The sequence below is a fragment of the Mustela putorius genome, unplaced genomic scaffold (genome assembly GCF_011764305.1).
Source record: "Mustela putorius furo isolate JIRA1106 unplaced genomic scaffold, ASM1176430v1.1 tig00000589_pilon_pilon_pilon, whole genome shotgun sequence".
NCBI classification, from domain to species: domain Eukaryota; kingdom Metazoa; phylum Chordata; class Mammalia; order Carnivora; family Mustelidae; genus Mustela; species Mustela putorius.
In genome coordinates, this window is record NW_025421425.1 from 2711149 (window position 1) to 2854709 (window position 143561).

The 143561-nt window shown below is 49.0% G+C and overlaps 1 protein-coding gene across 2 annotated transcripts; it reads right to left on the bottom strand.

The window, feature by feature from the left end:
* Positions 1-8715: 8715 nt before the first annotated feature.
* Positions 8716-75103, bottom strand: LOC101683586 (death associated protein). Of its 2 annotated transcripts, XM_045082019.1 has the most exons (4): positions 74894-75085; positions 64407-64503; positions 12210-12252; positions 8716-10685 (listed from the first exon to the last, which is right to left on the bottom strand). In XM_045082019.1, the coding sequence occupies exons 1-4, from the start codon at positions 74946-74948 to the stop codon at positions 10572-10574; spliced, it is 309 nt and encodes a 102-aa protein (XP_044937954.1). In that variant the 5' UTR covers positions 74949-75085; the 3' UTR covers positions 8716-10571. The 2 variants fall into 2 exon arrangements, with proteins under 2 accessions (XP_044937954.1, XP_044937955.1); XM_045082020.1 differs by lacking the exons at positions 8716-10685; positions 12210-12252 and adding an exon at positions 64076-64267 and having other exon boundaries at positions 74894-75103.
* Between the last annotated feature and the right edge of the window lie 68458 nt (positions 75104-143561).

Here is a 143561-nt window from a genome sequence, read left to right on the forward strand (position 1 = left end):
GTCACCTACTTGTCCTCGAAGACAACGCTCGTTTATCACGCTGATGCACATTCTCTTCCTTAGCGCAGTGCTTTGTGCCCGCAATACCCCTTCGGTTTTGTTGTTGTTTCCTAGGATAACGTTTTTGGGGGCTCCTTTTAATATTCTAAGAGCCTCGATGAGGAGAGTAGAATCACCTGTGAAGCTGAAAACAACATTCCTTATTTTAAGGCAGGAAAAAAGCTTTAGCTCCGAAGGCAAACAACAGATCTGCGGAGGATTCCATCCGTTGTCTTACCTGGCGGGACGGGCTCAGCGTCGTGCTGGGGCTGGGAAACGTACGCGATGGGACAGCAGCCGTCTCTGAGGGGGTTTCCTGATTTTGCTTGAAGGAATTCTGACTTATTGTGACTCCAAACCCTGTTGCTTAGGTTGGTTTGTTTGTTTTGGATGTAACTTGTTCAGAGGTCCTTTCGACTAAAAATCTCCCTTCTCAGGCCCACGAAGAGGTGATGCGTGCCAGGATGTGGTTTTCTCGCCTTGATCCCGCAGGCGAGGACGGTGACTCACCCACGGTGCTCTGATGTGGCGGGCACAGGAGGTCTGGGGACCACTTTCCGGGCTCAGGCCTGACACCGCCTCTGATGTTTGGCAATTCCAGGGGCCAGAATTAGCTCAAGTGCTATTCCTTTGTACCGCATGACTCCCGTAGCCACACGGGGCTTCCCCGGTGAGTGATGACTCCCTGACACACGCTGTTTCTAGAAGTGACCGAACCCGAGAGTTTCTAGCCAACTGACGTACAGAGGTCGAGGCCTCATTGGCCTTGACGGGGGAGAGTTCTGTGATGAAGCACGGGACTTCGGCAAACTGCTGTTCCATTTTGTGCCCTGAAATGTGGTTCCTGTGTACCTTGGAGCGTGGTCTAGTTGCACGCGTTGCTGCTCCACGTCGAGCTCATTGGACGTCCTCGTCGCGGAGGGGTGGAGAGGATGTCACCTCTCCCAGTGCGTCACCCAGGTAGAAAGTGTTGCATGTCAGAAGCGGCCACCTCCTCCAAAAGGTCACAGATGACCTTAGTCCTTCTGTGGCCGAAAGCAGCGTTTGTGGAGGGGCTGTTGCTGGGGAGCTGGGGAGCTGGGGACTCTGCCAGGACGCAGGGGTACAAGGTGCCGCCAAAGTCCCTGCCTGAAGGAGATCTCCACCCATACAGCTTTCTCCTCCCCCTCATCACGCCTGGCTGCGGGCTGTGGCTCAGAGATGCCCCTTTGCCCATTTCACTCCTCACTCCTCTCCCACACGCACTAGGTCCAGGGTTAATCAGCTTGAGATGTACACGGTCCCTTTTGGAAAACAGGATGCAGTCATTGGGAAAGAGGTTTCTAGATCTTCCTAGGAGAATAGGAAATAGCTGAGTCAAAAGCCTGGGTGTCTGTCCTGTCTGTCCCGGCGAGTGTGCTGGGGAAGCCACGGAGGGCACACTTGTCTCCTCTGCTCCTTGCCTCGGGGACCGGGGATGTCACTCTCACGCAACGTCACTCTCACGTTGCATGCTCTCCCTGAAGGAAAGCCGTGCTTTCTCGAAAAATTTCCATCCCAGCCGGGAGCCGAGCTGCATCCGGGCAATCTGCTGTTCGCTGCTGTGGGGACTGAAGGGCGTACCCAAGTTCGAGCTACTCTAGCTGCTCGTACCTAATGTGCCCTCGTCACTGAAACACAGGTACCCTTTTTTTCAAGATTCTAGGATGCAGGAAATTCATCCCTAATGATGTAGTTGTTTTGCCAGATGGCATGGAGTTCTAGAACAGGACCATGACGGCTTCTCAGCTTTGCTGTTGTTGACACTTGGTCTGGATAATTCCTCATTGTCAGGGCTGTGCTGGGCATTGTGGGATTATGGGTTGCACCCCGGCCTCCGCTCACCGGATGCTGCCGCCAGCTCCTCTCTCTTCCTCCCCAAAGCCCAGCTGGGACAATGAAAAATGCCTCCAGATATTGCCAAACGTTCTCTGGGGATAAAACCGCCCCCAGGTGAACACCACGGTCCCAGAGAAAACGACGATTGCATCGACTCTCCGAATACATCCCATGCTCTCGGCACATCTCCATTTGAAGAACGGCGCCAACAGGTTTCTGGTCAATCGCATGGAAACCGAGCCCTTGTGCGGCTTGTTGGACTCTCTCTTTCAGGGGACCCTCGGCAGCACGGGCTGCCGGTGCTGAAAGGTGCTGAAAGGCTCATTCCGGGCTTCTGGGGGCAAGTCCCGAATCTTCCTCACAAACCAGTTCATTAGATCCCATCATGTTGGGTCTTTTTCAGTTGACAAATCTGATTTTTTTTTTTTTTTGAAGTGTAGCACTTGGATTTGTAAGAATATTTAGAATTAAAGGGGAGGGAGAGGGAGAAATCGTTTTCTCTTGTCCTGGAGACCTTACACGCATTTCAGACAGTCTGTTCAGAAAGGCCGCTCAGCTGCTCGACACCACGTTGGGAAGAGCTGCAAATGCTTCCCCGTGGCCAAGGCGGAAACAGGTTCGAGATGCTGTGAGGAGCCCCGGGACCGTGAGCGGCAATGAACGGTCAGGATGGTTTTTATGTTTTTTTTTTTTTTTTAAAGATTTTATTTATTTATTTGGCAGACAGAGATCACAAGCAAGCAGAGAGGCAGAGAGGTGAATGGTCAGGACAGTTCATTTTACGTGTCCCCTTGGCTGGTCCACGGGGCCGTGGTATTTGGCCGAACATGATTCTGGATGTTTCTGTGACGCTCTGGCTGAGATTTACCTCGAAGCTGGTGGACTTCGAGGGAAGCAGGAGCTCTCCGTGCTGCAGTGCTCCTCACCCGGGCACGCGAAGGCCTGAAGAGAACGAAAGACGGACCTCCCCCAGCAAGAGGGAGTCCGGCCAGCGGACAGCCGCGGGGCTTGAACTTGGGCTTGAACTCTTCTCTGGGTGTCGCCCCTGCCGGCTCACCCTGCAGATTTCGTCAGCCTCCGTAAACGGAGGAGCCGATTCTTTAAAATGAATCTTTATTTCTCCAGCTAGCGATCAGTGAACTCTGGCTAATGCAGCAATTGAGGACATTTCAAATACTCGAGTTTCACGGTGACCCAGCACCACCCACTCAGCCCCGGTCCACTCCAGAAGCATACGGCCGTCGATGCTTCCTGGGATGGTTATGAAACGCAAAAAAAAAAAAAAAAAAAAAAAAAAAAAAAAAAGTTCTGTTTTGTTTTTGTTTTTCTGCTGCAGAGCCAGCAGGATACCAAGTCTCAGGGGGAAAAAAAAATTTACTTTGGGGTTTGTAAAAAGAAGCATTTAACCAGCACAGCAGCTGTGAAGTTAGAAAAAACTGCAGAGTGGCAGAACAGCACCGGCCACCGAGGCAGGAGACAGATGTCTTAAAAATAATTCATTAATTAAAAACCTGCTGGGTCTGGCAGTATCTTTCCTTTCCTTCTAGGTCCTCCCTCCAGCCCTGTGCCTTCTCGGGGGGCCCCCTCCCAGGAGGGGCCGTGCCGTCCACTTCACTAGTGGTCATTCCACGGTCTCCGGGGGTTCCCACCGTTTCCGGCTGGTTTTGGTGAAGCTGTGGGTACACATTGGCTCTCTGCCTCCCTCCCTAGTCTCTGGAAGCACCAGGACCGAGGATGGGGACCCATATTGTCTGGGTTGGGCATTGCTTGGGTGCCCTGGAGTCAGGCTATGAGATCCCAGTGCCTGAGGGTGGTCGAAAGGCCCGTTGCTGGCGCCCCACTGCCTTTGCCCTGTGTTTGCTTGAATCGGGCAGAATCTCATGGTGTCTCTGGTCTTGCATCATAAATGAATAACCATCACGATGATGAAGATAAATTAAGATCGACCGAATGCTCACCACCTCTGGAAAGTTCAGGAAGGTTCCTTTCGGCAGCGAGAAAGCAGAGGCCCAGAGGAGAAAAGCTAGGTGTCCGGCTCTGCAGGTTCTGAGTGAGAGTGGACCGTGACCTTGGAGGGCCTTCCCTGGCTCTGAGCTCTAACACAGCTCCATCAGGGGCTGGCCCTGGCTTGAAGAGGGGAGCTGAGCCATCCTCTGTGGTGGGTGGGCATGGGTGCCACAGGTATGGACCTGAAGGCCAGGAGAGCTTGGTTGTACGGCCCCTGTCTTTCTCCCAGACCCAGGGAAGGAATGGCCCAGGTGGAGACTTGTTGAGCGTAGGGACCCAGTGTCCCCAGACCAGGCCAGGGTGGCAGCAGTCCTCACAGTTGATCCAGCGTGGAGAGGGGGTCTGCTTCTCAGTCTACCCCAGGGCAGAGCACAGGGCTCTGGCTCCATGGGCAGCAGCAGCTGGATGAGGCGGCAGGAAGACCACGTGTGCCTCCCCATAACTGCCCAAGTCTCCCAACAACCAAGAACCCTTGTAAACGTTACCAGGGGGTTTCTTGGTGAAATCAGTCGAGGGGGTGAGCTTTGTACTGGGGCGACAGGACCCCCAGTTCACAGCATGTGGAAGCCAGGGGCGAAGGCAAGCCGTGTTGTCCTCCGGGTGACTTCTGTCCTAGGGGGCCCCTTGGGTCCCCAGGGTCCTAAGGATCTGCCTATCCCTGCTCTGCTGATCTTTACCTGGGCCCCTCTGGCCTCCTGTCCGGTCCCATGCTGTTGTTCCAGGACACAGCCTGGACCGGCATCGAGGCGGCCCTCCCTGTCCGCACGCTTCAGTGCCCGCTATCCCACATCTCTGCGCCCCACCCCTGCCACCGCCCAGGCTGGGGGCTCTGTTCCTGTGAAACTGGTATCAACCAGGGAGTTAATATGCACAATTGTTTCCATCCTTGCAAACCCCCTTTCTCTGCGTGCATGTGGCCCAGTCAGGCAGGTGGCGAACAGAGGACCAGAGATGCTAATTGAAGAGCCAGCCTCAGCAGGGGCGAGGTTGGCACCAGCTGGGTAAGCCGGTCTCCCCTCCCCAGTGCATGGCCCCCCGTCACGGGGCATGTCTGGGCGTGTCTGCCCAAGACCCGGCTTCTGCTTAAGGCTCAGCTCCGCCCAGGGCAGCCCAGCCCACGCCTGCCCTGCCCTCCCCTTTCAAAGGTAGCCGCTAAGCGGAGCTTTTAGTCCCTGTGAGGTTTTCAGATCAGCAGTGGTCCTCATCGCAGAGCTTCTTTCTCTGCGCTTTGTGCCTTCTGCTTACCCTCACCCTGTGCCTGTCCAGACTGCTGGCACCCGGCCACCCTGGGACTCCCTGTCTCCCCCAGGGCTTCAGCGTCCAAGTCCTAATCCTCGGGGGCTCAGCACCTGGACTGCCCCTTCCAGGCCATCTCGTCTCCTCGCCTCCTCTCACTTGATCTTTGCCATCTCGCTGCCTGGCTTCCCCGCATTCCTCGGCCTGCCCAACCCTTGGCCATCTCCCGAGCCCCATGGGGCCCCCCACGGCATCGCCCTTCCCGGCTAGCAGGCCGTGGGGCGTCTCACTGAGCTCGCACTCTGTAGCCAGACAGCCTGCCTGCAAGTCCAAGTGCCCGAGCCTCCCTGGCCTTGCGAGCGGGTGCGATGATGCGGCGAGCCATCTCCGCCCTCCGGGACGGTCGAGAGGCTTGTGGTGGACAGTGCAGGGACAGCGCTCAGCGCAGGGACGGGTGGACGCCTGGCCCAGCACGAACACGCAGCAGGGGTGGCGGCCACCTTCCCGGGGCGGCCCCCGTCTCCGCCAGCTCATGCTGCACCTGCGCCCCGTCCCGAGTCGCCGCGCCCGGTTCCACCGCCCATCCCTGTGCTCGAGTGCAGGGTAAGCTCTTCCTTCCCCAACTCCTCCCATCAGGGCTGGCGGAAGCCCCAGGATGTGATGGAATAATCCCACTAGAGACCCCGGCCTCTCTGGGTGTCCCAGCCATCCTTTCTGAGGCTCGGCAGCAGGTTCGACCCCCTTTCTTGGGCCAGGCCTGACGACCACCACCCCGGCTCTTCACCGCCCGGATCTGCAGCCAACAGGCTCGTGGGAGGCCGAGCACCTGCGTGGGCCGAGCGCGCCCGCTGTCCTCCTGACCTCGGTGTGATCGTCCTGGGCCCACATCGACTCTGTTCCATCCTCCCCGAGCGGGAGTCCCCGCTCTGGCTCACGGTCCCCCGTACCTGGGCTCCAGCACCTTTGCCACCAGCGCTCAGGACTCCTCCTGTCCTCAGTGCTCTGCGGCGCCCCCGCCAGCTAGGTCAAGGGAGTCTCTCGTTGGCTGATTCGTTGCTGATTCTCCTTCAAACCCCCTCTCCCCGAGGGCTGGGGTCTTAGCAGGCTGCTCCACTCTGACTCCTGGGAATTCTGGCTCTCCACTTCCCAGAAACCCCTGCTCTCAGGTTCCCGAGGGTGACAGAATCTGTCCCCTCCTCCTGTAGCTCCTGGTCCTCCCCAGTCTCTGGGTTCTGTCAGCAGAACTCTCAGGAACCCATGCCCGTGCAGCCCCTGGCTTGCTTGCTGCCTTTCTCCCCTTGGCCTGGCACCCTGGGTTCCCATCTTCAGTGTGTCCCCAAGGGCCCCACAGTCTCTGCCTCCCCGAGCCCCCACCCCCCCGCGGATGGGTGCAGGCCGCCCCCTCCGGCCCCAACACCAGTCCACGCCTTGGCCTCGGAAGAAATCCAGTTCCTATTCTCCCTTCCCCCCTGACCAGCCTGAGCAGCTGCTGTCTTTAGATAGTCTGGGTTCTGGACATTTCCCAGGAACAGAAACTTATACTACGTGGACTTTTGTGCCTGGCGTCTTTCACTGAGCATTAATGTGTTCAAGGTTCGTCTGTCTTGTGCTTGATGTTAGAGCTTCACTCCTTTTTAGGGCCACATAACAGACCCTTGGATAGATACACTATACTTAGTCAATCCATCCTTCAGCTGATGGACATTTAGATTTTCTGGGCCTTCGGGCCATTGTGCATACTGCTGCTACAAAGGACTGCGTGTGAGTTTTTGTGTCGACACGTGTTTTCATTGCTCTCCGTGGCTGCCCTGCATTTTACGCTCCGAATACCATGGCGTGGGGGTTCTGATTTCTCCATTATCTCTGTCAACACTTGTTATTATCTGACTTTCTGATTTTAGCCATCGTAGTGGGTGGGAAGTGATTGTGATCGACATTTCTCTGGTGACTGAGAATACTGAGCATCTTTTCACGTGCTTAAGGGGTACCTGTAGATCCCCTTGGACAAACGTTTGCTGACAGCAACTTCTGCCACCGGGCACTTGGTTTTAGTCTTTCCATCTGTAAAATGGGATCATCGTCACCGAAAGAACTCTTACAGAAAGGTGGGGTCTAGAAATGTGTGACTCTGGATGAAAACAGATACAGCTGAGAGCTGCAGCCCCACAAGCTGCAGGGACAGGGGACAGACACCTGGCTGGAGGCCCCAAGCATGCTCAAATCTCTCCCACATGTCTCCCCGTCTCCTGCAAGGCTGTGGCCGTTCCCGCTAATCTGCAGCCAGGAAAGCATTCTTACAGCCAGGTTTATTCAGAACAAACAGTGCGTGAAACAGAGTGAGCAGGGAAGGAGGTTCTTGGCTTTTCAGCACGTGATTGATGCTCTGGGTTGAATTACGTTTCCCCAAATGACATGTCAGGTCCTAATCCCCGCTCTCTGTGAACATGGCCTTATTTGGAAATAGGGTCTTTGTAGATCTAATTCCTTAACGTGAGGTCATAGGGGATTAGGGTGAGCACTAGTCCAATGAGGGTGTCCTTAGATGAAGAAGAGGAGGTGGACACAGATGCAGGCAAAGACAGCTGTTGGATTTATCTTGCAGCCATCAGTAAACACTGAGGAATGCCAGCAGCCATCAGAAGAAGGGTATGAGCCTCATCCAGAGCCTTCCCAGAGAGCAGGGCCCCGCTGATACTTTGATTGCAAGCCTCTAGACTCCAGAACCATGAAAGGATACATTTCCACTGGTGTAAGCTGGCCGCTTAGGGGTCTTTTATTACGGCAACAGTGGGGGAACAATGCAGGTGACCATCACATAAATAATAAAGCTCTTGGGGCAATTCTTTTCCACGTTGGTTGCATGTTTGGCATTTCTGGACTCCAGCATTTATTTATGGAAACTGCCTCTCCACCCAGTGGTACTAAAAATGACAGTCCCTCGTTTAGGATTCAGCGGAGTACCGCCAAGGTGCTTGCACAAACAGCGGCCCCATTGAGGACACCAGGGACGAGGAACGGCCAGGTTTGTTGGGAGATGCTGACTCTGGCTTGTCGCCCCCCCTTGTCGCTTCCCCCCCTCCCCCGGTGACACCCAGGTCCTCAGTCGACGAGGGAGTCCCTGTGGGGGAAACCTCAAGGGACCCTCCCAGTCCGAGCCTACAATCTGGCTGGATCTGGAGGTCTGACAGTTGTACTCACCTCCTCCCAGCCCTGGGGCTCCTGGACAGCTTTGGATAAAAGCAAATGTGTTTTCCATCAAAAGCTGCTTGCGGCACTCCTGGGCTTACTACTAATTCCTTCTTAAGTCTGTCCCAAAGCACCTATCTAGCGTAGGGCCAGCTGCTGGGCACAAGTAATATGTTTTAATCAGCCACATTAAGCTCTTCCATTTTAAGACATTTTAAAGTAGATGATGAGACTCAAAGTGTCAGGTGTCCAGCAGCTCGACTTTGTGGCTGGGCAACAATTTGTGAAAATATCCATCACACAGGCATGTTTGTGACTCTACTGAAACCATCTGGGAACCCCTGTAAAATGTAAAAGAAAAATCTCTGAAATATAAGAAAACACATGCCATGAGAAGAAATGCAAGTTTTATTACAATCATTATTATTCTCGAGGTTCACAACAGATGAACTCGTTCAGGAAAATATTTTGCACGTAAGGATTGAGAGCCCAGGGACACGTCTGAAGCAGCGAAAGGATGTGAACCATGTACCTTGGAAAACAGCGCAGGGCTTCGGGTTGCAAAACCAGAAAGTAACAAGGACCCATTTGAATTTCTGAATTTCCTAGGGGAGGGTATGGTGGTCCGCACAGGCCTGACCTAGCTCCAGGAGGTAGCTGGCTGGGGGCGGCTGCTGGCTTGCTGTGCTCCCAGGGCACGCTGTTCCCCCACGCCCAGTTCGCATCTCTGCAAGCCAGGTAGCCGGGTCATACCAACATCTCCCCATTTAAGGAATCCCAGGTGTGACCACAGGGTGCCTTGATGGTTCGACCCTGCTCCCGGAGAATCAATGAGAAGGGAAAGCAAACACTGCCTTTAGCATGTGAAACAGCGCTGTGTTGCTCCCTCGGGGAAGGGCGAGAGGTGGCTCTGATGAGGTCTGCATCGTTTTTACCAGTGGGCAGACGCGGCTTTGATCAGGACGTGAGGCGGCCCGGCGGGACTCACGCTGCTGACCCGCAGCAGGTCGGGCTGTTGGCCAGTGGGACGTGGGAGCCCTACCTGCTCCAGAAGCACCTGCTCTGGAAGACGGCTACGTCTGAGGAGGGCAGCCCTTCGGCTTTTCAGAAAAGTAAAAGCACTCTCCAGCCGTGAGCCGGGGCGCAGTCTAGGGCAGCTCCGGGTAGGAAAGATGGGCTGAAAGCGTAGGACCATCGGACTCGCCCAGGTGGTCGCGGACCCGGGCAGACCTGCGCTTGCGCAGAAGGATTTCGGGGCATCTGGATGGACGGGGTTTTCCTAGCTGAAACGGAACACGGGGTTTCCACCTTTCTCGGTGGAGACAACGGACAGGTTCTCGTCTGGTCTTTCGCTGAGCAAATGCCCTAGCTTTAGTGTTCCAGAACTAGCCTTGTGTCTGTTCGGGGGTCACTTCTAGAACTCAGGAGCAGCTCTAGACGGGATTCGGAACCCCGCGGCTCTGCCTGACGGCCCCGCTGGAGGCTGTCTGCGTCAGGAGGCAGCGCCAGACTCCGGACGCGCACTGCGATCTCCTCCCGGAGATGCTTCTTCCGAGCAGACTGCCTGGATTCCAATTTTCCAGGAGGGGGCTCCTGAGGCTCAAGAGCCTTTCAACGATGGGCGCCTCTCTTTCGCTTCCCGGGACCACCTGGTACACCCCCACCCCCGCCCTGTGCAGTGACCCCTGTCACGGGGAGGGGAATCTGGGGATGCTGGTGTCACCGCCACCAAAAACCTTCCCTGCCCTGCCTTCCTGCAACCCGCCCCTAATTACTGTCCCGTTCTCCCCTAGCTGTGAAGGCACAGTGTCCTGTCACTGAACAGCATGGTACGGGCGACAGCATGCTGCGGGCGACGTTTCCTCTGGCCTTTATCTATCCTGTCCTCCCAAAATGTGGCCCTCTTGTTTCTGGGACCACACGCAGGGCCTTCGATGACTGCTGACAGAGATGTAAAACTGAGCTCTGGAAACTTCCCTGGCTTAGGTCTGGGCAAAGTTCAGCTTCTGGCCCTTACAGGGAAACCAAAGGCCACCAATCAGGGCCTCTGTGGACACAAGGCTAGGGGGTCAGATCCTTTGTAGTTTCAGATACAGAAATTTAAGGCAAAGGCAGGGGCACTTGGCTTGGTCTTAGATTTCCCAGAGGAGCAGTATTGTTGAAGAAAATGCTGGTTTTCTCTGCTGAGGAAACACGAAAGATTGGGAAACTGAGGCACTGCTGCTGGACGCGCTGGGTCCCGCTGCTCACTTGCGAGGCTGCTGGATGTGCTGGGTTCTCGGGGACGGGTGCTTGTCTATGGAGGCGTGGGGCTTCTGGTGAGCCACCTGCGCGGCCGCCGGAGGGAAGTCCTTGTCGCCCTGTCGGGAGACAGAAGGCATGCACTCACCCAGGGCAGACAGGGCGGGGTGACAGGGAGGCCCCCAACACCACGTCTACCAGCTTCCCTGCAGGGTGGCTGATGACGGGGGGGGGGGACCTGCCGGTGGGCAGCAGGAGGTCTCCTAGCACCTCAGGGGTCCAGAAGCTCTCTGGGGAGCAGAAGAGGGCACGAGGCTCGGGCACCACCCTGAGGGGGAGAAGGCTCACGCTCTCTGCCCCCTCGTCTTGAGCTCAGGTCACCATGGGGCTCCCTCAGAAGTAAGCTGGGCTTGGGTGGCCTTCCTCTGCTGGCGCTGACCTCGTGACCCTTCCAACTGGGGCAAGACAGAGCCAACTCCAGTCTTAGATTCTAATTTGCTGTCATAGCCGAGTCAGGGCACTGGGGAAGGAGACACCCACGGTGGGGTGGAAAGTTGGGAAGTGACGCCAGAGCCAACCCCCTCCAGTTGCAAAGGCGGCGCCGGGATCTGTCAGGAGAAGTGCCTTCCAGTGCCACCATGCAAGTGTGGTGGTGGCCGGGCCGGGCCGCCGCGAGCTGGCTGGAGCCGCGGCGTGCTGCGGCCGAGTCAAGCGACCCTGGGCTGACTTTGGACTTGGACTGCCATGCAGTTCTCTCTCATGTAACAGGTGTGCCACCCGTCTGTCCCCGGGGCCCTGGGGCGAGCTGTTCTGAGCAACCGCAGGGTCTAACTCATCACACGCTGAGGGCGCGATTGCACCGAGAGCCCCAGGGCTGTGGGCGGACGCACCCGGGGCCTCCCTCAAACGCACGTTTGCTGACGGGCGTTAAAAAAAATATGTTGTGGGGGGTGCCTGGGTGATGCAGTCGGCCAAGCATCTGAATCTTGGTTTTGGCAGGTCCTGATCTCAGGGTCGTGAGATCGAGCCCCACCTCGGGCTCCGCACTCAGCAGAGCTGGCTTGAGAGTCTCTCTCTGCCTGCCCTTCTCGTGCTCGCGCGTGCTCTAAATACATAAATAAATCAATCTTGGGAAAAAAAAAAAAAGAAGTTGGGTCTCACCAGAAAAAGGGGCTCCTAAAAGGTAAAGGGCGTGGCAAATACCCGTGAGTTTAGTCCAGGGGTTGGCGAGCATTTTCTGTGACGGGCCGGGTCACAAACATGGCTCTGCGGGTCACTCCCTGCCACTGCGGCAGGAAGCAGCCACAGACGCACCGGCCCGAGCAGCCGAGGCTGGGTGTGCTAAGACCTCACCTGTGGACACCGGGATGTGAATGGCATGTAATTTTCACGTGTCACAACCTATACTTCTCATTTTGAGTTTTCAACCATTTAAAGATGCAGAAACATGCTGAGCTCACAGGTCACCCAGAAACTGCGGGCTTGGGGGTGCCCAGCAGCTCCGGCTCCTGGGAGCACGCCATGCGGTCACCGTTCCACACGGGCGCTCGCGACAGACGCGACATAGCACGGGGGCCCCTGGGTCCCCGACAGGACGGGAGGAATCCAATCCCGCGCCAAGGGTTTGCCAGAACGGCTCTTACCCGGGCAATGACACCAGAGATGAACACGGTCGGCTTGGGCGGGCTGCAAAGACAAGAAGAGAAAAGGCGACGTCAGGGAACAGAAGAGCAAGGAGACAGGCAGAGGGAGCGCGGGGCAGGCAGGTCCACGGGGACGGAGGAGGACGGAGGAAGGGGAGCAAACCTCCTCTCCTGAATGATTTCTTCTCCCCTGGACCAGTGGGGTCCATCTCTTGAGGTGAGTTCAGGCAGGAGCCAGGACTAGCAGGCAGCAGGTGGGTCTGTGTTTTCTTTGTGTTTTTGGCGGGGGGAGGGGTGTCATCCTCAAACAGTGGCTGTTAGAGCAGTTTTTGTTTCACGAGATTATGGACAAGGGTGCCTCCCGAAGCAGGGAAGAGTGAGGTCGCGGAACCGGGAGGCGCCCACCCCAGACGGATTCTCGTCCCCACCCTCGCCGCGGCTTCTAGCAGCTTCTAACAGGGGGAAAGCCCTGGGTCGGTTCAAAGCACCTGGCCCTTAGGAGACCCAGGTATTAAAAATGTAGGGTCCTCGTGAGGCTACTGCCATTTCTTACCACCTGAAATCCTATGGAGCTACCCGCGTGTCAACCTCCCCGGGAGGTGGGAGAAAGGGCCCAAGTCACACGCGTCCCTTGCCGGAAAGCACAGAAGTGCAAACATGGTCAAGTCAGCTGCCACCGCACCACATGGAAATAATCAGTTAATACACGGTTCTCTGTCCAGCCTATTTCTGGACAGACGGACGCACTTGTTTTCACATCAAACTTTTTTCTTACAGTAGACTCATACTGTTTAGTGCATTTAGGAGATGCTGACCACACTTTCACGTTCGTGTACACTCGCCTCTGCGTGTTTTCAAATGGCTGCGTGTGCACCGTTTTAAGAACATCAGAACACCGATCTGGGGGGTACGCAGACGCACACCCCTGTGAAACGCCCCCATCAGAGCAAAGGGGACCTGGGAGCGACAGGTGAATAATACAAGGCCAGCCTGGCAGGGAGAGGGCCACGGGGTGGGGGGGCAGCTCCAGGAGGCATTAGGTTGTGGTCAAGGCCAGTGCTGCTGGGCAGATGGGGGGCGGGGAATCCGTCCTGCTGCTGCCCAGCCCCTCCCACCTGCTCTGCTGCTCTGCTCTGCTGCTGGGCATCAGGGAGGGAAACCACTTGTCTTTGTTTTGCTCCGGGCAAACGCCCCAGGATTCACTAAGTTCACTGTTCATCTCCCCAACAGTTTCGCTAAAATACCTGAAATTCTCCCAAGTGATTTCTGTTACTCTGGGAGATTAAGAAACTTCAAGTCTTACTAAGCAGTAGAGAGATGTCCCTACATGACTGGTTTTATTTTTGCTTTTGTCGCGCAGTGAACTGAGTTGGATTTTTTTCTTCAATTACAAATATGATTTGGCTACAAGGTCAATAGCGCAACGGCCGGCCAGAGACGAGTAGGTTCAGCTCGAGGGGAAGTCCCCCACGTGGTAGATTTGGAAGCGTTTGCCATCCAGACACTTCCTGCTGCGAGGGCTCCCGACCACCCACAGGGTGGGCCCCCAGGGTGTTCACGTCCAAGGGTTTTGCATCCCAAGCTGCGGAACCGTGTTCCGGATTCTAACATTTCACGAATGTTTTAGAGAGGACTATGGTACCCCAAGACTTTCTTACATTTTGCATGTTCCTTTAAAAATCTAGGGAAAGCCTGAAGTAGGGAAGGCTCTGTTTTGTGGACTGATTCTGTAGCATCTCCTTCCAGGCATCGTTTGGTGCCCAGACGGCAGGATTGCTTGCATTGTGTCCACTGCTTTTAGTTTTGTAACCTGAGTCAAGGCATTCAAAGGCAGTAAAGACAGCCCCCCACACCTCCACCACCCCCAGCAAGTACTTGATAAGAAAGTCACCCACAGAGAGTGAATCTAGTCAAGATAACCGTCGAGTGACTCCCTGCCCAAAGGGAACCCTAAAAGGTGTCCCAGGAAGCCCGAGCCATTATATATGTAAAACACGCATGCTTGCTTCCCCTCCTGGTGTGTCTGTATACATGTATGTACACCTTCATTGCTGAAAAGCAGACAAGCAAAAACAATGTCAAAATCGCTATATGGCTGTGTGTAGGAAACACACAAACGCACATTTTTCACAGAGAACTGGACTGTGGGAATACGGCGGCCCAACCGGCAGAGAGCGAGCGCACCTGGGCGAGGCGGCGTCCGACTCCGGACGAGGCGGCCGACAGCAGGCAGGGAGGAGCAGAGGCCAGCCTGCCGCAGGTCCCTGCGTCCTGAACCCCTCGGGCCCCCAGCGCCCTTCCTGCCGTTCCCCGGTGCACCTAACCCCGCCGGTCGGCAGCCCCTGCCCCTGACTTCCAGGAATCTGGTTCTCGGGGGGCTGGGGCAGCACCCGCTCCCCTCCGCGTGCAGGGAGGGAGGGTTCCCAGCCCCCAGGAGCCCCATCGGGTCCCACGCTTCCAGCCCGTGGCCGCCGCCGCCTCCTCACAGGTGACCCTTCAAAGCCTGGCTATTTCCGTCCAGGTCAGGCCCTGGGCCCCTCCCACATTAAACATGAATGTGGGTTCCAGGCCTCGCTTTCAGAAGGTCTTGGGAAGTGTGTGCAAATGGTCACGATCAGAGGCCATTACTGACCCGGGTCCAGCCCCAGCGCCACAGAATGCACGTGCAGGGGGACGGCCGCTAGAATCCAACTCCCAGAGCCTCCCCCGACATGAGCCTCTCAAGGACACCTCACCACACGACCGCGGGGGCGGCCGTGGAGACTCTGGGGACTGAAGGAGATGCCAAGATGAGAACGTTCCAGCCCGGCTCATTCCCTGAGGGGTGTCCGGGGACTCTGGGTGCAGAACTTAAGGCTCCCCGCAGGGACAGGGCTGCAAGATGGTCCTCCCCTCGCTGACCCCGCCCTCCCGAGCAACCTACGCTTTGACGTACAGGCCTTACGCTTTCGGATTTTCACGGCTTACTGGATCCTGCTCACAGTGGATAAGCGTGTCGGTGAAAAGCAAGTTGGGTTCAGAGTACAGACATATGCTCTGACACCCGCTGGGGCGGCGGGGGGCGGAAAGCTGGGTGCTGGGGCTCTGAACCAGATGTTCCATGGCCCGTGTATTCTGTCCAAAGGGGCTCCTTAGGTTTGAGATGGTGGTGGGGGAGGTTTCTGACACCTTCTCCTGCAATTCATGAACCACTGCTTGGTTAGCGGTGAGAAGGGGGACACACGGCAAAGCTCCTGGGGCAAACCCTGCAGATATACGCACAGGGCACGTGTGTCCCACGGTCCCTCGGGAAAGGAATACAGATGTGGGAAATAATACAAATGACAGAAGTAGGTACTAAAATATCGTATTAGTATAAATATTAAAAAATAAGTAAATACTAAACAGGGATTAAAAGTCCAAATAACCTCTTATCCAATCTTTGTTCTTGTTGTTGTATGAAAAAGTACATAGTGCTTGATCGGTGCCCGCCCATACCACGTGTTCACGGATGGGCGCACAGCTGGGCCCTCACTAAGATGCTGGCCCACTGGGGCATCGAGGGACCCGTGCAGGGATGGGGTGCGGCCTAGGGAGCCACCGAGGCCACACCCACCCCATCTCTTGGCCATGGCAGGCCCCATCCCCGCTACCAGGTATGGTGTTTGTGACTCATCCTTGGTCAAAGAGACACAAAGTAGCCCTTTGCGTACTGCAGAGGGCTGATTCTGGACCCAGGAGCAGGCGCAGTCAGTGGCCTTCAGGTCACAGCAGACTTCAGGACCCAACCAGAACAATGCGTATGCTGTCCAGTTACGCTGGGGGATGGGAGCGACAGTAAAGGTCCCAAGGACTTGACCCGCATCCTCGTTCTCCAGGGCCTCCATCTCTAGGTGCAGGCAAAACACAACAAAACAAAATGAACACAAACAAACAAAAAAAAACCAAAAAAACCAAACCCCACAAATAACAAAAATGGCACTGAAAGGAGTAAGGCTAAGGCCCTGTAGATCCAACACATTTTGGGGGAGGTTCTTGCTTTAAGATTGCACTTTCTAATTAAAAAAAAAAAATTCAGATCAAGTAGGATTTATTCCTGGGCTCCCGGGGTGGTTTAATATTCACAAATCAATCAACGTGATACACCACATTAATAAAGGCAAGGATAAGAACCACATGATCCAAGAGATGCAGAAAAAGCATCTGACAAATTAGAGCACCCATTTTGATAAAAACCCTCAACAACACAGGGATAGAGGGAACATATCTAAACATCCTAAGGGTCATACACGAAAGACCCACAGTTGACAACATCCTCAATGGGGAAAAACTGAGAGCCTGTCCCCCAAGATCAGGAACAAGACAGGGATGTCCATGCTCACCAGTACTATTTAACGTAGTACTGGAAGTCCTAGTGTCATCGATGAGATAACAGAAAGAAATAAAAGGAATCCAGATCAGCAAGGAAGAAATCAAACTTCCATTATTTCCAGATGACATGACACTCTACATAGAAAATCTGAAAGACTAAAATTGCTGTAACTAATATAGGAATTTAGCAAAGTTGCAAGATTTAAAATCAATGTACAGAAACCTGTTGCATTTCTATACAGCAATAATGGAGCAGCAGAAAAAGAAATCAAGAATCAATCTCACTTACAACTGTACCGAAACCAGTAAGATACCTAGGGGTAAACCTAACCAAAGGAGTAAAAGATCTGTACCCTGAAAACTATACAACATTTATGAAAGAAATTGGAGAGGACACGAAGAAATGGACTGGAAGAATAAACAGTGTTAAAAAGTCTATACTACCGGGGCGCCTGGGTGGCTCAGTGGGTTAAGCCGCTGCCTTCGGCTCAGGTCATGATCTCAGGGTCCTGGGATCGAGTCCCGCATCGGGCTCTCTGCTCAGCAGGGAGCCTGCTTCTCCCTCTCTCTCTGCCTGCCTCTCCATCTACTTGTGATTTCTCTCTGTCAAATAAATAAATAAAAAATAAAAAAAAAAATCTTTAAAAAAAAAAAAAAAAAAAAAAGTCTATACTACCCAAAGCAATCTACACATTTAAAGCAATTGCTATCAAAATACCATCAGCATTTTTCACAGAGCTAGAACAAACAATCCTAATATTTGTACAGAACCACAAAAGATCCCAATCGCCAAAGCATCCTGAAAAAGAAAAGCAGAGCTGGAGACATCACGATTCTGAATTTTAAGCTCTATGACAAAGCTTTAGTCACCAAAACAGTATGGTACTGTCTCAAAAACAGACAAACAGACCAGTGGAACAGAGTAGAAAACCCAGAAATGGACTCACAAATAGAGGGTTCTCTAATCTTTGACAAAGCAGGAAAGAATACCCAATGGAAAAAAGACAGTCACTTCAACAAATGGAGTTGGGAAAATGGATGGCCACATGAAGAATGAAACTAGACCGCTTCCTCAGAGCATACACAAAAATAAATTCAAAATGGAGGAAGGGCCTAAATGTGAGGCAAGAAACCATCAAAATCCTAGAGGAGAACACAGGCAGCAAACTCTCTGACCTTAGCCCCAGCAGCTTCTTCCTAGACATGTCAACGGGGCAAGGGACACAAAAGCAAAAATGAACTATGGGGACTTCATCAGGATAAAAAGCTTCTGCGCAGCAAAGGAAACAGTCGGCAAAACTAAAAGGCAGTTTGTGGAATGGGAGAAGATATTTGCAAATGACATATCCAATAAAGGATTAGTATCCAAAATCCATGAAGAACTTACCAAAGTCAACACCCAAAACTCAAATAATCGAGTTAAGAAATGGGCAGAAGACATGAATAGTCAATTTCCCAAAGAAGACCTCCAGATGACTAGCAGACACATGAAAAGATACCGAACATGACTCATCATCAGGGAAATGCAAATCAAAACCACAATGAGATAGCATCTCACACCTCTCAGAACGGCTAATATTAACCACACAGGAAACAGAAGATGTTGGCGGGGATGCGGAGAAAGGGGAACCTGTTTCCACAGCTGGTGGGAATGCAAGCTGGTGCAGCCACTCTGGAGAACAGCATGCGGGTCCCTCAGAAAGTTAAAAATAGAGCTACCCTAGGATTCAGCAATTGCATGAGTAGGTATTTACCCAAAGGACACAAAAATACCAATTTGAAGGGGGTACACACATCCTGATGCGCTGTTTGTAGCAATATTACCAGCGACAGCCAAACTATGAAAAGAGCCCAAGTGTCCATTGAATGATGAACGGATAAAGAAGATGTGGTGTCTTTCTCTCTCTCTCTCTCTCTCTAGATATATATAATGGAATATTACTCAGCCATAAAAAAGAATGAAATCTTGCCATACGCAGTGACGTGGCTAGAGCCAGAGGGTATTATGTTAAGTGAAAGAAGTCAGAGAAAGACAAATACCACGTGATCTCACTCATAGGTGGAATTTAGGAAACAAAACAGATGAACATAGAGCAAAAGGAAAGAAAGAAGAAAGTAAACCATAAAAAGACTCTTAATGGCAGGGAACCAACTGAGGGTTGCGGGGGGGGGGGGAGCCGGCTGGGGGACAGGCTACAGGGGCGATCAGGAAGGTGCTTGCGATGAGCGCGGAAGTGCTGAACCACTGACTTCTGCCTCTGACACCAGTATAACTCTATATGTTAACTAGAATCTAAATAAAAATTTGGAGAAAAAGTATTAAAAAAACAGAAATCATTCAAGGACTGTGCGGCACGTGCGAGCTCTTAGCTGGCCGGGAGAGACCCGGCGTCGGCTAGCTCCACCGGCCCGCCCCACGTCAGCAGGCTCCCGAGACTGGAGGGCCTTCTCCCCTCCTTGCCGGCTCTGCTCTAAACCCTAGCTAGCTCAGCAACGAATTCAAAAAATCCTTGACCATTTTAACCGTTTTTATTTATTTATTTTTTAAAAGATTTTTATCTATTTGAGAGAGGGAGAGCAAGCGAGCATGAGCGGGGAGGGGGAGAGGGAGTCTCAGGCAGACTCTGCACTGAGCACGGAGCCCAATGTGGGGCTCGATCTCATGACCCTGAGATGGGGCCTTGAGCTGAAACTGAGAGTCGGCAGCCTGACGGCACCATCACCACTTCAGCGATTTTTAACTGCTCGGTGGTAGACCTGGTGGCAGCAAGCACACGCACGATGTTATCCAGCCATCGCCGTTGTCCGTCTGCAGAGCTTTTCAGCAACCTTAGGAGAAACAATTACACAGCAACGCCAGTGCCTCCAGGACCCCCTCCTCCAGCCTCTCCCACAGCCCCCAGTCCTCTCCTCAGCCGCTGGCAACTGCCGTTCTTCCTTCTGTCCTAATAACTGGACGACTTGGGCACCTCAGACCTCAGATGAATGGAATCTTGCTTATTTCCTTTAAAACACAAGTTTCACCCATGTTGTAGCATACGTTAGAACTCCCTTCTTTTGGGGCACCCGGGTGGCTCAGGCGGTTAAGCGTCTGCCTTCGGCTAAGGTCATAGACTCAGGATCCTGGGATGGAGTCCCCCTTCGGGCTCCTTTCTCAGCGGGGAGCCTGCTTCTCCCTCTGCCTGCCTCTCTGCCTACTTGTGCTCGCTCTCTGACAAACAAATAAATTAAAAAAAAAAATCTTTGCAAAAAATAAAAAAAAAGAATTCCCTTCTTTCTCAGGTTGAATTATGTGCCATTATAGGGGTAGGCCACATTCTTTTTATCCACTTGTCGCTGATGGACACATGGGTTCTTTCCACCTTTTGGCCACTGTGACAAACGACACGGTGGACACTGATGTCACAGGACCTGTTTGCGTCCCTGCTGTCAAGTCTCTCGTGTATTCACTCACAAGGGGACCCCTGGGTCCTGTGGTCGGTAAGCCCACATTCAGGTCTGAGGAACCACTGAACGGTTTGCCACGGAAGCTCCACCATTTGAGATTCCCATCAGCAAAGCCCGGGGTCCCATTTCTGCACGTCGCCCATTTTTATCATCGTCCGGGGCTTTTTGATAGCAGGCATCTCAATGTGTGAAATGTGCTATATCGTCATTGTTTAGACTTAGCAACTGAAGTTTAGGAATAAGGTTCCTTGGGGCGCCTGGGTGGCTCAGTCAGTGAAGCGTCTGCCTTCGGTTCAGGTCATGGTCCTAGGGTCCTGGGATCGAGCCCCGCATCTGGATCCCTGCTCAGCGGGGGTCTGCTTCCCCCCCCCCTTCCTCCCCACTGCTCCTATACGTATGAACTCTCTCTCTCTCAAATAAATAAATTAAATCTTGGGGGGAAAAAAGAGCTTCCTTGCAGCAGGGAATAAAACGTATCAGTGCGCACTGATCATCGGCCACGGTCTTTAGGACACCACGCCCCCCCCCCCAAGTGCTCTCCCCTCTGAAAGGGAAAAGCCTGTCATCGGCTGCAAGGACATCAAGGGAGCCGCCAGTGACAAGGTGACGGGAGGCTGACCTCTCGTCGCAGAGAGACACGGATCTGCACGGAGCTCCTGCTCGGCCCAGGCCGCGTGGGGGTGGGGTTTTCATCAGGCTTGGCCGAAGCGCCCCTCGTTCCATGCCCTTCTCCACCTGCCGCGCACAGCCCCTCCCGCTGGGAACCGTCTGTTCTGTTTGTCGAGCAGAAACCCTGCCCGAACTCCTCGAGCTCCGGCAGCCGCGACAGAAACTCAAACGAGAACCGTGGCGACGAGTCTGCTTACCAAGCTGTGTTTGCAGAAACACACAGATTTTAGACTGCATTAGGGTTCCGCGCAAAGCATAACCTACATTTCCAAGATTCTATAAACTGTGATCGTGGCTTTGAGGATTTAATTATTCCGATGGAAATTGCTCTGACAGATGTTGTGTTGAAGATCCAACACTCCTGTCTCTCAGGAAACAGAGACGGGGAAAAAACCAGCCCTGCCCTCCCCACTTCCTCAGGCTTTTCCAGTTTCTAAAACCCGCGCTTCTCTAAACTTCAAGGGACAGCAGCGAGGCGGAATCAGTGGGGATTGGTGCCCCAGCAAGGGCTTCTTCACACGTCCGCAGCCCCGCACCTGTCACACCCGCCCCAGGCAGCGGCCGAGTGTCTGAGGCACGGAGTACTCCAGGCTCCCCTGTTCGGCACCTCACAGTCGCAGCAGGGTCCTCTGGCCCAAACTACATTTTCTTAGTATTTATTCTGTAAGTTTCCTTGATGGATAACGTTTATGCTTTCCTGGCATTCCAGACAGGCGGGATCAAATGCTTAGGGAATGAGTGACCCAGCAGAATGGAGACGGCTCTCGGGACTGGGTTTGCTGGTCTCATCTTTATTTCCTTTATTTTTTAAAAGATTTATTTATTATAGAGACCGAGAGTGAGAATAGGAGTGGAGGCAGAGGGAAGGAATCTCAAGCAGACTCCCTGATGGGCGCCGAGCCCGACTCGGGACTTGAACCCACGACACCAAGATCATGTCCTGAGCTGAAACCAAGAGTTGAACGCTCAACAGACTGAGCCACCCAGGAGCCCCGGTGATCTCATCTTTAAAAAAAAAAAAAAAAGAAAAGAAGTCCCCAGGGCCGAGAAAACAATTCACGTTCTTAAAACTCTTCTCAAATCGAAAATAGCAACTACTGAAATAAATATCGGTGTTTTAATTTAACTCAACCTACCCCAGTGACTAGTAGGCCAACATGGGATCAACAGAAAAACCATCGAGGTCCCTTGATGGCCTGAGGTCTCCCTACCTGGACTGTCACAGTGCGGGTCCCCTACGACGGGCCATTTTCTGCCCAGCTCTGGGGGGTGCAGCTCGGCCGCTGGGCTGTGAAGGAGCCTATAGCCACAACTTGGTCCAGTTTCCCTTCATGGGGATGGCTGCCTGGCCTGGGCTGTGGTGGCCCTGGCAGGCGAGGACCTCCAGGGCCCTCAGGGTGGCCTCTGCGCTGTCTCCAACCCCTGGCATTTTGCCCAGAGGCTCCAACCTAAGATGATGGCCTCTTCTAAGTCCCTCTTGTGGGACAGGACTGCGATGTTTGCGGAAGCTACCACAGGCCTCTGGGACACCCCCTTCTTGGACTCCGGAACCTGACCGCAAATTCGCTCACTTTCTGGGGCCCTCCTCCCACTCCAATTCCAGTGTAGTTTCTAGAGTTTTGCCCAGAACGGCATGCACCGTCCACATGTGCCCCAGCAGCCCAGGGCTGTGCAGCATGCCGACCTGGTCCAGGACGGTGAAGCCTGTTCTTGCTCAAAGCTAAGCCTGGGGACAGGATTCTGGGCTCCCTGGCAGGGGCCGAAATGCTCCCCTTCCCAGGACTGCTAGTGACAGGAAACAGGGTCAGCGTGTGTTTGTATCAACCCCGCTTTCCCAGCAAGTTCTATGGGGTCCTTTCTCTTCCTGCTTTTACCTCGGGTCGGGGGGGTGGAGAGCCGTTCCACTCTCGTCCAAAAACAGGCTTCTAGGAATGGGAGGAGGAGTTCAAGGCCACTGGAGCCGTGGGCCTCTGCTTCCCGAGTGTCTCACAGAGATCAGGGTTCTGAGCTGCTGTGTAGGAGCACGCCGGGACGGACACACACACACACACACACACACACAATGATCAGTAGGACTGGGGATCCAGTCAAGTCACCCCATCGCACTGCAAGTAGTCAAAATGGCAGCAAAGACATTACTGGAAAGTTTTAGTTAACAGAATCATTTCCATGTGAGTGCTTTTGATCTGAGTTCCAGGAAGTCCACCAAATTACCCTCTGCAAATACTTTCTCCTCTTCACGAAAATGCACTCTGAAAATATCAGAGGGAGGTGTTCATACAGAGATGGGGCCATGCGGCCTTTAATGCATTGTTTCTTTATTTCTCAAAAGGATGGGAATGGCCTCAGATGATAACAGCCCTCTGTGTACGTATCACTCACCAGGGGCCAGGCACTGAGTTGGGTGCTTTACCTAGAATTATTGTACTAACCCCCTCAAACTTGTGAAGTAGGATTATGTCCACTTTATAAATGAAGGAATGGTAAATCAGAGAGGCTAAGTAATTTGCCTGAAGGTTGCCCAGCAGAGAAGTGCTCAGAGTCAGACTTGGAACAAAGGCAGGCCACAGCACTAGCCTAATGCCCTCCTTTTAGGGCTGAGAAGTGGGTCACTTGGTGGCCTCTATTTCCAGACTGTCTTTTATGTACAATTTAAAGATGCAGATTTTTAAAGTAAGCAAGCTCACTGTAGTCACAGAGTCCCTTACTTAACCAGACAGATTGGAACAGATTCACATCTGCCTTTCTGAGCTGATAATGGATTTTTATTTTCCTTGAAAACTATCATTTATGTCTACAGCCCCTCACTAGGGTACAGAGCACGTCCCCGTAAATGAACTCATCCGATTCTCTTCTGTAGGGTTGTCTTTATTCTACGGACGAAGCAATGGCAGATGCAACAGGCTGAAATTTGTTCGCGGTCCTAGAGGCAGAGCCGGGAGGGGCGTGGGCCCCCTAGCTCTCAGCTCAATGCTCTTTGCTGGGTCATTGCTGGCTCTGCCCCAGAGAAGGTTTCAAACTCTCAAGCCAGAACACAGTTGACATGGTCCACGAAGGCGGCCAGGAGGAGAGGGGGCAGGTGGGCCCAGCCAAGCATGGGTTCTGAACCCCGATGTCCATGTTCGTTCGCCTCCTGGCTCTGCCCATGACCGGTTTGGTGGATGGTGTGTGAGGGCCTCTGGGTTTAGCATCCTCCTCTGGGCTATGGGACGGCTGCGGACCCGATCCCGTCAGGTGATCGGCCATACGCACGGTGCTCAGACTCTCTGCCAATGTCACGTGTTGAGACAGTGACACATCCCTCCCCCTGACTTCCCCCCTCCCTCTAAACCCTGCCTTTGGTTTCCACTGCCAAGTCACACCCGGTTCAGTTCTATTTCATCCGCCACGTAGAACAACACTGGCCTTGTCTGGGACACGAGGGCTTCCGAAGTGAGTGGAATGGCCTGTGATAACACAGATATCCCCAGCCCATACGCTGGACTCGGAGAAAAACTCTCTAGTTCCTCTAGAGTAACACAACTCTCTAGTCCTGCCCTTCATCTATTCCGTTTCCATGCTGACACGACCCGGGCGGCTTGTTTAGCTTCTCAGCCCAAGGAAGCCAGGAGGGAACGGTCGCGAGGCAGCCAGGGACCATGATGGGGCCACTGGCGCTTCCAGCGGAGGCTGGCATCTCTGCGGCATAAGGCTGGGGAGGAAGGGGTTCCAAGTGCTTGTGCTGGGGCCGCCAGCCCCTCCTGCACCCACAGCTCCTGGCCCCAGCCCACAGGTGAGGATGGACGGAGGCCTGGCTGGGATGCTGGCAGGGGCTGGCAGAGGCCGGCCGCCACCCAGAAAAGGCGCCATCAGGACGGGGAGGGTGTCATCGGGTGACACCCCCCCCTTCCTGGTAAGAAAGCAGTGTGTGCTCAGGAGGGGATTCCCCGCACCCCCCCAAATCTCCCTAACTGTCAGATCATCTGGTGAGTCAGCGAACGGTGCTCACATAAACTCTCGGGCCCAAAAGCCTGTGTCAAAGTTTCGATTTCATTTTCCCACAAGCAGCTAACATTTCCACGAGGCCTCCCTCCCCATGAGGCCACGTGACAGAAGCACTGCCCCATGTAACCTGCCGCCCATCACAAGGGGCACCGAGCTGGTCCCAGACCACAGCCTTTCAGGGGTGTCGTGCGTGGTCCGAGGGGGAGGAAGAGGCAGGATCTCTCCAGACGCAGCCCCGCAACCGGAAACACGGGCTGTGAGGGCTTCGCTGAGCCCTGCCTGAGGCCAGAGCGAGAACACGGCTGCCCCCTCAGGGGGTGACCCAGCCCGAGAGGCCGTGTGCAAGCCCAGAATGAGACCTGGTGGCCAGCTCCGGGAGAACGTCCAACAGGGTCTCTCCAAAGGGCGGGTGGGGGGGGGGTCAACGCAGACCCTGCCAAGGCGATGTCTAAGTTGGGGCCCGCAGGCGTGAAGGGAAGGACACGTGCTGGGCCGCAGTGAGCAGAAGGAAGGGGCACAGCTCGATTTGCTTTTGCCGGCACGAAGTCACAAAGTGGGTGAGGTCCGAGGGGGCCTCTTCTTGGTCTTCTGCAACGACGGAGGTGGGGTGAGGTGGGTGCAGCCCAGCTCGCGGGACGGGCCTCCCGGTGAGAGGGTAGAGCTCTTCAGCCATCTGGAAGCAGATTCTGTCACTGTCTTTTGACTTGGCTCTAAATCCACGGATTCATGTTTTCACGGCGTTTACAGAAAAACAGATTCCCACCTGCGGTGATGTGTATGTATGTCCTGAAAACAGACGGAAAACAAATCCTCCCTAGCTACGTTTTCTTGACATATCTTCCTGGCTGGCTGTTCATTTATTTGGGTTATTAATTTTCTAGACACCAAAATAACAATTAGCGTGGCTGGTGACCGCAGGGAAACCGCTCACTTGACTGCACCCAGACATTCCTTTGTCACCGTAGTTCCTCACAGACGTGTTGGCTACCGGCAGCTGGAGCGCGGGCCCAGAACATTCCCACAAGATGGCGCTGCGGGTCCTCTCAGCTGCTGGCGGTCCGGTGGCCGAGCTTTGGCAGGTGCCCGGTGCACAAGGCGGCTGGAGGCTGGGTGTCCCTGGTGGGCCAGGGTCACTGGCACCTCAGGACAGGTGTGTCCCCCCGTCCTGTGAGTCTGACTAAGGGCAAATAAAACACAACCCCTGGGCTTTCTTTCTTTCTTTCTTTCTTTTTTAACCCCCGTGCTTTCAATAAAATGCTCAACCTGAGAGAAAATCCTCTGGAAGCTAGTTCCTACCCAGTGTGGTATATGGAGTTTGTAAAACCATTTTCAAAGGGACCTGAGCAAAGGTCCTTAACCGGTCTCCTCACTTTCAAGGCGAGGACGGAGGCTCAGGGTCAGCAATGGGGTCCTCTCCCTTCCTGGTTCAGGCCTTGGGACAGGCCCTGCGCCCGGCCTGCTCCTCGGAGTCTGTCCTGGAGACGAGTGGGGTCCAGTCCCCACGTGGGAGGGCTTCTCGACAGGCTTCTTCAGCGGGCACCCACGCGTACGCGGCTCACCGCTGGCCCAGACGCCAGCACTCTGCCCGCTGTTAGTCTAGTGTGAGGAGGTGGGGACCCCCCAAATCCCGAGAGCAGGGCCAGCGCAGCTTCTGCATAAACCATGTGTCCCACCGACACGCAGGCCCCTGGCAAGAGCTGCGGACGGTCTACCCAGGGCCTGGAAATGCCACTTGACCCCTCAACCCGTGTTTCCAGAAAGCTCCTCTAAGCTTAGTGCTTGTTCCGTACAGAGACATCCTGGTGTGGCTTATGACCTTCCCCTTTTCTTCCTTCGTCCCTCCCCCTGGCCCTCTCCCCCGCAGGCAAAGGCAGCAGCGACTCTGACTGTTAGCTCGCATCCTACGGGCTTAACACACAGGGGTCGTCCTGGCCAGAGACGGTCTCTGCGTTCATGGCAACAGAGGGGCGACCACACTGGATGACAGAAACCCGCGCCACGCTTCCTGCCGGGTGTGCACGGGCGCTGCCCGGTGCTGGGCATCTGCATGGTGGAGAAAGCCCACCTCGTGTCCGCATAGAGCTCGGGGAAGATCCAGAAGCAACGCGAGCAGGGTGTCCTGGAGCATCTGGGGTCCCCGGGCTTTGGAGACAAACAGCCCTGGGTTCCAATCTCCCCTGAGGTGAGCAGCCCCTCCGAGCCTCCGCGTCCACCTGTGTCATGGGTGGACAGAACAGCTGCTACTTGGAGCAGAATAATGTACCTATACTGTGCGCAGGGGGCCGCCTCCACCGACAAAATTACGTTTAGTGGCAAAAGACAATGAATTGATTTCCTATATAAAGACGGGACCCCTCGTTGCTATTTTGTTTTCTAAAGTTGTCATTTAAAAATTCTTTCCTTCTCCCTCCCCTGCCCCCCCGCCCCGTAATAGAAAGTTCCAGGGTTTCTCGAGCTTCTTTTTTTTTTTTTTTTAAAGATTTTATTTATTTACTTGAGACAGAGACAGTGAGAGAGAGCGTGAATGAGAAGAAGGTCAGAGAGAGAGGCAGAGAGGCAGGCAGAGAGAGAGAGAGAGAGGGAAGCAGGCTTCCTGCGGAGCAGAGAGCCCGATGCGGGGCTCGATCCCAGGACCCTGAGATCATGACCCGAGCCGAAGGCAGCAGCCCAAACCACTGAGCCACCCAGGCGCCCCTCTCGAGCTTCTTTGAACCTTGTTTTCTCATTCCTTGTTCTGAGCACATACGGTGCCGTGGGGGGTAGGACTGGAGGGTTTTGACAGAGAGGAAAGGTCCCAGAGCTGAAGAATTTGAGCCCCTGCTGGCCCCACTCCCAGCACCCTGTGTTGTTCAAACAACACAGGGAAGGGGGAAAAAACAAAACAAAAAACAACAAGACCCCTTCATGTCACTAAGTGTTCTAGGGAAGATACGTCTTAGGAAGGATGTAGATGACCATTAAAGGCAACGGCTAAGTTTTAAAATAAAAAAAAAAAAATCTGTTTTACCACGTGGTAATGTAAGGGAAGCTGGAAAACAAGGTTTGTCTGTGGGTTAGCTCCAAAGCTACACTGTCGGGTGCGGTCTGCAGGGGTGACCCGTCACTCGCAAGTACGTGAAATCAACGACAGGGAGAGGCAGTGCAGAGCGGGCGGCCGCTCGAGTTAAAGTACTTACTGCCTGTAGTGTGAAATCGGATCTAGTCGGCTGTTTCAGGGTCATGGGTCATGTTCACGATGATATGAGCTTGGGAGGAGGGTGTCCCTGGTTCAAAGCACAAAGTAGTATTTTCTAGAGCGCTACAGCTTTAAATAGGAAAATGACTGTGTAAGAAGAAAATCTGACAACTGCTCACAGAACTTCCATCAGAATGAAGTAACACGGACGTTAAATCAAATACAGGCGCCAACAACGCATCTGGCCTGGGTCTCCTTCCATTTCCAGACGCACAGGTGGTCGACCCCGCACGGGGCCAGCCAGCGCCAGGCGGTTTTTCGTGGAGAACCCAACAATAAAAGAGGAGAGATGCCAGATTTCACTTGCTCTCGGGAGACTTTCGGCCATGAGAGCTTTGCATCTAGCAAAAGTCAAAACACGCCGTGGGAGGACTGAGCACGGCTTAGGTTAAAGTCAAGTACACGGCATGATGGACAAGAGCTTTTGGATTGCTCTGTTGCTGGATTCGCCTGTAATTATATCCTTAATCCACCCTCCAAACTCCTGGCAGGGAGGGATTTGGTAAGCCGCGAGCCGCAGTCCCAGCCCCGCCAGCCGGGCGGACGCGATAAGCTGCTGCCTTCAAAGGTCTCCAGATCTGCAACGGCAGCACTGAAAACACGAGCTCTTGGTCCCTCTTCGGGTCGCAGCACGCGCTCATGCATTTTCAGGAATTAACAGATAAAGAGGAGCAAGGTCAAATGCACAGAAACCTAAACCCACCTCTAATTCGGCTTTACTCTTACAAGCCAGGGAGGGAGCGAGTGCATTCAATCCAAGAACCCCACCCTCGAGCATCTGTTTAGAGCAGATGCTCCAGAAATACCCGAGCGGCTCGGCCGAGCGACAGGGATGGACTGTGCCGTGGCCCAACACAGAGTCCCTTCCGGGCAGGAGAAGAGCACTCTGGGCCGTGACTCAAGTCCTCATTCATTCCCCGACAGGGAAGAGTCATGACTCTTCATGGCACTGGTCTTGGCAACCAGGTCCCTACCTGGGAAAATTAATAGATTCGGGGCCCTAAGGTTTATCTGTGGTTTGTTTATCTGTCGGCATCACCTGTTTACTCCCGCAACAGACAGATGTCTGAAAGCACCAAGCATGCCTCAAAATGAGGCAGCGTCCAGTTTTCTATCTGGCACATCTCCCGCGTCCTGCTGTCCAGTAGCGGGGGGAGACACGGGGCTCGCCGCCGCTCCCCGTCACCATCTCTTTTCCACTAATGAGAGTTTGGGGCTCCTCTGTTGTCCAGAACTCCGCACTAGGGTCTGGCTAGGATGAAAGATGACAGAGCGCTGGACCCAGGGCCCCCTGAATGTCATCAAGAGGCCCACAGGGCACGCCTGTGAGGTTTGTCAGAAGCTAAAGTGGGACACAGATCATAGTGATTTTCCAGAAACGAGTCATCCCTGTTTCAAGGCGGCGGGTCTCTGTGGCAACCAGAAGAAAACAGAGCTCGTCCTTGTCCTTAACGACGGGAAGAACTTCCATGGGCTGATCTCTGTCAAGGATGCCCGAGGCCCCGGGGGCTGCTCCCGAGGACGCGAGGGGAGTCAGAGAAACTCCCTGAACTTGGCGAATAAGGGCTTCAGGCGGCGAAAGGAAGAGCTGGGGCCCGAGACAGAGCCAGCGGCCAACGTGTGCTGCCCTGGGCCGCCTGCCCGAAGCTCCCCTTACCGCCTCCTCCTCCCAAATGCTCCCTCTGAGCCCCTGCTTCCTTTCCTTCCACGGAGACAGCCAGATAACTTGCTTTCCCCACCAACGACGCGCTCACCGTGCCTCGTCGTAAAAAGTGAAGCAGGTAACTGGACGGCGAGGCGGCTCCAAGGGGCGGAGAGAGAACCGGGCGGCAGAGGGAAAGCACACATCCGAACTGACAGCCGGGGCCAGCAGGCACCCGAGACTCAGTTTCCTTACCAGAAATAAGCGGCTAACTACCCCCTCCGGAGCTCATGGGAATTGGGGGAAGGTCAAGTGAGCTCCCCCCAGTAGGCACACTGTGCACACAAGGAGTGCCTCAAGGAGGGAGCCATTACTAGGTAGTGTGGGGACCCAAGCGGGTCTTTCTAGGCCACGTGACAGTGGGGACGGAGGCCAGGGTGGCTGCTATCCCACGTGTAAGCAAGAGCGGAGGAGCAATCCTGGTGCCTGGAGGACGGCTCCTGGCAAGCCGAGGCTGGGCTCGAGGACCACGGTGTGGATGTGGCCAGGTGGGGTCAGGATGGGGACCAAGGAGACACGGTGCCATGGCCATAGCCCTAAAGAGAGAGGCCCCAGCCGAGACACCCTGGTTGACCTATCGGCAGGCTAGATGTGACGTGTTTCGAGGGGGTAGAGGGAAGTGCAGGGGGGTCAAAGGGAGAGTTTATAAGGCTCGCGTGGAGATGGCATGCCTGAACGGAGCCTCATACCAGAGCCTGCCTTCTCCCACCACGGACGGGCAAGTAAATCCCCACCTAAGGCCCACCTCTGCTGAGGGAGTGAGGCAGCGTGTAGGAGCAGCCTGGTTCCGGTTCACAGCAGCGTAAGCACTTCCGGGTCAATGACAGTGGGGGTCACTGACAGCGGCGGATCACAACAAACGTGAAAGGTCTAGAACGCAATACAAACGAGGCTGGGAAAAGGAAGGTGGGGCCTTTCTCTCTTCTTCCTCTAACCCTGCTGGCTCCGCAGGAAGGGGAGTTTGTTAGGGTTGAGAGAGGTGGACATTTCAGTTGAAGAGTCGGTGCTGTCTGGGGAACTCAACTGGATGCAGCTGGGGTCAGAGGCCGCACAGAAGCCAGGGGCATGGCGGGTCTGTGACCGCGGGTCTCTCCACGCTCCTGCTGTGCCTGGGCCCCTGCACTGAAGAAGCATTTTCTGAGCAACCACTGGTGCCAGCCACAGAGCTGGGTACTCAGACACAGATGGGGCCCAAATGCATGAGGGCCCCCAGGTCTGCACAGTGGACTGCAACTCCAGACTTGACCTCTTTGCCAGTGAACCCAGGGCCCTTACCCTATAGGCAGGATAACCCACTTGCTTTGCATTTTGTTATCCAAAACCAGAACACACTGCCTGATGAATGGAAATCCTCGTGGACAGTGGGAGAGAATATTTGAAAGCAGGACTATTCCAGAAACTTTGTGGCCCCTGGGGTAGCGGGTGGAAATCCCGTGTGTTCACACGGCTCCAGGGCCTCAGGGAAGCATCTGATGATCAAGCCGTCACCCTGGAAACCAAAGGGAAGGACCCCAAGGAAAGGTGACACCCAGGCAGAGCAGGGAGCCCGCCGGGGTGAGTGGAGGCATGGCAGGGACCTAAAGCAGCCAAGGAAACAAAGGTGCAGTATTTTAAATGAGCTACGTGGCCGTGAGCGAAGCACCCAGATCAAAACCATTTGCATCGATGGTGCCTGTTTCACAAAGGCAGGTGCAGAGGGAGTGGGAGCACTAACCTGGAGCACCACCTTAAAGAAGGAAGTTCCATCGGGTATAAAGAACCGCAAAGGCGAGTTCTTCTCCAGCTCAAGATAGAGTTCGTCCCTGTCCCTCAGCATTTGCCTCGAAAGAGTGCTGAGCGGGGTGGAAAGGAAAAGACAGCATCTTTGTGGTGCGGTAACACGGCTGTGAGACAGTCCTGAGCCACTCTCGGGGACATAAGTACAAACATTTTCTGCAATGCAGTCTTCAAAAATGATACAGAGGCTGATGGCATGATGTTTGCCTTCCTATCCTTTTCTAGGAAAAAAAAAGGGCAGCTAACCACCTGCTGTCTCCTTCTTGACCAGTAGAGGGGAGGTGGAATCCACCCCGGTTATCACTGGGATACTGGTGTGTGTGTGTGTGTGCGTGCGTGTGTGTCCCTGACTTCTGGGCTGGCTGTCTGGCTCCGCCCCCGTCCTAATGTAATTACAGGGAGCAGCACCACCTCACACCCTCAAAACACCCGTCCAAACATGGTGCATCGTCACTCCTTTTTTTTTTTCCTTTTTAAAGATTTTTTTTGGGGTTCCTGGGTGGCTCAGTCGTTAAGCATCTTGTCTTCAGCTCAGCTATGATCCCAAGGTCCCGGGTTCAAGCCCGGCATAGGCCTCCCTGCTCTGCAGGAAGCCTGCTTCTCCCTCTCTCACTCCCCCTGCTCCTGTTCCCTCTCTCACTGTGTCTCTTTCTGTCAAATAAATTAAAAATCATTTTTTTTAAAAAAAAAGATTTTAAAATTTATTTGAGAGAGAGAGAGAGAGAGAGAGAGAGAGAGCACCAGCAGGGTAAGTGGCAGGCAGAGGGAGAAGGAGAAGCAGGCTTCCCACCGGGCAGGGAGCCCGACACGGGACTCGATCCTGGGATCCTAGCAACCGAGCCGCCCAGCCGCCCTTGCCTGTATGATCTTGACACTGAGCCTGCTGGTAAATACTGCCTCAAGGGCCTGCTCCCACGTTCTCTCTCCCTTGCCCTCCGCGATCCACTGGCCGTAGCGGGTTCTCAGCTGTGTTCCCACAAAGACTGCCCACTGCTCTGTGCAGCCCAGGCTCTCGCATGCCCAGCTCCCCTTCGAGGTCGAGGACAGTGGTGGGACTTTGCTGATCACAGCGCCTGCAGTGTCCAGTGCACACAGAGCCCGGCGGATGCCGTTCGTGCTCCACGCGTGGCCGGCCGGGTCTGCAGGAGCGCGTGAACCAGGCGGATTAACTGTGGCTGTAGGCTGCTCCCGCCTCGGAAATGCGCGGAGCTCCTGGTGCGGGGAGAGCCTCCAAGGCTCCCAAGGGAGCGAATAGAGAGCAGGTGGCTTTATTTTTGTTACCTCCCAAGGTAGCTGCGTCAGACCAGCAGCTGATGGGTCGGAAACCTGGGGTTCCTGAGCAAGTGGGCCAGACTAATCTCGAGCTTGCACGCGGTTTTCTCCCTAGTAAGAAAGCGCTCGGGCCAAGAGGCACTTCTTCAGATCACGGCACGCCAGCCCTGAGAACGGGGTTGGGACCATCTGCTGAATCTTCAAGCATCAGCGTGCTGGGGCAGGATGAGGAGGACGGAGTGTACGTCCTCCTCACAGGGTCCATCCGTTTTCGGGATCTGAATTAGGAAATTATCAGAAAACGCCCACCATCTTCCTATACGGTGATTCCTGGCAACAAAGCCTCGATTTCTTTGCAGGACTCCTGCCATACTTCCCTAAAAATCGAGAATGGTTCAGAATGAACACGTGACCAGACTGAGGCCCAGGCTCAGAGGCAGCCGACCGTGGAAAGAAACCAGCGTCTTCTTTATGAAGTGTGACTTCACTCCTGGCAAAAGCCCAGCTCTGTGCTCTACAGACTCTACTGTCCTAGGCGCTGTCTCAGGAGCTTGGAGAAGATAAAGATGTGTGACCACCATCCTTCCCCTCAACATGGACAGTCTGGCCGACTCTGCCTCCACAGCTGGGCTCTCGAATGCCTGGAGGACCCAGGGCCTTCTCCTTTCCCTACAGCTGTCCCCCAGCAACCAGGTTTTCTCACCCTTGAGTCTGTAGTAGGACACACAGCTGGCTTCTACTGACTTCCTGTCATCACCAAGCACTGATGGGCATTAGGGGCACGGGGGCTCTGCCCACTGTAGGGCAGCAGCTCGCACCTCACGAAGGAGAGGGCTTCATGTGCAGAGTGGGCATGTCTTTGCACATGGGAAGAATTTTTTTCCCCTTAGAAACAATATTCGTGATGTCACACCCTTGTAACCATGTAACCCAAGTGTTGGATGCTCGATGCCAGTGACCCACGTCTCGGCACTGGGAGGAGCCGGGCTGGCTGGCTTCTGCAGTGTGGCAGCCCCAGGGGCAGGCAAAGGGAGGTAAGCGCTGCCCTCCAAGTGGTTGGGGAGATCTTCTGTGTTCCAGAAGCATCACCGAGGGAGGAGCCCAGTGAAGTCAGCTCTAAAAGGACTCTCTTTCCCACCAATTGAAAGAAATCTACCAAAGGCTCCATAAGGGATGAGTAAATTATTCAACCATCAAGAAGCTGCTATAAATATGCAGTGTTAATTCAATAATTTATAATGGACGGGTGCACCGAGATTTCTGGGGCTCGGGAAATACCGCTGGCCTTTGGCGGTAGCCAGCTTCCCGGGGTGTGTGCCAACTGCTTCTTTACTGAACAGCCTGGGTGAGCGGGTCCCAAGAAGCCTTCTTCCCGGTGGCCCCGGTGGAGGACAGCTGGGTCCCCACCACCCTGTTCCAAGGCCTGGCACCACCTGGTCTACGGCTTCAGGAGGGAAGCCACAGGAGGGAGGAGTAAGGCATCTCGCTGGGGCTATAATGGTGACGGGCGTTCCTTCGGGTGTGGCTGCCTGTCACCTCCAACCAGCAACAGTGTGACCTGCCCCTGCCCGGCGAGAGTGCCATTCGTTTTCCAATGTGCTTCTGAGCTCAAGTTTCCATGACAGCCCCTGACCTCTTACCTGGAACCCTTGGGGCCAGACAGGTTTCAGAATTCAAAGTCCCCCCGCAAATTTTATAAAGACAACATGTTACAGAGATCCTGTATAATGACCACTCCCAGAGGGCTCGGAGGCAACACCCCGTATTTAAACCCATTAATATCTTCTACAGCAAAATGTATGCATGTTACACGAAGTAGGATGAATAAGGGCTATAAATAGCCTCTTGTCACTTCAATTTTTTCCACTGTAGGAGTTTTAGCATGAAGACAGAAAACGTTTGCAGTTTCCTGAGGCCTCTGGACTGTGCAATTTGCCTGTCCTGGGGACACCTGGCCACTTTCTGATGAGGGCTTCCCACCGAGCTCTGGCTACCGCTCCTTCCAGCACCAAGAAAGAGAAATGGATTTGGAAGAAACAAGACAGCGCATCTGTCAAGGGGTAAGAAACATTACAGGCCTTACTCCGGATGGCACGGAGCAGCTGTGGGCAGCTCTATACATTTATCTCTACAGAGCAAGCATGATCCACACGTGGAAGCAAAACCTTCCGCCAGGCAGAAAACAAACGCCAGCAGAGACTTCCCCACAGTGGGTCAGCTCCCGCAGGGCTTTCCTGGCGGAGGGAATGGTGTACAAACACTCCGACTTCTACCTGCAGGCCTTTTGCTGATCACAGAACCCATTCTGCTGCGTCCCAGCGTCTTCACTGCGGGGTGTGCAGGGCAGCCGGCACAGGGGAAACTCTGGCCTCCTGATTTCACACGAGAAAGTAGCAGAGAGGCAGAGGCGGCCACGTCCCCCCATGGTCAGGTGGCTAGGGAGCTGGTCCTCAAATTCTCTGGCAAACTGTTTCCCTGCCACCTGCCACACGCACGGCCCTCGGGACTGTGGTCCCACGTCTCATCAGCCCGTCTCCAGTCCTGCAGCATGATTTGCATGACCTTGGTTGACCGAGTTCTGGCTCCATCATTCCTGTATCTTCTTCCTGGAAATTAGATGCCCTTGAGATACTAGGGCCGGGAGACAACTTACAGAAAGAGGATTACTTCACTGAATCCATGTTTCCTGGATGCATTCGAGTCTGGAACCCTTTGGGGGCAGACTAGCACACTCTGGAACACTGATTAAAGGCCCGATCTGCTGTTGAATTTAGATTTGATGCAGAGTCCAGAGAAGCTTGTCCATTTGGGAAAGTGTTTTACCTCGAAGGCTGCAACGGAACCATTGGATGATCAGGAGACCCTGTCCGAGGAGCCGAGTTCCCTGTCCTCCTCCCTTTCCTCCAGCACCAGCGCCGGCTCCCTCCGAGCCACGGGCCAGGGGTCCCTGGATGGGCGAGGCTGAGCAGGCGCCGCTGCTGTCTGAGAGCGGGCCCCGCGCCTTGTCATCGCTGGTGGGACGAGAGCGTCACCTCCAGGGCCGATGCCCTCGCCGGCCTGCACGGTTTGTGCGAAACCTGGTGGACAGCAGGCATTCTTAGTGAAGTTAGGAAAACTCCGCTTCGGTCTAAAAACGCTTTCTGCTCTCCTCCGATTTTCCTGTCCAACTCAGTACAGCTTTTTATGAGCAAGGGGATGGGAAGGCAGACTTAAAAGTCAGGGGACGTCAGACCTCTGCACTCTGACTCCCCTCTGCAGTTCTTCAATAGACGCACATGTTAGGAAATTCCAGAAGTTCTGAAATCCTTGGTCAGGTGGGACAGCGAGCTGGCCATAGTGCCCCTGGTGGTAGATCCGTTTCGGGAGCCAGCCCTAAGTGACATAGTTTGGGCAACGACTGGATTGAAATCCCGTGAGCTCCCTGAAAACAAAGCATTTCTGAGACGTGCATCGTGAGGGGGGACGAGGGAGTAGCCACAGTCATCCCGGACGGCGCCCTGGGAGCTGGAGCTCGGCATCGGCAACTGCATGAAACTTGCAGACACGCTGGGCCTTCAACATTCTAGCCTCTTACAGCCGGTGAGGTTACCTTAGTTCCAGGGTTTTGACTGTAAAATGAGAGACTGAGTCATAACGGACTACTACTGGCGAGAGCTAATATTTCTCTCTTGCTCTGTGCCTCCAGGTGCCGTCAACGCAGCGACTGAAGTTATCTTCACGACATCTGCTCAGGTAAGTGCTGTCATCACTCAAAATTTACAGGTGAGGACACCAAGGCACAGGGAGGTTAGCGAGCTGCCCACGGCGACACAGCCAGTAAGAGAGGGAGCCCGGATCCCAGCTCAGGAGCGTGGGCCCCTAACGGCAGCCGGTGCCTTTCGGAGCCTAAACCCTGAACACCCTGGAGGCCTTTTGCAGCTAAGGCACAACTGCGTGAATTCACCCAAACACTGCTGGGTTTACAAGAAAGTCAGACAGGCTGGTTAAGACTGACTTTACTAATCAAGGACTAGGCAGATAAAAAAACATTTTTTCCAAGGAGAATTTCTTTTAACAGTTTGTGAGACAAAACCATCAGAGAATTTTATCCAGAAAATTAAAAGTATTTTTTCCAACCTGAGAACAGCCGCCAGGAGCACGAGGTACTTATCCGAATTTAGTACATTAAATTGCATCTAAGAGGTGGCCGGCTGTGTGACATCAGCCCCACACTGAAGGTCACAGGGCAGGTGTGGGGAAAAGCACCGTGAGGTCAGGAACCCCGCGCACGGACGGTATTCTGGTCTTTCTTCGGCAACAACAGGGTGCAAACCACCCCATCTTCCCCTAACCACGGAACCTCGACCGCACGATTTCTCTTTTCCTGATCGGGATTCCCACAACTGTAAGATGCAAAGGGGTAGGCTAAGTCCGAAACCTACACAGAGAGGTCAAAGGGGGCTTTAAAGGGCAGCCAGCGATGGGCCTGGGCAGTGGGCCGGGCTGCGCACGTCTTCTGAGGCAGGTGGGGGCCAACGCGGAGCAGACAAGTGGACTTGAGGCCTACATTCATTCAGGCAGAGCGGGGCGGGAAGGACAAGGTGCCACAGGAATGTGAGCAGCAGGGGGCGCTGGTTTGGAAGACAGTGACATTCCGCAGAGCTCTGAAAGGAGAGGACTTCAGACGAGTGAGGGGGGTCTAGGTCCAGGTGAGCAGCACACACGGGGTGGGCGGGGCCAGGGAAAGAGGACTGCAGGCGGCTCTGTCTTCTCGGGTCCTGAGAGCTGGACGTGGCCCCGAAGCACGCATCAGCCTTCCACGGTGGGAAGGTATTCCACGCACGGCACCAGCCTGGAGCTGCTGGAGCTCTTTCGGCAGGTGGGTCACAAGGTGTGGCACCGCCAAAGCCCAGAGAGGATGCAGGGCGTGGGGGCCCCAGCGTGACACTGAGGAGGACACGTGTCATCTTACGTTAGTCACCGTCCTCTATCCGGAGCTGCTTGAGCTGTGTTCTTTCAAACGGCTGTCCCGTATTTTGACCATGACCCACAATAAAAATTTGCGTCTTTTAACGCTGTGACCCAGTGCACGGACAGACACACATACATAAAACACAGAGTCTGACCCCTATAGCCTGGAACGCACTCTGATCTTTTCTGCTCAATCCTAGTCCATTAAAAAAAAAAAAAAATGCTGGTCTCCACCTACTGACCTGATTTCATGATTCACCCACAGTTTGGAAAACAGTTTTCTCTGATGAAATGCATTAAAAGATAAAGCCTCCCATGCTTCCATTTTTTCCTTGTAACTGTAACCAATGAGCGAAAGGCACAGCAGGCTCACCCAGGCTGCCCTCGTGTTACAGGTCAGCTGAAGGAACAGGGTTTCGAGACAAACAGCTAAGGCTCTGATCACAGTCACACGTCCTCAGACCATAGATGCAGGACAGCGGCTGGTGGGCGCTGGGGCTGCTTGTGTGTGTTCGTGTGAGTGGTTTTCTCAGTAGTTGGGCTTCACAAGGTGACATCTGTGTTCATCAGAAGAAAGGGGGCAGACACATAGGCAACAGAGACGAGATGGCAGGGAGAATATTAACCCCTTAAGCAAATAAGATTTTGGGAAGAAACCCAAAACACCCTACAGTGAAAACTTATACACCAATAATTGATATGTTTGTTGCAAATAATCTCACTTAGGCATTAAGTCATGTCTCTGTGATGAGAATTTATTGGCAGCACTAATTAGACATGTCCGAGTTATGGGATGATGACAAAAGTAACAATACCCTGTTCTTTTAAATAAATGTTTTATAATTTGGAAATTAAAAAAAACCTATCACACGACCACTTGCTAGAATTAACACAGACGGGTGAGTTTCCTTAGGTTTGCTACTCAGACTGGGCACACACGTGCCTATGAAGTTGGCAAATCACGGGGTAGGACCGATGACCAAAGCCTAGTTTCATGAGCTCCCACAACAGTCTGGTTAAGACACAGTAACGGCTGCTCGAGGCTGAAGAGCCACACAGGATGTACGCCCAGAGAGGAAGGGATAAAGAGCTAATGTGCTCGAGAAATCCCACCACTGGGGAAGGTTTCCTCTCCCACCCTGCTGGCCAGCTGTCTTCACAGACGGGCCATGGCGCAGTTCACAGCAGAGCATGTGGGGTCGCGTGGCCCTCTCCAGCCAGGTCATAGGTTCCCAGTCGGGGACCACAGATGGATGACAGCCTGACCTCTCTGACCATGGGACCCGTGATCGGAGTATTTATAGGACGGGCATGCTAGGAAGCAGGCTTTGAACAATGCCGCCTGCACTGTTCCAGAGCTCACACTGCCGCTGATGACGTGGCCGACAACATCAGCTGACATTTAGCTACTTGTGACAAGTCCCAGGTGAGGCCTTCAAAAGCGAAGAGTGGTGTCTCCAGGCAATGCACAGACGTGCTGCTGGCGTCCTGGAGGGCTGGGGTTCCAAGTGTGGTCCCTACCCAGAGGTGTCGGTGTGCCTGAGCGTTGACCGGAAATGCATGCTCTCGGGGCCCCCCAGACCTACTCAATCTTAACCTGGGGGGGGCATGCTGGCGAGCTGAGTCTCAACCCCCTCCCCCAAGAGGTGCTGGCAGGACTCAAGGCTGTGCCTGAAGGTGGGAGGGTTGTGGGAGGGCCAGCCCGGGAGACCTGCTCACGTCCCCTTCAGAAACAACCTCGGGGTGGGGCACCTGGGTGGCTCAGTGGGTTAAAACCTCTGCCTTCAGCTCAGGTCATGATCCCAGGGTCCTGGGATCAAGCCCCGCATCAGGGCTCTCTGCTCAGTGGGGAGCCTGCTTCCCCCCATCTCTCTGCCTGCCTCTCTGCCTACTTGTGACCCCTCTCTCTGTCAAATAAATAAATAAAATCTTAAAAAAAAAAAAAAAGAAACAACCTCGGGAAAACTCATGACCATATGCTGAGGCAATTCAGACAGGCAAGGCAATGGTTTTTAATTTGCATTCACACACACACACACACACACACACAGTGCAAAAACTACGCCCCATGCCCATCTGGAACAATTCAGTCAGAGGTTTTAGGGGGAGCAAAGCACATTGGTATTTCCCGAGTGCTGCGACTGGCCAGCACCACGTGGAAACCATTCCCCAGCCTCTAGGACATGAAATCCTGTAAAAAATCCTCTGAACGACGTGTTGCTGCCCCTTCTCCAAGATGGGAAACTGAGGCTCAGGACACCACAGGTACGTGGCCAAAGCCACAGGGTGACCCTGGCCGAACCAGGTTTAACCGTCCCTCCCCCGATCCTGAATGCCACTCACGGCACCAAGATGCTTCCTGGAAACCAGTCCCCACAGCCACAACACAGAACCCTGAGTCACGGGTGTCTGCTAAGGGGTTCACAGGTGACAGGAGGTTCTTGGTGAGATCAAGCTGACTTTTACTTCAGGTCTTAAAGCCTCGTGGGGGTGGGGATGCTTGGGAGAGGGTGGGGGAGAGGGAAGCGAGACCACGACCTGGCGGTCAGGGGTAGTGGCAAGTGCAGGTGGAGGGAACATGGCCTGGGAAGGCCGCATGGAGGAACACTTTGGCCGAGGAATGTGCACTGTCCCCTGGAGGTGATGGGGGGCCCTTGACAGCCATAGGGCTCTGCCCCTGGTGGGTCAGAGACATGGCGGACGGTGCCCTCCCACTCCGCCTGCTGGGGAAAATGCCCAGACTTGGCTACCTTCCTGCACGCGCTCAGCCTGTCCCAGCCGCCGCGCCTCCGCAGGGACTGACTGCCCGCAATGCCCATAACGCCCGCAACGCCCGCAACGCTGCCCTCTGGGCTTCCCCCCGCAGCCCAGCACACGGAGTATTTGAAGGAGGGGGGAGAGATCTTAAAAACACAACCTCAACACTCTGTGGCCTTAAGGGGTAGAAGCAGGGGCGCCCCACCCCAGGCACAGGGGTGAGCAGGAGCTGGTCTGAAGAGGGAGAGGAGGTCGCCAAATGCCCCTCTGCACCAGTGCCCAGGAGGGAGGAATGCACAGGTGGCAGAGGCCCGCCTTTCCTGGGGGGGCTCTCACCCTCCTGAGGGGCTCAGACCGTGAACCACACAGAGCTCTGCCATGAAATCAGGAGTGGGTCACGTCACCTAGGCTGTGTGATTTTTCTCTAGAAACATCCAGACTCTTGCCGATGGGCACAGAGTGGAGGTGAGCGCAGCCTGCCCGCTGTGTTCATGCTGGGTGCGGGGCGGGGGCAATAATAAAGCCACCCTCTCGGGCTTTCCGGTGCAGGAAGGGGACGGGCCGATGGAATTTTGTTTGTCTCGGACATCCAAACGGAGATGCCCAGCTGGCGGCGAGGGCTACAGAGCTGGACCGGAGCTTAGCGGTGGATGCGCGGGCAGAACATCTGTGAGTGGGGACGAGCTAATCCTGGGCACACGCTGAATGAGGAAACAAGGGACAGAGGAAAAATCGAATGGAGCTGATAACAATTGTGACTTTCACTTAAATGGGAGAGGATGTGAAATGCGACGTCTTTAAGTATTTGAAATTGTCAAACATGACGTAACCGCTGCCGGGGGTACACACTTCTAGGTTCTGGAATGGGGGAGCGGAAGGCTTAGACTCGATGTTCGCTGTAAGGGGAAAGGTGAGGGCAGGCGGGGCTGGGGATCCATCCGGGGGCCCAACGACACTCGCGGCTCCCAGCTGGCTGGCCACCCGGCCAGCCTCCCACCCAGCTGAGGCCTGAAGCCTTTTTTCTTTAGAAATGGGGGCTCTGGGGGAGGGACTTGGCCTCCTCTCGGGTTTCCTTCAGCACTGCAAATCCTCAGCACCCTACGGCACTTTCCCTTCTCTATTCTTGGCTTCTCCCTGCCCTGCCCTACAGCGGTTAGGCCCTGTCTTCCCGGATTAATCCTTACGGAGCTGATTTGGGGTGAGGTCCCTGTTTACATGTTTCTCACGCTATACTCCGGGTGAGGCCTCCTGCAGGGCTGCGGGAGTGATCCAGGCCCTGATGCTCCCTCATGAGAAGACGGTCTTTGGGAAGCACAGAGCACGAGCAGGCAGGAAGGATGCGGCCGGTGACGACCACACCTGCTAAGGGAGGGGCTGCTGCTGGCTGCACAGTGTCCCCCAGTCCTAACCCCAGGACCTCAGAATATGACCGGTGTCCCCCAGTCCTAACCCCAGGACCTCAGAATGTGAGAATATGACCATGTTGGAAGACAGGGTGCTTCCAGAGACCCTCTGGTTAAAATGAGGTCATTAGGGTGAGTCTCAATCCACCAGGACTGATGTCAGAAGAAGAGAGAAAACTACTTGGACATAGGCATGCACAGAGGGAAGACCGTGGGGAGACACAAGGGGAAGAGAGCCATCCACAAGCCAAGGAGAGGGGCCTCGAGAGAAACCAGCCCTGCCGACACCTTGATCTGGGACTTCCAGCCTCTTGAACTCTGACACGACTGGTGTCAGAGTTGTTTGAGCCCCGTGCCTGGGGCACTGTGTCAGCCCTGGCAGACTGAAGCAGAAGCACACGGAGCTCATGTGTCAAGAAGTCAGGTGGGGGGCAGACCCCGGGGGCTGCAGCAGTGAGGGAAAGCTCTGTGGAAGATCTCATGTGGGTCTTGAAGGCCCGGTCCGGCTCCAGTGAGCGAACGGACAGGGCCGGCTTGGGCCCGGGGTTCAGGGAAACGTGGGGGGAGAGGTCTGCAAGCAGGGTCCGATGCAGTGAGGCTGGGTGGGGCTACACAGAGGAGGGGCCCACAAGGCCCCAGGAGCCCCCGGCCAGGGCCAGGTAAGCGTGAGGGTCTATAAATGAGCCTCGAAATCTTGGCTGAAGCAGCCCTTGGCTTTCCCAATGATCAACCAGTAGCCGTCACTCAAAAAGTGCCTTGTCGTGTGAGAGCTGGCATCTTTTCACCCTGTGAAAGCGGTGGGGGGGGGGTCATCATTTTTACCCCCATATTATCCCCAAGGAGCCAAGGCTCTAAGAATTTAAGTATGTTTTCCACAATCACACAGGCAGCAGGTCACAAAGCTAAGTGAAACCCAAGTTTTCTACCCCAAACTGAGTTCCCTGTGCTCTGTGCCACTGCAGAGATGAGCAGAAGCCCGCCACCCTCCAGGGCTGGCCCCCAGCCAGGAGGCAGCTCAGGGCAGGCAGCCAAGCTGAGGCGAGCCGTTCAGAGGGCAGCCATCATCAGGGCTCGGGCTCGGGCGGAGGATATGTATGTTCCCCAGTGGGGAACAGGAAACAGCACCGAGGTCCGAGGGCTGAGCGTCAGGAACATTCCTTGAAGGAGGTGAAATTTCATGGGTCTGCCCATGCGTGTTCTCGCTGTGAGAACGAAAACGGTGACGGGGACTGGCAGCAGGGCACGCGCAGCCCAATCACCCCAACTAAGCCTGGGGCTCTTTCCCAGTGAAGCCACAGACTATGGGATCTCCCTGTGGGGGGCCAGGGATCCCCCCACCCCCTGCGGGGACTTCCTGCAGTGCAGCCTTAGCTCACACCAGTAGTGAAGGGAATGGCAAGCACGGGAGCTGAGCTGGCCATGGGGCTGTGAGGTTGGGGGGGCTCAGTGGCAAAGGCTGCAGAGACTTAAGCCACCGTAGCCTGCGTGGTGTCCCCGGTTTGCTCCGTAGAAGGATGCTGCTGCGTCCAACAGGACAGAGCATTGGAAGGCACGGGAAGGGCTCTAAAGCCACCAGGAGTAACTCCCCCCGAACCCCCCCATGTGCTGCTAATGTCTCCTCCCGCCTGCGGGGGGCGCTCAGCCGGCTGAGGCCTGGCCCTGTTCCACTCTCGGAGACCTGGGGCAGAAGCCCCCGCGAGTTTGTGGGTTCCCAGAGCTACAGCCTCGGAGTCTGACAAAGTCCGGCAGCTGACGCTTGTTTGCCGGACTTGTGGGCTGACACGCAGCGCCCGAGGGCCGGCGTATAAAGCCGGTGCTGGGTGAAGGGCGCCCCTCCGGAGCAATTCCCCAGAGTTCATCTGGGGAGCGGGCAGAAGGAAAATGCTGGGAATTGACACACCCGCCAGCAGGTAAATGGGTTAAGGAAGGTTTCCAGGCAAACAGGCCGGGAAAGCAACAGGGCAGGCTGCTGGAGGAGGGGCTCTCCCTGTCCCGTCGATCCTCTGAGCCCCCCGGCCGGCCGCGAAAGCTCCAGCGAAATTCTAACCGTGGGGCTGCACCGAGGTGCTGATCACCTTACACGTCAGGGTGTCGCATGCAACGATTAACTGCATGATCCCAAATCGGACCCGACAGGAACGTTCTTGCGCAGGCAGCGGGCCCGGATTCAGCAGAGATGGACACGGCTGTTCATTCCTCCCGCAGAGGATGCAGGACGGCGGGGGTCGCTCTCGGACATTTCCATCCCGCTCGACCCCGCGCCCGCCCCACAGTGACCGCGCCCCTCTGCCCGCCAGCTGCGGCCAGTTTTCGGAAGCGCGGCGTCCCAGCGTGCCTACCGGCCATTCAGTTGTCAGAGACGACAGCGTGAACGGGAGCAGGAGAAAGCGAGTGCCCTCAGCGGAGAGTCAGGGCAAATGCGGCTCAAAGCGTCCCGAAGTCATGTCCGTAGGGAAATCAAGTTTGATTAAGAGAAGTGGTGATTTATGATGAATATTTCAGAACACATCAACTGCGCCGAGTAAACTGCTTCTGAAGCCTGTATGTCCCCGGACAGCAGCAAGAAATCTTTTCTGCTCCCTCCCCCATCCCTCGCACAAGCAGCTGTCAGCTCTAAATCCGGGCCCGGCTGCCAGGGGACCGGCTGCTGGCTGCCACACCCCACCAGGCCCAGAGGCCAAGAGGGCGCACCAGTCACCCTAAGGAAAGCCACTGGGAAGATGTTGACGTCTACATGGCAACACTTACCCCCGCACAGCGGTACCCTGCTTCCAGCCGCCACCCAGCAGCTGAGGCTCATGGTGATTCCTTCCTGCAGTGACTATCCCCCACCACCCTTTACGCTGCGGTTAGAAAGCCCACAGAACTGAGTAGCTATCCCAAGCTGCGAGACAAGACACCCAGTAATCAACGTTCCGAAAAATCCTCTTTGCACATCTTCACGCTTCTGGCCATTGGGGCGACAAAGTCCTGGCCACTACAAGGCATGGTCATCCTTCAGAGCCAAGTCCCTTGATCAAACATCAATGCCCAAGACACACAGACAGATAGACTGTACATACCTGCAGCCTCGCCGGCCTCCACCGCCACAGTCCCCTTGAAAGAGTAAGCATTTTACGAAAGAAAGCAAGCTAAACTCTCAGTCCCTTGAAAACAGCATTTATGGACACCAACTCTTAAGCCGAGAGGAGAGGGAAGATATAGTACTAACAGCCCATTAGTTGCAAACAGACGACAAAAATGTTAAAAACTATGGAAAAGAATTCAGTCACCCTTCTACATACGTATGGATCTCCTCTCCTAGAGATATAACTTGAGTTGTGAAGCTCGCTCAGCTAGGGAGCAGTGCAGCTGGCCCAGCTCAGGTCTCCCGCCTGGGTCCTTCTCACGCATCCTGGTGTTTCGTAAGAACAAGCCCGTGGCTACGGAACGCTGGGAATATACTTGGTGCCTCAGGGGCCTCCTAGCGTGAGTCCTGTGAAGCCCATGTCCTGGGGACTCTTGGGAAGAACGAACAGATGATGGATGGAGGCACATATAGGAATGATCCTTAAGAATACCCAGGCAAGAAATAAAACAAAGCAGTTCTCAAGCAATTTTAGTAAAGAAAAGCACAGCATGCTACCGTCCCTAATTAACACACGGATGGCGGGCTCTGGGCCAGACACAAAGGTAAAGAATAAATGTGCGAAACCAAGCTCCTTCCTCATTAAAAATCTTGGTCTGAGTTGGCCATCCATTTTATTGTATGCCATGATCTTTCTCCTCATTATACTGTGACACGTTCCGCAGCGACAGAGCTCGCAAGGAAATAGGAAAAGGAGACTCGTCCCTCTCGCTCTGCATCTTTGTCGGGACTCTGTGTTATCTGAGAGCATTTCCAGGGTGTTCATTTGGAAGATTACTGAAGCAAATACTGAAATACAAAGGATGCATTGTTTGGGTGCAGGAAAAAAACCCAGAGAGTACAAAAGAAAACCCAAGAGATTTTTTTTCCACGAACCACAGCGCACCGGCAGTCCATTTCCTTGTGCTGTCCTAAAAATGTCATACAGTAATTCTTAGTAAAAACTCTAAAAAGATTTACAGGCGCAGCACCTTTAATCCTGTTTAAGTCTGAAATGAGTCATTACCTACCCAGGAGCCACGCTACCACCAACAGAGTGCAGATGGGCCTCACTGAGGGCAGGTCCATCTGCCTAGGGGTCTCGAGGGCTGACTTGTGTTTCCTCGTCTCCTCCATTGTCCAGTGAGGTCCCAGCCACGTAACAGGAATTCCATCAGCGCACGACTGTTATTAATTCACGTGTGCTTTTCATTATCTCCAAAGCCTACAGATACTCATTCTCCCTCATTCGGTTTTCATCATCAAGGTCCCATTAGAGAAAAGGCTTATCTACAAATGTCACGCTACAGATAAGAGCCAGGTCCCAAAGGTGAGTGCTGTGCCTGGGACCACCAGGAGCCCTGGGCCAGGACTCAGGGAGCCCAGGCTCCATCCCCAGCAGGAGGCTTTTCCCGGCCAAGCTGCTTCATGTCCATTTCAGGCAGGCAGTGGAAGGCTGAGTTTAGGGGACTCCATGTCCCTACACTTGTGTTTGGTGTAGGTGTCACAGTCTGCCTGGTATCACAGTCCTAAATATGGCCTAAGATTAAAAAAGAAAGCTACCAAGGCCAACAGATAAACTACCAGATAAAAAGCCCGGCTGAGTTGGATCAAGCTCAAGCTTCGGGTGGAAACATTTCTCTTTCCTGGTTCTGTTGTCGCCTAAGGGAGGCCGGCTCAGTGACTCAGTGACTCAGTGACTCAGAGGGAGGAGCCCTCATGCTCACTGCATACCCCCTTCCTGCCCCGGCGGGTGTGGGTTTCCAACACCTCCCATTCAGGGACCTCAGCCAGACCCGCACAGTCTCGAGCTCCCGGTGCCCAGAAGATGCTGGAGGGTTGATGGACTCTTGCTGCCCTGAGCCTCCTTCCCCCCAGACTATTGGCTTCGGGGTCCCCGCGGACCCAACAGAGGCAACCAAGGCATTTCTCGTGGAAACCCACCCCACAGGCTCGGCCGTGCCAGAGCGGGAAAGGGTTTGCCTTCGTTTCTATCTATAATCGCATTCCGGACCTCTGGCAAGATGCAAACAGACCCTCCCATTCTTTAGCAGTATTTTTTTCTGGGCCCATGCGGCACCACCCATTTAAGACTTTTTATTTCTTTTTTCCACTTAAAGTCATAATGAATTCAGTAGCCATGAGTCATCGGTTTTACCTCGATGCCAACTTCCTCTGATTTGAGCTTTTCGGGTCTGATTTCCTCTCTTTGCTGACTTTAGGAGTCTGTAATCTATGGCTTGTGACATTGAGGTGGACCCAATCCTCGGGCTCTGTGTCTCCGTTCCAAGGCCGGCGGTCAGACTCCCAGCTCTGCGGGTCCCATCACACAGATGTCAGCACTTGCAGGAGCAGAGCCACCATCCTGCCACCCGAGGGAGTGGGGGACGCCCCCGTGGGCAGCCCGGCACTGGGCTTGGACAAGAGCAAAGCCTGAGCTGACAATGGGGCTCGAAGGAAAAAGAAATGACAAGAACTCTTCCATCTTAAAGGAGCTTGGATGGAAACCAGTGTCCAGCAAGATAACCCTCAGGCTACAGTTTACATCTCTGAACTTTAAAATTCAAAGTAACATTTTAGGCTGTCATTTCAGTACTCCCTCCCAAGCACTTTGGGAAAAGAGGGCTGGTTGCTACAATGTAAGCAGTGGGCCACAGAGTGGCCAGTCTTTGGAATCAGACAGATTTGGGTTCAAATCTTCCTTGTGTCACTTCCTACGGGAAAGACACCAGGCATGGCATCGGCCTTTCTTGGCAGACTTCCTCATCCTTAAAATGAGGGACCACTGCCTCCCTTTGTAGGTGGTGAGGACAAAGTAAGACTAAGGATATAAAGCACCTGGTCTAACGTGGCTTGTACCTGTCGTCCTCTGGCTGTTAGACTTGATCTGGCAGGAGACTTTCTGAACGATGCTGATCATTGTTTGACAGCCAGGCCAATCTCCTGAGCATCTTCCTCCCCAAGGCCCAATTAGGACGAGACAGATCAGAGACTCAACAGGTGGAATGGCGCTCACATTCCAAATAGATTAAAGTCCCATAAAAAAGTCCTATACACAGGTCTCACTTTTCCAGTCTCCCTTCTCCTCCCTCGAGTACTGACAATACGGGGTCAATTAGGAAGTTAAGTTTATAGAGAGCTAAAGGGTCAATTATTCATGTAACATTCTCTACATTTTACATAGTGTTGATACATTTCTGAAAGCACATGGATGTCATTAGCATTACAGAGCCTGGGACAGAGTCTCTGTACTCAGTGTGGTAGGAGCACGCAGTGCCAAGCCCTGGGAGCCTCTGAGAAATGGAGTCTCAGCTGTTCCCGACCCCCCCACCCCCAACCGCCGCCCGGGTGATTTGCAAACACACTGAAGCTGGAGGGGCTCTGCTCACTCCTTGGGCACTCACAGGCTGTGGGATGGGACGAGCACTGGCTGGGGACTTGGGAGACCGGGAGCTTGCTGACTGCTACGTAGACCCTGCCACTTCTGCTTAGCAGAGTGCCACTGGGCAATCACATCACTTTATGTACTTCTCCCTTCCATCCCCCTGCTAAATCAGGAACTGGAAAGGGTCGGAGCTTTTATCTCACCTGTCATTTAACCAGGTAGCCTGCCCCTGTGTGTGTGTGTGTGTGTGTGTGTGTGTGTGTGTGTGTACACGTACGTGCACGTGCATGCATGCCCCCACTCCCAGACACAGACCTCTGGGATAATTCCAATTCCACAGCTAACATAAGATTCAACAGTGAAAGACTAAAGGCTTTCCTGCTAAGATCAGAAGCAAGACAAGGACACCCACTCTCAAAATTCCTAGTCAACAGTACTGGAAGTCCTAGCCAGAGCAATTAATTAGTCACGAAACACAAATAACAGGCATGTAAGTTAGCAAGGATGTATACAGATGATATGATCTTAAGAAATACTAAAGGCTTTACCAAAAACTGTTGGAACTAATAAACAAATTCAGTAAGGTTGCAGGATACAAAATCAACATGCAGAAATGGATTACTTTTCTAGACACAAACAGCAAACTAGCTGAAAAAGAATTTTTTAAAAAATTCCCCCTTACAAGAGCATCAAAAATAAAATACTTAGGAATACATTTAGCCAAGGAGGTTAAAGATCTTTACAGGAAAAACTATGAAAAGTTGATGAAAGAAACTGAAGATGCAAATAAATGGAAAGATAGCCTGTGCCCATGGATTGGAAGAATTAATACTGTTAAAATGTCCAGACTGCTCAGAGCAATCCACAGGTTCAATGCAATCCTTATCGAAATTCCAATAGCACTTTTCGCAGGAACAGAAAAACATGATCCTAAACTTGGCATGGACCCAGAGAGACCCCAAAGAGCGAAAGTGACCTAAGGAAGAACAAAGCTGGAGTCATCACTCTTCCTGACTTCAAGCCACAATCCAAAGCTACGGTCATCGGAACAATATGGTACCGACATTAAGAACATACACAGACCAATGGGACAGAATCAAGAGTCCAGAAATCCGCCGCCTCCCACACCCTTAAGATGCCGGGGAGCAAATTCAGACTTAGCCCAAGGGACTGGCAGAAAAGACAATGAAGAGCTTTGCCTTGTTTTCCAGCGCCGCAGGGACATGAGATAGAAAGAGATGATGTATGGAGTGGAAGATTCTGCGGTCAAGAAATTGAAACAGTGACACTGGTGTGTAGTCTTACTGATTTACGAATGTTCAAGGTTTCCCTGACCTGCCGTAAGCCCAGGTAAATGGGTATCAACACCACACCCCCAGGTTCCAATTAGTGGCAACTCGGGAGAAACCTATCTTGCCCGAAGACAGAAGTCCAGGGCCATGGCCCACCGCACTGGGCATGCGCGCCCCGGCACGCCTTGATGCCGCCTTGGAGAGACGGAGCCCTTGTGCCCAAGTCCGTGCGAGAGAGAGGGATGCCGAGAGGACGAGGCGGGGGCGGGGTGCGGAGAGCGAGCGCAGCCCTCCCTCCAGCATCGGCCAGCTCATCACTTCCTTTACCTTTCTCCAAATGCTCATTCACATCGTCCCCCTGACTCAGATTCCCCGTATTTCTGCTTATCACATTTCTGTATGTGCTTCTAGGTTCAAAGAATAGCATCTCTTCCCTGTTAATGGAACAGCATGTTAATTAACAGCATGCATGTGGTTAACAGTCCTAGTTTTTCTGTCAACTTGCAGAGTGACCCAGTATCACAGGGGAGCAAACACCCTCTCCCTGCAAAGGGGGGGGCTTCGAAGGTCCCAGATACCCCCTTGTGTCCACTTCCTCCAGAATCCTCGTGCGCGAAGAGCTGAGCTCAGCAGCAGAGGTCAAGCTACGCCGAAGAAAGGGCTGTTGTTCCATCAGTGGAACGGATTAGTACTTCCAGAACCAAACTTCCACTTCACACTCAACTGTCATCCTGGGAAGGAGGCGCCCATGTCAGGACGTCGTGTTTCTATGCTGCCGTCCTAGCTGTCCTTCCCTTCCTTCCCACCTCCCACGACACCCCCCAAAACAGAAAACAGCAATTACTCCTCTAAATTTAGTCAGACTGGCCGAAGACGCTCTAGATCCCACTGTCATCGCGCTTCGAGAACCTGCTCTACGAAGGAACCTTAACAGATGTCATTTATCATCTTTGCTCACCCAGTTCTCAGCTTTCGTCCTGACATGCATATTCAAAGTTACCTAGAATAAGTCAGTGGTGGCAGTCTCGCTTTTGGACACATTCTGGGACTACCCCAGACACACTCTTTTCTCCAGTGCTATGGAGTTGTCCTGGGGAAGGGTATACTTTGCAGAAAGCCAGGGAGGCCACAGAACGTCACCTCTCAACCAGCACACCCAACAACCCACCACTGTGCCTTATTTGCAAAATCCTTAACCACAAGCTCGACCATAATTCTTTAAAAAAATTAAAAAAAAATTTTTTATAAACATATAATGTATTATTAGCCCCCAGGGTACAGGTCTGTGAATCGCCAGGTTTACACACTTCACAGCACTCACCATAGCACATACCCTCCCCAATGTCCATAACCCAGCCACCCTCTCCCCCTCCCCCAGCAACCCTCAGTTTGCTTTGTGAGATTAAGAGTCTCTTATGACTTGTCTCCCCCCCTTCCTACCCCCAAACCCCCCACGTTGCATCTCCACTTCCTCATATCAGGAAGATCATATGATAGTTGTCCTTCTCCGACTGACTTACTTTGCAAAGCATAATACCCTCTAGTTCCATCCATGTCATTGCAAATGGCAAGATTTCTTTTGATGGCTGCATAGTATTCCATTGTATATATACACCATATCTTCTTTATCCATTCATTTGTTAATGGACATCTAGGTTCTTTCCATAGTTTGGCTATTGTGGACATTGCTGCCATAAACATTCGGGTGCACGTGCCCCTTTGGATCACTACATTTGTATCTTTAGAGTAAATACCCAGTAGTGCAATTGCTGGGTTGTAGGTAGCTCTATTTTCAACTTTTTGAGGAACCTCCATGCTGTTTTCCAGAGAGGTTGCACCAGCTTGCATTCCCACCAACAGTGTAGGAGGGTTCCCCTTTCTCTGCATCCTCGCCAGCATCTGTCATTTCCTGACTTGTTAATTTTAGCCATTCTGACTGGTGTGAGGTGGTATCTCATTGTGGTTTTGATTTGTATTTTCCTGATGCTGAGTGATGCGGAGCACTTTTTCAAGTGTCTGTTGGCCATCTGGATGCCTTCTTTGCAGAAATGTCTGTTCATGTCCTCTGCCCATTTCTTGATTGGATTATTTGTTCTTTGGGTGTTGAGTTTGCTAAGCTTTTTATAGATTTTGGATACAAGCCCTTTATCTGATATGTCATTTGCAAATATCTTCTCCCATTCTGTCAGTTGTCTTTTGGTTTTGTTAACTGTTTCCTTTGCTGTGCAAAAGCTTTTGATCTTGATGAAGTCCCTTCATTTTTTGCCCTTGCTTCCCTTCGACCAAAATTCTTGAAGCAATTTCTATCAAGATCCTGCTCTGGCTTCCCCTTAGGAGAAAACTCATCCTTCCAGAAATGCCATGACAACAGTGCCTGGTATCTTGGTGACGAGCAGGGGACTGAGTGAGCTCAGACCCACTCATGAGCTCACGGGGACAGTCTGAGCAGCTGGGTCCTGGGACAGAGATACAGTGTTGATCTCCACGTCCTCTCTCCTCTCCGTGAACACCTCAAGCCCACTGATTCTGAGAGAGCTCTGGCTGCCATTAATGGTGGCCGAGAACATCCCCTGAGCTGTCCTCCAGGACAGGGGATGAAGGACGCTTGAGGCCCTCCTCCTGCTTTTTCTTCCTAGCACTGGTGACTCCACCTGCTATAGTTTCTGCTCAACTGTGTGTGTGCAAATTGTCTGACACTCCCACTTGAATGTGAGCTCTGTGAGAAGAGGGTTCTGCCTTGTTCACTGATGTATCCCAACCTGGCACACAGCAGGAACTTATAGGTATCCAGTGCACAAATGAATGCTGCCAGCAGGAAAGTGCACTACTTGGATGTGTGTGCACTGGGAAACCAGCTCACGGCTGCCATTTTGAAAAACAACTGCACACAAATTCTCTGCCTCACAGAAATCTGCTAGAAGAATGGGGGCCAGTGCAACTCTAGTAATTTAGCCAGTGTCCTCTGGTAGTCTGAATGGTGTCTGTAGATTATTCACAATAAGACAATCCCTCAGGTTTTATGCTAAATGTGTATATCCACGACTTGTGCCAACTTCCAGGTTCAAAGACACAAGCTCTGGGGACTGGATGTGGCTTTAAGAGGGGGCTCTACTGACAGCTCTTGGGGCTGGCTGGGTGCCAGTCCTCACTCAGACCCTGGGCCTGGCTCTGACCTCCTGCCACCAGCCTTGCTGGCCTAGGACCCTGCTGCCTTGTCCTCCAGGCTCTAGGCTGAGGTCCTGACCTCAGGTTCTGCCAGCTTCCCTGGCCTTCCCTCCTCTTCTGTGTAGACCTGGGGCACCTGTTTGCCTGTGTGCTGGCCACAGCAGGTCCAGCACTCACGTCTGGAGGTGAAGGCATCTCCCCCCTTCTGTGGGGGGATGCTGTTCCAGGAGGAAGGTGGAGTAACGAGATGGGGCACAGAAGCCCGGGGGGCCTCTCCCCAACCTGCAGCTCTTCTTCACAAGAGATCACGTGTGTCCTAGCTGCCCAATCTGGTCTGGGCTGGATTTGCTGCTGCTGTTTGCAGGGGAAAGCATCCCATAATGCCTCCCTCCCTGGCTCCCCCAGAAGCATCCGGGTGTCCCACAAATATCACAGGCACAACCCCCCTGTGGGCTCCTTGACTCATCACTTCTCTACATTCCCAGCTACAAAAACGTGGGAGTTGGATTTCAGTCCTGGTTCCCAACCTTTCCTGCGTGGGGACTATTTTTTTTTCTGTAAGTGAGACAACATTCACGCATTACAAAATTCACCATTTTAACCATTTTGATGTACAATTCAGTGGTTTGTCTGATCCACTGACTATGTCATGCCATTATTCCTTTCTAATTTCAGAACACGTTCACCATCCCCTAAAGAAAGCCCATACCCATTAGGCAGGCACTCCCTCCTGCCCCCTCTAGTCCCCAGCCCTTGGCCACCAGGAATCTGCTTCTGTCTCTTGGGATCCACTTATTCTGGACATTCCATAGAAATGGATGGAATCACAGAATCTGTGGTTTTTCATGTCTGACTTCTTTCACTCAGCATCGTGCTTCCAAGGTTCACTCAGTGTTGTAACATGTGTCAGCACTTTGCTCCTCTTTATGGCTGAATAATATTCCACAGTATGGCCAGGCCATGTTTCCTTTATCCATTCCTCATCTGGCAGACATCTGGGTGGTTTCTACTCTTTGACTGTGGTAGATAATGATGTGATGAACGTTCATGGACTCGTTTCCATGTGAACACCTTCCGTGTGAACACCTGTTTCAGTTCTCCCAGGGAGAACTGCCGGGTCAGATGGCATGGCCACATTTAATCTTCTGAGGGGCCACCAGACTGTTTTCCGCAGCACCAAGGTCTAAATGTTTTGTTTGTTCTTTATTTTTTTTAATTATGTTATGTTAATCACCATAAAAGACATCATTAGTTTTTGATGCAGTGTTCCAAGATTGTTTATATTATTGTGGTAAAAAATATACATGATAAAACTGACCGTCTTCACCATTCTTAGGCGCATAGTTCAATGGTGTTCGGGATATCTACACTGCTGTGAAACAGATCTCCACAACCTTTTCATCTTCCAGAACCAAAACTCTATGCCCACTGAACAGCAACTCCCTTTTCCTCTTCCCCCAGCCCTGCAACTCTGTTCTTTACCATCTCTGCATCTGCCTGCATTAGACACCGTGTACAAGTGGAACCACACAGTTTTGTCTATGTAGTTTTGTTTTTGTGGCTGGTTTATTTCACTTAGTGTTATGCCCTCCAGGTTCCTCCATGTTGTAGTGTGGGACAGGACTTCTGTCCCTTTTTAAGGTTGCATAGTAATCCACTGTACGGACAGACCACATTCTGTTTCTCCATTCATCTGTCGATGGACATCTGGGTCTCTTTCACTTGCTGGATATTGGGAATAGTCCTGTTGTGAACCTGAGTGTGCAAATATCTCTTTGAGACCTTGTTTTCAACTCTTCTGGAGATACACCCAGAAGATGGCATGGGTTTCTTTTTAACATAAAAAGTTTTATGAGTCCCTATCCCACAGATGTTTTGCTTTTGGTATCTAGACCCTTGTAGATCTTTACTCAAATCTGACATCTTCCCTAGATTAGGTGACCTATCAGGTCATATCCAGCTCGAACTCTGACAATTCTGAGAATTTCTGTATTAAACACCATCCCTATGATTCCAGTCCACATTCATTTTACATTAACGCCTTAGAAGGTGTACACAGCCAAAAACCAAAGTAAATCAAAAGAAGTCCACAAGTATAAAGAATTTTCTTCCTCCACACTGACCTTACCTCACTGACCTCTTTCTCTAGCTGGGAAGTAAGAAGCAATTAAGTTAATAAAGTTGGCTAACTCTTTTGCCTTTAAAGAATCAAAGTCTAAGCTGTTTATTACTGATTTCACTGACGTATTTTCCGAGTGCTGTGCGTTTGAGAGAGTTGAAGTCAACAGAGTTGATGTAAACAGAAGGCTTAAGAATTTTAAGTGTAATCATTGTAACACAATAAACTCAATAAAGAGCTCTTGTTTCTATACAGTTATTCTTACGTGTAACCTTTAGAATGAAGTTACCGTTACACCTTTCATCCTATAGAACCCAAGCACTGGAGAGTTGACTTAAATTCAGTTCATATGTTTATGTAATAAGAAAACACTCTTGATAAACAGCACAACCCTTTGAGTAATACCATAAAAACAAGAGAGTCATCCATTCCGAGAGGCTGACTCCGGCGCTGATGCACGGCGCGGTGTCTGGAGGGGAAACTGATAGCTCGACTTCCTTGCTTCCGTCCTTCCATCTGATAAGAAGCGCTTCTCCAGCGTGGGGGGGAGCATGACAGCCTCGTAAGGAGCTGGAGGCCCGTGGAGGGAGAGGGAGCAGGATCGGGGCGCCCAGAAGCGAATCCATCACACCTGGTTTCTGCACGGGCGGGAGAACAGGACGCAGTGGAAGCATCACCCAAGAGTGCATCCAGGCGCTGGAGGAAAGCCGGGTCTCGAGCACCTTCCTTCTCGTCCCCAAACTGCAGGAGTCCAGCCAAGCTCTCGTGACATATGGACGTCCATATGCTCCAAACCTCAGCGGGGCAGGGAGGCTTTGATTCACGACCTGCCAGACTCAGGCGTTCCGCTAGTGCCTATCCACGTGAAAAGAGGCTCAGAGACTGAGTTCCTGGTGAGGCTGATGCCCAGGAGTTCTAGGACACAAAGTGTTTGGGTCACACACATCACGCTCTGGGTCCGTCTGGCGATTCCACGACTTCCTCGTGTACGCAGTTGCCCTCCTGTGGATCGCCCTAACGCACACAAAGCTACAGCTTTTGGAGGGAATGTTTCATTCATACCACATGTAACAGGAAAACCGGTACGGGGGGCCACCTCTAATCCATCAGAGACAAAGGCCATCCTTTGTGCTTAACACAGGGCCTCAGTGTTGTCAGGAAAATGTGATAAGCACGCACATCTCTTCTATTTATGTTTATTTTTTATCTGAAAAAACCCCAAACAAAATGAATTAAGCTTTTGCACTATTTACTATGTGGCTGCTCTGCTGGGGCCTCACAGTCCTCAAGGCTCTGGAGGAAGGAGCCGGGCCCCCTCCCACATACCCTGTGCCTCTTCAGCGGCTTCTAGCATCTTCCAAGATACAGGACACCAGCTAACGGGGTAACGAGTTCAATTCTCTAGTGTCATCCTCGATATATCCATACCCAGAACTGTGCTCAAATGTATTAGGAATGAATTTAACCTAACTTTTACAAAATGAACTTAACGTGATGGCTTAAAAAGCTCCCCACAGAAGAATTCCAGCGGCGGAGCCCCTACCCACAGAAGCCCAAGTGAACAGTAATAACACAAAAGAGCTCACCCTTCTCCTCCTCGTGTAAAGGCCTCATGAACCATGTTACAAACATCAACGGTCTCATAAGATGTGACAAGATGCGGCCCTCCCCCACAAATCCCAAGAAAGCCATTAGAAAGTTAGATTTATATCCTGAATCACTAATGAGAAAGCTCACCTGAAGGGTATTTGGACCCTGAGATGCTAGCTTATGTTAATAAAAGTCACAGCGATAGCAAGACGTTGAACATACTGTTTATTTATCTAATATGCAAATACTCATTTTGGATCTAGTTTATAATTTATAAGACATTAGTAGAGTACCCATGTATATATTTAAAAATGAATATACATATACTGTGGGTGCGGGCCCCAAATTGATGGGTTTTGTGACCGACGTATGGGCCCCACATCCCTGGATCAGGGTGTCTGCCCAGTTGAGCAGGAATACTGCTGCAGTGCTCAACCTGGACAATGGTGCACGCTGGAACGGAGAAAAGAGACACTCGCCTTGTAATTGTCATGCTCAATAAATTAATACGCTGCTATTATTGTTGGTACATCGTTGGTGAAGCTGGGCACTGTCAACCGATGCTTACGGCACGACATGCTGCCTGCTTATTATGGGTTGAACTGTGTCCCCCAAAATTTCTAACTTAAAGTCCCCCACCCTCAGTACCTCAAGATGTGACCTTATTTGGAAATGGGGTTATTGCTGGTGTAATTAGTTAAGATGAGGTCGCCCTGGAGTAGGATGGGTTCCTGATCCAACAGGACTGGTATCCTCACAAGACAGGGGAAGCCATACGAGGATCGCCGTCATGCTGTGCCCAGCTAAGGAGCACCAGGTGCTGGGTCAGAGGCCTGGGATCCATCCTTCCCTGTTGCTTCAGAGGGAGCACGGCCCTGCTGACACCTTCCTCTCGAACGTTGGCCTCCAGAACTGCGAGAGACTTTCTGTTTGTGGGACTTGGTTCTGGCAGTCCTATGAAATGAACGCCCTGCCCTGCCTCTTAAGGAAGGGAGGCAGCCAGCCCACAGGCGTTCTGCCTGCTCTAACCCGGGGGATGTGAGCGTGGGCTCTTCCGAGCCTTCAGGGAGGGAGGGAAGAGAGCAGACATCGGGACAGGCTGCAGGCTCCGTGAACGCAGGGATGTGGGGACCGGCCCCCACTCTGCCACCTTTCTGCTGCCCCAGCTGCCTCTGGCGGAACAATCCCTTTCATCACCCCCTGCAGGTGTACGAACGCGAGCCTTTCCTCAGTGCCTCATGCCGCCTGCAGACAGAGCACACGGAGCTACGAGTCTCATGGGGGCAAACCCGACAGTGAGAGGTGGCCGACGGCGCCTAGAATCTCCCCTATTTCTCTCCCCAAGGCAGTCAGGGCCGTTCCCCACCATTCCCTCCACCGCAGCATCGTGCCTCTCAGGCGTTCTGCTCCAGGCTCTGACGGCACCTTCAGAACGGCCTCTCCCTGGAGGAGGCATTTGTCCATAAGCAGGTGACAACCACTTAGCCCCTTCCCCAGGACATTCCACGTCACTGGATGCCCTACCACATCAACACTTGGCCTTGGGCCCAGGGCAGGGGCCTGTGGCCTGCTGCAGCCCAACATCTGGGTCACGGGCCCACCCACCAACACAGGGCACCCGGACCAGAACAAGTGCTGGGGGTTGGTGGGCGCTCAGCACCCCTAGCTCACTGGCATCTCCACACATCTCACAGAAAAGGACACATCTGTTCCAAACCAGCAAGAAGCCTGGACAGAAAAGATGATCTTGGAAGATAAGGATGGTGTTGAAATTGGATGATTACACGGTTTAACCAAATTTTAAGCACACAGATAATGGCTTACAGAAAAAATCCCTAGTATACAGGTTGTGCCATCTCCTAAATTCAGAGTTTTAAATTTTTATGTTTTTTTTTAAAAAAGAATTTATGTATTTATTTGGCAGAGAGAAAGAGCAGAAGCAGAGGGAGCAGGAGAGGGAGAAGCAGGGTCCCTGCTGAGCAGAGAGCCTGATGCACAACTCAATCCCAGGACCCTGACAACCAGAGCCAAGAGCAGACACCCAACTGATGAAGCACCCAGGTGTCCCTTGAATTTTTATTTTGTAAGAATTCATTTCAAGTGAGAGAACCATTAAACAAGGCCATTTGGTGTCTGTTAGGACTGAACTGCTTTCCCCCAAGAGGATATGTAAAATCCTCACCCCCCTGGACCTCAGAATTGACCTCTGTAGGAAACAGGGTCTTTCTAGAAGTAATTGAGTTAAATGAAGTCAATCGGGTGAGCCCTAATCCAATGACTGACACCCACAAAAAGGGCATCTTGGACACAGAGAGAGATGATGTGAACAGAGACAGGGACAGCACCATGGGGACAGAGCGCGGTGAGGCATCTAGGAGCCAAAGAATGCCAAAGGTTGCCAGCAAACCGCTGGAAGCCAGGAGGGAGCCTGGAACGGATCCTCCCTCGCAGCATCAGAGGGAACCAACCCTGGTGACACCTTGACCTTGGACTTTTAGCCTCCAGCACGGTGAGGAACTATAAATGCAGTATTTCAGCCCCCCAGTTTGTGTTGTCACGGTGGCCCTGTAATAATAGAGCATCCACAGGCAGTGGCTGTTTCAGGCAAGGGATGGGGGAATGGTGAAAGCAGCAGGTGGAAACCCGATGAGAAGCAGGGGCTCCAGCGCCTGTGTGCTGGTCCACAGATGTGCGCAGAGCAGTGAAAAACTGGTCCGGCTCCCACAGGAGGTTGAACATGATGGTGCTCGGCTTTCTTATTTCAGCTTTTACACTGCAAACAAGCATCCTTTTCAGGGTCTCCACTGTAAAGGTAGTCCTTGTTTAATTATTAAAGATACGGGGGGAAGAACCTGGGAGATCTTGTTTGCAACAGTTACTGAGCTGCTTGCCTGTGAATTATATTCCATTTCTCCCTCTCTCTTAAGATTTTATTTATTTGAGAGAGAGAGAGAATGAGTGGGAGGAAGTGGAAGGGCAGGGGGCGAACGACAAGCAGACCCCCCGCTGAGCAGGGAGCCTGACACAGGGCTCGATCCCAGGCCCCCGGGATCACGACCTGAGCCAAAGGCAGACGCTGAACCATCTGCGCCACCCCGGTGCCCCTATTAATTAAAGTTCTTCTGCAAAGAGCTGCCCCTTCTCCTCATTCAATCATTCAATTGCTTCTATCAGGATGCACTCATGAATGTTTACTTCACTCTAAGAGTTATAATTCAATACTATCATTTCGTTGCAAACTGCTCTGGCATTGGCCGTTCGGAGCGCCTACGGCTCGGCTTCTGTGTTGTTCGGATAAGCCCCATCCTTTACAGCACATTTCCTCATATTCGGCACTACGAGCTGTCCCAGGCTCATCTAGATTTCTCCTGTCCCAGCCCTGGAATTTGCTGCTTCTCCAAAGAATCCTGGTTTCCTCGATGGAGAGAAAAGTGTTTAGAATCAAGGATCTGGGCTCTAGGGATGCTCATGCTTACACGGTAACTGACATGGGTTACACGTAACTTACACGGGTCCTCACGGGTGTTTCGGCTCTTTTGGTGAACACAGCAAGGGCGTCCCGGTACATGCGCCAGCCGCCCCATCCACCTCACCCCTGCACGGACTTACACGTCTGCATGTAGCTACTCTCCATCCATCCGACACTTAAAGCTGCGTTCAGACAGATACCGGTTCTGAGCCAGCAGCATGAAGCCCGCTCCGGTCTTCCTCCTTTCTCGCTGTAACCGCTCTTGGGCCATGAGAAACGTGGCTCTCATTACCCACCACCGATTCACATACTTGTTGAACCCAGTGTACACACAAAGTCATTTCAGAATTGCTAACTCAAGCCCCTGTAAGAAACACATCGGCTAACCGGAGTAAACAGCATTTTTGGACAGTCTTTTGCCATTAGTCTTAGAGTCTCCGGTCAACACACTGTTTTCAAAAATTATTTGGGTAAGGTGTTGTCTACCCCGGTCCTTGCAATGGGTTACAGTAATCATCTGTGTTATAATTAAGCTCGTCTGTTACTGTTCGGAGTCCATTTTGGGTTTCTCCCACATGCTGGATAATTTGAATTGTTCATTTTCTGGGTATGTGAGGTCCTTCTTCTTCTTCTTTTTAAAGATTTTATTTATTTATTTGAAAGAGTGTGAGCAAGAGAGAGAGAGAAAGAGAGTGCACAAGCCGGGGGAGGGACGGAGGGCGAGGGAGAAGCAGGCTCCCCACTGAGCCGGGAGCCCGCTGGGACCTGAGCTGAAGGCAGGTTAACTACTGAGCCATCCAGGCGTCCTGGTACATGAGGTTCTAAGTCAGAGCTGAAAAGAGAGCCACACTCTAGAAGGACTGCATACTCTGTACCTTGTCACCCCCATCTCCCCGTTCCTTCCGCTGCTTTCCCACCAGCCCCAGTGCACACCAACCAGCAGCCACTCAGGAAGTACTGGGGAATAATAATGAAGCCCAGTCCTCTTCTTGGAGATGAAGAGCCATCGGACTACCGCTCAGCTCGACGGGAATTCTTGGGTAACATTTAAAAATTTCTTCTACTTCCTTTTCTCCTTCCTTTTTAAAATGTAGCATCTCCAAAACAATTTGGCAGCCTAGGAAATGATTTGTAAATCTCTGGAAAATTAAGTAGCACAAATATTTGCAGGGAAAAAAATCATTCCGAGTAAAGGTTGTGTTTTTTTGTTTTGTCACGTAGTAAGGCTCTAGCTGTTCATTTTCTCTGTAATCAGGATTTGGTTTTTAGACTAATGAGGAAGGAAGTCACCAGAGATGAGTCAGCGAATATAAAGCCAGTTCTAGAAATCTGGGAAGGAAAGCAGAGTCTTGCAAATGCGGACCTAAGGAGGAAACTGGCATCTGAGACTTTACACTTATCCAGGGGACACTTGGATCAAAACATGAAAAACAGTAAAACTTTAGGATTAGGGTAATGTGGATGGTGAAGTCACATCCCATGACATTTCCAAGCAAGTAATTAAATGTGTGGCAAATTCTGCAAAGAAATAGGCCATTTTATATGTAAAGACATCCCCGTCCTCCACGACCTTGTACGACGACACTCACACCATCTACTGACAGCAAAGCCGCGCGGATGGACTCACAGGCCTGAGGATATGGAAAAAGTTACGGGAGATCCAGAGTCAACTAGTTTAATTCATAGAGGGATCTGGATGGACATGCTATGCCTGTCAATACGCGGTGTATTTTGTGTCACGTCAGGGGAGCCCGTACCCTAGTCGGGGCACATGTCTCCAAGTCAAGACAAAACGGGAGCTGAACCCCGGCCTCCTCACGAACCGGCTACGTATCATGGGGCCAGGCAACCTCCCTAAACTCCGGTTTCTTCATCTCGATAACGGGCCCAGTGATACTGACCTGTGGGTGGTGTGAGCTCTGAACCTGACGTGAAAAACTCAGTAAGCGCCCGCTGCAAACCAACTGCGCCCTGGGGAAGCACGGCCGTGCGGTTAATAGTGAGGACTCTGGGCTCTGCTGGAGCGCTGGCCCTGCCACTCACTGGCTGTGTAACCTTGGAAAAGTCACTGAACCTTTCTGAGCTGCTGAAGAGGGAGCAGTAACATGGAGTGGGGATCATAACCAATAACCAACTCAGAGCGTGCGGGCAGCACACCGAGAAGGTACAAGGACCCGGTGAGCTGATACGGACAGAGCACAGAGAACGAGGCCAGAGGTACCACACTCTAGAAGACCGGCGAGGACGGTTAGCTAGACTGATCCGGCCCGCCCGCCAGACGGATGAGGAGGCCATCGTGGAGTGGGTGATCTCTCACACAGAGTACTGGCCCAGTGCAGGTCTGGAAGGAGACCCGCTGGCCACCCCTGTCCACAGCTTCGGAGTGCTCAGAGGCTCACCCCATCTGTCTACGGCGTGTCCAGCGGTCCGACCCACAGTGGTCAAGAGCAAGGCTGAAGTCACGAGACAGCTGCTGACACACTCACAAGGAACACATTACAGCCATTCGGCTGCAGGGAGAAACCCCTTGCTCTTGTGTTACACAAACCCTACCCTGCAGTCAGCCTGCTGCAGAGTTCCTGGTTCCCCAGAGAACAGATCTTTGGAGGTGAGAGACGCGGGCTCTGGAGAGCGGGGAGCCCTCTCCTTTGTCTTGCAATCGCTCATCCTCTGAAATATGTATTCAAATTGCACGTCTCGGATAAAGGCTGTATTTCACCTCATGAAAAAAAATCAATAGAAAGAAAACGAGTGGGCTGTTTTGTCTTTATTTCTAAACACGCTCATAAATTATCTACTCTCACTGTACTGACACTGTGTTTCAGAGGGAAAGAGCTTGCCCTACCTTACTCCACTTAAACTCACACAGATGAGTGTGTTCGTTAACTCCCCAGGCAAGGCTCTCTCTCTCTCTCTCTCTCGCTCTCTCTCGTTCTCTTTCTCCCCACGGAAGCACGGGATCCGCAGACGGGACCTCCCAGGTTCTCCAGCAGGGGGAATGACACAGACCCATACTCTCTTAAGCTTGATACTGAGATCAAGAATTTTCTAAAAACTGAAAACTTCCTTACAACTTGTATGGAGGCGAAAGTCAACCTGAACTGGCCCACACCTGTAAGAGTGAAGAACCTACATCCCTTGCTGTGAGCATCACACACAGATCAAGTAAGACGCCCGAGGCCCCACTATGGGCGCTGGATGGAATGCGTGCTCTTTAATTCTCATAAGCCCCCTTCCCCCAAATGTCCCAAATCTGAAATAAACTGGGTCCCAAGGTTTTCAGGTATGGGACTGTGGACCTCTAGAAGAGCTACAGATGCTGTTCTGTTATGTACAGATGCTGTGTGCAAACAGCCAGTGAGAAAGGGAATTTCAGAATCTTCTCTTAAATGCCGCCTTCTTTTCAAAGCAGAACTTGCGCCAAACCACAGTGAGGATCTCGTGATTTTAAATGGGCAATAACCACTCAGAAAAGACTTTGTCCCCAATTTTCCTTGCCCCTCAGGTGACCGCACTAGAACTTACATCCTATAAGATTCTACAGAAAACACTCAGTGATATATACACACAGGGATACTCATGTCCTTTTACAGGACGCACATTCTTGGGAGCTACTCTTTCTTGGAAGCTGGGCCTCTTTGGACCCTGTAAGACCCTGGTTTAATTTCCCGATCCGTTCACTTGCAAGGCACTTGGTGTGAGCAAGTATATAGCCCCTGCAGACACAGATTCCCTTGCAAAAGTTGGGGAGAACACTACCTCCTGTTCAGGGCTATTGGACTGAAGCAGAATAATGCAAAATAATGCCCCTGGCCCACAGAAACACAGGTTAGCTGGTTTCCACACTCTTCCCGCACTTAGCTTCCTCCTCTGGTGGAGACACTCTCGGGACAAGGTGGAAGGCAGAGAGCTCAGCGGTCCCCTTCTCTGTGGCAAGCGCAGACAGGGGTACGCATTTACCTACGACGGGTGGAAGGAAATGGCTGTGTATGGAGGTTCTGGACCCAAACCCAGCACCAGAAGCTCTGATGATAACAGGGAGTAAACTGAGCCGGGGGCACGTCAGACAGACGAGCTGTCGGGGACCAGGGGAGCCAGGGACAGAGATGTCATTTAAGGACACCTGGGCACTCATAAGGGCGTGGCCTCGCTGGTTTGGATTTGGGTGCCGAAAGGAAGAGTCCAGACGTGTGTGCACGGTTTTAAACCAAGTTCTCTCTCTTGGCTGCAAGGTGCCATGCCCACCCCAGAGAATCAACTAGAACGGCACGTTCGAAGGTCTCAAGGTGATTTCAACACTGTCGTGGGAAGTCGAGGCCACTGCGCACGGAGGGACGGCAGGTGCTCCAGGAGCCTGGTGTCTCCCGTCTGGGGGGACAGAGCCTCACTGATTAGGAAAGGAAAAACACACAGTGCAGGGCCCCACGATGGGAGAGGTTATCAGAAGCCCGGAGAAGAGAACAAAGGTTAATGTTTAACCAAGTCGCGGCTGTCCGGAGAACAAAGCGGAGCGTGCGCATTCTCACCTGGGGCTTTCCCACTCCTGGTCGTCCTTGTCTTTCTCTTCTTTGGTGTCTCCTGAATGCGGGTGTTTCTGCACAATGCGCATTCCGCCAGCTTTCACTAAAATGAAAACAGAGGGGGGTGTGATGCACCTGGCAGGGGACCAGGGGAACAACCCCCCGAAGCTTTCAGTGGACCCGGAGCGCCAGGGATCCCGGTAGCGCCAGGGATGAACCACAGAGGTTCCTGTTGTTGAGGGACATTTGGTAGGATGTGGCAGTCCACGTGACCTTTTACTCCAGACCCACTTAGAAACCTCGTAAGGCTCCTGCTGGCTCTGTTTGTTTCTTACAAGGACTTCCTAAGAGCAGTACCAACCACGCGGAGAAAGTGGCTGCTTGCTTTAGGTTTTCGATACAACGGGGTCCCCCTTAATACTGCCCTGTGACCTTTTCTCAAACACCGATGATGCTTCTGATGGGGCGATACAGCCCCCTGGGGGGACACAGGACAGGCCCAGAGCCCACTGAGATGGCAGCCAGGGATGTCTGTGCAGCCTTTCCCAAACTGTGTTGGCAAGCCTCAGTGTTGGCACGTGTTAACTTTTAAACATGGCCTTAGGGACATATAAATCACATACAATATGAGTCACTCATTTAGGGAGTGCAGAGCTAGGCTCTGAACGTACTCGGGGCTGTGCAACCGTCATCACAACCATCACCTCAATTAGTTCCAGCCCACTGCCATGAGCCCAGACAGAAACCCCATCCCCGTGAACGGTCGCTCCCCAGCCCCTCCCCCAGCTCCTGGTAACCCCTCCTCCGGGCTTGCCTGTTCTGCGTATTCATTTTTTTAAAAAAGATTTTATTTATTTATTTGACAGACAAGTAGGCAGAGACGCAGGCAGAGAGAGAGGGGGAAGCAGGCTCCCTGCTGAGCAGAGAGCCTGATGCGGGACTCGATCCCAGGACCCTGGGATCATGACCTGAGCCGAAGGCAGAGGCTTAACCTACTGAGCCACCCAGGCGCCCCATTCTGCATATTCGACCCCCTTCTTTCACTCTGCATGTTTCCAAGGTTTACCCAGGGGGCAGGCCTTCAAACATTCCTTCTCAAGGCACATCACAGTCTACTGCATGGACAGACCACGTTTTATTCTCCCCTTCATCTGTGGATGGACATTGAGGCTGTTTCTACCTTTTGACTATTATGCATAGGGCAGCTGTGAAGAACTTGCATACAAGTTTTTATGTGGATACATGGACATACACGTTCATTTCCTTAGGTACAGACCTAGGAGTGGAGGAGCTGGGTTACAAGGTAACTCTCTATCCTTCTGGGAAGCTGCCGAATGCCTTTCCAAAGCCACAGGATCATCTTACATTCCAATCTGTTGGAGCATTCCAATTTCTCCCCATGCTTGCCAATGCTAGCTGTTGTCCAACTTTCAAATTACGGCCACTGTAGTGGGAGTGGAATATTATCTTACTGTGGTTTGATTTGTGTTTTCTTGATGGCTAATATGTTAATACTGCTTTGTAAGAAAACTAACCAACCCCCGCCCCCCTAAAATGGGGATTCGAGGATCTCTTAGTGTTGGAAATGTGCAGTTGAACACATTATATGGGTGTCCTCAAGACATATTTCCTTGGCCTCTAGCATGCCTCTTAAGCTTTATGGGGGACACCGAGCGTACCGCCTTTCCCACAACTCCCCCCACCCCAGTAATGCTGGTTATTATTCTTTACGACTTCAGTGTTCCAAAGAATAGAGTTTGGAAATGCTGGCCTTGTATCAAAAAGCCAGCTTCATGTGACTGTCACCAGCATGGGCTTTGGGCTCGGTCAGCTACAACCCGTCCTCAGCTATAGGTCTCAGACCGTTCAGTCCCTCAAAGCCTTGCTGCTTCATCCGCACAAAGGGGTAAGCGCTGCATCCTAAGATCTTTAGGTAAAAGAAGCTGTCGAAAGGCCTTTGGAAGGTGATTAGGTCATGAGGGTAGAGCCCTCCTGAATGGGATTAGGGCCCTTGTAAAAAAGAGACCCCTCCCTCCACACCCCCAGCCCCCCGGAGGCACCTTGTCCTCTCCCCCACGTAAGGACGTGGAAAAAAGACAGCTGTCTGTGAACCAGGCAGCGGGCCCTCACTGGGCACCAGATCTGCTGGTGCCTGGACCTTGGACTTCTACCCTCCAGACGTATGAGAAATCTCTGTTCTTTACAAACCACCCGTCTGTGGTACTGTGTTATAGGGAGTAAGACAGAGGTGTTGGAAGCTTCTGGGCACAGGTGAAAAGCAGAGCTGCGTGAACTGCATTCACTGGCCCCCCGGTTCGTGGCATCCTCCCTCCTGGGGTCAGCTACCCGCCAGGTGCCACAGCACAGCTCCGACCACGCAGCCCGCTAGCCAGCCTGTCAGGCCACGTCCTCGGCTGTGACCAATTGGGTTGGGCCCTGCCGCATTAAGAAAAGTCCAGGACTACGAGTCTCCTTCTGATGCAAAAGGAGGGAGAAGGTGGAAAACACCCTGAGGCTCACTCAATTCGAGGTTGTCAGTTTTTCCATTTCCCAGGGAGGGTCTGCGGGCCCCTGCCTTCAGGAAGCGGATGGCGCCCATTGCGTGGCTAATGGTCCCTAGCAGCAGGCTGCTGCAAAAATCCACGGCAGAGGACAGGGGACGAAAAGGACTCTGGAAAACCATGTATCTGTTGCCACCACTAATTCTTTTGAAGGAGACCTCCCGCTTCGGAAAGAAGGAAATATAATCCTGTTTGGTTAATTCTTCCCCAAATCTGCTTTTTATCCCATCTATTGATTTTTATTTTACATCATTTTATTTTCCATTTCTAGAGCTTTGATTTCCCTGTCAGATTCACCTCATCTTTATTTGATAGGGTCTTAGTCATTCCTCATGGTTTTAATTCTTTTCCATATTTAATGATTTTAGGCATACTGGTTTTGTAGTTGTACATTGGATTATTTTATGATCTGAGGTCCACTGCTTCTTTTGTCTGCTGAGTCTCCCTCTCGTGGTGGTGACTACAGATTCTGAGCTTTCCTTCGGTAAGGCTCTCTCTGCAGGGATCCTCTGGGGCCAGGAGCGGATGCAGCCTCCCTTTGGAGAGATGCTCGACATACTTCTGTCAAACCAGGAGTAGAGGCACCTGGAAATCCTTTTTATGTCCGATTTCTCCTGAGAAACAGGATCTATTTGAACCCACAGCCCACGTAAAGGGAGGCCTGCGCTGACAAAGTCTTAGGGAGACTTTCTTGTCCCGCTGCCCGGAGCCGAGGTGGAAAGAGATCAGAGTCCGTCCTCCCACTGTGCTGCTGGGCGCAGAGGCTCGGCCTCGCTCCAGACGCTCGGCCTCTGAGCCCTGCACTGTACCACGGGGTCTCGGGTTAAATGAAGCCAGTTGGGGTGGGCCCGAACCCAATCGACTGGTGTCTTTCCATGAGGAGGAAGAGAAACCAGGTGACCCCCTGGCTCGTGTGGGCCTGTGATCTGGGCTAACAGTACTGAATTTCAGTTTCTTCCGGTGCGGTTCCTAGGGATTTCCCTCCCTCTGGGCTCAGATGTTTTTTAAAAGGAAAGAAAACAAAAACACCATTGCAGGTGGCTTATCAAGGTATTTCCGGTTGGGTAGTCAGTCAAACCTCAAGACACAGAAACGGAAATAAAATTCTGTAGCTATGTTAAGATAATTTTCTACTCTTTTGAAATGTAAGTGTGTCTCTGGCCGAAGGAGGGGCTGGAAGAATTGACCTTACACTTTTTTAAAACTTCATTTCCTCCCATCCCTGCCACCCTTCGCACACACCCAGTAAGAACTGGTTAGAGGCACTGCTATGGGCTGAGCTGTGTTCCAAAAACTCATGGGTTGAAGCCCTCACCCCTATAACCTCAGACTGTGACTGTATTTGCAGACAGAGGAGAAACTGGACTTGTGGGCACCCTGATCTTAGTCCCCCAGCCTCTAGAACTGCAGATTTCTGTGGTTTAAGCCCCCCAGCCGGCGGATTTTGTTACAGCAGCCAGAGCAGACGAATATCCTTCAAAAGAGGATGTCCAGGGGCGCCCCGGTGGCTTAGTGGGTTAAGCCTCTGCCTACAGCTCAGGTCATGATCTCAGGGTCCTGGGATGGAGCCCCGCATCGGGCTCTCTGCTCAGCAGGGAGCCGGCTTCCCCCACCTCTCTCTCTGCCTGCGTCTCTCCTACTTGTGATCTCTGTCAAATAAATAAATAAACTCTTTAAAAAAAAAATAAAAGAGGATGTCTGAATCATCTCAACTTGGCAGACCTCAAACTTTAAAACAACTCACAGACATGCCCTGTAAAGGGGCTGAGGGAAAAAGAGCCGTGTCACTAACTACAAAGAAGACCGATGATGAAGGTCAAGGTGACATTTGAAGTAAGCCTGAGCTCAGCACCCCCCTACTGATTACACATGTCAAGGCTCAGTCACCCCCCCATTAGTGCTTCATTTAATTCGGCTTATAAAAAGAATTAACTTCATCAATCCCTCACAGTGTGTGTGGTGATTAATGCCGCAATAAAAAGTGGCAATAACAGTAATAACTCAACGCCAAGACGGGTTCATCTGAACTTGCAACACTGCCACAATGTATGATGGCAACATATTTATCGTGATTGTTTTACCCGTCAGAGGGACTCTTCCTTGTGAAAAATACAAAGGCAGAGTTATTTCTGCAAAAATCTTAGCAGAATGACTTGCAAATGTAAGATAAAAATACTATTTTTATGAGACATTAGGAAAAAAAAAAAAAGAACTCGGATTGGTGTAGTGGTTGTTATTCAAAGAAGAGCTCTGAACTGAAAAGGATACCAAACGCTGGATCTAGTATTAGCAGAAATGCTTTGCAGACGACGGGGACATGGGTCCCGGAGGCAGACTTCCGGGCTCAAAGCCTAGCTCTGCCTGCCGTGTGCATGTGTGGCTGTGTGTGTGTGTGTGTGTGCACGTGTGTACAGCTGGGCACGTTGCTGGTGCCCTCTGTGCCTCCGGTGCTCCATCTGTGAAGAAAGGGTGACCGCGCTCTCCCCGCCAGGGGTTTGCCAAGGACCAAATGAGTTAGCACATGGGCAACGCTTCCCACCAGCACCTGGCAACTGGCAAGTTCTCGACTGTTCGTTACTCTTATTAGATGGTTTTAACAATCAGCATCTAGGACTTGGACCTCCATAGTCGGTGTCCTTGGTGCTTTCATGTCCCTCTTGACTGTTTCCTGGGCATGGCAGCAGGGACCTGTGGGGACGGAGGGGAGTGAGACCCCGGGAAGCTGCTCTCCCTGTGGCCCACTGACGTGGTTGGCTAAGCATCCCTAGGAGTCGTCATTGTATCACCAGCCAAGGGTGGAAGCTTCTGGAGAATCACAGATTCTGAATAATGCTTCGCCACAGCACTGCTACGTGCAGGCCCCTTCCTCACCGCCCAGCACGTGACTCTAGAGAGAGGATCCCGCGCGGTGAAGAGGGCCGGCCACCCGGTCGGAGCCGCCCAAGCAGCCAGCCCGGAGCTGGATCGGACCCTGGCCGCCTGCACCCTTCGTCACACCCTGCAGGCCTTTCCTGGCTTGGACCTTCCGGGAAACCGAGAGCATCATCGCCCCTCCGAGAAACAGAGTGACGGCCAAGGGCAGGCTCTGGTGACTACGTCCCCCAGGAGAGGGAGAGGAGGAGTTTGACATTCAAAGCTCTGTACAACGGCTTCCTGCCTACGGGGTGAAGGGAGGGAGGAAGCCTCCTGCGTGGTCGGCCTTTGCCAGGTAAGGAGCACTGGGGAGGCAGCTGACTTGTCCTCCTGCGGCTGGGGCATCCCCTCGGTGTCAGGGTGTCCAGCTGGAAGCGGCTCACTGACAGCTTTCTCTGTCGCGCTCAGGAGCAGGCTGGAAAGATCCACAGCTGCAGGTTGGGCCGGGGGACAAGCAGGCTCCCCCTAGGGCTAGTCACGACTCAGCCCGGCTTCTGACCCCGAAGCACCGGCTGCAGGAGCCGCTGCAGGACCAGCAGGTGTGCGCCACCCTCGTTCTTACCGGGGAAGAGTGACCGCATGTTACTGGCGGGTCTCACCTCCCGGACGAAGAGAAAGGACAGTTGTGTTATTTTAAGGCTCTAAGTTTCTTGTGCTGTGCCTACAGCAGCCACAGGTAAGCGATGCAGTGACAGGTGTAGGCCACAGGTGTCCCCATAAGCCCCCACTCACCGTCTCCTGCACACAGGTCACGCAACGGCGGGCCTTGGCCTCTGCATTGTTCCTTGCAGGAAGGCTCCCCGGGAAAGGAAACACCTGCGCCTCGTTCAGCCCAGCCCCTGAGGTTCTGGTCGTCTGTAAACAACAGTGAGCCCCACTGGACTCCCTCAGCTGACTGTGACTAGTGCTTTGTACTTGGATGTGACTGTAACCAGCACAGCACTTGACACAATCGTGAGTGCTCCCTACAAAAACGGAAAGACTTCCCACATTGGGAAGGGGAAAACCTTCCCCAAATCACGAAAAAATGCACGGGGCAGCGTGTGGGACGGACAGAGCGCAGGCAGGAGGACACCACCAAGTACGGAAGAATGAAAACTCTAAGCTATGTTTTAGAAATGCTGCGTTCCACCCCGACGGGAACTTTTTGAAAAAAATGCAGTGACCAGAAGGGTCTTTCTTTTTTTCTTTTCTTTTTTTCTTGGCATGTCGGGAGCAAAAGCCGAGTTTCCCACACTCTGTAAGCATTAGTCAGTGACTGGATGGAGGGACCGTGCTTAGCAAATCTGTGACTGAACAGTTACTATAATAAAATACACATTAGTCGTCCACTGCTGGCCAGAGAGTGGCCTAGACAATCTGAAAACCGTCCTGCAGGAGACGATTTAGGAAGAATTATCACCCACAACCTTTTAAATGGATCCTTAACTCAAGTTTGAATGATTAATGTAACAGAGAATTTAATGCTTCTGAAGTTACTGAAAAAAGTAATCTGTTTTCCATTTCACTTTAACTAAACACAATCGTGTTTATATTTCCACTTGTCTCAGTTCTGGAAGGAACAGAAAGTCTACTTTTGAAAGGGAACCATATGTAAAATTAGTAATGCACAGAGCTACCACATTAGACTTAGGAGAACTTTACTGACATATGGTTTTGGCTACCCTGGGAAATGGAGGGGAACGGGGCCAGCAAAATGTATTTAACAGACTTTATCCACGTTGTCACCACAAACTCCCAAAGACAGGCAGGCACGAGTAACAGCGTGGCTCACGGTTCCGTTCCCCATGCTGCCCAGGCGTCCCGGTCCTATTACTTGATAGAACAGAACCTTGCTCGCAAATTCTCACTTTGCTAATCTGAAATGGCCGTCTCAGCCCACTTCTCCAAGGATGCTTTGTAGTGGAGAGCAGTGGAGGAGTCTCAGGTCATTAAGACGTCAGGACTTTTACTGAGAGCCCCGATGACAGCGCCCTGCGGGGTGAGGGAGAGCCTCTGGCCCCTTTAGCTCAAGCTGGTACTCAAGGTGGTGGCCTGGGCCATGTCAGGGAGTTACTCAGTTTCCTTCTGCCTCTCCCATGAAGACAGGAGGCCCACATGTTACTAAACTTCTGTTTTTCTCTAGTTAATCTGCCACGAGTCTAGAAGGGTGGAGGGAAACACCAGCCGCCACGAGTCTAGAAGGGTGGAGGGAAACACCAGCCCGCTGCAACACCTAGCACCCGTCAGTTACTACTTCCACCACTAACATGCTACCTGAACTGGCCGAGAGCCCCTTGCGTCACTAGTACACACTGGACAGGGCTCAGAAGTAGAGGGACGGGCGGACCCCGCAGGCTCTGAGTGCAGAGTCTGCCTGTCCCTCTCCCTCTGCTCCTACCCCTGCTCCCACCCCCTGCCCCGTGTGTGTGCATGCTTTCTTTCAAATAAATAAAATCTTGAAAAGAAAAAAAAAAAAAAAAGACTCAGCCAGGAAGCAAGGAGAAGAGAGGCGAACAGGTGGAGGTTAAGCGTGATAATAAGGCAATGGGGTGCTGTGGGGATGCCCAGGAGGGCGCCTGGTTCAGACAGCAGGAAGGGGAAAACATCAAAGGACATGAAGATGGTTATGAGAGAGCATTTTATTGTTTCCAATTGAGGATTTAAGCACAAGTCTTTGTTGCCCAGCTTAAGCACTTAATGAAAGGGTTCCCAAAGTTTTTAAAGCTGTTATTTTGATTTATGAACTGTGCTCTTGGCTACCTTTAAAAGGTTATTCTTTATTATAGTGGGTTGTCGTTTTTTGGTTTATTTTTTAATAACATCTACTCCGCAGAACTGCCTCCTCGCTGGTCATGCCAGAGTAGGCACAGACACCCTGAGCTTTCCTGCTGGAGCCTCTATGATACAGGGAAATGCACTGAGGGGCAGTGCTGGGAAACAAAATGCTTCAAGCAGCAAAGGGGCCTCTTTCCAACCTGTACCCCTGGGCCAAGATGCCAGGCCCTTCCTCCAACTCTGGCCAAGAGTGACTGGTCTTGTCAGGATGACAGTGACAGATCCTTATGTAGCATCTGCTTGACTGGGGCCCCACAGGCTAGGGGGCCTGTACTGAAGTCACTTGAGGAGTTCACCTGTGGGATTAAACGCCCTTTTGGAGCTGGTCCTGAGTCTTTCCCGGAGGAAGGTCAGCTGGGCCAAACCTCCCGCTTGAAAGAATAGCAAAACTGAGCCCTAGCGAAAACATGGGCCTCAAAACTTAGAATCCAAGTTCATTGCTCACCAGCACAAATAAGTTGGTTCCTTGATCCTCAGGGCATAAATAAGCTATTTAATCTGTAATTCACAAAGCCTGGCTGTTACAATTCAAAGGCAATCTGGGTCCTTTATGAGGTTTCTCCCAGGGAGTTAATATGTACAATTTATACCTCTGATCTTAAAAGTCTCATCTGGATAGCCATCGCACATGGATGTGTCTCTCCACGCAGTTTTATTACGGTGACTCTGATTTGGTATGGCTCCACCTTTAATGCCACTCAACAGCCAGGGACAGGGGAGTCATGGCAGACTCCTGCCACGTAGTCCAAGGCCGTGCAGTGTGACTAGAGGTGTTTCCTCCCGCAGGACGGCCCAGGTCAGCGGGCAGCTGGGTGTGGATCAATAGCAGTAGAACTAAAGGTCAGAGTTATCTTAAAAGAAATCCCTGAGCTTCTCTCCCTTTTTTGTAACTAAAGCAACGCAAAGAGCCCCAAAGCACAGCAGAGCGGTCTTCGCAAATCCCATGCCCTCCCTGCCAGCCCCTTCCACACGGGTCGGCGGTTCTTCTTCCCTGTGCCACTCACTCCTGCGGACAGCCTCCTGCACCCGTGAAAAAGTACCACGGACTCCGGAATGCAACTAATTTAAAAGCTGCTTTGCTGTCCCTGTTGAGGCGGAGTTAGGGCCCTATGGTGGGGAGGGCAGAGGGCGATCGCGCCCTCCTGTGTAACAAGAAGGGGTGCAGACGGGGGGGGGGGGGCGCCTGGATGGCTCAGGGGGTTAAAGCCTCTGCCTTCGGCTCAGGTCAGGATCCCAGGGTCCCGGGATCGAGCCCTGCATCGGGCTCTCTGCTCAGCAGGGAGCCTGCTTCCTCCTCTCTCTCTGCCTGCCTCTCTGCCTACTGTGATCTCTGTCTGTCAAATAAATAAATAAAATCTTAAAAAAAAAAAATAAGGGGCGCAGACGACCCTCAAAGTAGCCACGTTTCCCCTGGGCTTGTTCCCGGGAGACCGAGCGCAGCACTCGCGGTGCAAGCAAGACCCTTGAATGAAGCCCCCGCACCGAGGGACTGCGGCGGGTGACTGCGCCCGGGACGGACCGCGGCGGGTGGCCTCCGCGTCCCCAGCAGGGTCCTTCCGCGTGGAGGGACTGTCCTGCCTCCGCGGGGCCGCAGACATCGCGGGGCTCGCCCGGAGCCGCGCTCGCGGAGGCGGCGGCCCGGACACGCAGCCTGCTGAGACTCGGGTACATTTTTAAGAGAAATGGCTCTTTCCTGGGTTTGACTTCCTTGGCTCCGAAGTCTAGGACTTGAAGAAAACAAAAAAAAAAGCTCACGGAGAAAACGCTTCGGAGAAGCTGAACGCGAAAGAGTCAACGAGGGGGCGCAGCAGCGAGGGATTAAGGATTAAAACTCTTTCTGCGCCTCTGGTTCCCTCGTCGGGACGACACGCGGCCGGCCCACCGGCCGTCAGCCCCGCGACACCAGGGCCCGGACGGTCGTCGCTCCGGCGGCTCGCTCCCCGGGACAGCTGCGAGCGGAGCGCGCGCGGGGCGCAAACTTTTGGGGAAGTCGGGCACGCGGGCTGCTCCCCGTCGCGCCGACCCGCACCAGACGCCCCCAGGCGGGCGAGGCTGCGGACCCTGCGCGCCCGGGGTCCAGGCAGCGCGGGCCGAGCCGGGCCGCAGAGCCCACGGGCGGCCCCCGGAGCCCGCCGCCCCCTCCGCGCCCCGCGCCCGCCCTCGCGCCCCGCGGCAGGACAGAAAGTGGGAACGAGTCAGTACCGGCGGGCGGGTGTCCGGCTTTCGTCTCTAGCTTCCCCTCGGGAGGCGAAGACATGATGCGACCGCGTGTCCGAGGGGCTGGGACGGCGACGACGGAGACAGCGGGCCAGCGGGCCGGGCGACAGGAGCGCGCGAGCGGGAGCGCCGGACGGCCGGGGAGGCGCGCGCGGGAGGCGACGGGGCCGCGCACGGGGGCGGTGACTGCCGGCCCCAGTAGGGGGCGCGGCCGGTGCGCGCCGACGTGGCGCGCCCCGCCCACCCGCGGCTGCGCGTTGTCGTCACCGAGCCTGGCCCCGCCCCGCCGGCTCCCTGCGTTTGCAGGGTGCTGAGCTTGCGCAGTGGGCAGCGCCACGTAGGAAGCGGTGGCCCGCGGCGCGGGAGGAGGAACGAGGGCGAGGGCTGTGTTTGTGGTCAAGGAGGCGGGGCTGGTACTGGCTCGGGTGGCAGGCGGAGGTTGAAATGGCCCAGCTGGAGGGTGGCACCTTCCCAGAGCTTCGTCCACCGACTCGCCTGATGGACGGTGTCGGCGGTGGGGCACCGTCGGGGGCAGGTGTAGGTGATCTGGGGACCGGCCCGTCTGCCAGATGCCTTCGTCCAGCTCACGCTGGGAGCGACTAATCACGTGCGGAAAGGAGACCCCAGGGGGGACCGACCAGGAGTCTCAAGATTGCAGGAATTTGTTAAAAGACGGTGCAAATGGGACTGCCCCCCCCCCCCCGCCCCGCCCCCGTGAGAAAGACAGCGCTGTGAAGCCAGGAGTTCTTGGACTGTTGCGTCCGTGCCTCCTGGGTGCCGTCTTCTTTTGTGATGGATCTCTTGATTCTGTCCAAAGCGGATCCCGCGCTCTCCTGTCCTGGTTCGCATCCTTCCCGCCTCCTCAAGTGCTTTACAAGGATCAGATCTCCCCTCCGGCACCATCAATCGCTCCTTGCCAAGTTAGCGTCAGACATGCCCAGTGTCTTTAGAGAAGGAAACACCACCATCTCTCTTGGCTCTACATCTACTTTTGACGATACAATTGATGAAAGAGGTTGAGCACCTCACCCACTCTTATCCCTCAGTCCAAATCCGTCTGGTGATCCCCCGGCTGCCCAGAGGCTGCTGCCAAACAGGGACTTTCCTTTTGTCCAGGTTACTTAACGACCTCAGTGCTGCCTGGTCCAGTGGTCACTCTTTCACTCTCACCCCTCTTGGCCTCTCCGCAGCACTTGACCTAGGCGACCCTCTAGCTCCTTAGCTTTAGGGATGCCACATCCCTGCCTTAACATTCAGTGTTCTGGCGGGTGGTTGGCTGCTAATTCTGTGGGGTGTGTTGGCTTTTCTTCTTGATCATAAACACTTGGGTATTATAAGGCTCAGCGCCAGCCTTCTTCTCTGAACTTGGCTTCAGTGGTCCCCTGCAGGCCCAGGCCCATGGGTATGACCGTCATCCATATGCTTATAAATACCAAATCTGCAAACCCATTTCTTGACCCTTGCGCCTTCACTAAGCTTCACACTGCCTCCCTCTGGATGTCTATCGCGGCACTGCCCAGCTCCCATCGCAGCCTGCCTAGAAGTGCACGTTCTGCCCCTGTGTCCCAGGCTTTCTCCCCACGTTTCAACAACATTAATAGCAAGACAGCTGTTGGCCAGATGACAGTCACGATATACTTGTCATTCCCTTACATTCATTCACATCAAAACTCACAGACAGGTGTCAGCAGCTTAGAAGAAAATCTAAAATAAATAGCAGAGCACTCTTTCTAAGACATGCTGCTTCACTAACACACTTAGTGGAACAGAGTGAGAAAATCCATGGACGCTACTGATTTGGATTCTGAATGGAAAGGCCCTTTAAGGATACCTAACCAATTAATTGTGTGAATATTTTGTTTTTTATGTGTGTAATGAGTGCTGTATCATTTAAAACTCATGTTTTACTAAGTCTAAAAGAACCATTTCTAAGAAGTATACCATTTTTAGGTTCGAAACATTTTGTTATAGTTTAATTGGCAGCATTTTTGCCGTTAGTGATATATAAAGTCGCACGTTGAGAATGATAACATTTTCTCTCTTGTGACATGTGGTGTTCCTAGGGAATCCTTGGGTAAAAGAAGGAGCCTTCTGAGGAGGGAGTCAAGCTACCCGTGGGCCATGCTGGCCCCGCTGGGCTGCCCTGAGGCCTTAGAGGATCCATTTCTTTGCCTAAGGCCTGTTCTGGGTCTACACTGATTGGAACACTCTGGTATAATCATCAGGGCTAGTTTTACTTGTTGAAAGCAGAATTCCTGATTCACCCACCTACCTCACAATACTTTCGCACCTAGAATAGCATCCAAACTACAGTGTGGGGTAACTCCCTAATCAATAGGATTGCTATTGAAGAAGGTGTGGTTGTGTAAGCAACTTGGCTTGGGAAAACCACCCATGCTTCCCAGCCTCCCTTGTAGCTGGGGGTTGGGGGCAAATTCTACCACTGGAATGTAAGTGAGAATTTGTTGGGAGATTTCTGGCAAATTTTGCATGTTGAGGGGCACCTGCGTGGTTCAGTTGGTTGAGTGTCTAACTCTTGATTTCGGCTCAGGTCACAATCTTAGGGTCTTGGGATCGAGCCCTGGGTCAGGACGATGCACTCAGCACAGAGTCTACTTGAGATTCTCTCTCTCTCTCTGGTCCCCCTTAAAACAAATAAAAAATTAAAAAATATATATATATTTTTTTTTTGCGTGCTTGATATGCAGACTACCCTTCCTCTCATTGACTTCACTGTTCATATCGCCTTGAATTCAGACAGAACGTGGAAGGCAGAGGAATCACATTGCAAGCAGGAGGCAAGTAAAGCTCTGCATGCCAAATGACGATCAGAGGCGTGTGGCCTGTGGGATGTGAGGTCCCATGGAGGCTCTGCAGAGCAATGGACCCCACTTCTAGACTACTCTGTTGTGTGGAAGACAAACCCCTCTTAGATCAAGTCTCCTTGGTTGGTGTCTTTAGATGTAGCCAAATGCAGCCCCCAACACATGGTCTCCCAGGCCCTGCATGATGGGGGCCATGCCCACCTCTAGGAGCTTGTGTTTCTTGCCCCCTCTGGCCACCCTGGCCTTTCTGATACTCCTTTAATGTGCCAAGCCAATACTTCCCTCTGGGTCTTACCATTAACTGTTCCCTCCACCAGGAACCACCTCTCTCAGATCCTTGCACAACTCGCTCCTTCTTATTTGGAGTCACGTTTTCTGTAGGGCCTACCCTGCCCACCAGATCTGAAGAAGCCAACCCAGGTACTCGACTCTCAACCCTCGTGATCACAGCACTTTGTCCTCATCCAAAACTCCTCTTCCATCTTCTGGGCATTAGCTCTCTGTCTCTCCTGACTATAACACCGGTTGAGCGTCAGCCCCACGAGGGGAGAGACCTTGTCCACTTTGCCCACTGCATGGGCAGCATCTAAAACCAAAGAGCATTCAGTGTGTGTTCTCCCCCATAATTCCAGAGCCTGGATGCATTTAATTTCTCACAGCTGTTACCAAAATGAAGAGCAGCAAATTAGGACTATGCAGAGAATGAAAATATACCTAATATGTAGGGTACCGTCACTACAGACGGCCACATATGCTTTCTAGCATTTACTTCCACCATGCACATGGCTGTGGACGCACATGTGTATGTGCGTGTGTATGTGTACGTGTGAGTGTGTTAAGCCCCACCAGTCCCAGATGCTGAGGAAAAATGCCAGGTAACATCCATGGGAAGGTTCCCATGCACACCCAGGTTTTATTAGAATTGCCAAGTGACTAATCTTATTTGAAGCTCACTCTAATTCTGAGAGCAAGGCAGTTTCACTTATTTTACCAATGGTGCTGAATGTGAGATACTTCTGAATGTGAATATTTAAGCACTGGGAAAAGTATTCAAGAAAGGAACAGAAAGCGCACATCGTCTCCTCCGTGTATGTATGTTGTACTCTGGGCCACAGCACTGACTCTCTGAGCCTGTCTCCTCATCTGCAGGACACATCAGAGACGTGAACTCTCACGGCCCCATTTCCTGATGTGAGTTCAGGATTAAGTGCTGCCTACAAGTTGCATCGCTCTTTGTGGTCACATTAAGTGCCCACAAGATCTTGAGACCCAAGGGCTTCTCTGTCCTCACTGATGGAGAAACCCAGCCTGTGAAAAGCCAAGCACAGGGACCCGTGGCGGGTGTGGGAGAGACCTGAGAGAACCCTGTGCTTGTCGCCATCCTGCTCTGTAAACCGTAACATACTGCTGCATGTAGTGTTACTACTGCAAAGGGAGTTTTCATTAGCACTCAGGAAATACATGAATTGTCCTGGGGAGTATTGAAAGAACCCCACCTATCAATCAGTTTGATGAATGTTCCCTCCGTATTCCAGACTGGCCCATAAGTTCTGTCTTCTTGTGGTCTTTGTCTGACGGATGAGGATTTTTATGACTCACTACACAGAATTGCTCTTCTGTTGTTGATTTTGCTCAGAAAGGGAGGGCAGTCTTCTTGACTTTGTAACATCCAAGAGATTTTTTATTTTATCATGGAGGGTTTTTTAAAAAAAGATTTTATTTATTTATTTGACAGAGAGAGTGATTGCAAGTAGGCAGAGAGGCAGGCAGAGAGAGAGAGGGGGAAGCAGCCTCCCCTCTGAGCAGAGAGCCTGATGTGGGACTCAGTCCCAGGACCCTGAGATCATGACCTGAGCCAAAGGCAGAGGCTTAAATCACTGAACCACCCAGGTGTCCCTATTATAGAGTTTTTAAAAGAATATTAGTTTAAAGATAATTTATGTGACACCCACACATACATGTACAGTACTTGAGGAGAATATGCATATCCTAGAGACAAAAATAATAGAGTATCATGTGTCTCACACACACACACACACACACACACACACACACACGGGAATCCTTTGGGATTTCATTGGGCTTTGACTTGTCAGTCAGTCACAGGATAATCTAGAAGCACTTTGGGGCATTTTTCAAAAGTAATTCAATAGTTAATAAAGGACATGAAGATCAATTTTGGTCACATGGGAGGTTACCTTTTCGCTAAGGTTATTTGGAGGAAAAATAACCAGCCTGAATCTTGGCAACATATTCTTCTTATCTGTGTTTGGAAGTGAGAGATAGAAAAGGCAAAAAGATGAGAAGGCTACGGCCACGAATGCTGATTTCCCATGGAACACAGATGCTGTAGGAGCTGTTTATGAGAAATGTGTTTTAGCGGAGAGCCATGGTGGGGAGCAGGGATAATTTCATTTCTGGTCAAATCTGGAGTCATGATTTGACCTTGTGCAAAGCTACTTCCACATTCTGGGATTATTGCTCCATAGTGAGGCAATAATACAAATCTTACTCGGGGATTCAAATAGTTATTCAATATTAGTCTTAGCATTTATCACCTTATATAAAATTCTTACAAGGGTATGTGAATTTCTCTACATATAAAAAATAAACATTACAAAGATCAAGAATGAAGAGGCTTTCAGCAAGATAAAATCATCTCAAGGGACTCTGAAATTGAAGAACGACATATATTGCTTAGTTTCTTTCTTTCTTTCTTTCTTTCTTTCTTTCTTTCTTTCTTTCTTTCTTCTTTCTCTTAATCTATCCAGGTTCAGTGGTACTAGGACATTATTTTACCCTCTTCCCATTAAAAATTTTTTAGAAATTTCTCCAAGGGTGAGTGTGTCATTTGTAGAAAGCTAAAGTGAAGGACAAACAGGACGTTGAGGGGCTGCTTCTGCCTTTCAGCCATGAACCTCTGCTCAGACTTTCCACATGGGATCAGCCTGGGAAGGGGAATCTGCGGGTGATGGAGGGCTGGACTCAGGCGACTAGACCAAGGTTTGAGACCCAGCCTGATCACACTGGTGTTTGACGCTGGGGAAATGCCATCCTCTCTGAGTCTTGATGCCTCCCTCCTCTTAAAAAATGGGAGTAATAATGCACCTTTCTAGAAGTTTTACAAGAGGTGTATATGATAGCATGTTGGAGTTGCTGGGTAAACTTTAAGGAACTAAATACAAGTCTACCCAAAGCATCCTACTTGTTAGAGATTTTAGAGAAATGGCAAAACACACATGACAGAACATGATGAATATTCAAGGTATAAGTACACAAGCAGAACATGATGGGAGAAATAGTCTGGAACAATACGAGGTTCCTACTGGTTTGTGGATGGGTAGGAATGCTGGTAATGAGCTGGTTTCAAGGGATAGGGGACACGGAGCTGATATTGGCAGGTTGAGCAGGATGCCTTTCCAGGGGGCAGGAGGACATGCCACATGGAGGAAGAACAGAGGAGAAGCTTGGGAGACAGTGGTCCATGTGCCCAAAACAGTGATTCCCCCAGCCTGACTTGAGGGCAGGATGGGCATGCGAAGGTAATGGAAGACCGCAGGTCCCGGATTAAGGTCTGGCTGAAGAGAAGACAGTGGAATTCTCATCTCTGTTTCTTGCATTCAGTCTCCTGCAGTATCACATCCTGTAGCCTCTGGAATGCTTCCTTGTACTTTCAAGAGGGAATGAAATGGCAAAAAAGCATAAAGCATTTCAGTATCATAAAAACAAAAACAAAAACATAAACAAAAACAAAAACAAAAAAACACAAAAAACCAAATAGTTTTGACCTCACAGTTCCTCTGAATGGGTATAGGGAGCCTCCCGAGGTCCCTGGTCCACATGTTGAAGTTTGCTGTTTGAAATAATTGTTTAGACACATACTGATTTAAGAGTAAGGATAAAAAAGCATTTGGGTTAAAAAGAAAAGCCAACCATCACTCTGTCATTAGTGAGGACGTCAGCCCTACAATAGGCTTGGACTGCAATGCCATCTGGCATCCCCCCAGGGTGGTCCGGATCAGCAGGTGGACACTCAAGGGTTCCCTCTTTTGAGCTGATTCGCAGGTGCTGGGCCAGCCGGGTCAGACGGGAAGGTGGTGGGGATCGGCTTCCTGAATGACAGACGGAGTCCCCACTGTCTGGGCTTCCCTGCTTACCGCAGCTGTTTCCAGATCCACAAAGCCCGCCTGCTGTGCCGCTTGCCTTCAAAAAGGCAGTTTGAGCAATCTTAGAATGTTGATAGTCTTATAGACACGAGTTTTCAAAAAAGCTGTTTGCACCGGCTTTTCAAAAGAAGGAGACAGATAACATTGTACCAGTATGATGTTGATTTGATACATTTATATATTCCAATATGATCACCATCTCAGGATTAGCTAACATCTCTATCAGGTCACATAATTATCCTTTTTTTGTGTGCGTTGGGAACATTTAAGACCTAGTCTCTTAGCAACATGAGATTTACAATATAATATTATTGACTATAATCGCGGTGCTATGCATTAGCTCTCCAGAATGTATTTGTCTACTAGTTGCAAGTTTATATTCCTAAACATCTCCCCAATTCCTCCAACCCCCAGCTCCTAGTAACCACCAATCTACTCTCTGTTTCTATGATTCAGTTCTTTTAGGTTCCATATATAAGTGATATCACACGGTGTTTGTCTTTGGATGATTTATCTCCCATAGCATAATGTCCTCAAGAACCGTCCCATTCACAATAACATCCAAAACAATAAAAGACTCCTGGGCAAATCTAACTAAGGAAGTGAAAGTTCTGTACAATGAAAACTCCAAAACTTTGACAAAAGAAATGAAAGACACCGGAATGTCTGGGTGGCTCAGTTGGTTAAGTGTCTGCCTTCAGCTCAGGTTCTGATTCCAGGGTCCTGGGATCGAGCCCCCCATCAGGCTCCCTGCTTGGTGGGGAGCCTGCTTCTCCCTCTCCCGCTCCCCCTGCTTGTGCCTGCTCTCTCTGTCAAATAAATAAATAAAATCTTAAAAAAAAAAAAAGAAATTAAGGACACAAACAAATGGAAAGATAACCCATATTCATAGATTGGAAGAATTACTATAGTCGAAATGTCCCCCAACATCCACCCATAATCCAGAGCTATCTATAGATTGAATGCAATCCACGTCAAAATTCAAATGGCATTTCTCACAGAAACAGAAAAAACAACTGACAGGTTTTTAAGCGAGGAATGGCAAACGATCTCAAGAGCCTGCTGGCCGTTTCTTTCCCTTCAAAACTGCGTGTTGTGACTTACCTCAGCAGGCATAGATGTTTTGACTACTACATAGTAGAAGGGGGACTTTCATGTGAGGATCACTCTTTACGAATACATTTAAAAAAATAAAATTAGGGGCAGCCCAATTTTGCTTAACAGTGGCTCAGCCATTAAGCGTCTGCCTTTGGCTCAGGTCATGATCCCAGGGTCATCGGATCGAGCCCCGCATTGAGCTCCCTGCCCGGTGGAAAGCCCGCTTCTCCCTGTCCACCCTCCTCCCCCGTACGTTCCCTCTCTTGTTGTCTCTCTCTCTCTGTCAAATAAATAAATAAAATCTCTAAAATAAATAAATAAATAAAATTAATATGCTTTAGAAAACCTAAATGACAGAGCAGTGTCCAAAGGAGAAAGCACGCCACCACTTCTCAATAATCCTGTCAGCCTTCGCGTGTGCCACAGCTGACATCTGGCTTCCAGAAAAAAATAGATCAGGATTCTTCTGAACTCTCTCATTAGGTACACTGTCCCTCAGTTTATGTTTGTCTAATGTTTCCCTCATTGTTAAATAGGGGTTATGGGTTTTTAGAAGAAACGCCGTAGAAGTGAGGTGTCATTTTTGTCACATAATTTCAAAGGCACGTGTTATCAATGTGACTTACCACAGCGGATGTTAACCCGGATTACGTTGTGGATAGAAAGGGCTTTAGTACGGTTATTTTATGGTTTTAAGTTAATTTATTGGTGATTTCAGCTCTTAGGAATCAGCGTGAACAGGGGCTAAGTTTTTTGCATCGTAACCTTCAAGTGATGAGCCGGTATCAATAAACAAACGCAGGTCCATGATTCTGGAAGATACCTTTGGCCACTTCTCTCTCTCTCTCTTTCTCACCTGCGTACTAGTGAGAGGGAGTCAGTTTTATTCTCTCTCACTCTTCTGAAGTTAGAGATGGCAGATAATTTCCCTAATACTCTTAGAGCCTATTTCCCTGCTGAAATTACCCGGGTCTCTTTTTAAGCCATCTTTCTTCTCAGTGAAATGATTTAAGAAAATTGATTAATTCTTTCATTCAGGCTCAAGTGTCTGTGTGTGACTTCGCAGGCTGCAGCAGGCTGTAAATCAGGATTTTGGTGGATGCCCTGCTTCTCCCCCTGTTTTCAGAAAAGCCAGTTCTGATCTTACACGATTTTTAGGAAAATCTCCAAGCTTGGGAAATACAATTGCGATTAATCCAGATAGGAACGAATCTCAAGTCCATCCTTCTGGCTTGGAGGGACCCTCTGGGGTACCATTCAGCCCATTTTACTGACATAAATTAACAAAGTGTCTTTGACCATGGAAAAGATAAAAGGAAATATACGAGTTTCAGTAGCTCGGTTAAGACTTACAGCGCCACTACTCATCCTCTTAACAGAGCCACGGCGTGTTTGGGTACAGAAACGCTACCCTTGGGCTATTCCTGGATGGTCCGTGGAAAAGGTGAAGCGTGATGTGACGTCACACCCACAGATAGCGGAGAGTAACACGCTGGACTGGGCTTGGGTGCGTTTGGCTTATTTTTTGCTCCTCGTCAGCTGAGGATGTGATTCTCCCTTCTCCCTTCCTCGCCTCTACTCTCCCCTCCTCTCCTCAGATGAACCTAGTCTGAAGAGTTACTGGAACACATGTGGGATATGGTGGAGCTCATCGGACTAAGGAGAGGGTGCCAGTGGCTTCGGGAGGGAGGCACAGCAGGGGAGCTCTGGACCCACGGAGGGCTAACCTCTTTGGCCTGCTGTTGGAGGGCGACTCCGTGCGAGGGTGCATTTTGTGTGTTGACTTGGCGAGGCCGCCGCACCCAGATATATGGTCAAACGTGATTCTTGATGTTTCTGTGAAGGTGGTTTTTCATTTTACTTTATCTTTTTAAAAAGATTTTATTTAGTTGAGAGAGAGAGCAGAGAGAGAGAGGGAGAGAGAGAGAGAGCACACACGAGTGGGGGTGAGGAGAAGAGCAGAGCTAGAGGGAGAAGCAGACTCCCCACTGAGCAGGGAGCCCAACGTGGGGCTCGATCCCAGGACTCCAATATCATGACCTGAGCATGACAGTTAGACAGTTAGATACGCAGACAGTTAATCAGCTGACCCACCCAGGTGCCCTGAAGGTGTTTTTAGAGGAGACTACCATTTAACTCAGTAAACTGAGTAAAGCAGATCACTCTCCATGATGTGGGTGGGCCTTATCCAACTAGTCGAAGCTTTAATAGAAAAAAGACTGATCTCCCAGGAGGAAGAGGGAATTTTGCCAACATACCACCTTCCAACTCAATCTGCAACTCATCCCTGGGTCTCTAGCCTGCTGGCCTAGCCTACAGATTTTGGACTCATCAGCTACCATGACTGCATGTGCCAGTTCCTTAAAATAAATCTCTGCCTCTCTGTCTTTCTGTTTCTCTCAGTCTCGATCTATCATCTGTCTATCTATCCATCTATCTATCATCTCTCTATGGAGAGACAGTGAGACATCCTACTAGTTCTGTTTCTCTGGAGAACCTTGACTCATACCCTGAGCTACAACTGTTTTATTTTCCATCTTCATTGGAGACCTGATTCAGAGAACAAGAAACATCCTTTGGTCTCAGGCTACTTTAACTCAGGTGTTATGTTTTCAAAGACCTTTCTGGGTATTGTTAAATAAGGTGAAGGGGATAGAACATTTCCAATGCAGCCAGCTAAATGAGGAGGCCTGTTAACTGACTAATCAGGCTGAGAAGAACTTAAGTAGCATTAGGTTTGACTATGCTCTGCTACCTCTTGTAAAATGTTACTGATCCTCTCTGACAGGTTTTTCCTGGAATTTGATGTCAAGAGATAGGAACACTCCTGTTTTCCATTGTTTATTCATTGTGACTGTAACCCTTTAGCCCCATGCCTTCCATAACAGCAAGAATTGCATCAGGTTCTAAAGCTACTGGGTAGCTTGCTGGGTATAGCATTATTATGCCTACAGTTAGTGACTCCAGCTGCAAAATGACCTCACTGGCCTTGGATCAGTTTAACCAACGACCATAGAATATATGTATCTTACATAAAATCTCTTGCTCGTCAGAAGATTCTCAGACCCTGGGGTCTAGTGTTTCTTCCTTGCACACTTACGAATTGCACATAAATTCAAAGCACTGCCTCGGATGGATTCTTCACACAACAAGAAGTCTCGCTCTCCATCCCTTTCTCCCTCCCCCGCTCCCTACCCTCTCCCTTGCTGTTTACGTCTGATACTGACGTCTGTCCCATCTCTTCAAACCTAACGCTCATTGCAGGCTTTATCCATCAACCTCCCTAGGCTCTCTGCTTTTATCCCAGTCTCCCTGGGCTTCATTTCCAACTTCTCCAACTTTCACTGAGGTGGCTGGAGAACTGAGGGCTCCTTGAGACTCTAGGGAGCAAGCTGGGTCTGCTGAGGTAGCTGAGAGACAGAAAGGAGCCCTGTCCTTATCATCAACGCATGTGTTCATCCTGGGAGACAGATCCTTCCTAGGGTCCCTGTCCTGTTCCTACCATCCCAGGGGAAGCACTATTGGCTACCAGGCTCTGAGGGTCAGTCTAGAAATCTCAAGATTAGTAAGTGATTTATTGCTTTTATAGACTTTATTTCACTCAATAACTATTTTTTAAAGATTTTATTTATTTATTTGACACAGAGAAAGAGATCACAAGTAGGCAGAGAGATAGGCAGAGAGAGGGGGAAGGAAGCAGGCTCCCCACTGAGCAGAGAGCCCGATGTGGGGCTCGATCCCAGGACCCTGGGATCATGACCTGAGCCAAAGGCAACGGCTTAACCCACTGAGCCACCCAGGCACCCTCAACAACCATTTTTGAGGCCCTACCTGATACCAGGTACTTTTCTAGAAATTGGAGGTAAGGTCTCCGCTTTCTCAGAGCTTACGCTGTAGTCTATTAGAGGCTGAAACTGTGCATAGCGACAAGCAGCGGAGGTAGGCTTCCTCATTCTCCTCGAAAACAGGCTGAAATGCTGAACAACTCTCCAGTTTCTGAAGCTGTGCAATGTCAATATCCTGGGCTGTTTCTGAACAAATATTTCATAGAGGTCCTTGGGACACATTTTAAAAGACAAAATGCAGGTGTCATATCATTTCTGGTTCTCTGTTCCTCTGTGGGTAAGATCCTTCAGGAAGAAACGCAGGCTGGGAGAGATTGTCTTGGTGTACCCCTCCCCCTTTCAGGCATTGTTTGTGCCCTGGGGTCTAGGGCACCTCTGGTGGTAGGAGTCCTTCATCCTCCGCGGCAGGGATGGGCCAGCTGTGGCCAACAGACCGACCCCAGCCCACCAGCTGTTTTGTACATTAAGTTTTACTGAAACAAAACCCCCCGCATTCGTCTGTGTACTGTCTACGGCCACTTTCCTGCTACAGTGGCAAAGTTCAGATACAGTCTGGCTGGCAAAGCCTCAATATTCATTATTTGGCTCTTTCAGAAGGTCTGCAGACTCCTTCTCTAGAGCAGTGGTTCCCCAAGTGTGGTCCCTGTTCAGGAACATCGGCATCCCCGGAAGAAGTGCATGCTCACATGCCCCGCCCCCCTGCAAAATATACTCGGTCCGAGAGTTGGCTGGGGCCCAGCAACCTGTGCTTTAGTAAGCCTCCCAGGGGATCCTGGTTCGAGCTAAAGCTTGAGAATCACCCAACATATGATTTTCCCCTATGATTTTTTTTTTTTTTTTTTAAAGATCCCCTATGATTTTAAGGAGCCATACATAACCTACTGGGTAGTCAAAGTCCAGCAGCAGTTTTCACATTTTTGATCTCTCCCTATTTTTTTTCATGGGATCACTTAGGAAGGGAGCATCGCACACTGAGATGCATTGGCTGAGGCATTTTAAGAGAAGCCATATTGAATGGCATTATGATTAAGAACGGTGTTCACGGCACAAAGGAGCATTAGCTGAGTTTATAACACTTGGGGGGGGCTAATATTTAGCTCATTGATTTATGAACATCACATCAATATTCCTTTTAAAATTAAATCTCTTTAAATTAATTTTTGATCACTGTTGAGGAGAAGATGCTGACTGATTGCTGGTAGCAATGCGTGCTGGTCATCATCCCAGGGGGACCGACTGCTGTGCGAGGCCCGAGAAGGGCGTGCAGATGCCGCCCCTTCTTCCCCGCGGTACCAATACCCCATGGTGCTGCTGACTCTTGCCCACCCTCGCCCTCCTCTGAAGAGGAAAAAACTCTGAGCCCAGGGTCACACGGAGTTTATATGTTTGGGATTTCTGAAATGCAGGGACAATGACAAAATAGAAGGTACGAGCTGGGAGCCCTCAGCCCACTGCTCAGCATATCTCTAGGAACACGAATCAATTACAGGCAGAAAAAATGTCATCTGACTCCCTTGAACTCGTGGCTGTTCTGACTCTGGTTTCCAGATGCTCAGACTTGAAGAACTTGACTTGGAGAGGAAGGCTCTTCCTCCATCTTCACTTCAGAGTCAGAAATTATGTTTATGAGCTTTTCCTTCCATTTAGATTATCCGTATCCGCCTAACAGATGGGATGTTCATGGCCAGCCCCATGTTCTTTTGTTGTGTCATTAAACAAAAGAAATGAATGGAAGTGCTGTTCCAGGGGATTAGGTAGAAGTTCATTAAGGTGGTTAAAGAAACCGCCCGTCTCACCCCATTGACTCAACAGCCGCACAACTACTAATATTCTAGATGAAAAGAGAGTTTGCAGGTCACACATTCTCTACCTGGATGGTGATTGCCTATATGGACTCAATATTATTTGCATGTGTTTATGATGAAGCATTTCATACATGTGTCACCTGAATGCCTTTGTCAGAAATAGTAACATGTTAGTTCTCCTTTTTTTTTTTTTTGCTAATTTCTGTTTTGTTCTCAAATAGACCGCAGGCTATTTTCTACTGCACACTTGGTAAACTACAACCTGTGAGTACAATTTTGCCTGATGTCTGTTGTGCTAATAAAGTTTTATCAGAACACAGCCTGGCCCGTTTGCTTACAAATTGCTTAATGCTACTTTTGTGCTATAATGGCAAGGTTGAGTGGCTGTGGCAGAGGTCATAGGGCCTTCTAAGCCAAAAAATATTTACTGTCTGATCCTTTGCAGTAAGTTTGCTGACCCTATAGAGTGCGGGGGGGGGGGGAGTAGAAGCAAAGAGATTTGCCACCCAGTAAATATTTTGATAATGGACTGCTTTAGGATTTTCCGTGATTTATTTTAAGCCTTTATTTCTTTTGTGTTTAGAAATATGACCCAGATCCTTCGAGGGAGTGCCATCTTTCCTACCGGTGACATGGTGATATGAGCTGTAAGGAAGAGTTTATGGTAGAACGGATTAAGACGTTGTCCCAGGGCCATGCTGACATTCTTCTTTGGGTCAGAATATGGGAGGCAGCCTGCGAGATAATGCCCCCACCCCCTCCTCCTTGCGGTCATGTCCTTGTGTAAGCACGCTTCCCTTGACTGTAGGCTGGATCGGATGACTGGCTTCTAGGAAAGAATGTGGCAGAAGGGACAGATGTTGTTTCTGAGATTAGCTCATGAAAAGACCGTGACTTCTGTTTCCCATTCTCTCTTGCTCCCCTGGTTTGCTTACCTCTGGGAGAGCTGGCCCGTGAAGCAGTCCTGTGAGGAGACCCGTAGGCAAGAGACTGGGCCCTGCCAACAACCGCATGAGTGACCTGGAAGCTGAATCAGGGCCCCCACCTCAGATGAGAGCCCAGCCCTGTCCCACAGCTTGCCTGTAGCCTCCTGAGAGATGCTGAGCGGCAGGAGCCCAGCTTCGCCACCTTGGATCTCCACCCACAGAGACAGTGAGATAACAAATGATTGTTGTTTGAAGCCACTACATTTTGGGGGTAACTTGTGTCGCAGCTATAGGTAACTATTACCGGGAAAGGAACACCAGAGCTGAATTAGGAAATGATACAACTTTGGGCGGATGTAACTTTTTCTGTCTGCTTTATTTAAGTAAAATGAAATTGGAAAACATTACACAGGTGTTGTGAAGATAAGATTCACGGCAGCCGCACTCTCAGTTTCGAAGAGGAAGATCACATTATGGATGTTATAAAAATCTCATGGAGACAGAAGAAAAGGGCAGTCTAGCCTTGATGAGGGCAACCGTGAGCAGTGAAGATTTAAGAGTTACAGCAGATCAGGGGCTTACAGCATCCAACCTCATCAGCGGGGAAAGCCAGTGGGAAGCCCCTCATTAGCTGTGGGGACCGCCCCCCCCACTAGAGACAGCCAGGCTAGAGTCTCGATTCAGAACCTGGTTGGAACAGCTTCCCCTCAGGTGAGACTTCCAACGGACCGTCTCCTGACCATCTCCGTGTGGGTCTTTTTCATACTGCAAATGACCGGGTCAGAGGTTAAACAATTGCGTGCTGACGCGCAGTTTGGAGCGAGCTGCATTCCTATATTATCATGCCTTGACCTCTTCAAGGATGATGGGTTAGGTGTGTTTGCCTTCTCTCCCGGATTCCATTCCTCCAGGCTGGGCTGGAGCTGGAGGGGACAGTGGGCGAGATGGACAGCTCTCGGCATCCAGATCAGAAAGGCCATTCGTGACCCGGAGGCCAGCTAATGTCAACTAACTGGGCTCCCGAGGTCCCTCCTGTAGCACAAGTCTCAGGGACAACATGCTTTAGCCTGGCTGCCTACGTGCCGGTCAGGTGGTTGGTTATGCAGGACACATCACAGAAACCCCCACCCATGCGATACAGCAGGTAAATGAGTGCTCCTTCCACGTGCACTGCTATTTTCCATGGGGTCAGATGTCCCCATCTAGTAGCCTTCGTGTCCTGGTGTAGGTTAGCCTGCTGCTCTGGGGCCGGCCAGCCCGTGCAGGAGGGTGTCCACCGATCTTCACGCCCGGAGCTGATGCCACAGCTCCCGAGCGAAAATGGTTTTGATGTATCCGAACTGCCCAATATGTATCTAAACCAAGATGCCAGAAAAGTCTCAGTTTATACAAAGCTACTAGTTCCTTCTTTGAACATGAACCTATGGCATATCACAAATACAATCTGGACTTGGTAAGAATCCGCACTTGGACCCGTAGGCATGCTGCGGGCCAGCCTGGGCGCTCTGGCCGCTCCCAGGACCCGTCGCGGTCCGGCAGAGGAGAGGTGAGCGGCCGGCGCTGACCGCCTGTGGCTGCCCGGGCTGGTCCTGCTGGGGCTGGTCCTGTTCCGCGGCTGCCCTGGGACCTCACGGCTGCTCTGGGTCGGGTGGCAGCGGCGTCCGGGGATGCCGGAAGCCTGCCAGAGGGAACCGTGACCGCGGCAGAGGCAGGACCGCTGCTACGGCTACTGGGGTCTGGATGGAAGCCAATTTGGGCAAAGACAAATCCATTGGATTTATATTCTTTACCTTTTCTCACTTACGTTTGTGGACTCTGGAAATGAGGCTTCTTTCTGAATATGGACATATGCTTAGGACACAGGCGTGGACACATGGACACACACACACCTGTGGGCACACACACCTTTCCTTGTCATGCTTTGCCTCTTGTGGATGGCAGACAGAGCTGAAGAAAACTTTGAGGCTTGTCCAGCCAGAGGCTCTAAACCAAGCCTCTGCTCACTGTACCTTGGGCCTATTTTCCAAAATGAAGATTTGGGGTCCTGTCTGGATCTAATTGAATCAAAGTGTCTGGTGGTGGGGCCCAGGAGTCTGTATGTATAACACAATACTGTTATATTGTATTACAATGCAACAGTACTGGTCACACCCCCTCCCCTGTTCACTCCCCCCCCCCCTTTCTCCTGTCGGGTGAGTGAGGACCTGTTTCGGTTTCCTAGCCCCTCAGGAACAAAGAACTGCAGACCAAGGGCTTAAACCACAGACATTTATTGCCTCCCAGTTCCGGAGGCTGAAGTCTGCCGTGGGAAGGGAGAGTCTGCTCCAGGCTGCTCTCCGTGGCCGGTCAAAGGCCATCTTCTCCCTACGTCTCTGCAAGCCCGACTTCCATTTATGTGTCTGTGTCCACATTTCCCTTTTGATAAGGGCATGGGTCGTATTCGATTGGTCAGCCCCATGACCTTAGTTTAATCAGATTTACTTCTGTAAATCTTTACTTTACTTCTGTAAAGACCCTGTCTCCAAATAAAGTCCTAGTCTGAAATACCAGTGGTTAGAGCTCCAACACATCCTTTTCCGGGAGACACAATTCGATCCATAGCAGTACCCCTTCCCATAACAGATGACTATGTTGTGAACGTCCCATGATACTAACACGATCAGAGCTAATGTTTTGGGGTGCTTACGACCTATGTTAAGTGCTTTACATATACTATTTATTTATTTATCTAAATTCAATTAGCCAACATACTCATTAGCCATCACTAGTTTCAGATGTAGGGTCTAATAACTTATCAGTTGTGTATAGCAACCAATATTTAATCTTAAACTTCATGCCTGACTTTAAAGACGTTGTTATGTTTCCCAATTTGGAGACAATGAAACTGAGGCTTATGGAAACTAGCTAACTGGCCCAAGGCCCCACCAGCAGCAGACGGCAGCGGAGGAATCATGTCACACTGCATGCTTTTCTTCTGCTGTATGTTCGGTTGTCAGAGGTTCTAACTGTTGCCCAAGTCTCTGCTTTTTTTATTTTTTTTCAAGATTTTATTTATTTATTTGACAGAGAGAGAGAGATCACAAGCACGCAGAGAGAGGGGGAAGCAGGCTCTCTGGAGAGCCAGATGCGGGGCTCGATTCCAGGACCCTGAGATCATGACCTGAGCCGAAGGCATAGGCTTAAACCACTGAGCCACCCAGGCGCCCCCAAGTTTCTGCTTTGAGCCAGTATTTGCTCCTCTATGCCCTTGGTCTCATTCCTTTGTCCTTTTTTGGGGGCAGATTGACAGTATTCCTCTTCTTTGTCAGAAGCTTGTAGAAGGTTCTAGGCCCTTCCAAGCGTTCACTATTGTAGGGTACATACCCTGTTCTTTCCTGGGTGACATACCCCGAGTCCTCTGACCATGGTGGCTGCACATCCTCGGACCTCTCCGGTTTGCTGATGTACCTTCAAGTGTTGTCTGCAGGGTAGCCTGGAACTGGGTTTGGACGCAGCCGTACTCGAAATGTTGGTTCATGCTCATTGTACACAAAAATCTCCCAGCTACATGGGTTTAGTGTCTTCTCAAGACAGATGACATGCTGTTTCTGTCCCTTCTGTGGAAGTGTATCGGAATAGAGGCGAAGCACGCACTGTAAGCCAGAACTCAGTGCCCACTTCCTATCAGCTGAAAGAGTATGTTCTCACTCTCTAGACCAGGGCAAAGTTAGAAACCAAGGCTTGCAAACCCTAGTGCTCGGGACAGAGCAAAGGACCCTTCTGTTAGGACCCTTCCCCATGTTTCCAACTCATGGGGCTGTGCCAATATCACCCCCCCCCCACCCACCACCAAGATAGGCCTCTCACGGCGAGCAAGCCAGCAGCGAGGCTTGGTCCATGGTGTGCTGGTTTTCTCCCTGCCTCCATGACTGCAGGTCTTCTGTGTATCTGAAACCAGGAAGGACTTTCCTCTTCTCCGTCTTCCTGTCTTGCTTTAGCTCATGCTGTTGCCCTTTAGATAACTTCAGAGTTCGAGAGACGGTCATTGTCCCAGACTGGTGGTTTCCTGAACGACTACAGATGAGGCGGATAGAGACTCTGGCTCCAGCCCTCTTCCGTCCCTGGCTCCCCTTTGCTCCTGCTAAGGCCGAGAAAAGACCAAATGGCCATCCCATTTGGCTAAGATAAGATAAGAAGTCATTGCTCCTGCTGAGACAGAAGAAATAGACCAGATGCCTGTCCTGTTTGAATAAAAGAAGAGAAAGAAACCATCCCCGGGGTGATTTAACACTCTCCTGAGACACCTCCACGAACATTATACTGCCACATGAAAGGGCCATTTGGCCTTGAGAGACTGGTTAAGCATGAAAACACCCCGTTACCATCCCCCATTACCCGTAACCATAAAAACTCACTCCTAACCCTGTCCTGTGCTCAGCCTTCGGGAAGGAATCCCGCTGAGCCCGCTGGCATTAATAAAGCCAAGTTTTCCCTGCTCTCCCGTGTGGCGCTTGAGTTTCCTCGGTCGCTTCAGATTTTCTGCAACAAAGAGGTTGACATCACCACGTTGATTGTGGCCGTACAGCCTGGCTGGTCTCTGTGTTTACTATGGGACAGGTGCCTGACCGCTAAGCCTTCCCTTCCTCACCGACAGGGATGGGCTCTGGTTCCAGGCATTGTTCTAGATCCTGGGGATCCTAGGGTTGAACAAGACAGACAAGGTTCCTGCTCTCAGGGACGTTCTAATGGTGGGTCACCTGGTGGCAAGCAAGAAAACCAACGAAGTATGTTCAGTTGTGATAACAGCCGTGTTGAAAGTGGACAGGACAACAAGGCATGTGCACACGTGCATGTGTCTGTACACGAGTGTATATCTGCGTGTGCATGTGTGCGCGTGAACCTCCTCCCCCCAGGTTCCTCCAACACTAATCTTTCCAGTTTCTGGCTTAGGCACCAGTAGCAGAGCTACATTCTCTTGACACACCTTTATGTCCCCCCTGGGTCACCTCTCATCATTTGCCAGGTAAAGATCGTGCAAAGTAAATTTTGAATTTACCCCAATAGTGGAATTAGAAGTAATTAAATATGCACTCAGCCAACTGAAAATTACAAGTGGTTCTTGCCAGTGTTCTTGTTGAGTTGTGCGTGATGGTGACCCTGGGTATGAAATGACCTGTTTGAAAACGCCTCTGTCACGTGAGCATCAGTGGACGCAAAGTGGGGCCTGGAGAAGCCGGGGCGTTGAGCGGGGGGTCCTCCTTCCTGTTTCTCTGCCCTCGTCTCCTGGGTGAGGCCCATTTCCCCCCGGAGCCTCTTCATCCTTGCTCTTCCCTCCCTTCCTTAACATCCTCCTTCCACATTTTAGGTAAACGATCTCGTTTGTGAAGTGGAAGGCCCTGGCCTCGTTAAACAGGCCTCGGTAGCAGACGGAACGGCTGTGGGGGGAGGGTATGGAGTTGCTCCGAGCACAGCCTCAGGTCCCTCTGAAATCTGACCCTGGGTTGGAGCAGTCCTCAGAGGAACCTCCCAGGCTGCTCCTGAGTGGCCTCTGGCTGGGGTCAGGTTCACTTGTGAGCCATTGCTGCTGCCTCCAAGTTTCTGCACACGTGTCCCCAAGCATGGGCTGGGGGCGGCTAGGCTCCCTCTGCTGCAGCCCAGGACTGAAGCTACCATTTCCTTGGAGCTCTGCCCTGTGAGCTGGCCGCCTCCTTCCTGGCTTTCCCCCACTGGCTCCCTCCGTTTGTTGCCATCACAGCCGCGGGGGCTCCCCTTATTAACTTTCCTTTAGCCCTGTTCTTGCCTCCCCCTGGGTAGAGGGTTCCAGCTCTCCAGAGCTCATTGCCTGTGAACCTTCTGTCCAGGCCTCTGCCTGGGTTTCCCACCTACTCTGAGGCAGAGGTGCCTGCAGTCCATCATTCCTGCTGCTTTGGACTTCTGGCCAAAGCTAAAGCAGGAAGCAGGAAGTAGGAAATGGGAAGCAGGAAGCAGGAAGTGGAAAGCAGGAAGCAGTTATTTGTGCTGTTTCAAGTGTTCTTCCTCTGGGGTCCAAGAAACTTTAGCCTGCCCAGGGGCAAGGAGACGAGTGATGCAGAGAATCCTGCCCTTGCGGCTAACCTGTAGAGAACATTCAGGAAAATTGTTGACCAGGATGCTGATGTCAGCTACTAGAGAAATAACAGTGAGAAATTAGAAAAAAAAAAAATACTGAGAACTCTTGTAGAGATGATTCCACTAACTGTTATTTGAATGAAATGCTTCTCGCCCAGGCCTGTTTGTCACGGGGCAGATAAACACTCGTGTGCATTTAAAAAAGTCTACTTAACTTGGAGGCAAGTTCTCTTCAGTTATAAATAGTCAAATCTCTCTCATACGTGTGCCACCGTCCTGGTGTGTTTGGGTAACACGGTCTAAAGAACCGTGCGAGAGACAGTGACTCGAGAGAAAGCAATGACCGCAGAGTAGGAACCCCGCTGTGGACATTTTATCAAACGGGCTACTTGTGTTTCTTCTTTTCCAGAGTTGATGCATCATGGAAAAATTGAGCGCAAATGAAAACTTCCCATCATACAGGATTTCAAAGGTCCTTTAAGAGCTGTCTCTAAAGCGTGCATTCTCAATGGAGCAACATTGTACTCAAGAGAGCGTGAAAATCAGACTCCTTTATTCAGTGTTTATGTAGATTTTTATGTGTAAAGCATAGATATACATTCAATACATGAATAAATATACAATATGTCTTTAATATTAAAATTTCATTGGGAGAGGGATTTGGGTAAAAATGTCTTAAAACATTTTAAAAGGCTCATTGTGGGATATGGAAAAAAAGGTTGAGAAACACTGTCCCAATGGGTACTTTTCGTATTCTTCTATTTTATAGTATTACCTTCTAATTAGTTTTTCAATAGAAAGGTTGATTTTCGTATCTTGAGCTTGCTTAAAGTCAGACAGATCTATTGAAAGTCTGTTACTGCTAGAAGGCAACATTCATCCATCTTAGCCATTGTACAGCTGTCCCCAGGAGAGTCTTCTAGCTGGGAAATCTGCTATGCTATTATAAAATAATAAGGCTGCTTATTGTCCACAGCTCGTGGAAGCAGTCTCATTATTATTTTATGGTCAAATCTCTGGCGATAATAGTATTGATAATTACAATGCCATATTTCATCAAAGCAATCCATTGATTGTAAGATGTGCCATTAAAATCTGATACAGTCTGGGATGCTGTAGACTGTCACATGCACTGAAGAAATGTTAAAATGTAGGAAAATGTGCATATGAGGATCAATGAAGAGCAGAAATGATACCTGACAACCTCTGAATCTTTCGCACATGCCCGGTTTCTCTCACTGAACACGTTCAATGGGGTGATGCCTATTACATGCTATGATACTTCTTCTTATCCCCATTTTTTAGATGAGGACAACTGAGATTCAGAGATGTTAAGTAACTTGCCCAGGGTTGCAGAGCTCCAAAATATTGGAAGAAAGATAAACTCCAGGGCTCTTAGGCCTCAGCCTTCTGGTGAGCACTAGGCTGTATCTGCCTCTGCTTCTTTTCTACTCCCAGTTACCCCAAAAAGCAGGTGCACCTCAGTTCACTTAGCATACAACTTTTTAGAGAGGGCACAAAACGAGAAGCTTGTATTTTTCAAATTCATAAGGGGAATTTTATTTCTTAAAGAGGGGCTGTGGAAAGAATGCTTTGTTATGTAGTCTCCCCATGCCCTCCTAATCTGGTAGAAGGAGAATTTCTCCTGAAGCCAGAAGGACGAGGGTCTGGTCCTCCCTCCCGCACATACCTGCAGTCGTAACGTGGCTCCAAGTTCACCTTTCTGGTGTGCTGGCGTGAGTCTTGAAGCATCACAGATCCAGGCTCTCATAGTCACACAGATTCATTAATAAACTCCTGAGGATGAGATGTTAAACTCACACTCCTAATAGGTTTAGAGCTTACTGCTTGGAGGTTGCTGTCACGGGAGGTGTTCTATTTTTATCTCTCTCTTGCCTTTGTTCTGATTGCTATTCTGTAAAGGATCCTGGCCATCCAGAGTGTATTTAGTTCATTCGGCTGGGACACTTCCTTAATGGTATAGAGATAGCCAATTGCACAGTTTATATTGGCTTTGAGAATTTTGCCTCCCTCAAGAATATTATAATCTTAACTTATTGTTTGAGGCTCCATTGCTTTTGGATAAATACGAAAATGTGTTTTCTCTTTCTCTATTCCAGTGGGCAGTTTTTCAAATGGACTGTAACAGAAGCTTCTCTGTTTGCATTGGGAGTCATCTCAGGTTTATATTCAGAAAACGGAATAAAAATGTGGGCAGCAAACAACTGAGCTAAAGCAGAGGAATGAAAAGAAGTTGTTTGACGAGGATTTGCAGAACAATGACACAGAACGTCCTAGCAGGAGGACTTGGAGGTTTCTTGGGAAGGTGGGCGTTTGTGTCTGCTCACCCCAGTCGTCATTCCCAAGGATTCTGAGGACCCCTCATCCCTCAAGAAAACTACATACATAAGGCAGAGGATCCTTCCACACTGGCCTCACTTAGATTGGGGTGCACTTCCATCAGTTCTTCTTTTCTGACTTATGTGCTGTTTGAAGTTACTTAAACCAAACCCAAACAGACCAAAAAAATTTCCATAGAAGTTGTTGGCTCCTGGAGCTTACCCAGTAATATTTATTCTGCTAATCTCTGGACAGAAAAATGTCCTGCATTTGTTAACTATACATTTTGCCAAACGCCGAATGAAAGTTTTTATTTTTCCCCCTAATATTTCTCCATAGTATTGAGTTAGCTTGAGTAAGTATTGTCAAATGAACAAATAAAGTTTGGCCTGTAGTTGGGGAGGTGAGCTGTTTCTGTTCCTTCTTAGAGTTTGGTGTTATGGTCTTTGGGAAGGTAAGCTGTTCCTGTGATTCATACTGTTGCTTCCCTAGCAGCTGAGTGGTTGACAGGAGTCTATTAGAGCTGCTCATACTCTTGTCTCTCCCAACCTGGCTTTCAGCAATGTCATGTTGGTAGCTCGAAACCAGGCTCGAAGAAGTATTTACACCACAGAAATTGACACATCGTACAAACCAGGGCCTTCTCCCTGCCCCTTTCCCACCCTGAGATCCTATTCTTAAATATTTGTGGTTCTCCAGTGTCTATGGCTGTTGAATCTTGGAGACAAACCCTAGAAGACACACTATAAATGTTGTCCAGACCTATAAGAGACTTATTTTAGACCTAAAGACACCTATAGATTGAAAGTGAGGGGATGGAGAACCACCTATTATGCAAATGAATGTCAAAAGAAAGCCAGAATAGCAATACTTACATCAGATGAACTAGATTTTAAACCAAAGACAGTAACAAGAGATGAAGAAGGGTACTGTATCATGATAAATAGGACTATCCAACAAGAAGCTCTAACAATTGCAAATATTTATGCCCCTAACTTGCTAGCACCCAAATATATAAAACAATTAATACCAAAAATAAAGGAACTCATTGATAATATTAATAATAGTAGGGGAATTTAATACCCCACTCACTGAAATGGACAGATCATCTAAGTAAATAATCAACCAGGAAACAATGGCTTTGAATGACACACAGGACCAGATGGACTGAATAGATATATTCAGAACATTTCATCCTAAAGGAGCAGAATACACATTCTTTTCAAGTGCACATGGGAAATTCTCCAGAATAGATCAATACTGGGTCACAAATCAGGTCTCAATAAGTGCAAAAAGATGGAGTTCATACTATGTGTATTTTCCAACCACAATGTTATGAAATGTGAAGCTAACCACAAGAAAAAATTTGGAAAGACCACAAATACATTGAGGTTAAAGAATATTCTACTAAAGAATGAATGGGGCAGGGGAAGGGAGCGTGGGTGACTCAGTCAGGTAAGTGTCTGACTTTGGCTCAGGTCATGATTTCAGGGTCCTGTGATGGAACCCCACATCGAGCTCCATGCTCAGCTGGCATCTGCTTCTCCACCCGGCCCCTCCCACTTGTGCTCTCTCTCTCTCTCTCTTTCTTAAATCAATAAATAAAATCTTTAAAAAAACCAGAATGGATGGGTTAACTAGGAAATTAAAGAAAAAATTTTAAAAAATACATGGAAACAAATGAGGGTGAAAACCAAAATAGTCTAAAACCTTTGGGATGCAGCAAAAGTGGTCATAAGGGGGAAGTATCTAGCAATATGGGCCTACCTCAAGAAGCAAGAAAAATCTCAAATATATAATATAAATTCACACCTAAAGGAGATAGAAAAGGAACAGCAAATGTAGCCTGAAGCCAGCAGAAGAAGGAAAATAATAAAGATTGGAGTAGAAATAAATGATGTAAAAACAACAACAAAAACCCTCCAGTAGAATAGATCAATGAAACTAGGAACTGGTTCTTTGAAAGAATTAATAAATCTGGTAAATCCCTAGCCAGATTCATTGAAAAGAGAAAGAACCTAGATAAATAAAATTACAGATGAGAGAGGAGTGATCACAATCAACACCACAGAAATACAAATAATTATAAGAGTATATTAAGAAAAATTATATGCCAACAAATTGGGCAATCTGGAAGAGATGGATAAATTCCTAGAAACATGAACTACCAAAACTGAAACAGGAAGAAATAGAAAATTTGAACAGACCCATAATCATCAAAGAAATTGAGTCAGTAATCAAAAATCTCCCAACAAGCAAAAGTCCAGGGCCAGATGGCTTCCCGGAGGGATTCTACCAAACATTTAAAGAAGAGTTCATATCTATTCTCAAGGCTATTCCAAAAGAACAGAAATGGAAGGAAAACTTCCAAACCCATTCTACAAGGCCAACATTACCTTGATTCCCAAACCAGATAAAGACCCTACTAAAAAGATTTACAGGCCAATATCCTTGATGAACATGAATGCAAAAATTCTTAATAAAATACTTGCAAATCTAATACAACAAAACACTAAAAAGAATCATTCATCACAATCAAGCGGAATTTATTTCTGGGCTGCAAGTGTAGTTTAAAATTTACAAATCAATCAATGTGATAAACCACATCAGTAAAACAAAGGATAAGAGCCATATGATTCTCTCAAGAGATGCAGAAAAAGCACTTGGCAAAGTAGAGTGTCATTTCTTGATAAAAACCCTCAACAAAGTAGTAATAGAAAAAACATCCCTCAAAGGCCATATATGAAAGACCCACAGCTAATATCTTCCTCTCTGGGGAAAAACTGAGAGCTTTTTCTCTATGGTTAGGAACAAGACAGGAATGTCCACTCTCACCATTACTGTTTCATATTGTACTGGAAGTCCTAGCCTTAGCAATCGGACAACAAAAGAAATAAAAGGCATCCAACTTGGCAAGGAAAAGTCAGACTTTCGCTATTCATAAATAATATTGCTATAAACATCACAGCGCATGTACCCCTTCAAATCTGTATTTTTGTATCCTCTGGGTAAATACCTAGTAGCGCAATTGCTGGGTAGTAGAGTAGCTCTATTTTTAACTTTTTGAGGACCCTCCATACTGTTCTCCAGAGTAGCTATACCGGATTGTGTTCCCACCAACAGTATAAGAGGGTTCCCCTTTATGATTTAAAGGGGGCACATGCTCCCTGATGTTTATAGCAGCATTATCAACAATAGCCAAATTATGGAAAGAGTTCAAATGTCCATCAACTGATGAATGGATGAAGAAGATGTGGTGTACATATACAATGGACTATTACTCAGTCATAAAAAAGAATGAAATCTTGCCATTTGCAATAACCTGGACAGAGCTAAAGAGTATAATGCTAAGTGAAATAAGTCGTCAGAGAAAGTCAAATACCATATGATTTCACTTACACGTGGAATTTAAGAAACAAAACAGATGAACAAAGGGAAGGGAAGGAAAAATAAAAGCAGACATAAACAGAAAGGGAAACAAACCATGAGACACTCTTAACAAGAGAACACAGTGAGGGTTGCTGGAAGGAGGTGGGTGGGGGATGGGCTAGATGGGTGATGGGCATTCAGGTGGGCGCTTGTGATGAGCCCTGGGTGTTGTATGTAAGTGATGAATCACTGCATTCTACTCCTGAAACTGACATTCTTCTATATGTTAACTATCTGAAATTTAAATAAAAAGTTGAAACAAAAAAATAAAAAAAATTTTTAGTTGTTATTCAAATGAATATTACTTAAATTTAGTAACTGTAGGCTTAGATTGGAATATTTTGCTTCCTTCAGAAATATTTCTGTCACAATGATACTAGCCATAAATGAGTTATATTAAAAAGAAAAGCAGGAAAGAAAGTCACTGTCGAAGAAACTGGTCTGGGCTTTATCAGCAGATGAGTAAGCCGGGCACTCCTACTGCCACCTCCTCCATCAGTCACCTGGAAGTTGTTGCTGTACCTGTGTGTGTGAGCCTGCGTGTGTGTCTGTGTGTGTGCATGTGTGCACATGTGCGCATTCATGCATGTGTGTTTGATTGACCCTGTGTGTGCACGAGTGTTTATGTGTGTGTGTGTGTGTATGTACTTGTGTCCTGAGGCTCCTGCCAGCAAGCTCACAAAGCAGCCCCCACTGGATGGGGCTGGGCATTCATTAGCCAAGGCAAATAGCTGCTCAGGGCAGTACATGGCTTTGTGGGAGTGAGGAATGGCTCTCTAGGAGAATCGGGGATGGGGGCAACTCCCATCCCATTCTTCCCCTTCTCTTGCCTATTGCTCTTTCCTGTCTGTTAAACTTAACATTCAGGAAATGGTGGCCAATGGGGAGGTTGGTGGGGTAGGACAGGCGGGAGCGCTAATGCTGCCTGTTTACTTGGCAAGATGGGGCGTTGTGGGCTGTCCATATGTCAGAGCCTTGGGGCTTGTCTAGAACCTTCCATCTGGGCTTCCTCTTCCTCCCCAGTGAAAACTAAGACAGAACCCAGGAACCTGTGGCCTTGTGCAGTTCTTGGTTGTTTTCTGGTCACTGTAGCTACTGTTTAGTCTATTAGGCCTGAGTGACCACCCAGAGTTAGAGATGTGGGTAGGAGCTGGGGCTTCTTCTCATGCCCTGAGGCTGGCTTGCTCCAGCCCCTCCATGTGCTTATGGTTTGCCTCTTTGCTCTACAGTCTTTACAGAGGGATCCACTGGGGTAGGTCCCATTTCCCTGTTGGGCAGACTGAGGTCCCAAGACATGAAGTAACTTGCCCCAAATCTAACAGCCAGAAAGTAGCAGAAGCATAGGTGAAAGCCAAAGTTCAAGTCGCATTTCTATTTTGTCTGGGGGCCAGAAGCAATTTTTTTTTTGCTTCTTTGCAGGTTTCTGATCTTAGACATGGTTCTCTCTTCAGCCCATTTTGTACGTCAAGCCCAACCATCAGAATCCTTCCTTCCCAGGCCAACATGAGGATCTTGGTGTGGAATTCGTTACGCAAAGGTCTGGCTCCACTCCACGCCCCCAGCTTTGGTGGGAGACGGCCCCTTGTTGAGACTTGACAGACAAAGCTGCAGGAGGGTGTCCATCCCTTCATCCAGGCCATGTTCTCCTGTGGGGGAAACGGCAGCCGAGGGAGTGCGGAGATCTGCCCAAGGTAGAATGTGCTCCACCAGCTCAGCAAAGGCCCATCTTGCACCCTTGCCTCTACCTGAAAGTACAGAGCGGGCTCTGCTCGGGGTGGAGGGTGGGTGCATGGAACCCCTTGCAAGGTGACAGGGGATTATCTCTGCAGAAGAACCACAGGAATGCCTGAGAAGAGTTGCAGAAATGGCCTGGTGCTTGATGGGGCTGCAGAAGCCACGTAAATGTGGGTGTTGTTGACGTGACCCCAAAACCAGTGACTGCTGGGACACGAGCCTCTTGTCCTCCCCAGAGAGCCTAGACTTCACACAGCTGTGGCAGGGGCCAGCAAGACATTTTTACCTCTGAGGCCATGTTCTGCAGAAAGTAGATGCTCCGAATGTGTGGTGACAGATGAAGAAGGCAAAGCAGGCATGTACAGCAACGAGCTTGACAGCTCATCGGTCCGGCTGCCTTCATTGGCTTATTTCCCCGGAAGCAGAAAATTACCGGCCAATATCCTGGATGCCGTTCTAATGACTCTGACCCTAGCAAGGATCAAATAGGGCCTATGGTTGTGTTCCTTTTCTTAACTGGAATTTCCTGTTTGAGCATGGCTGTCATCTTACTGCTTGCTAGTAAAAGCGAATATGCTAAAATTTTATAAGTTTATGAATTTCATAAATTTTTGATTTTTAGCATTAAGAGATGTCCATTTTTGGCCCACTTGTTCACTGTTCATGGATGTCACATTGAGTCTGATCTTTAGCATTCCATGAAGATTTTGACTACTGGTATTTAGATAATTACAAAAATATATTTAGAATACTAAGTTTCAGATATTATATTTTTCTAATGGTTGATTTTAGCTTTGAGCAGAGGAATGTCAAGCCTTACCATACTCTATAGCTCCGAGGGGCCTGGCTGGAGATAATGATGTTCTCTGTGGAACACAAAGTGTAGACGAGAGCTTCCTTTTCTCTTTGCTCCAGTTAAAGAAGTTTTCTTGTGCAACACATCTCAGATGTACCTGACATCTGCTCCCTCCCTCAGGGTTCTCACAAGTATGCTGAATAAAACTCAGTAAATCACAGCATAGTCCTTACTTTTAGATGTTGTGGGAATTACATGCAACAATGTGTGTAAAGCCATCTTCAAATGGTGAGCACGGGCTACTGGATATGTGAGTGTTCAAAACCTCTCAAATGTGCTGACAGCCCTGACCTTGACCAAAGCCATTGATCTTGGTCTGCTCTTTAATTTCTAGGTGCATGGACTGCCTTCCTCTCTCACGCAAAAATATCCCCTTGACCTCGCAGTCACCAGCCATGTCTCAAATGATGCTTTTCTAGTGGTCCTACTCTGTGTGCATTAACAGGTCATGGGACCAACCTCTAATTATTTTGCACACGGTAGAATTAAGACAAACTTGTAAATGGTTTTTATCTCAGCTTTCAAAATTCAATGCATGGAATGGGCCTCAATTCCTTACCCCTCCTTTTTCCCAAGCCCTTTGTGAAGCGACTGCTTATCAAGGTGTGACATCTATTCCCCCACCCCTGCGTGTGGGCTGCCTTATGATGTGACTTGACCCAGAGACACAGTGGATGTGACAGGGTGACAGAGACATTGCGTCCTTCTGCTCCCTTTTCATGCTACTCTGTTTTGCCATAAGGACATGCCTAGGCTAGCCTGTTGGAGGACTGTCCCAGCCAAAGCCATCCCAGAGCAGCCCGTCTCCAGCCACCCCTACCCACTGATCACAGACTCATGAGCATGCCAGGCCGACAACATCCTGCCCCAGATCCCTGGAACCACAGAGCTAACTCAGAAATGATAAATGGTTGTAGTTTTAAGGCACTGGACTTTGGGGGCATTTTGTTACTCATCAACAACTTACTGATACAATTGGATCATAAGTGTTTGGTACATGTTGCTGATATTTTCAGTTCATAGCAGCTCACCAAGGAAGTCCCGGGAGCTCCACATGACTCTCCTTCCTGTGTGGCTCTCCTGTCCGGTCGCCGTTTACCCCTGCTCTCTGTGCCAAGTGCCCGCTTCATACACAATAACCATCCTCCACTTCCTGCCTTTCATTTCCCTGTGTAGCACCCAAGAAAAAACACACCAAAGACCTTCTTCCTAGTAGAGGAAAGAGCAGAGTCCATCAAATTCCTGGGACCACGTTACATTCACATGACAAACACAAAGTGAAAGGTGACTCCTTTCCAAGCACTGGCGTTTGGCATCAGTTGAACCTCCTTCCCTGTCTTTTAAGTGTGGCCTGACATAGTCCTCATTCTCACGGTTGAGGGAAGACTGAGTAAATACCTGTGGAACAGAGTTGGGTTAGACGCAGAGATACTCCGTCTAGCTGGATTCGGATCCTCCCTGTGCCAGCTAACTGCCAGTTCACCTTGGCCCAACCGGTCATCCTCTCTAAACGTGTTTCTCTTTCCATAAACTAGGAATAATTCCATTTGCTCTCCTTATGTCATCCTTCACCGCAGGGATTAAATTAGACAACACGTGTGGAAATGCTTTGTAAACTATTAAGAACTGTGCTGTGCGTTGTAAGGCACAGTTACAATGGCGACTATTTCAGGTCCGGCAGAGATCTTGGATCTTGGGGAGCCTGGCAGAAAGCCCAGGGTTGCAGGGTGGAGAGGCCGAATTGCTTCTTTATCGGCAGATAAAGTAGGAAAAGCATTGTGACTTATATCAGAAAAGAAGCCTGGCAGACACTAAGAACATAGTCTGGAGAAAGCTGATGAGCCCACAGTTGGAATTCTGCATTGGGGTTTAGAAACACGAGCACCAGGATGCCGAAATCTTTGGAAGGAGTCCAGGGAAAAGCAACGGGAGTCACTCCAGAACAGAAGGCCCAGCTTGGGAGGGAGTCAGCATGAAATGTGTGAGCTTCGGCTACCAGGAATTTGTGCTTTTTTCCCCAGGTTCTTCCACGAGGAAGCTGTTTCCGGGATAGGTGACTGCTGGTGTATGGAGCCCGGCCCTGGGGACCTCTAGACTCCGCTCCTAATCTGGGTGAAGGAAATAGATGCACCCCGTGAGGAGGAGCCAAACCCTTCCACATGGACCAAAGACGTTATACAGAGTAGGGTGCTTTGGGCTGGAAGCCATGAATAAACTAACAACAAAATCAACTGGGACTCAGTTCACCCCGCCTGCTCTCCCTGTTGTACTTGGTGGCTTGGCTTGTCCTGTTAGGCTGCCTTCCTTCACAGTTCAAAGAAGGCTGCTACAGTTCCAGCCATGTCACATGGATGGCAGCTGTGTCCTTTTTTATGAAAGTGAATAATTTCTCAGGTATTTCCCAGCAGATTCCGTCTCTCATGGCACTTGGCCATGACTGCAACCCTTCCATACTGTAAGCAGTCACCTACAAGGGGTATAAAATGGTAGTGACTGGCTTAGACCAATCAAGATTTATCATGGAACTGGAGAGAGAACCTGGTCCTTAGAAGAAGCACAGGGCCTTCTACCTCCTCAACACAGTTGAGATTCTGATGGCCAGTAAGGAGGGGAGGAGCTTCTGGGGGCATCAGCCAGGGAGAGCTGTACCCTTTTGGTCCATGTGACCCATGGATAAGGTTCCTCCAAGTGTGATCCATGACAGATAGGATGCTGTCAGTGCCACAGTGACCCCTAACACGTGTCTGGCAGTTACTCTACACTGGGAGAGGGCTAACAACTGTAGGGGTGTCATGCCATCTGCCCAAAGCCCCCTTGTAATGAGTTTTTTTGGGAGGGAGAGATGGAGGGACCTTTAGTAACTGAATCTCCTTGGGAGAGCTCAGGATTCACCTTCCTTATAGCCGTTGCTCTGTCCAAATAAGTGTTTTGTTGTGGTTCTGGTCAGTTTCAACTTCTTCTGGAAGTTGACCTCACCTTTCGCCACTATGATTTCTTCCCTGGGTTGTTTTCTGGGATGGCATCCTCAGCGGACGTACCTGCCTGGATGTCGGGGAGAGAGTCCAGCAATATGGAGAGCCAGCCAACGATGGGAAATCCTTTGAAGTTTCACGATTAATGGAAAATCCTTTGACGTTTCACAGTTATTGATTTTTTAAAATTTTGTTTTTGATTTTTTGGATTGGTACACATAATTTTTATAAAATCCAAGCAAAACAGAAGTATTGTTAAAAGTAAGTTTGCCTTCCACCCTAGTTTGTGCCCAACTCTTCTCTCTCCCTATCCTGTTCCTGCCTTCCACACCCTCGCTCGCTCCCTCCGCATCTTCCCTCCTTCCTTCTTTCCTTCCTACTTACTGATGAGCTATTATATGCGAGGGTCCATGCCAGGTTCAGATCTACTCATGGCGGCTCATGGGGTTATCTTTGGTTCCTTACCGCCCTCCCCAACAATTGATTTTCACAGAACTTCCCCAAGTCCTACCCCTTGGTCCACTCATTGCTCCTCACGGACACATTGTGCCAGCTCCCGGCAGCCTCCCGTGCTCCACGGCCTCGGTGCTCTGTTTTGTCTCCATCCCCTTTAAGGGAATTCTTTACATAGACTGTGTCATGGGCTGAATTGTGCCCCACCTCCATGCACATGCTGAAGCCCCAACCCCTAATGTCCTTAGGATGTGACTGTGTTTGAAAATAAGGCCTTGAAAGAGGTGGTTAAGTTAAACTGAGGCTGTTGGGGTGATTTTAATCTGACAGATCTGGTGTCCGTATGTGAAGAGTAGAGTAGGACACAGAGAGGTACACACAGGGAAGAACATGTGAGGAGACACAGGGAGAAGATGTCCATCTGTGGCTGGAGAAAGGACAAGGAGGGAGACCTCAGGAGAAACCAACTCTGCCCACAGCTGAATCGTCAGGCCTCCAGAATGTGAGAAGGTTTCTGTTATTTGAGCCTATAGAAGTCCAAAAAAGGAGCACAGACTACATATAATCAAGTCCCTCACTTGTTCAAAAAGTTTTTTAATGGTTTCTAGTTTCTTAACATTAAAGCAAAATTCTTCTCCTACACCTTTAAGGGGTCTTATGACCCAGCGCTGACCTATCTTGGCTGTCTTCACTGGTTTCTATCCATCCTCCATGTTTTGCTCATACCAGATTGGCTTCCAAACAGTGGACACGGCCTGTGTCCCCCTACTCTATTTGCACAGGTTGTCCCTCCATAGAAAATATGTTTGTATTTTCCAACCACGTCCCTCCCATTTCTAACTGTTGAAATCACGGCCATTCCTCAAGCCCAGCCTCAGTGTCTCCAGTGGGTCTCTCTTATCCACCCCTACATCACTTTGCAAATGTGGGAGCAAACGTGGCATCGTATTCTGCCCCCCAGTCTACTGAGGTGGTTTTTGATTTACCTCCTATTTGACTGTAAAATTGTTGGGTGTAGGTTCTCCGTCCTGCTCATCTGCAGTCTCCAATCTAGGATGGTTAGACAAGTAGCATATTTTCACAAGTATGAGTGGAATTACAGTGACAGGCCAGATTAAAAAACTGGATCAAAATTAGGGCACAAACATGAAAACCATGTATATAAAAAAATAAGAAATAAATAAGACGGACTAAAATAGTGTCAATGTGGGGATGACCCAGAGGAAGGAATGAAATCCTGGCACAGAGAAACCCGGACAGTAAAAGGACTGAGTTCCTTCTCCTAATATTGCAGCTGTGTTTTAAAACAGAGACGACTTAAGATAGAAGTTTGGAGGAATATTCTGGAATGTTTCCTGAAAGGAAAACACTTGATCTCTAGAAACAACTCCCCAGTAACTTTGCTTTGGAAAGCTGGCTGGACAGAGGAGCTTCTAGATTCTTTGTACTCTGGAATGTACTCTGACTTGCCTTTGAGATGCATTGCTAAAACGTGCACAGTGGCATTCAGCGGGAAGCAGGCTTCCAAGAGAGAGCCTACGCCCTCACAACCCTCCACTGCGCAAACATGTGGAAACCATTTATAAATTGTAAGTGTGGGTTTGCCTGGACCTGCTAAACCACCATCAAAGTGAAGTGATTTATATAATCTCTCCTTCCCATGTGCTATTAGGGCTCTACTGGAGTGAGGAACCCAATCAATGTTAAAAAAAAAAAAAAAGGAAGCCAAAACACAAGAGTCTCCCCCACCACCCCCCAGATACTGGCAAAGTGAGAAAAAAATACCTTCTTCTCGTTGCAACTGAAAACTGGGAGATGAAGCTGTTAGCCACGAGAAATCTAGTGGGAAAATGGGTGGATGTCTTACCCCAGTGAATCTTAAAGCAGGAAGACTTTTCCTCCCTTCCTTTTCTTTTTTTGCTTTCTTCCTTCATCCATCACATTAGTGAGGCTTGAAGACAAGGACTTGAACAGCTTCTGCCATGATCCCCGGGCATCCCCGACGTGGTGCATATTAAAATGCACGCAGGAGCCGAGTACCTGGGGAGGGTGGACAGCAGCAGTGTGACAGTTCAGTGGGGACCGTATGGGCCGACGTCCCTGGCACTCTGCTTTGCAGCTCAGTGGAATGGGTTGGGGGGGGGGTGCGCTTTGTGTCCCTGGAACTTGCCCAGTGGTGTTGGATGTTTGGGGCTCACCCATGTCCCAACTGTCAAAGCCATGAGGTTTCTGGGAGGAAGGGGAGTCAAGCTGGAGACAAGGCGATGGAGGGTGGGGGGCTGGGGGGGGTGGAGTCCGGACCTGCCTCGATGGTGAGGTCGAGGTGGCGGATGAGGTGGTGGATGAGGTGGCGGTGGTGGCCAGAAAGATCTCCACCCACCCAGACACTGTAACTTCATCGCTGAGTGTAAAGTCAGGCTCCCTCCTCTGCTGGAGGCCAGCTTCAACCTGATCCCGTGGAAGGCTCTAGAGCCTGAGTCATGCCTCCCAGCTGGCTTCTTCTGAGGCAAGAAGGCCAGCCTCTCGTATTTCCATCTTTGGTCACTGATCACCAGTCTTGAGGGGGGCAGTGCTGGGGAACATCCGCTCAGACCACAGGGATCCTCAGGAGAAGAGGCAGGAGCGAGTTACTCTCTCTGTTTGTTTGTTAGCATTTTCATCAAAGAGACCGGAGGGCTTAAACAGCAGACATTTATTGTCTCCTGGTTCTGGAGGCCAGGAGTCTAAACCGAGGTATCTGCAGGATTGGTCTCTTCTGAGGGCAGTGAGGCAGGATCTAGATCTCTTCCAGGCTTTTGTCCGCGGCTTGCGTGCGACTGTCTTCCCCTGCTTTTCCTCATGTCCTCTTCCCTCTCTGTGTGTCTGTGCCCAGATCCCCCCTTTCCAGAGGACACCAGTCGTATGGGATGGGGGCCACCCTAGTGACGTTGTTTTAACTGGATTACCTCTGTAAGGACCCCATTTCCTATAAAGTCACAATATGAGCTCCTGTGGTTAAGAGTTCAACACAGGACGATTTTTGCAGGAAAGGGAAACACAAAAAACACTGGCCAGCATTTTTTCAGCAGCAGGGGGTGGGTGCATCACCTGCCAGTAAGTAGGATCTGGGCAGGGCCCCCGCGCCCTACCCTACCCGGAGCCCGGAAAGCAAGCTCCAGAGCTGGGTCCTTTCAGTTTTGCCCACTGGTTCCCCCCCCGGCACCTGCTCTGCAAACGCAGCGGCCTCTGTGGGTGATTCTAAAAAACACTAACAGCTGTTAAACACACAAATCTTAGCATGGGTTTGGTTTGGAAGAGCGGTTTTCTCTCCAAAGATACCAGGTGACTAAGAAGAAGTGTGGGGCGGTGTGTGGGGGTCGGTGGGTGGGGGGCGGGGGAGGCAGAGTTGGGAGGAGAGGACGGGGCTTTTCCGACTCCCCAGGGTGCCTCGGGCCAGCTGAGGGGATCACGAAGCAGTCTGGTGCTCCTGCTCTGACGGGAAGGGACAATGAAAATCTGGGTCTGGGGAGAAACAGTGTCACTGTGGAGACGAAAAGGTGGAAAGTTGAGGATCAACGTTCGCAGTGGGATGGAGAGGGCTGGCCTCAACGGGACTCTGAGTACCAAGGCACCAGATCTCTCCCTCTGTGGGTAGAGCTGCCCAGCTCCCCAGTCCCACCCGTTGCTTCCGCCCTGGCTCTCCCTCTGGCTTCTGTCTTTGCCAGATCCCAGGGTGGTAACCGAGGAAGATCTTGGCAGCAGTCATGGGGATCCATGATGAAAGCTTTCTTATGGGCTTTGCTCAGTTCATAAACACGGGACCCCGGTAACCACGGCCACCTCGGAGGGTCTGAGGGAGGTTCTTGGGCACAGTGGGCACAAGCAGATTCTCATGGGCTCCTATTTGATGTTGATCAGGTAGAAACGGCTTCCCTCTTCTTTCAGGAGAAAAAGGAGCAGCATTTCTGATTGAAGACAGTCTTGGGGGTTTGATTTTTGCAGAGAAAAGATTCTCTTTGAGGGGGCCTTTCTCGGTTCCTATTTGGTGAAAAGGAGACCGTAGTGGATGGAGCATGTGGGAGCGAGCAAGGGAAAGGCCACCATCGGAGATGGGTCGATGTGGTACAAAGGTGCTCACCGCTGTAACAGAGCTGGCCTCCCAACTTCAATGACGTGTTAGGTGTTTAAAATAGGTAAAGTATATACGTGTGTATTGTACGTCATGTATCATCTCCCCTGAACAAAAGTAACAGGAATGACTTTGCATCAGGAATGACTTAGGACCATCACATTCCTAGGTTGTGCTCCTCGCACTTGCCCAGCCCCTATGCATTACAGATGTGTGTTTCTTGTTCGTTTCGGTCAGGAGGCTAACAAGGCGCAGGGCCGGTATCGGCATCTCTCCTAGGTCGGTGTCATTCCGCTGGGTTTCCCTGCAGTTCTGCCCCAGTGCCGCTGAGGACTTATCCTGGAGGTTCTCCAGCAGTCTGGCATTTGGGGACTCATCCTCCCTGGGACATTGAACAGGTCCCTCTGTCTGCTGTCCTTCCTGTGAGGTGGTAGGAGGGCGGAGGGCCAGATTCGGATTTGGTTTCTTTGGCAAGTTTGCGCCTGTGTGCTGGGTCCGTGAGCTCTTCTGTACCGGAAGTAAGCAAAATTGCCCTGGCTCCTTCTGGTGCTGGACACCGGGGAGGAAGAGTCTTCGTGTTTTTTTCTTTGACAACAAGTACAGCTGGAGGGCTGTGCGAAACAACCCTCAATTAACAAAACCCGTTACTTTATTAGAGCCTGAAAGGGTGAGGGTCTCACTCTTCACTCTTCATTTATTAGCTGGATCATTTCTATAAAGTAAAAGTTACCCCTTATCACTGATTTAATAACCCCGAGGGACTGTTCATTTAGGAAGGGCAGGATAAATGCTTGATTTTTTTCTCTTTACTTACTGATTTTAATAATAATGACTTCCTAGATGTTTTTTGCAAAGACAGTCAACACTTTTTAAAAATATATCATTATGAACTAATGGGTTTAACCGCATTTCACATGTTTTATTCCAATGTATTGATTGTCCTTATTGAAAATTGAATTTGGTTGTCTTTGACCAGGTTGGCCCCTGAATTTTTAAAATAGCTTTATTGAGATATATAATTCACATGCTGTACAATTTATCCATTTAAAGGTTATAATTCAATGGTTTTTAGTATATTCAGAGTTGCACAGCCATGGTTACAATCCAGTTTAGAACATTTTTGTCGTCCCCAGAAGGAAGGCCTGTATCCACTGGCAATCACTCCCAATTTCCCTCCACCCGTGTCCTCCCTCACACCCCCAGATCTAGGCGACCACGTTTGACTTTTAGCCTCTATGGATAAGCCTAGTTTGGACAGTCCGCATAGACAGAATGATACAATATGTGGTCTTTGGTGCCTGGACTCTTCTACTTGGCAAAATGTTTTCGAAGTTCATTCATGCTGTAACAGGTTTCTATACTTTGTTTCCTTTTATTGCTCAATAATATTTCCTTCTCTGGATATCCACATTTCATTTACCCACGCATCCCTTGATGGACGTTTGGGTTGTTTCCACTTGGACCCCAAGTTATTTTGCTGGAACCCTAGCAGTCCTTAATAGCTTCCTTGCTTTCCTGGTATGATAAGATGTTCGGACTCATCTCATACAATTCTGCTCTGTACCTATAAAAGCCCATTTTCCAAGGGGCACTTATTCTCTTACGAGGGAAAATTGATGTCAAGACCAAAATCTGGGTGCTGGAGATTCTTACTGCTGTTGGGCAGGTCACGGATTCTGAGACTTGCAGTACACAGAGATAGGAAATATTCTGTGTGCTTATTTGCTGTTTAAGATAAACTCTATCCAGAGTTCACACTGAAACTTCCAATTCAAGTTTAGGGCCAGGATGTTTTTCATTAGCCTCATCAATCTTACATTCAGATCTATTCTTCGATGCTAAATTTCAGGATCTCAGTGACACCAATGCAATTAGTCATTTGCATTATCCCATAGCACACACATACACATTTCAAATCACAATATCAGCATTTGCAGGAGCAATTTATTTCCTGAAAACACTTTAAGATTTGTTTGGAGTTATTTTTGCCTTAGAGAGTTGTCACTGGATTGTACAGCTGGGAATATTTTTAACAGCATATGGAATAGTTCCTTTATGTGGTTATACTATCTACCCAGCGTCATTTAAGTTCATTTGGTTCACTTTATTTTTGATTTGATTCTTAGGAATTGTAAGTTAATTTTATTTTGTAACTATGCTCTTAAGTCTAACAATAAGATTTAGTCAGAGACGTCTAGCGTTAATCTCTATCCCGTCTGTCCTCTTCCTTCTACAGGCAACCATAATTTTTTTTTAAATTTTAAGCGAATTCCTATATATATATTTATAGTACCCTTTATCACTTCAGAATGGAAATCTTCCTGATTTAAATTTTTTTTTTTTAATAATCCAGAGTATCCTAGAGCATTATAGATCTACCTGGTTAATTCACTTTGCATCTAACTGATGGACAATTGAGATCCTCCAAGTTTTGCGCAATCTCACAAATAGTGCTGAAATGAATAAATAGAGTTTTCAAATTTTTGTCAGGGTATCATTGGGCTAGATCCTAGAAGTGGGATAGGTCGGGTAAAGGAGAAGCACAGATTGTCCGGTTTGGGAATTTTGCCAATACATTAATTCATTAGGGGTTGCAAAAGAGTGGTATTTCAGTTCCATCATTGTTCATGTGTTAGTTGGGATGGTTCTGTAAAGATAAAATTCCCTTTATAAGTTCTTTGATTATATTGAATGACACTCCCTTTAGGAAAGGCAGGATAAATGCTTGATTCTTTCTCTTCGCTTGCGTTATTTTCCAGAATGAGTTGCTTCTCAGGTATCCTCTAGGGAGGAACAGGGAAGACTTTTTGCCGGTAAGTGTCGTTATGAACATATAGATGTAACCATATCCGATGTGTTTCAATCCAATGGTATTTCAGTATAATTTCAATTTGCATTTCCCTTATTATAAGCAAGGTTGAACATCCTTTTATCTAAGAGTCAGTCACATTTATTTTTCCACAAACTATCTATTTATACACCTAGAATACTTTTTGGTAGAGTTGTTGGCCACCCTCCACTTATTTTTAGAACCTCTTTATGCATTAGACTTATTGACTCTCTAATGTATCTCTGTGTGTATCATTTGTCCTTCCACTTGTCTTTCCATTTGTCTTTCCATTTGGCTTATGCTTTTTTTTTTTTGACATAAAAATTTTTCCTTTTATAATCAGATGAATCAGTCTGTTCACTTATTGCTTCTGGATTTTAAATCATAATTTAAAAAGTTTTATTCACTCTGGGGTTAAAAAGGAATTCACCCATCTTTTCTTCTAGAGTTCTGTGTTTTATTTTTTTAACATTTAAATAAACACCATTTGCAATTTATCCTGGTGTACAGCGTAAGTAGAGAATTTTCTCCCCCAGATGGCTCTGCAGTTATCCCAACACCATTTATGAAAAAGGCCATCTTTTCCCTACTGTCTTAAGATGTGGTCTTTATCGTATACTAAGTTGTCATATTCATGTGTGTCCGTTGCTGGATTTTCTATCCTGTGTCATAATATTTATTCCAGCACCAAGAGAAGGCCTTTATTTATTATTTATTTACTTATTTAAAAGGGGGAGAGCAAGTGGAGGAGCAGAGGGAGAGGGACAAGGGAACCCTGAGCTGAGCGCAGAGCCAGACACGGGGCTCAACCCCAGGACCCCAAGATCATGACCTGAGCCAAAATCAAGAGTTGGTCCCTCAGCCAACTGAGCCACCCAGGCGCCCCTAGAATGGCTGTTAAATCATTGAAGCTTCATAGTGTGTTTTAAGATTGGATAGGCCCACCCTCCCCTCCCCCATTCCTGTTCTTTTTCAGAGTGGTCTGCTTGCTTCTTTGTTATTCTAGAATCAACTTCTCTCTCCAGAGGAAAAAAATCTGATAATTTTTCATATTTAAACCACATTAAATGTATACATTATTTGAATGACAACTGGTATCTTTTTTGATGCCAAATCTTCTATCCAAGCATGTAGAATGTCTTCCCCCTTGTTTGACACTATTTTGTGGTGTCTATTAGGAGTGTTTTCTAGTTTTCTTCACATGGGTTTTGGACATTCTTTGGCTAGATTTATGTTTAAATATTTTCTTCTCTTTTTGCTATCATGAATGGGGTCTTCTTTTATATCTTCGTACTAGTGTTTGTTTATATGTAATGGGTATTTATTTTCCTTTGTTAAATAAACAAAACCACTACCTTACAAAATCTCTAATTGTCACAGTAGCTTTTCCTTTGATTCTTTTCAGTTTTCCAGATATGCAATTATGAAGTGAACTTTTTTATATTAACCACTCTGAGGAAATATTTGAAATCCAAACCCCTGAGAGAGCGCGGCTCTTACGAAGTATGTAAATGGAATTAAAATAATTCCCACAACTTGTTGGCAACCAGGAAAAATCTGCAAAAAAAAAAAAATATAGCTTTTTAAGTGTTCAAAACTGGCATCTTGACATTATAAAGTTGGCTTGGGCATCGCAGAAATGTGGTTTCCCCCCCACTTCCTTGATGGCTCTTCTCCAATGCCTCTTCCTTCTCTCTGTCCTAACCCCATTTTCGTACATAATAACATGCATCCAGAAATGCTTTTCCTGCACAAACGCTTACAGGTTTCTCTCATGGCCCTTCAGCCCGTGTCTCTGATTCCTTTTATTGTTCTCTCTCAATCTCCCTTTTGGTCTTATTCATTTATTTTCCACATTTTCTCCTTTATAATTCCATTGGCGAACACACTGGAGTGTAATTAGGACTCAACAAAAAAAATACATTCCCACCCCAGGAAATGAGGTCTTAAAAATATATTATATGAAAACTTTTTACTGTACATGCTTAAGGCTTTGTTCCTAGAAAGGCTGCTTTTTGTGTGTAATGTAGAGCACACAGTACATAATTTAGCTTATCCTGCAGATCCTTGATGGTAAGAATAAAGGTGAAAAACCTCCATTTAGTTAGCAGCTCCCATGTGCCAGATATTGTGCTAGAAACTCATCTCTTCATTTAACAAATATTTTTTGAGTTCCAGGAACCATTTAAACTGCTGTGGATAAAGTGTGAATTCTCAGTCCTCACTGAGCTTACATTGTAGGAGGAAGACAGAAAATAAATGACATAAGTCAACAAAATACATAAGCTCCATCTTCGTTCTGCTCCTCCACGAAGGAAAGGTTGAGGCCAGGGTGGGAAGAATATTCTCGTAGGGACATTGGCTTTTGCTTGGCATGAGGTGGGAAGCTGTTGGAGGGAGGTCTTAGAGCAGAGGGGTGACATTAATCTGACTTACGTTTTTCACAGGATTGTAACCTCCGTGCAAAGTCAGTGATTCAGGCCCCAGAAATGTGCTAATTTCCTGACGGTCACACAGGGAGAAGGTGGTAGAGCCAGGACGTGAAACCAGCCGCTCTCACTCGGAAGTCCTTGCTGTCTCTACCAGGGGTATTTCCTTCCAAATATTTTAGTTGCTATGTTTTTATTCTAAACATCCCATTAATGCCTCCTTTCAGGCCTGCATATTTTTGCTTGATGGAGAGTGAAGTGGTGTTAAGTCTGGGTTCTTTCACTCCTTCCAAAAGTCTTTTTTCACTTCCTGCCCTGTGTATGGCACCATAAATTCCGCTCGGAGACATAAATGAGGGGGAAGACAAGTCTCTACTCACACGATGTGTATAGAGAGCTATAAAGAGAAGACAGATTTGTATTTAAATTATTTAAATCCAGTGATTTTTATTTGGGAGGAGGTTCTCACTTGTTTCATATAATCACTAAAAGAAAATTGCCTTTTTTTTTTTTTTTTTTTTAAAGAAAAGCCTCATCTAAGAACTGGAAACAGACAAAATATAGGATTTCCTCTTCGATTTTATAGATTTTGACTTCCAGCTTGACTACTCAGTTAGTACATGAAAAGATGACTCCCCCACCTCCCAAGCCTAAGCCTCCACAAATCCAACTTGGGACCCGAAAACCCAGCTGTGCACCTGCTATGTCTCACCTCATTGCCAGGAATGAAGGTTCAGCAACCCCTGCCCAACCGACAACGTTGCCAGGGACACTGAGTCCAAGTAAAAACCAGCTCTGCAGTTGTGCAGCCACTGGAGCTGCTGGGGCAGAGCCCAAGTCAAAGCAAGAAGTTCCCTGGGCTGCCTTTGCCTCCCAACACCTCACTGGGGCTGCGGGGAAGAGCTTCCATCACAGCGGGCAAAGATGTTCAATATCAGAATCTGCCCTCTCGCTTTGATAAGAAGATGTGACAAGGCAAGTGTTGGACCAAATGACCGCTCTGTTTGCCTTCGGCCACTGTACCAGTGGTTTTCAGGACATAAATCTGTCAGCCCTTCCCCTGGCCTTCCTGCTGGAGACTCCAGAAAGCATTATGCTTTAGAGAACCGGCTCTGGGTATAGACTGAACATGCGAGGGGTTGAGGTCTGCTGCCCCTGCATTCTGTCTGGAAATTGCGCAATCTCCAAGAAATGATTCATAGAGTCATTCAGTTTTTTAAGGAAGTCATTCAATTTAAGTGATCCACACGAGCTCTATTTAGGTCTTGTGAAGTCCACAATGGGAAGCCAACAGAACTGTACCTGGGCCCCGTAGCTCATAAAATATTCCAGTTTAAAAAGTCCATCTGGATTCTGGTGGAGTTTGCCTCCTGTTCTGTGGAAACATGCACAATTTCTCTAGCTTTACAGATTAGAATACATCCATGACCTCTGCTGGAAACAAACAATAATCTCCATCTTTTCTAACTTTTTCTCAGATAGTGTGTCCTTTTAAGTGGGTCTTCACACTGGTTTCTTAGAGCTGTTAATTAATGTGCTATAGGCCTGGAGTCCTTTGCTTACCACAGCCGCTTCTTTCATGGTCATGCAAGTCATCTGGTCATCCGTATCTCTGTCTAGTCGAGGAATAAACATTTTAAAAATTTTTTATAAAGATTTTTATTTATTCATTTGACAGAGAGAGACACAGTGAGAGAGGGAACACAAGCATGGGGAGTGGGAGAGGGAGAAGCAGGCTTCCCGCTGAGCAGGGAGCCCCATGTGAGGCTGGATCCCAGGACCCTGGAACCACAACCTGAGCCGAAGGCAGCCTCTTAACCAACTGAGCCACCCATGCGCCTCTCAATGAATAAACATTTATTAAGAGCTTGTTACTTGGGGCGCCTGGGTGGCTCAGTGGGTTAAAGCCTCTGCCTTCGGCTCAGGTCATGATCCCAGGGTCCTGGGATCGAGCCCCGCATCGGGCTCTCTGCTCAGCAGGGAGCCCGCTTCCTCCTCTCTCTCTCTGCCCGCCTCTCTGCCTACTTGTCATCTCTGTCTGTCAAATAAATAAATAAAATCTAAAAAAAAAAAAGAGCTTGTTATTTGCTGAGTGTGATGAAATCTGGTATCCATCCCTTCCCTTTGGGAAGCTGATGGTTCAAGGGATTCATACTTATACTATTTGCTTCCTTATTTGAGTGTCTTTGCTCTGGTAAGTCTACCAAACAGGAAGTCTTCCAGGGAACTATGGTTTTTTTACTCATCAAGTTTCCATACCTTAGAAATTCTCCAAGATTTGGCATTAGAAGTCATTACAATCAGGAAGTCTTGATTTATTAGTATGGAAATATCTACATAGTAATGGCGAATTTTCATTCCTCTTCCCCCAAACCAAAAAAGATAGAAATGATTTTTTTACGATTACTTTTAAGTTTTAAAAAAAAGATTTTTTATTTATTTCATTGATAGAGAGTGAGAGAGAGAGCAGGAGCAGGGGGAGGGGTAGAGGGGGAGGAGGAGGGAGAAGCAGGTTCCCCACTGAGCCGGGAGACCAACGTGGGGCTCAGTCCCTGAATCCTGGGATCATGACCTGAGCCAAAGGCAGACACTTAACTGACTGAGCCACCCAGGCGTCCTTAAGTTTTTTTTTGTTTTTTTTTTTTTTTTTTTAAGTAAGTTGTTTGCTCAAGTTCCTCTTGGCTCCAAAAATAAAAGCAATATTGGCTTCACATTTTGAAATAAGTCTGAATATAGGAGTGTTATAGTAACTAGTTGGAAATACACTTGAAGCATGCAGAATTGAGTCTGCCAAATAGTTTCGCATTGATTATGAAAAAAATTAAATTTTTTAATGTGTAGCAATTGAATTTAGATGTGGATCTACCAAAGAGTATACAAGCATAAGAATTTGTTTTTTTCCAATTCTCATATCATTTCATTTTGTCATTAAAAATGTATTTTTACTGTCAATTCCCATTCAAATTAAATTGTGTGTGTGTGCAAACTGAGTATTTCAATGAAAGTGACATAGATTGTGGTACTAGAAGGATCATGAGGCTTGGGCTGAAGGGTTTAATGGGGTTCGCACTACATTATCCTTTCCAGTGAGAGGAGCCCCAGGGCTGCCCTGAACCAGCAAGCACTTTCAGATTTCCTATCCTGCTCCTCTGTGTGTGTCAGTGGCAGTGTAGTGATAGAAGACAGAGCAGAGGAGAACGAGATGCAGGAAGAGTTGAAAATGCCATCTCTGAAATGAGACTATGTCTTACAATCGATGTTTCTTAGATTTGTTGAAATACGGTTATCAGTGGCTGGAATGCAGAAGTCTTTTTAAAAAACATTTATTTTTTTATTTCAGAAAGAAAGAGAGTTGGGGGACCAGGGGGAAAGGGAGAGAAAGATAAGCAGACTCCCTGTTGAGTAGGGAGCCTGACATGGGATTCTGTCCCAGAACTGAAACTGAGTTGGAGGCTCAACCGACTGAGCGGTCCCTTGAATACGGGAATCTTGATGCCGACCAGCTGATCAAATGCAGCAGTGTCTGTCTCAGCTTGGAATTCCCACCGTCCCTAGCACAGTGTCTTATGCACCCACAGTAGGCTCTCAAGCATGCGTTATTAAAGACCAAGATTGAAGAGCTATGGCTGAAGAATTCTAGATGACCGGTTACTCTAGAGATTGGTGTTAACTAATTTAACCCATACAAATAGAGGGCCATTTCTAGAGGACATTGATAGTCCCATTAAAATACTCTTATCTGTAAGTGGCCCTTCATGGACTAACCGCTTATGGACTCGGTATTGAATGAAATGTACTCATGAACACGTTTCCACACTTCCCTAACTCTGAAAGTCTTCCTTCAAGTTTCCAGAGGATTCCCAGGTATGACGACTCCTGAGAAGCCAGTTGGTTTCTAGGATCACCCAGCAGGGAGAAAATACTTTGGATTCTACTGGACCCAAGGATGGAGAGAGATGACTCCGCAGGGTCATCAGGTCGCTTCCCCAAACAAGCATTTTTTGCATGCCTCCCCTGTGTGCGAGGGATATAGCGGTGAGCAAGACAGATGACAACTCCACTGTGACGGAACTGAAGTTCTGGAATGCACGTAAATGCTTCGTAATGCACATAAAGACCTTCGGGCACTACCCAGCACTGAGCGGGAATGCCAGGTAGAGCTCCCAAGCTAGAAATGGCAGTGAGGCCCTCATCCCCCCATTCACGCTCTCATCTGGCTCTTCAACGTCCTGGCATTGTTTTCTTATAAAAAACGCCTGCCTTGGTGCACTAGAGAAACACATGTGGTGGCTGCTGATGGGAGCCTGTCTGGAAGCAGCTGTGGCAGACGTCCTTAGACATATTAGTCTAAGAAAGTGTCCCCAGTCCTTTAAGAAAACCATTACTTGGCTCACTGCAAGCTAATTGCATTTGTTCAGTCATTGTGAAATGGATGCAGATGGAATGAGGGAGCTAAGAAATATCCTACTGTGAAATCAGAAATAAAGCCACTTGCTCAGGAGACACTGTTGCTTCGGATGAGCTTTTCACCGAGAAGTGGGAAATTGCTCGGTAAATTTCTTTTTTCTGCTCAAGCAACTCTTTTAATTAATTTTTACTGACCGACTCCCCCTTTAGCACAAAAAAAGTGTGAGCGTATAAAGAACTGGGCTTGTTGACAGTGCCTTACAGGGTTAAAAGGTGAAGATGAGGGAGACAAATCTGTTCCTTTAAGTCTGGGACAAAGCTTTGCTGTGTTAGGCTCTGCAACTTTCATAACGAGCCACAACGGATGCAGTGTTGTCTTATTATCTTATTAAGGCTGAGTATGAAAAGATCTTACTTTTTAAGTAAATACCATTATGGGAGTAACAACCCAAAACCGAGAATCACATATTAATGGGAAGAAGCACATAACATTTTGATAAAATACATGAGATCTCTCTATTTAAAGGAGACAGGTTAAAACTGTAGCATAGTGGGGTGCCTGGGTGGCTCAGTCGATTAAACATCTGCCTTCAGCTCAGGTCATGATCCTGGAGGCCCGGGGATTGAGCCCTGCATCAGGGAGTCGGCTTCTCCCTCTGCCCTTCACCCAGCTCACGCTCCCACCCCCTCTCTCTTTACCTCTCTCAAATAAGTAAATAAAATCTTAAAAAGAAAACCGTAGCATAGTTTCTTCTATCCCATAAAGGCATCTTACCTATTAGTTTGATCAAATGATGCTGTATTGTTCTCTTTTCATGAGTTACTTAACATAAAAGTGTAGTCTCATTTAGTAACTTACTTCCCTGCGGTAGGAATTCTAAAAGGGTTTCAGAGTTTGGACAGTGAAGTTAATCCTATCGGGGAGTAACTGTTCTAGAAAACTGTTGTTCACTAATCTTATCATATCCCTAGCCTGAAGAAAAATGTCCTATTGAAGCTTTAGATTATTGACTCAGGTTGCCCAGTGTCTGAGACACACAAGCTTATGAAGGTTATTAGAGAGGAGCAGGGTTAGCAGCACGCAGCTGGGAGGGAATGATACAAAGACTTGGACTCTTGGGAAAAGAACCCCAATCCAACCTATCAGTTGGCTGGTCAACCAGTTGGCTAGTCAACCACATAGGTGAAGTTTGTCAAGGTTAGGCAGTGCATCCGAGCAGCAGCAGGGCAGGAACCTAGGTCTTCTGAACTAGACAGGGCTGCCTCCACCTTTTAAAAAAATGTTATGGTCACACCTCTTAAACATCCTACAGGGCCTGTGATGTAGAAACATTCAGAAGCCTTGTTAATTTCCAAGTTTGCTTGTGGGACTGGTTTATGGACTATGTATTCTCTCTTCAGTGGTTTGGCTTCCAGCTCCAAATGGAAAGTAAGCAAAATTCCTATGTTAGGAACAGGGGATAAATGGGTTTGCATGGCTTCCTTAAGGTGCCAGACACTTCTATCAAGAAAAAAGGCTCTATTGTGAACGATGGTGTGACAGACATGAAGGTGTCGACATCTCTTCAAGATCTTGGCTTCACTTCCTTTGGGGTATACCCAGATGTGGGATTGCTGGATTGTATGGTCATTCTATTTTTAATTTTTTAAGAGCAACATAGATGGCCATGGATGGCTTTGCGCTAAGGGAAATGTCAGAGAAAGATGATTACATATGGAATTTTAAAAAGCCAAACTTATAGAAACAGGGAGTAGAAATGGTGGTTACCAGGGGTGGGGGAGATGGGGAGATGTTGGCCAAAAGTACAAACTTTCAGTTAGAAGATGCATAAGTTCTGAAGATCTAATGCACAGCATTGTGATTATAGATGGGGATACTGTGTTTATAAATTTGAAAGTTGCTAAGAGAGTATATCTTAGATGTTCTGACTGCATAAAAGAACTAGCAATTATGTGATAAGATAGAGGTGTTAGCTAAGCCTGCAGTGGTAATCACATTGCCATGTATAAATGTATCAAATCAATACTTACATCAATTGTATCTTGATAAAGCTGGAAAAAGACTCTATACCACTTATGGCAGCTGGAAGGGTTGAGCCTAAGGCTCCTGTGGCTAGGGTAACTATCCATCCTGGTTTGCCTAGCATTGAGAAATTTTCCAGGAAACTGGAACTTCCCAGTGCTAAAACGGGGAAGGTTTTGGACATACTGGGGCTGGCAGCTTGCCCTGCCTGTGGCGGGAAGGAAATCTACCTTTCGCACTGGGAATTCACACGCGCCCGCGCACACATAAGATTCGAGGGTCTAACACTGGCACGTTAACCAGGTAGTTAGCATCCTAGATACTGGATCACACAAAAAATAAAAAAGATCCTAAAAACACTTTAGCCAAAATCCTGTTCAAAGTTTGCAAATACACAAATGTCTGTTCTCTGTTCCATGATTTGAAAGTGATGAAGGTTTTCTAGGACTAACAGCATGAGACACAGAGCACCCAAGTTCCTGGAGCACAATTTTATCATTCTTGAAGCTTCTCAGAGTTTTAACGATTCAGTAAAGGAGACAGACTCTCCAAATTGCGGCGTGGCTAAAAATTCTTCCTTCCAGGGTAGCAAAGCCCATCTGTCTTTAAACTGTGCGGGAGCTGCTACCGCTTGCCTAGGCTGTTGTTTTCCTTACACTGCAGGTGTCTGAAGTGACCCTCCCCCTCCACTCCTGCTTCCCAGAGCGCAGTAACCATAACTACCTCTTATTTGGGAAAGTGCATGTGGGCTGCTCCTCTCCTTGATTAATACACGGAGTCAATATTTTTGCTGCATTTTATGGCGTCCCCCTGGGAGGCCAAGAGGCTTGACTATTCATGTTCTCCTCTCTCTTTCCCTTCTCTCCTGCTGGAAAACAGGGGACCCTAGACATTCTCTTTCTAGTAGAAGGGAGAAACTGGTGTTTAGAGGACGCCGTGGTTGTTGTTTATTGATAAGATTTCTGGGCATACAACCTGCCATGTCCACAGGCTCATTTATTACTGCAGTTCTCGAGATGAGGCAGAACAAGGGAGAGTCAGTGCTCAGTTGCTTGATTCTTTCGTGAAGAACACCTCCTCCTGAAATTTCAGCTTCCTTCTCGCGCTCTCGCTCTCTTTTTTTTCTGACTTACTGGTTTTCCTGCAGATCAACCTCCCTTGATCTGGGCCGTGAACTTGTATCCCTTTTCTTTCCTACTCCTGCTCATGGACATTGGAAACATCCCCAGCGTGAGGGGCTTTAAACGTCACGGGGAGGCTGAACCACTGCATCTAGAAGAGATTGCGGTGGGGGACAGTGTTCACAGGAATCATCAGATGCTGGAGTTAGAGTCTCAGGTTCATGCTCTTGTTACTCATGTGTTTCTGTTTTAGAGATTTCCTCCTTTTACTTTTAACCACTGTATTCAGAAGAAAAGTGAGAGACGTAAAATAAACTGAGAAGTGGAGTGGCCTTGGAGAGAGCAGAGAAAATGAGAGCGCCTGTGTCTCTGAATGTTGGGGTCTTCCCTTCTCTTCTTGAGCTTCCTTGTTTCCTTCCTCTTCACCTGGTAATCACAGCCCGCACTCGCCGCGGTGGGGGAGCCTCCGGCTTAGGTGGTGATGAGGGACCCTCCAGGCGACAGGATGGACAGGGAGCACGTGGGAGGGGTTCCGGAGATCCGGGCAGGTGAAGGGTGGGACTTGCCGGGAGAACCTGGATCATCTCATGGAGCAGATTTCCAGAAGGACATGCCTGCTGCACGGAGGCAAGTCCTCTGAGTGTGTCTGGGGGTGTGGGAGTCCAGTGACTGGAGAGCCAGCAAAGCAAGCCCCAGTCTAACAAAAACTCATACAACTAAACTCGTGGAGTTCTTACTGTTTATTCCCAGTTATCATGAAGCCCAAATATGGGTGTGGTGCATTAGATTTACCGTGCAGCAAATTCGCTTTGCAGGGGACCGTTCTAATGTGTCTAGCTCCTGCGTGTATGGAAAAGCACACGAGTCTCCCAGATGGGTGGACCCCAAGGATGGTGGACTTTGCAGGCTCAGGGTCCACACGAGATTCTTCACACGCCCAGAACTGCACCCACATGTCCCGCCCTCCCAAGCCTCTGGGTGGGAAGGGGGATTCAGAGAAAGGGAGGGCAGGGGGGTAGGGGAAAAGTGCAACGTTCCACATTCCCTCTTCTGACCCAAACACTTTCTGACTTTCTGAACTGACTAGCCAGGTTGTCCAAGGACACGGCTTAACAAGTGTTGGAAGAATATTCTTTTTGCACATCAAATCTCCACTCTTAGCTTCAGCCGAAACTCCATTTGTCTGGATTAGAGTAGACACAAAGATTTGTTACTGAACTATAATGGGAGACCACGGGTTGGTATAAAAGGTGTCACGCCAAGGTGCAAATGATATAATCAGATCCATCATTTGGGGGAGAATGAGGCACTGCTTGGACAGAAAGGGGGAGAAAAGAAAAAGTGGAGGTGATAGGGGTCTCAGTCAAACTTCAAGGATCCGGCTCTCTTCTCTTCCCCTGGCCTGCCTTATTGATGTTTAAGGCAAAAAGTGACCTTAAAGGCCAGCTGGTTCAATACAGTCATTTTGCAAGCGAGGATCATGTGCCCCCAGAGGTCAATGCTTTGCCTAGGGTCATCAGGCCGGTCAATGTCAAAGTGCACCAGAGAGCAGCGACCTTGACTGGCAGTCCTGTGCCCTTTTCACCGCAATATGTCCTTTCCAGTGTCCGTGAGGGCAAAGTGAACACCAGGGGCCACATTCCCTGCCAAGGCTTTGCACAGAGGGTGGGCCCCTTTGCAGGGAGGGAAGGGTGGAGGGTAATGAATTACCAGCTGTCCCTCAGCTACTTCTTCCTGAGAATCCTCCCCGGGACCCTGCACCATCTACAAGTCTGCTTGGGGCTTGCTGTGGCCCTATTTGCAAACTTCATGATTTCAGTGTTCTCATTCTGGTCTAGAGTTGATATTTGGGGGATATTCGTTGTAGCTAGAATTTTTTTCTTCTTTAATTCCGATTTTGTCTGGACGGTTGTGTTCTGCCTATCTTCCCCATCTTTCCTATCTTTCTTCTTTCTAAGGTGTTCTGTTAGGTCCCATTGTTCAAACTCAGCCGGAATCTACCACTTCCCCCACACTCAACCCTGTCTGTGTTGAGAAGCAGTCTCGAAATAGGGCATCAAATGAATGCAGACCTGGGCACCACAGAGCACATGGAGAAGACGCCTTCTCAGGCCAATGCACACTCTTTGTCAAGTGATGGATGCCTCTGTCCGGGTCCTGAGGTGGCTGTCCCCTTGGCACTGTTTTATCACGTGACGGGAGGCAGCGAGCATACACTCTCCGGGCCTCAGGCTCTTCACTGAAGAGTGATAATAGCTCAGATATTTCTGTTCAGCTCAGTGTTGGGAAGTTAAAATGTAGGTAACAAAACAAGGTCACCCATTAAAAAGTGCTGTGCAAATACTAGATAGACACAGAACAGGGTCCTATGTGTTCCTGCTCTGAGAACCTTAAAGGTCTGTGGAAAAACACTTAAATTTAACACAGATTTTATTTTAGAAAACAAGCTATTTCTTTTCTTTAAAGAATTCATGTTGTTAAAAACAAAAAACAAAAAACGAGATAGCTCATCCTTTCGGGCAAAGGAGAAAGGTTCTGTTTTAGAATTCTCTAGTTATCCTCTGCCTCCTCCGAGTATAATTGAGTGCTATAATACTGTTCATTGCTCTCTGTTCCTCTGGGTGTTGCAGTGTATTGAGTGAATTGACAGAGTGCTAGGGAGTAGCCGGCCCCTTCACTGGGGTACAAATGAGAGGATGAACAAGCTGCTTCACTGCCCGTTTGTTCCAGGGGCTCCCATTATGGGGCCATTTTGACGAGTCTGTCAAACCAGGGGCGTGGTGGAGCAGGCAGCTGCGATTCGTGCTTCAGAGACACATTCCCCTTCTGGATCCCCGCCCTCCAGGTTATTTCCATGTTGTAAGAGCATCACATGGTTTCAGAGTTGGTAGAATCATCAGATGATGTCTGATCCACGTTCCTTTCAAGCCTACCGGATGGAGGTGGAGAGAGAGAGCGCAGAGTCCCGCGGAGACCGCAAAGCTGCAGTCCTCACCCCTGAGCCCATCTCCTGACGGCGCTTTCATGGATTCAAGCACAGAGCTGTAGCCTTTAGTTTGGGGATATAGGACTCCGGAGTGGTGGTTCTCAATCAAGGGGCTTTTATTTTGACCCCCTTTACCTTCAGCAGATGATTGGCAATGTCTGGAGACATTTCTGCCGTGATTGCGTAGTCCTGCATCCTTGGATGTGGGGGTCCAAGGACAGGATTGTTGTTTGATATCCCACGGTGCCCAGGGCAGCCCCCACAAGAAAGCAGGAGCCGGCTCAAAATGCCAATGGTGCTGAGGCAGAGACACCCTGGTCTCGATGATCTCTTCACTCTGGAACTGGAAAGACTTACACTCAAACCCTGGGTCTATATTCTCTGTCTTCCTAAGTAGGTTAACTAAGCGCTCTGTGACTCAGTTGCCTCATCTGTAAAAGGAGCACCGTCATAGTGCCTCTTGCATAGGATTGTCAGGAGGGCTACATAAAACACTGCACATAAAGCAGAGGAAGTGTCATGTGTTGGTGCTGAAGAACTGTTAACTAGGATAATGCGATGCCTGTTGATAAAATCAAGCCGCGCCGTGTCAACACCTGAAGGCACTCACAGCTCGGTAGGGCGGACGGATCCTTAAATTCTGCTTCCAGAACCCCGAAGGGAGGGGGCAGCCCAGTCAGCCTGGAAACGCTTGGAAGATGAGAGTCGTCTCTTTCCCCTCCGTGTCCTCAGGATCTAGCACAGGATCTCACGAACTGATGAGCAAGTGAGTGAGTGAATGGAGGAATTAGGGAAGCTTCTAGAGAATGTGCTCTTTTCTTGAATTGGGTAACAGTAACATAAAACAAATAATAAATGCTAACATAAACAAGAAACCATGGGAATATTATCTACGTGTGAATTATCTGAGCGAGGGGAGATGACAGTGTGGGCCAGGACCCAGTGCTCACAGAGCTCTGGCCTTGAGCTCCTCAGGGAGCCTCAGGTGCCCCAGCTGTGACCTTCTCATTCTTGAATTTTTACGGAGTGCACAAAGTTGAATCCAGAAAAAATGCCTCTGCTCCTCTGGTCTTTAGCTGGTGACACGACAACCATACGCTCGGGTCACCCAGCTCCTGGAGACTGATGGGTTTAGGAATACATGCTTTTTGGAACCTAACCTGCTTTCAAGGACATGGCCCTTGGCTGGGCAGTTCACTGAGGCTGAAGATGTACTCGTGTGGGAGTTGGAGGGGTTAGGACCAGAAGAGAGGGCAGATGGTGAAGGCTTAGTTGCCAGCCCAGGGAGATTAAACTGGACCAGAGGGCTGATGTTGTCCCGTTGCTCTGTATGAATCAGTGATGGCTAACATAGACTTGCATATGTCACGTAGCGATGGCTACCCTTCACCAAGCAGGCATTATTTTTTCCCTTGGTTCACAGAGGGGCCGACTGAGGCACAGGGGTTCAGTAGCAGCTGGTAAGAAGTGGATCCAGGATTCGAGCTCTCACATTCTATTCCGAAGTCCATGCTCTGAATCCCTATGCTGTCCATGAATTTGGGAATAGTGCCCAGTGCACATTAACAGGGCTCCTGTCAGCCATGGGGAGAGGCAGGAGAAAGGTTTGGGGCACTAGCATTAAGGCAGGGGTGGGGGGATGATGTGGGGAGGGAGCCCGGAGCAGGGGCTCAAGGGTACTCTCCCGGCTTTCAGCAAAGAAGATCCTGGTTTGCTACTTTGATTGTATTTTTCTTACGGCTGAGAAGTTTAATGGCCAGGGTGAAAGTTCCTCGACATTTCAGTGGTGAAGGGATGGAGTCATCCCCAAGGGAAGCTGGCTTGTCGTCATCACGGCAATCTCTGCTCTGGCCTCGCTCTCGGGCAGCCCGTGCATCTACTTCAGCGACTGTGATGCTAAGGCCACCCGGGGCCAGGGGCAAATAGACGGAAGGAAGGACAGAAGTTGGCAGATGAGCCACTCCGTGGACACTCCCGTCACAGCAAGATGCCCACAGGGCAGGTCTTTTCAACATAGAGCTAGGATGTATTTTGGTCCTTGGCTCCTACTTATTAAAAACCCATTTATTGTTCATGTGTGAATTATATGATTGAGTTCTTGACAAGCTGGGTTTACATTTTTATGACGCCAGATCTGTGGATTGTGTTGTTGAAGGTGCTTCTATTGCTTTTTTGTTGATTAGAAAGTGATTCTTTGTGCAGATTCATTTTTTTCTCATACTTTCTTGAGTTTCATGTCTCTTGCATATGTAATTCTTGAGGACATCAGCAACCTTTTCAGTATGAAGATTTCTGTACCTGATTTTCTCCGAGTTCCATTTATCGAGAAATCGATAGCCCTTTGTCTCTTTCCAGCATCTGCTTAAACTCTACGCCTCGCCTTCCATTCATCTGTTTAAATCTTTCACCACACCTTGTTTTTCAATGTTTATAGTTTAAAATATGTTTTAATATTTATTAATGAAAGCCCCTCCCCCTCACCTTAAAAAAATTTAATTACGAATGCTCATTCTGTTGGGCTTTCATATTTTCTATTTTTCATATTTTTATTGGTGTTATATATTATTTGTAAGAGCTATAGGTAGGTAGAGTTTAAGGATCTGATCCCATGGCTTGGATAAAGATGGATGAAGGAGCAGTTCGGGGAGCTCCCGGGCTCCTCACTTTGTCCCTAGGAGGAAGGTAGGACAGTTCCTAACCGAGAGCAGAAAGGAGACCAGTTTGGGGACTGGGTGGACCCAGAGGACTGGGGAGGAGGATGTGGGAACTTGGCTGGGGGACACAGCCAAGTAGTAGTAGTTTTCAGTTTTAATATTCAGTAGTAGTAGTCAGTTTTAATATTTGCTAAATCATCCAAGAAGAAGGTTTTATTGGGGCGTCCTGGACAGACATCCAGGTTTGGGAGACCCCAGCATTCAGTGAAGCCCTGGGTTTGTATGGAATTCCTCGCCTGAGCACAGAGGGCTCCAGGGAAGGGCTCTGAGCAACACCTTGAAGAAGCCAGTGGATGAAAAGGATCTAAGGAAGTAGACTGAACACAGCTACGGAGAAAAGCAGGGAGAGAGTGGAGGCACCAAAGCCCATGCAGGACAGAGGCTTAAGGTGTTGGCCAAACCTGCCTCCAGGACAGACGAGACAAGGAAGGAAGAAAGGCTATTAAATACAACAGTATTGTATTAATAGCTCTGAGGCTTTGGTTGGGGGCTTCAGGGGAGTGGTGCGCGTGGACACAGGTTATCAGTGTTGCGGACAGAGGGCAGAATGAAGAGAGACCCAGCTGGGAGTGAGGGGCACCTCCAGGGGTGTCTATAATGTATATAGACGCTGGCTGGATTATAAATGGAGGGCATTCCCATCTCCTGGGGCTCTTGGGTGATCAGTGCCTTCCGGACAGAAGTCCGCCTTCAGAAGGCTACTTTTCTGATACGGTCATTGCCATGCCAACTTCCTTTTCCTTATTTTCAGCTTGCTGTGTCTTTCCATCCCTTCCCTTTCAGCCTGTCCGTTTTTATCTCATACGCTGTATTATGTTAGAGTTTCTGTATTATGTTAGAGTTTCTGCACGGGCAGGCGTCTGCTGGACAAGTGCAACAGTCGAAGTCTGGTAAGCTGATGGTCTCAAGACTCCTCTTACTTGACCTTTCCACAAATGTCAACAATATTTTCCATAGTTACTCACTCCTTTATCATGGAAACACAGCCTGGGTGTCTGCGTGGGGAATGGGAAAAAAATTATAGGCCTCTTAAGAGAAAGTAAATCTTTTCCATAAAGTGGCCTGACTACAGCATCCAAACAAACACTCTTGATGTGGTTGAGAAATCCCAAGCTGAGAGATTAGTTTAAAACAGATGCCTGGGCAGCGAACCTTCGGGATGCTCAACAAAACAAAGGATAAGCCACTTGGCAGGGACATTTCCACAACCCAGAGAAGGTGGGAGTTGCATGGGAGATAAGCTCATGATTAAGTAAAATGCAGAACGCAGGGAAAGCGATCTTTTGCAATAGGTGCACTTGACTTTATCTTGCAGGAGTCTTGGAGAGCTTTTTTAATCTGAACTGCCGAGTTCTTAGCCAGTATCTTTCAAAATGTTTTATCTGCCCCGTTTTCTCTATTTCTTCTTCTGAAACTATTTTCTAGACATGTTGGACTTTCTCATTTTGTTCTTCATGAATCCTAATGATGTGTATATATATATATATGTGTGTGTGGGGGGTCTGTGTGTGTGTGTGTATGTAGTTTAAAATTCATTTTTAAAAAATTCACTTTTGTTAAAGTAATATATGTACACTATTTAAAGCCAAATGGTTCTATAAGACTTGTGACAACAGAGGGAAAAGTCCCTGCCTTACAGTAGATTCCAGCTTCCAAATGCAAGCATTTCTAACTCTTTTATTTCTTTCTTCTGATATTTGCCTCTGTATTGCTATAATACAATATCTAAACTGGAGGGAATGAGCTCTTTTTTTAAGAAAATTAATTTCTTTGATGTCTTTCTCTTCCTTCTACTCTCTTTCAAACTTGTCATGAAAGTTTTTCTTTCTACGGTCATATTTTCATTTTCCAAGAAATTATTTTTTCCCCTGGTGTTTCCTTTTTGATTGGGTCCTGTTCTTGTTTAATGTATGTGCTGTTTTCTCTTATAGCTCTGAGGATACTAGTCATAGTTGTGTTTTTTGTCGTTGCTTCTTCTTTTTCTAGTCGGCTTCTGCTCACCGCTTTCCTTTTCTCTTCCCTTCCTTACCCTTCCCTACTCGTCCCTTCTTTCCTCTGCTCTCCTTCCCTCTTTTTGACACACAGAGCTTCCAATTAACTTCGAAATTATGAGTCTTAAATATGAACCCAGCCCCAAATGACCAGATTATGAGAGGAGAGCATTTTTAAAAAAGTATTTTATTTATTCATTTGACAGACAGAGATCACAAGTAGGCAGAGAGGCAGGCAGAGAGAGAGGGAGGGGGAAGCAGGCTCCCCGCTGAGCAGAGAGCCCCATGTGGAGCTCGATCCCAGGACCCTGAGATCATGAACTGAGCTGAAGGCAGAGGCTTTAACCCACTCAGCCACCCAGGTGCCCCTGGAGGAAAGTATTTTATATAAAAAAGAGTAGTTGCTTTCTCTGAGGCTGCTCAGTTTCTGAAAGGGCACATCATACACTTTCCCTTCTGAGGGGCACACCTTGGCTGCCAGTTTTCAAACTCAAATGTGGGCAGGGGCCATCAGCCCATCTTGCAGTATACAGAATTTCACTTACTCCATTTATTAAACATGGTCTTTGCCCAAGGTTGAGCTGGGTTTTGCTGAGTCCAGAGTCTGTCTGGTTCAACTTTTCCAGAGAGTTTTCTGCTAAGGAATGAGAGGAAACTGGATCCCAACTTCTCTGATTCACTCTTCCTGCCAGTTCTATTTTGAGTTCTACACACACCCCTGCTCTCAGAGGTACCAGAGGCTTCACAGTGTGAACCAGCCTGCATTTGGATTTTGCCACTGTTAGCTTAGATTTGAGCTTTCTCTGGACTAAATATTTATTACTCACATTAAAAAAAAAGTTTTTATTTAAAATTCTGGTTAGTTAACATACAGTGTAATATTACTTCAGGTATACAGCTTAGTGATTCAACATTACTCACATTTTATTACTGCATCTTCTCTCCCATTCCATTTCTCCTTTTCAGTTCCTGCTTTCTTTTACCACTATCACTTGAATGGAATTTTCAGAAAGCAGGGGTGATAAATGTTTATGTTAAAGCTGCCATTTTTAGCTAGAGATCCACTCTCCCTCCATTTCTGGAAAAGACCTCTTATCTCTCTTCTGCATTCTGGATAATTTGTCCAGATCTAGAGCTTTCAGTTGGTAAATTCTTTTTTTTTTTCTTTTTTTAATTTATTTTTAAAATTTCTTTTCAGTGTTCCAGAATTCATTGTTTATGCATCTCACCCAGTGCTCCAAGCAATATGTGCCTTCCATTATTGTCGCTCTCGCCAGCAAGAACGACACGGAGACACGCGTGGAGGCAAACTTCTTTAATGGCTTCTTTTTATCTTCTTCCCCCTCTGGCGCAGCACAGCGCGCAGCTCCCGCCGCCCCGCTCGGGCGCCACCGCCGCCGCCTCCAGGGCCCCGCGCCGCCCCTCGGCGCCCGCCGCCATGGTCCGGGCTGCGGCCCCCTCCGGCTGGCGCAGCTGGGCAGGGCCTGGCTCCCGGCGGGCCCCCCCCCTACAAGTACGTTCAAGCATATATACACCGGCAGCTTAGCCCGCCTAGCCAATCACCGCAGTGCTCATGCACCTCCCGCGTGAGTGGACCTAAATGAACAGCCAATCATATTCAGTCCCTTACAGCTCTTATAGTAGGCCTCCTGTACTGGCTCCGGACACATTATACCCACCACCAGGCTCACCCAACCTTCCACCCCCTGCCCCTCCAAAACCCGCAGATTGTTTCTCAAGAGTCCACAGTCTCTTATGGTTCATCTCCCCCTCTGGTTTTCCCCAACTCCCTTCTCCTCTTCATCTCCCCATGTCCTCCATGTTATTTCTTATGCTCCACAAATAAGTGAAACCATATGATAATTGACTCTCTCTGCTTGACTTATTTCACTCAGCATAATCTCTTCCAGTCCCATCCATGTTGCTACAAAAGTTGGGTATTCGTCCTTTCTGATGGAGGCATAATACTCCATAGTGTATATGGACCACATCTTCCTTATCCATTTGTCCATTGAAGGGCATCTTGGTTCTTTACACAGTTTGGTGACTGTGGCCATTGCTACTATGAACACTGGGGTACAGATGGCCCTTTTTTTCACTATGTCTGTATCTTTGGGGTAAATACCCAGTAGTGCAATTGCAGGATCATAGGGAAGCTCTATTTTTAATTTCTTTTTTTTTTTTTTTTAAGATTTTATTTATTTATTTGTCAGCGAGAGCGAGCACAGGCAGACAGAGAGGCAGGCAGAGTCAGAGGGAGAAGCAGGTTCCCTGCGAGCAAGGAGCCCGATGTGGGACTCGATCCCAGGACGCTGGGATCATGACCTGAGCCGAAGGCAGCTGCTTAACCAACTGAGCCACCCAGGCGTCCCTATTTTTAATTTCTTAAGGAATCTCCACACTGTTTTCTAAAGTGGTTTCACCAACTTTCATTCCCACCAACAGGGAAAGAGAGTTCCCCTTTCTCCACATCCTCTCCAAAACACATTCTTTACTGTCTTGTTAATTTTGGTCATTCTACCTAGTCTAAGGTGGTATCTCAATGTGGTTTTAATTTGAATCTCCCTGATGGCTAGTGATGATGAACATTTTTTTCATGTGTCTGTTAGCCATTTGTACGTCTTCATTGGAGAAGTGTCTGTTCATGTCTTCTGCCCATTTTTCGAAATGGTTATCTGTTTTGTGTGTTGAGTTTGAGGAGTTCTTTATAGATCCTGGATATCAGCCCTTTGTCTGTATTACCATTTGCAAATATCTTTTCCCATTCCGTGGATTTCCTCTTTGTTTTGTTGACTGTTTCCTTTGCTGTGCAGAAGCCTTTGATCTTGATGAAGTCCCACAAATTCATTTTTGTTTTTGTTTCCTTTGCCTTTGGAGACATATCTTGAAAGAAGTTGCTGTGGCTGATGTTGAAGAGGCTACCGCCTATGTTCTCTTCTATGATTCTGATGGATTCCTGCCTCACGTTGAGATGTTTTATCCATTTCAAGTTTATCTTTGTGTATGGTGTAAGAGAATGGTTGAGTTTCATTCTTCTACACATAGCTGTCCAATTTTCCCAGCACCATTTATTGAAGAGGCTACCTTTTTTTCCACTGTATATTTCTTCCTGCTTTGTTGAAGATTATTTGACCATAGAGTTGAGGGTCCATACCTGGGCTCTCTACTTTGTTCCACTGTTCTAGGTGTTTGTTTTTATGCCAGTACCATGCTGTCTTGGTGATCACAGCTTCGTAGTAAAGCTTGAAATATCTATGCAAAACCCACAGCGAATATCATCCTCAGTAGGAAAAAGCTGATAGCCTTCTCTTTGCGATCAGGAACAGGACAAGGATGCCCACTCTCACCACTCTTGTTCAACATAGTATTAGAAATCCTAGCAACAGCAATCAGACAAAAAAGAGAAATAAAAGGTATTCAAATTGACAACAAAGAAGTCACATTCTCTCTCTTCACAGATGACATGATACTTGATATGGAAAACCCAAAAGACTCTACCCCCAAACTACTAGAACTCATTCAGCAATTCAGTAATGTGGCAGGATACAAAATCAATGTACAGAAATCAGTTGCTTTCTTATACACTAACAATGAAAATACAGAAAGGGAAGTTAGAGAATCGATTCCATTTACTATAGCACCAAGAACCATAAGATACCTGGGAATAAACCTAACCAGAGAGGTAAAGGATCTGTACTTGAGGAACTACAGAACATTCATGAAAGAAACTGAAGAAAACACAAAAAGGTGGAAGACCATTCCATGCTCATGGATCAGAAGAATAAACATTGTTAAAATGCCTATACTGCCTAGAGCAATCTACACTTTCAAAGCCATTCTGATCAAAATTCCACTGGCATTTTTCAAAGAGCTGGAGCAAACAATCCTAAAATTTGTATGGAATCAGAAGAGATGCTGAATTGCTAAGGAAATGTTGAAAAAGAAAAACACAACTGTGGACATCTGTTGGTAAATTCTATCTTGAGTTTTATATCTGTAACCTGACCACTAACTTTTTAATTTTAATGGTCATGTTTTTATTTTCTTTTCACTTATTAGAAAATTCTACCTCTCTCCCCCCATGTTTTCTTGTGTTTTTCATTATGATTATTTTCTTTTATCTTTCATCTGTCTTCTCTTTTATCCTTTTAACAGATGTGCTTTATGATCTCTTTAAGACTTTTCTAATCTCTCAAGCTCTTGACTCTGCTACTTCTGATTTCCTTCTTTCTTTTCTTCTGCTTTCATGATTGCTGAATCACCATTATGGTGAACCAGGTCCTCCTCTGTTCTTTAATTTTTGACAATGAGCTCATCTTTAGTGGAGGTTTCTTTCTTTCCATGGGAGGCCCAAGTGTCCTGAGTTATAAAAGAGCTCCTGCTGAGTGTCATCAGTTTGTTCTTGTGGGTAACCATGGAGTTCACTTGTCTGAGATTTTTGTTATTTGTTGAGATTCCTGTATTATTCAAATGGTTACATTTAGACCCCACATCTATGCCATGTACAAAACTACTGTTTTGGTTTTTCACTGGAGACTTTGATACTATTTTTCATTCAGATCCCTAGGTAGAGATAAGCCTTGCCACCTTCTATTTATTTATTTATTTATTTTTTTTATTTATTTGAGAGAGAGAGAGAGAGAGAGAGAGCTTGTATGCTGTTGGGGGATGGCCAGAGGGAGAGGCAGAGAATCTCAAGCAGATTCATGCTGAGCATGGAGCCCATGCTTAGCCTGATGCAGGGCTTGGTCTCACAGCACTAAAATCATGACCTGAGCCAAAATCAAGAGTCAGACACTTAATTGATTGAGGTACCCTGGTGCCACAAGTCTTGCCACTTTCTTAGGCCAGGAGGAGAATATTTTTTATTGCCATTTTTGCTGGTTGTTCAGGTATGGGCTTTTGGCTTTAACCTCCTGTTTCCATATTCTGTTTCTGATGCTGGCAGTGGGTTTCTGCAAGCTGCAGTTCCCCTCCACCATCTGGCTATCTTTCAACTTTTGTCAAAGGGGCTTCACAGAGAATAGAAGGCAGGAGGAGAGAGAAAATACTTCCTGTTTGCTCGCTGTTCCTGAAGCATCATTTTGGCAATGGTTCATCATTCCAGTGATCCAATGGTTCTAGCTTCTAGTTTCTTTTTCTACCACCAGTGCTAGTGTCACCTCAAGATACCACTATCAACTGGGTAGCACTTCTTCCTTCAACCTCTGGGTCTTAGGTCTGCAAGGATCCTCCTCCAAAATTCTAAGTTCTAATAACCCCACTTCTGGGCAAGAGTATATGGGTCCAGACCAATAACTATGTTAATTAATCAGTTTCTAAGATGATCCCCAATCATCTCTGTCTTCTGATATTCATGGCCTTGTGTAATTCCTACCCTTTGAACATGAGCTAGACCTAACAAACAAGGAGAATGCCACAAAAATGATGAGATGCCATACCTGAGACTGGTTATAGAAAGATTTTGGCTTCTATCTTACTTCTCCTCTTTCACTCTCTTGCCTTCTTGCTCTGTTGGAAGTAAGCTGGCATGTTTCAAGCTGCCCTAAAGGGAGACCCAGGAATGAGGCCAATATCCAACAATAAACTGAGGTTCTCAAGCTAACAGTGTATGAGAAACTCAATCCTGCCAACAGCCACAAGAGTGAGCTTGGAAGCAGATCTGCCCCCACCTGACACTTCAATTGCAGCTTTGTTGAGGGACCCTGAGTCAGAGGACCCAAGGAAGCCACACCCAGATGCCTGACCTACAGAAACTGTGAGATAATAAATGTTTGTTGTTTTAAGCTAAGAGGTTTTGGGGAAATGTGTTAGACAGCCATACATAACTAATTCTACCTCATTTCTTTCTTTCTTTTTTTTTTTTATTTAAGTGTTTTATCTATTTGACGGAGAAAGACACAGCGAGAGAAGGAACACAAGCAAGGGGAGTGGGAGACGGCGAAGCAGACTTCCCACCGAGCAGGAAGTCCGACTCGGGGCTTGATCCCAGGATCCTGGGACCACGACCTGCGATGAAGGCAGATGCTTAACAACTGAGCCACCCAGGTGCCCCAATCTATCTCATTTATGATAACAGAATAACTTTTTGAGGGAGCAGAAGAGCTCCAAAGGTGCTAGCACTTCCAGTTTTCTCTAACTGGAGAGGTCCCAAGGCCTCACTACCTCTCCCAATATGATAATCAGCACCCTGACCCTTAGGTGTTAGGGTTCATATTTAAGATCCACATACACAGCATCATGTCTCTGCAAGCTCCCACTTAGTTTCTGACAGCCTGGGAACATTTCTCTTATGTTTGAACTTAACAACGTACTTCAACATATTTTGTAATAACTACCCAGGAGTTTATCTGTGTTTGAGGGAGAAATGGACATGCTCCTCAGTCCATTTCCCCTTGTTGCCTGAAGTCCAAGGTCAAGGTGAAGACGTTGGATTTTTACATATAAAATTGGGATGTCTTTGTATTTTAATTCTTAATATTTAAACAGACTGATCTTTACCAGTTGTTAAAATACAAACTCTAGTTCATAATATGAATGGCCTCCCAGGATGAACGCCATTAGGGCAATCTGGTGGCTTAATTGCTTCCTCCCTGATGACTTATGACTTGGAACAGCTACAAAAGTAGGGTATCCAAACAAATACTTGAAGGCCAAGGATAAAAAATGTTAATAATTAGTAACAGCTAGAAGCGAAGTTAATTCTCAGTGGGCCCATAATGCCAGCTATTTAATGTAAATTAACAAATGACATCTTAATGTAAAGCACTTGAAAGCTAATATTTTAATTTTCTATGTAAGATCAATAATTCAACAAACAATAATGTGTTAGAGGAAGGAATTTAAAACTAGAGTGATAACTTCATTTCAGAGATCAGTGAAATGCTATATGAAGTTTATATTTGTGGATCTAAAATTAGACCAGATTAAGCTTAGGTGCCACATGCATTGGAAAGAAGTCCTCGTAAAAATGAAAAGTGCCAGCAATAGCTGATCACAAAGTGATAAAATTGGTCTTATAATGCTAGATAATGAGGCAATCTCTTATTATTTTTTGAAAGATTATGAAGGATCATTCTGAATTAAAGTGGTGTTGTTTTGAATTCTTGGGTATTGTGCTTTAGGTGAAAGTTTAATAAATGAATAATGGACCAGAGTTTGAGTTTTTGCACCAGGTTGCACTGGATGAATAACTGTGACTTGAAGTGCAAAGACACAACCCTGTATTCAGACTGGATCCTCCCTGTGGCCAGAAGTGGTGGTGCTTTTGTGGCTGGTTTGTACAAGATGTTGAAAGAAACCACTCAAAGCTGATAACTTCCATTTGTGAAGGGCCCTGGCAGTTGACAAACATCTTCCCACATTTTCTCTCATTTGATCTTCTTCTTCTTCTTTTTTTTTTTTTTTTTGAGAGAGAGACAGAGTGTGAGTGGGAGGGGCAGAGGGAGAGAGAATCTCAAGCAGGCTCCATGCTCAGCGTGGGGCTCCATCGTACACTGCACTGAGCTTCCGGCCCCATGTTAGACTTAATTCCATGACCCTGAGATCATGGCCTGAGTTGAAATCAAGAGTCAAAAACTCTTGACTGGCGGAGCCACCCAGATGCCCCTCATTGATCTTTAGAATAAGCCTGTATGGTTGGGTATTCTTAGCCTCATTTGATCAATGAAGGGATTGATAAATTATGATTTGCTTGGGGTCATATCACGAGCAAATGCAGAATTCCTCCCGGGACTTCAAGTGCATTACCATATTCTAAGTGGTTTTCAGGGCCCCTGGAATTACACTGTTTTTTTCAGATCTGTCTGCATTTTGCTCTCTATAATGGCTGGCAAAGCCACGCAAGTGGTCTCCGTTATCATTCTTCAGTGTTTTGGAGTGTGTTCGTCCCCCAGCTATCTTAACATTTGCTTACTGTCTTTGATTTTGAATTATTTTTTATCAGACAGAATTCTAAGCAACTTCAGAGACAGTAGACTGAGAACACCTTTCGTGGTGAGCTCTGCCTTCCTCTTCTCTGGGTATTATTTTATCACTCTAGTTAAAGAAAGGAAAATTTTTTCTCAAAGTATATCCTGTATATAGAAAAATTTCACATGACAAACTGTTAACAATGGGGCATGCCCCAGTATTTGGCGTTCTGAACAAGACACAGGAAGTTTCCCCAGAAACTCCTCCCTCCCAGGGCCTGATTTCTTTCACACACATTAGCTTTACCTACTTTCATACTTTGTGTATTGAAATCTCTCATGGCTGGCTTCGCTTGTTTTCTAGTATGTTTGAGAGGCTCATCCATGCTCTAGAACGTAGTTGTAGAAGATTTGTTTTCAGTGCTGCATAATATTCCATGGTGTGGACTTTATCATTTTATCACAGTGTTATTATTATTCTATGTAAAGTAATATCTTATAGTGGAGTCTCAAATAATAGACTAGAGAAATATTCTAGAATAGCCGTGTTCATCCATTCCACTTGATGGGCATTTGGGTGGTTTCCTGTTTGGGCTATTATTAATAGTCTTCACCTGAACATTCTAGAATGGGTTTAATGAAGAAAATGGTACACAGCTTTTTTTGACAAATATGACCCAAGTTTTGGATCCCTGACATTCCTCTACTGGCTTAAATAAAAAGATATAAAGAGTAGAATTTTCCATTTATGCATTTTATGTTAATAATTTAAATCATAATTTCCAGAAAGTTCAGATCCCTGATGGAAAACATACTTCATTTATGTAGACTTTGTTAGTTTAAAATTTATAATCATTCAGACTAGAACTCCACCGACATCTCTTTCATTGTGCAAACATTTTCTTCACAGGTAATGTCAATTAATATTTCAATATGAGAATATGAGAAGTATATTTCAGACTCAAGATCTAGTCATCAGATATCTAGTAACTACATTTATTCTATTTTTAAAAATTAACATACAATATATTATTTGTTTCAGGGGTATAGGTCTATGATTTGTCAGTCTTACACAATTCACAGTGCTCACCATAACACTTACCCTCCCCAGTGTCCATCACCCAACCCTCCTCCCCTCCTCCCCTCCAGCAACCCTCAATTAGTTTCCTGAGATTAACAGTCTCTTATGTGTCTCCCTCTCTGGTTTCATCTTGTTTCATTTTTCCCTCCCTTCCCCTATGATCCTCTGTCTTGTTTCTCAAATTCCTCACATCAGTGAGATCATATAATAATTGTCTTTCTCTGACTGACTTATTTCATTCAGCATAATACCCTCTAGTTCCATCCATGTTATTGAAAATGATTTCATTTTTTTTGATGGCATAATATTCCATGGTATACATATACCACATCTTCTTTATCCATTCATCTGTTGATGGACGTCTAGGTTCTTTCCATAGTTTGGCTATTGTGGACATTGCTGCTATAAATTCGGGTGAATGTGCCCCTTCAGATAATTATGTTTGTATCTTTGGGTAAACACTCAGTAGTGCAATTGCTAGGTCATGGCTCTATTTTCAACTTTTTGAGGAATCTCCATACTGTTTTCCAGAGTGGCTGCTCCAGCATCCATTCCCACGAACAGTGTAGGAGGGTTCCCCTTTCTCTGCATCCTCACCAACACCTGTCATTTCCTGACTTGTTAATTTTAGCTATTCTGACTGGTGTGAGGTGGTATCTCATTGAAGTTTTGATTTGTATTTCCCTGACGCCAAGTGATGTGGAGCACTTCTTCATGTGTTTGTTGGCCATTTAGACACTGTTCATGTCTTCCACCCATTACTTGATTGAATTATTTGTTCTTTGGGTGTTGAGTTTGAAAATTTCTTTATAGATTTTGGATACTAGTCCTTTATTTGATATGTCATTTGCGAATATCTTCTCCCATTCCGTGGGTTTGGGTTGCCTTTGTTTTGTTGACTGTTTCCTTTGCTGTGCAAAAGCTTTTGATCTTGATGAAGTCCCAATAGTTCATTTTTGCCCTTGCTTCCCTTGTCTTTGGCGATGTTTCTAGGAAGAAGTTGCTGTGGCTGAGGTCAAAGAGGTTGCCTGTGTTCTCCTCAAGGATTTTGATGGATTCCTTTCTCACACTGAGGTCTTTCATCCATTTTGAGTCTATTTTTGTGTGTAGTGTAAGGAAATGGACCAGTTCCATTCTTCTGCATGTGGCTGTCCATCTTTCCCAACACCATTTGTTAAAGATACTGTCTTTTTTTTCATTGGACATTCTTTTCTGTTTTGTTGAAGATTACTTGATCATAGAGTTGAATGTCCATTTCTGGGCTCTCTATTCTGTTCCCTTGGTCTATGTGTCTGTTTTTGTGGCAGTACCATACTGTCTTGATGATTACAGCTTTGTAATAGAGCTTGAAGTCTAGAATTATGATGCCACCTGCTTTGCTTTTCCTTTTCAACAATCCTGGCTATTCGAGGTCTTTCCTGGTTTCATACTAAATTTAGGGTTATTTGTCCTATTTCTTTGAAAAAAAGTTAATGGTATTTGGTAGGGATTGCATTAAATGTGTAGATTGCTCTAAGTAGCACAGACATTTTCACAATGTTTTTTCTTCCAATTCATGAGCATGGAACATTTTTCCATTTCTTTGTATCTTCCTCAATTTCTTTAAGGAATATTCTATAGTTTTCTGAGTACAGATTCCTTGCCTCTTTGGTTAGATTTATTCCTAGGTATTTTATGGTTTTGGGTACAATTGTAAATGGGATTGACTCCTTAATTTCTCTTTCTTCTGTCTTGTTGTTGGTTTATAGAAAAGCAACTGATTTCTCAGCATTGATTTTTATATCCTGACACTTTACTGAATTCCTGTATAAGTTCTAGCAATTTTGGGGTGAAGTCTTCTCTCACTCCTTGAGAGATGATATGATACTCTATATGGAAAACCCAATAGAGACTACATTTAGATACATAACTTATAGGGTAATTGCAAACAGGTCTAATCTAGAAATAAAAGCAAGGTATCTCAGAAAATGTCCTTTATAATAATAAACTTTGTTAGTGGGTCTGAGTTGGTAGTACTTTATTTTTTTTTTTAAAGATTTTATTTATTTATTTGACAGAGAGAGATCACAAGTAGGCAGAGGCAGGTGGGGGTGGGGGGGCTCCCTGCTGAGCAGAAAGCCCTTTGCTTTCTGGACCCTGGGATCATGACCTGAGCCGAAGGCAGAGGCCTTAACCCACTGAGCCACCCAGGCGTCTCTGGCAGTACTTTCATATAGCTGACAATTTCTTTTATAAGTAATCTTACATTCTGTCATTTAAAATTATCTGATTTAGATGTGGCACTGTCCTAGAGTCATAAACACAGCATATGTAAGTAAGCACAGCATACTTATCAGCATGTAGACCTTTCCCCCAATTAATCAAGAAAGCATAGGTAATAAGGTACCCCTACGAGGTTGAAATAGTCATTGAGCAATTTGTGCATGGAAGGCACTGTGTAAACTGTGAAGAGCTCTGTTTGGGATAGTTATTCGTCATTATAAGATGTCTTCTTCTCTCCTGCCACCACATTCTTTT

Excerpts from the sequence above, each read along its gene's own strand:
- LOC101683586 (XM_045082019.1), bottom strand. The coding sequence starts at position 74,948 with ATGTCTTCGCCTCCCGAGGGGAAGCTAGAGACGAAAGCCGGACACCCG. Across the intron at positions 64,504-74,893 it reads AGCCGGACACCCGCCCGCCG|TGAAAGCTGGCGGAATGCGC; the intron begins GTACTGACTCGT and ends TTTTCATTTTAG. Across the intron at positions 12,253-64,406 it reads CAGGAGTGGGAAAGCCCCAG|CCCGCCCAAGCCGACCGTGT; the intron begins GTGAGAATGCGC and ends TTGTCTTTGCAG.